The 144179-nt window shown below is 41.2% G+C and overlaps 1 protein-coding gene across 4 annotated transcripts; it reads right to left on the bottom strand.

Annotated features, from left to right (window-relative positions):
• Positions 1–39750: 39750 nt before the first annotated feature.
• Positions 39751–143631, bottom strand: TBL1XR1 (TBL1X receptor 1). 4 transcript variants are annotated; one of them, XM_038146530.1, is made up of 17 exons: positions 143216–143631; positions 96301–96365; positions 73253–73320; positions 58402–58504; positions 56056–56201; positions 54390–54609; positions 52255–52387; positions 51147–51288; positions 50807–50870; positions 50608–50705; positions 48812–48872; positions 47534–47655; positions 46981–47055; positions 44460–44587; positions 44113–44278; positions 43159–43260; positions 39751–41421 (listed from the first exon to the last, which is right to left on the bottom strand). In XM_038146530.1, exons 4-17 carry the CDS (start codon positions 58457–58459, stop codon positions 41395–41397), a joined length of 1542 nt encoding a protein of 513 aa, XP_038002458.1. In that variant the 5' UTR covers positions 58460–58504; positions 73253–73320; positions 96301–96365; positions 143216–143631; the 3' UTR covers positions 39751–41394. The 4 variants fall into 4 exon arrangements, with proteins under 4 accessions (XP_038002458.1, XP_038002459.1, XP_038002461.1 ...); XM_038146531.1 differs by lacking the exon at positions 143216–143631 and adding an exon at positions 142193–142703; XM_038146533.1 differs by lacking the exon at positions 73253–73320.
• Between the last annotated feature and the right edge of the window lie 548 nt (positions 143632–144179).

Below are 144179 nucleotides of genomic sequence, written 5' to 3'. Positions count from 1 at the left end.
GGAAACTGTTAGGGGAAGGTGAGTTCATCCATAATTATAAGAGCTTTAGAAAACATATTGAAAGCCCTGGAGAAATGCAATGAATAAGTGAAGCTTTGTTCAATGCAGCACTTGGATGGTTATTGAAAGGCAGTTTTCAAGGCCACACATAGTCTATGTGAGGAGTGGAAAAAATACTGTGCAAATCCCCCTAGGATGATATGAGAGCAAGTGAAGAAGGCAGGAAGTCATAATTTATCAGCGACCAGAGAGAGCACAGGCAAGAAGTTGACCTGAAGGGTCATGTGTGTCCTTAATGCTGAGTTTCTCATCTGGGTGGGGGACTTTTTATAAAATATTCTTTAAAATGTTTGGGTGGTTTGGTTTTTGGGGGTTTTTTTGTTTGTTTGTTTGTTTGTTTTGTTGTTGTTGTTGGGGTTTTTTTTGCTTTTAGCATTAAAAGGCTATTTCAGTCAAGCTGACTGAAACAGAGCAACTTGAGAGAAAAAATACAACATTATGTGTGTCAGGGAAATACAGTGAGGATGATTTATCACTAATTACTGTGGAGATGATGTGTCTGAAATTGAGGTCTCTCCATCAGGGAAAAAATTCTTGTGTCATTAGAAGCAACAAACAGATGACCAAATTCATCAGCAGCCAGTTGGAGGCACTTCCAACAGCACAAAGAAGTTTTAAACTTTGATGTCAACAGTTCAACTTATGATGTTTGGTCAGAAAAGTTTTAGACCAATGTCAGGGATTCTTTAACTGAGAATTAATGGATATCTGCAACTGATTCTTGGTTACATTAGCAGGCCAGGAAGGTGACAGTGACAGTGAAATACTGGATGTGCCCCACTCCTTCCTGCCTTTCACCCAAGTGAACACTCAGCACATCACAGTGAGATATGGCTTCCTCTGCAGGTCAGACTGCTTGCAGCCCAAGTACATTTTCAATTTCTGTGCTGAATAACAATTACAGCAGTGACTTTCAGCCACACCTATGGCAAGCACATACCCTAAAGCAGTACTTGGTGCTCTTCTTGTTTTTAACATTTCATTTCTCCCAGCAAAAAAATTTACTGAAGATGTGCACCAGCATGTTTGTAATACCCAAACATTTATTAAGATCTTAGGGGGATCTCTCCTGATCTCCCACCTAATGTTATTGATGCACCAGATATTGCCTTTTCTTTTAGCGGACCATCTGGAAAAGAATGACAAATGCCACCACACATCTGCTATTCAACCAAACACAAAATACAGCAGGAATATGGCTGCATTTCCACTGTGCCAGGGTGGTGCTGCCCTGTCCCAGAAATGGCTGCACTTTTTTCACTTCACATCTGTGCCTCTCTGAAGCCAGTGGAGCCCAACCTGAACACAAGTGTGCCACTGCATGCACTAGAGCACTATAGAGCACTAAGTGGGGGAAAAGCAACCATGCTCTTACCATGTCCCATGAGATCAAAATCTTCTCGCAGCCTTCAGAAATGGAGTTGCAGGTGGGGCAGCGAGGATAAAAAAATGAGGACATTGGGAAGACAAAATTGGGTCTGAAGAAAGCAAAAACCATAGATGAAGTACAGATAAAACCCAAGATCAGTTGCTTTGCAGCCCAGGTACATTTAATCCTATCACAAGATAACACTAAATGCAGAATTGCATTGTACCTCATTTGTAGGCCTACTCTTCCTAATGCAAAAGCACTTCAAAAGCAGCTCACACACCATGAAAGGCTGAAACTTGATGGCTTCTCGCCAAGAAAAAGGTAGCTAAATGTCAGATGATTTATTATTCTGGAGGAGTAGCTTTTGCCTGCCACACTCATCACCTTAAATAATGTTCAGCATTGTTAATTCCAGTGAGTGTTTTCTCAGCACATGGGACCATTACATAATATCTGAGTAGGGATGGCAGCAGTGGGACTCGATTATTTCAGGAGCTGCACTGACTTACATCACTGCTTTGTGCTCAAAACAGAGGTTTGACTGATGCTCCTCCTGACTGGACACAGGAGATTTCCTCCCTACCAGTTCATCTGGCCAATGCAAGCTGGTGGGCCCAGCTGAAGGTTAAAGGTTGAACCCAACTTCTCCCTTGCTCCTCCACCACCATGGACTCTGTGCCCTGTGCAGGACACCCCAAGTCTCCCCCTGCCCAGTGGGAGAAGCAGCATGAAGCAGGATGATTCCTACACCCACACTGTGCAGGGCAGCTCTCACACTCTCTCGCACAGGATGCATTTTTAAACAGCTTCTTCTGCCAAAACTCTATTTAAACCTTTTTTTTTTTTCTTTTCCCAGTGAAGTAGATTAGCACAGATAAACACAAGCTATCCTTCAAAGCTGTCTATTAGGTTATATTCTCTCTTTTGGTGAGGAACAAACACATGAGCAGTCCATGTCTTAAGGTGCTTGGTTTTGTCTTCTGACTACTCCCTCCAGTGAAGCACAGATTCTGCTGGGTTTTCCAGCTCCACTTCTGCTGAGAAGTCAAGCTGCTTAACCAGGAACTGCAGAAACTTTCAGCTATTGAACATCACTCTATCGACAAAATCTCTTTGGCAAAGACAACACTGCAGTTTGTGTGTGTTGTCCTTTCTTCTAAATCAATTCCTGTCCCTGTTCTGGGGTCCAAGAATCCATTTTTTCTCATTATTGAGGCAGGGCAATAGATGCTTCCAGACCCCTCTCATGCAATAGATTTTAGGCTATCATCCAATCCATCCATTCATTCTTCCAATGATCAAAGATGCCTGATGTTCAAACCACAGGATATTAATTTCTCCCCTCTGATACCATTGTATTCTGGTTCAAAACTGGGTCTTGTTCCTAAGTTGCTGATTCTATCAATTAGGTTTTTTCTGGTAAACATTTTTTCACTCTAAAATTTGTGCTGAGCTTTGGTCAAAGTTCCAGAGTGTTGGGATTTTATTTCATCTGGAAAAAAAAATTAACCATTTTGGAGGATTTTTTTTTTTATGTCATGGAATAATTTGCACCAGTAAGTTGAAGAAGTGCAAGACTAGAAACAGACCAAAGTATGTGAAGAGCCTGGTCAAGGCACTTGGCCTGTAAATATGAAGTCCCATTTTTCCTTCTCCAGAAAGCACACAAAATGATCTGCAGCACTTTACTTCAGCTGAATGTCCCTTGCATCCCCTGCTCTGACAACTATTTTAAGAGGAGCCTTGATGTGACAGTATCAGATTTTCTGTGTCACACCTCCCATATCCACATTTCAATTACCGTGTTCCATGGGACAGCAGCAGCAAACAAATTTAAGTAGCTTTTTCCACAGAGCTCTGTGGGCCCACACAGGCACAAAGAGGGATGACATTTAATTCATTCCCACTATCGTGTGTGATGAGAAACAAAGCTCAAGGGGACTCAAATGGGAATTGAACGCTTTAATTGTGATCTGTACCTCCCCAAAAATCTGAAAGCTCTTAATATAAAAACAGCTCTGACAGAGCAGAGCCATATTGCTATTATATTCAGTGTTAAAATCTGACGGCTACTGGCACAGTATGGTATACTATTTAAATTCACTATGCTCAGAAATCTCTTCCTTTCTCATCCGTCTCACTTTTTCACTGAACTGCACTCCTTTCCATTGCCAAAATGCTTTTGGAATACATTCTTCTAAACAACAGGATGGGGAGACATCCAAACAGTATCTAATACCAAGGGTCTTCCTGCAATAATTGCACTTTTATTAACTTGTTCTCATTTGCAAGGTATATCAATTTCTGATCCATCCTGAAGTCCTCACAATTAATTAAGTCTGACTTTTTAAATGACATCTTTTATCACAGAAAACTTTGTACATGGTATACTTGGTGTTCCCTTCACAATAAAAAGGAACACGATTGAAAAGCTGACAATTATTTTCCATTGCAACACTCCTGGGTCACAGCCAAAAAGTTTGCATACAGAAACAAGCCTCCAGCGCCCACCTCCCCTTCTCTGAGCTAGCTTTAATTTTCCTTCTTGCACCATGGTCACAGACTCTCAGACGTAAACTAACATGGTTGTTTAGTAGGAAAAGACAGTGATGAATCTTGGTCTACAACACTCTCCAGTATATTCCCAGTATGGGACCAGTTTCTGCCCATCCCTGTCCAATTTGCACAAGTTCTTACAAGAAGAAGTTCTTAGAACAAAGTTTAAGTTCTTAGAACAAAGAACTAAGCTAAGAAAGATAAACTCACTGGAAAGTCTTCTTATAAAAGAGAAATAAAAAATATGAGCAAGTCACAGGAAATAAAAAATGGCAATTGTAACAACTTGGAGCCATCAGCTCTGAGATGAGCAACCACTCTCCAATAAGCAAAGCAAACATGATGTCTGATTACATTAACAAAAAGAATAAAATTTAAACCACATGTAATTGGATTTTTAAAAATTGCATAGATTTCTAATAAACTGTGTCAATCAGGTCAACAACGTTCCTGTGACTAATAAAAATAATACAAAAAGGAACAAGAGGTAAAGCACTCTGTCATAATTCCACGGAGGTAAAAGAAAGGAAGTACTTAACCAATTTAATAATGCAGTTGTAAAATATCTGTGTTTGGGTCTGCAGAGGGATTACCAGGCTCGCAGTGACAGGAAAGCAAGATACCAGAACACTTGAAACAGGGAAGGAGCAACATCTTCCTTCCACAGCAGTGCTTTTGGGATCTGTGGGGTGCCACATTCTAAACTAAATTATTATTTGTGACACTCAGCAGGAAACATTTCACATATAAACAATTTTGCTGAGTTAAATCTGCCAAAAATGTGGTGCACTGATTGTTTTTTTAGCTAAAGCTAAAATGATGCCCTGGAAACCCAATACAAATTTAATATGTTTATATAAAGAAAAAAGAAAGCAGTTATTCTGAGACTGTTGAACCATGCTACTTTTACATGATGCACATGTTTTAAGCCCATGTTTCACACTTGGCCTATTTGCTTCTCAGAGGAGGCAAACAGCAGAAAATTCACAAGAAACTATGAACTGCAAGGACCTGGGGATGTGGGTTTTAATAAGTTACAGCAAACAGACCCTCTCACTTGGGACCAAAGCAGCCATGCAAGCACAAAACAGAGCGACTCCATTCCCACTCTGCCAAGTGTCATCACACCTGCAGCTCAATGGCATGGAAAATATTTGGTCATGGACAAGACAAGACAAGACTAGACTTGCAAGCCTTTCCTTCCCTTAAAGTCACCGAGCTTGTTGTCATTTATTAGAAAGCAAAACATGAAAAGAAGGATGTAGGTGCATGGTAGTGTTAAAAACAAGGTCATTTGGGGAATAACATTTCTGAGACGTTCAGGGTAGATGCCATTAGTTCATGCAAGTCAAGACTTCAGTCAGAACAACAGGCAGACATACAGAAGATTAAACCCCCCATAATGATGCACACTCTTTTCTTCCTTCCATTTTGCTGTTCATAAGGATCATTTCATATTGCTTACTCAGAAAACAGTTGAGAAATTATATGTAATAAATATTTCCTTAAATTGAGCTGGCAGAATCTATTTCTTCTTTTAAAATATATTGTTCCCAGTCTACTTATTACCCTGTGCTGGGACTTGCCTCTTAAAGAGAAATATGGCTTGAGGGACCACTCCTCATTTAAACAAATGCTATTAAGCTGGAGTGTGAAGATAGCACAGAAAGTACCAAAAGGCTTCCCTGGCTGCACTAAATCAAAGCTAATGGCTTGAGATAAAGTAAGTGGAGTTGTTCTTCTGTTCTTTGTCAGTATTAATATTTTAAGTTACAGCTCCTCACTAGACTGTCTCTGCTTCCACATCCTCTTATTTCAGGCCTGGAATTCTAGAAGGCTCCTCTTATGCACAGCTCATGCTTTTTTTCCTGGTGTTTTGCTGTTGCTGCCTCCAGACTATCTCGACTGCCTGACATTTACTGAGCTTGGAGTAGTGCTCACATGACATTCAATTTTTCATCTGAATGCTTGTTAATCACAAACAAGCACCAGGCCAATTGCAAGCACGATTTACCTGGAATATGTGGTCTGGTAAACTAATTAGGGCAACATGGAGTGCTAATGCCCTGCTTCACAGAGGGTAATTACATCAGGAATTAAGAGCTTTCAGAAGCTTTTGCTCTTGAACTACAAATTGTTTCCTGCCCTTTAAATATACTTTTCTGCCTTGCAACAAGCAGCTTTTCCATCCCTGAAGCCCAAATCTCTCTCTTGAATGCACCCCAGAGTTAAGTCTTCTCATGACTCTTTCCCACTCCCTTTAATTGAAAAAAGCTCTTCAAAGTATCTTTCCTGGAAGCAATAGATGGTCTTTTTGGCTGTTTCTGAATAAAAGATTTCTCAGAGACCACAGAAACTCTCCCCCATATATTATAGTGCTCCAATCATTTCCAATAATGCAATTATATCTGGGTGCATTTTTTTCAAAAAGCGGTAAAACCATTAGAGAGTGTGGTTATATAGGCATCAAAATTCTCATAAATTCAATTTCAGTTTAGGGAACAGATTCTGCCAAAGTGAGAGCAAGGAGACATTTTTAGAAAGTCCAAGCACTAACTTTTCTCATTTTTTTGGGCACTAAAGTCACCCAGTCTGACAGCCAGCAGGAAGCAGTTGCCCATGACTCTTGGCTGGAAGGAAGGAGAAGAATGGAGAAGATAGACCATGGATAATAATCAGAAAATATCTATGGTGTGGCAGAAAAAATAGCAGCTTCACATAAGTAAGGGTGGGATGAGGACAACCAAGGAAAGTGTAAGAAAGGCTTGAAAAGAGAAGTATGTGGAGAGAGGGTGCTTTCTTTTTTTCCCTTAGATAAATTATTTTAAGTAGTTTATGTTATAGAGAATTGATAAAGAATGAGAAATATATGTTTATTCACTAAAAAGTGTGTGGACAAAATCAGAGAGATCAAGGCACACAGCTGTAAAAGATGTGAAGAATAAGGAATCACTCTAAAGTAACATCAGGAAGAGAATGAAGTCCTAAAAAAAAGAAAATGTCAACAATAAGCACAGGAGAAGGAGATACAGAGGAGAGCCCTGCAAGATCAGTGGCCTTTCTGAATGAACCTTTATTTAAAACATTACTTTGCAAGTAAATGGTTGGTAATGAAATGAGCAAACTTTCAGACAGACAGAGCCTGACAAACACTATCGAGGCTGCCAAAAGAGCTGGTGGAAGCTATCAAAGCACTATTAGCATTCATCTTTGTGATCCTAGAGAGGAGGGATAAGCTACTGAAAGACTGAAAAAAGATTGGCATAGTGCAGTTCTTTAAAGAGAGAAAAAAGGAGTAGCTGGGAGATTTATAAATCAATCGGATTAACTCCAGTTCCTGCAGAAACAAATCAAACCATTTGTCAGAATCAGGAAGATAACAAGGAGATGAGATGCAGCCAGCAGTAGATTTGTTAAGAGGAAAGCATGACAAAGAAGCGTGGTTTATTTCTACAGCAGGTAACAAACCTTCTGGAGGTAAAAACAGTAGCTGTCATCGATCTCAAAGCAAGACCTTCAGTGCTGTTTCACTCACCAGTCTCAGAAAAAAAACGTGGAAAATCTCCTCCTAAACTTTTTCTCTGTTATTGGTAAAGCAGAGAGTGACAGGGTGGCAGCATCCAAAGACTGTTCCCCCATGGAACAATCACAATACATAAGGATCTACTCATGGATGCTGCCGGGCCTGCCGCAAATCTCACAGTGTCATCAAAATTTTCATTAATTATCAAGATGATGGTATGGGGAGTATGCTATCAAATTTCCTGTTGAAGGGAAGTCTGGAAGCATCGTGGTCATAATGAATGGCACATTCAGAATTCAAAATGCTTTTAAGAAATAGGGAAAAATAGCTCTGGTATTCAGCCATGACATGCACTATTATCCTTAGGATAATACACTGCTGAAATGCGGAAATCCTTTAAACAAATAAAATTAAATTAATGTGAGGGTAGTGGACTACCAGGGGAAGGTGGGCTGTGCAATAATACCCTGTTGGGAGGGTTTAATGGGAGGATAGTTTCAAGCATCACCTTCCCCTGCTCTGTGTTAGCCTTATCTGAAAGACTGCAAAAATCCTAAAGAAACACAAGAAACACCAAGTCCCTGAAGTAGAATTTTGGTTTGTTGTTTTGTAGGGTGTTTGGTTTGTTTTGTGGGTTTTTTTTTTTTTGTAATATAAGTAGACCATTAAGCCAGTACTGGTTTGGCATCAAACCATTCTCTCTCACTCTGTTCAAGTACCAATTGCACCTCCCCATTTCTTACACCAGTTAAGTCCCAGTTAGGGCTTTTTATCTGTCTCTTGCAAGGACTGAAAAATATCTAGACACATTTTCATAGCTGCAGTTCCACCACACCTGTCTCAAATCCTGGTTTTCGTGTGAGTGAGGGCTCCAGCTCCAGCACACATTCGAGCTCTGCTCTGCCAGCTGAGGTCCCTTCCCCAAGCTGCCATCCCCACCCATTGCTCACAGCCACAGGAAATTTAAAACTTCAATGCCTATCTATTGAGACAGGAATACACAACAATCTATCTGAGTGAAGCAGCCCTGTGTGTATGTCCTAGCTTGACACTGCCTGGCATTAAGGACTTTATTTTTCCCAGACTCCTGTCTCTGTGAAGCTGTGCCACCAGGCTCATCTGTGCATCACAAACCCTTGCTGCTTCAGAGGTTCCTTCTTGATTTACTGTCAGAAGCTCAAGGATATGGAGCACAAAGCTTCAGCTGCTGCCACAGCAAAACTCCAAATATCAGGGAGCAAACAAAATGACCAATTGCAGCAAGATAACTGGATATTTATGATTTACCAGGCAAAGTAGTGTATTCTAACCAAGTACAAGCACTCCTATTTTCCTTTGTGATCTAATCCATACATTCTTGTACATGAACACCACATCAGAAAATAAAAGGTATTTGAAAACAATGACTGCATGTAGCTCCAGATTAAGAAATTTCTTTTTTTTTTCTTTTTTTTCCCATATGACTCGCCAGCCTGGGAATTCAGCTGTGAGAAAGAGCATTTAAGATGCTGGAAGTGTTCAAGAGAAATGATTTCTCAAGACAATAAAGTTAATACTCAGTTGTGATCCTTTCTGTGGCCAGCTGGAAGACAGCTCAAAAGGCAGAAAATGCCACACTTCAGAAGGTGGTGAACTGGAAATGAATCCACATTTAGCTTATTCACATTTGTGGGAAGGCCTTCACACATATTTAAAAGTGTTCAAAAGAGAAATCCTGTGGGAAGAAACATAGGACTGCAAGCAACACTGAAAGTTGTCCTAAAGCTTTAAAAAAAAAAAAAAATCATTGGCTCAAAACAGTATCCTTCTTCCTAACAGGTTTAAGGGAAATGTCATTATTTTATTAAAGTGATCCATCTAGTCCTTCAAGACTGGCTCTGTGGCAGTGCTCTGGATTCAAGAGGATGTTACGAGGTGCAGGCTCCAATATAAACCTGAAAGAAAATAGCCACTGAAAATATTCCTTCAGCAGTCTCTGAGAGACGTGGTCAGACATTATCATAGAGGGGATATTATCAGCTCTAATACCACGGTCCCAATTGTGTTGGAGGGGCTCATATCTGTGCAAACAAGACATAGCCAAGAAGAAATTTTAAAAATACATCAGAGAAGTTGCAAAAATGCATCAAATACAATGCCTGACATGCTTTTGGCAGCTTCTCACCTGTTATAGTAAAGAAGTCGGTAAAACCAGATATTTTTGGAGTAAAATAAACCCACTAATATCTTCTCTGGGCAGAAGAGAAATGGCATAGCATCAGCTGAATCTGGGCCACTTGTGAGACAGTGATGCTCACACAGAGATGGGCTCCTCCCCAGACCCCTTCCAAAGCACAGAAAAGTGCCTGCCGTGACACAACTGAGATAAAAATTGGCTACACCTCCCATGGCAATGCTTGCTACACTCTGCACCATACCAGTGGGGCAAAATCCATTTAAAATTCAGTCTTCAACTCTTTCAATTCAATAAAACTGACTATTACCACTACAACAAAATTCCTGTTTTGGTACAGAAATTCAAGCATATGAGTCAAATTGATATACCCCTAAATTTAGGTCTGGTATTAATATTCTCTGAGAATCTGGCCTGGAAATGGGCATATGATCAGCCTCTGAAGAGAGCACCATATGTGGAGTCAAATATTTTTAAATCTCCTTTTCATAACCTTAAACTCTGCACTGAAATCAGAATTAAGGGAGACAGAAGTTGTGCAGCAGTACCTATACCTAAGAACCAGCAGGTCAAACAAGCATCTTCATTGGCCCAGGAAGGATTAAACAGACAGGTCTTCCCTCCAGTTTGGCTCCTTACAAAAAACCCGACTACGCCAGGGCTAAACAAAGCACAGGGGCTGCTGGAACAGCCCTTCCCTTGTGCAGCACTAGAAAGCAGGACAAGGGAAGCTCAATGAATTTAATGACACCTTTCTATGCAAAATGCTGAGCTTGTGTATGTGTGGACCCTTCCTGCTTTAGACACCTCCTTCTCCTCCACAGCACCTTTCCCAGAGGCCTCTCAGTGGCCTTTCCAAGTCTTAATATCAGCACAGCAGTTATCCTGTTATACCTGAAGGACAATGCTGTACAACAGGTACTTTGCCTTGAAGGAAATGAAACGTTGGTCTTATATGTGCAAAAAGGACAGGGCTTTCTTGCTAAGATGAGCAATAATCCTAGCATTATTAGTGAACAACTATTTTAGAGGTTCCAGCAGCCTCATTTGTTCCCAAACAACACAGTTGAGTTAAATGTCCAGTGCTAGACTTTTATCTAAAAGCAGGATTTTTATCTCTCCCTTCCAGCCTTTTGTCAATACCGAAAGCAAGAAGCTCCATGATGCTCCTTCCCACCAGGGAGTTTACAAAAGCCAAACACCAGCACCCCCCTGGGGCACCACAACCAAGAATTAGTTACTCTCATTACTAAACTGGCCTCATTTAGAACAGAGTGCTCCCTGTTCTCCTCTCTATTTCATGTTTCCAATTCTCCTTTTGTCACAGAAGTCTGTGCGGTTTAGGGCCAGTCACTTGTGAGGAAGAGCACATGTAGGACATCTGTAAAATAACAAGAGTAATGCCCTTTTATATGGGATATTTATATTCTTAAGACAAGTAGATTTTATTTAAAAAAATTATAAGCTGATCTAGAGAACCAGTAGAGATCCCAGCTTGACAGAATAGTCTTATTTCTAACAGCCTCTCTAATAGGGTGAATTACTGTGACATGTTAAAGAGCAAAACCAGCTTGTAGTTATCTCTGTGTAAATGTTTTATTATATATGATATTTGTTACATAGCAAATCAGCACCTTTCTTATTCTGATATGCAACTAGTTTCTGACAGTAAAATCACATCAGTGCACCTTCCTGCCCTGTGCTCTGCTGTTTCTCCTTGCTCCTGGAACAGGGATGTCTATAAGCAGTCACTTCCTTGTGGCCTGCAAGGTAAGAGCTATTTTAAATGCTGAAGACTTCAGCTCACTTACAAACAAAGGCTTCTGCGCCACCACGAGCGAGTTTGCCAGACTGCTCAAATCCCCTATTCCCTTCTCATGAGACTCCTGTGTCTTTTATCATCTCAGAAGTGCCAATCTAATGCACCTAAAACTGGCAGGCACTTGCACTCCTGCCTGCCGGCATCCCCCTCCCACGGGAGCCAGGGGAAATGTCTGGTGGAAGGCAGGATTTGTGAGAACATCCATGGTGAATGGCAGAGTGCTGAGAGTGACATTTGGCCCTTGGACCTTCCTGCTGCAGACTGACACTTCAGCTTGATTTATTTTGTCATTCTTCCATTTCCCTCCTGGTCACGAAACCTCGTTTGGTTTCACCAGCAAATGAGTGTTTGGCCTTTGATTTTACTGGGGACCAGGAATTCAATCCATGCCCTGACTGCTCAGCTCTGTCACCAAGTATTCAGAGAATATTAACCTTTCTCAACACCCCCACAAGCAAATCTTGCCCAGGATCTTGGCAGCAGAAAAGTAATGACTTGATTAATAGGAAGCATGGGGTGGTTATGGAAGGAGCATTTCTTGTAAGGAAAATCAGCTCTTTCTTGTCAGTAAATGAAAGCTAATATTCTTTCCCTATTAAAGCAGGCTCTTGCTTTAAAACTTTTATACCTTCCATATATCATGTTTTTGGAAGAAAGTTTTGCTATTTAAATAGCTGCCAGAGTGTTACAGGCTTATATGATTGCAATTTACAGTACTCCATAAATCAGCAGACCTCAGATGCATTGGGTAGACGAGGGCTTAAATTGACATCCTGCCTTTTTATTAACATTAAAAGGCTGGATCTCATGACATATTTACACAGAAATATCCCTGCTGCCTTGGCCAAATTGTTCCTAAAGTACTTTACATGAGGGGACATAATGACGACAACCTGAAGCTTTGTACATTAAATTATATAAGTATTACAGCTAGTCCAGACGGGTTAGCTCAAGTCCAGGAGAGATCTCTGTGGTTCCTGCTGCTCCCACATAAAAATGGTGGAAATTTGTCCTTTAAATAAGAATCATATGCAGGAATCCCATGGACAATCCATCTTCACTTTCCTGCAGAAGGCTGGGGCATCCCACTGACAGGATCAACTTCCAAACCAGCACAGCTTGGCAGGGCACTGCTGCAATCACCAGACGCAGGCACGTCAAGAGCAATGGTACATCTGAGTCACGCCTTCCTCTCAGCTCCTTCAGCTACAGCAAATACATCTCATCTCTGCTGGCATCCTGGGTGGGGTCTGCACTTGCCTCCAGCAGATACTCAGCACCCCCAGCCTCCCTGAGGCACCATTCAGCTCCTGCACAGCCACTCCTGATGCTATTCTTTTACAGACAAACTGGAAGATGATTGTAATATTGCATAGAATGAATGTGAGTGAGGTCTTCTCAGGATTTTGCCTCACAGGCACTTTTTTGGGGGTCAGCTGTCTTTGCATAACCAGAAACTCAGCCTTTACAGACTGGGATTACCTCAGGAGCAGAACAGTTTTAGTCACTCAGCAGGCAATTCTCCTGCAAATCTATCTGATACATTTCAAGTAGAAATCAAAGTTAAACATTTACATACTATCACCTAACTAGACTGGTCATCTTCTAATTACTACAGATCTCCCAGCAAAGCCAGAGCCAGCCATTTCAGAGCTTCTTTCCATTCAGAGGGCAAGAATACACTTCTTCATTAAGATAAAGGAGTAAATAAGCCAGGAAAAAAATCATCACATCATTGGAAACAACCCAGGAGATAGAAGACTGCCTTAAATGATGTAACTAATACTGGCTGGCTGTGACAGGATACCAAAGAAATGACTTGGTTTTTAAAAAGAACCAAGCAAAAGAAACTACCCTCTGGACTTGGTTGCTGGTTCTAATCAAGTTAGCATTCCTGCACACTCCTTATCACTGACACACATGCTCCAAAAAGCAGAAAGAATAAAAGCAATCAACTTTAATAATGAACTCCAACTTGCTCATGGTAAACTTAATTCACTTTTTCAGTCATACTTCCCCACTTAGGAAGGTATTGCTTTTAAAAAAATAAAATCCTCCCCCTTCCCTCATGTCAACAAAAGACATGGAAAATATTATGGCTATCATTGTTGTCTGTGGATGAGCCAACCTTCCTGAAGAGTTTCCCTTCCCTGCAGCAACAGAGTGGGATGGTCACAGCCAAGAAGGGAGCAAAGAGCAAGCCTTGCTGTTGGTTTTAGCAGTGTAAAACTCTATCAGCAGCTGGGTCAGTCATTAACACCAGCACAATTATTGCTCCAACCAACTTGCCTCATGGTTGGGGTGCAGGTTCATTTTTCTAAACACTGTGGAGGAAACAACCCCTGCTCGCAGTCCGTTCCCTGGCTGTCATGTGCAGAAGTTGTTCAGGATCACAGGATGCCTCAAAACATGCCTGAATTATGGATGAGGGAATTCAGGTGTAGAGATGCTGAAAAAGACATTAAGTACCAAAATGTACAGCGAGGAGACTCCTAAACATGAATGGGTTTAGCTTCCCTGCTCTCCAGTCAGGCAGGTATGTCTGCATTCCTCCACTGCAAGGGAAATTACGCTGTAGACAAAACAGTACAATGCTTCAAAGGTCTGCCCTGCCTAGTCTCAAGCCCCTGATTTAGGCTATTAAATAGTGGCTATTTGGCAAATCGACTCCCCTTTGTAAACATCCAAATCCCTCTGTGGACCACAACACTCCCAACCAAAGCTACCTCTGCTACTTATGACAATTGTATCCCCCATTTCCCCAAATGCAGTCACATCCCAAAAAACACACCAGAAATGAATGGGAACCATGTCTGGTCCTCCTCCAGCCACCTGCCTGCTGCAGGGCTCTGCTCCTGCAGGGAATCCTGCCCAAACATCCCACCTGCCAGAGCAATGCACGTTGTATGTCCCTCCTGCTCACTGCCATGGGGCAGCAGACTGTGCAGAACAAGGGCTCACATCACGTTTCACCCATTTGCTACTCAATAAATATAATAAAATGTGTCACATGATAAGTAATCTCTAGGTAGGCATTAAACATTATAAATTCTGACACTTAAGTATGGTCCCAGACATAACGACATCATCACATTCTTGCTCACCTCCCCAGAAGAAACTTTTCCCAAAATTAAACTTGGTAGAGGCACAAAAGGACCTTTTTTCCCTGTGAGTTCAGTCAGCGAGTGTAAGAAAATATAATAAATTTTGTAAAAAATTTATACCATAAGAAACTGTATAATCAATGCAAACTCAGTGGATATTTTGGAAAATTCAATAGCACACAGGCAGCAAATAGAAAAAGAAAAAAAGCAGGAATAACAGTTCAGTTTGTCTTGATCCTGATATGGAAACCTAGCAAGGCGGTCAGTGCACATGCATTTTGTATTTAGCACTAATTAGCAAGTTTAATCCAATATCTATCTTGATCTTCCCAACTGCTGTGAAGCACCTTCATTGATTGTGTAACAGTTTACAAAGCTCTGCCAATTTTCAATGATTAAAATCTTGGCAGCAGTTGCCCACCTACATGGTGCAGCCTTTAAAATAATTTTAAAAACCCTACTCGATAAATAATGACAGCATTTAATAACAATTTGAGGATGAATAGTGCTTTTCTGGGTAGGACCTAGCTCCTGATCTTTGAAATGCAGGGTCATGTTTGCTTAATGTTTTAAACTTTTCTCTGGCTCAGGAAGATGAGAGCCTAACCTTTCCTTCCCTTTCCTTTTTAATGAAAGCTGAGATTTGCCTAAAATATTGTGACTATAGCAACCAGACTAGTTTTGATTATGGGGTTATTTTTAGCTGGCAGACCAGGTGACACAACTGCAACAGAGCCACTTGGATGCCACCTGCCCAGTTTATTATTGTTGTGGCACAGCCAAAAAGAACCCTGTTAGTGCCTCAGCTCTGAGGTGATCTGTGGTACCATGGTTGGAGTCAGGTCCCTCTTCTGCTGCCCCCACACCCTGTGCAGGGTGAGTTTGTGCCCCATGGGGACACAGCAGCAGCAGTGCAAAATGCATCTCAGTGTTAGTGTAACATTCTGCCCAGCTTTTTGAGGATGCTGCCCCACAGTCCTAGAGAAGGTCAGGTTATCTGTGTGATCATCGCCATGGAAATATTCACACCAGGGAAGTGCACTCAAGAGCAAACTCTGAAAAGCATTTTCCTGACCTGTTTTCCTCTTCCTGCCCACACTCAATTTATGCCTTTCTGACAATCATAAAATACAGGCTTTTCCAGTGCAAACTTTGTGAAATTAAGTGGTTTACCTAGCCACAGCCAAAGGTTAAATACACATATTTTCCTGCTGACTTCACTGCATTTAACCTTTGAAGTTTCGTTGTGAAAATCCCTAGCCCATCCATGTAAAACAAATGGAAAAACTCAGAGAGCAGCACTATTTGGGATTACTCAGGGATGTTTGAGTAGGTATTACCTTACCTCTCTCAAAGCACTGCAAAAAATGATTTCTCTTCCTCTAAAAAACCAAAACATCCCTTTCACCTGCACAGGGGCAGGGCAGAGGGGCACTGTTACTCCACACACTCCCTGTTTTGAAGATAACATTGACCCATTTGTCTACCAGCCTGTGTAACACGTCACAGCCACAACCATTTTCCTACATCTGGAAATTGCTCTGGAGCAGAGATGGCTCTCAGCAGATCCAGGACAGGACTTGGAGGTACAAGCACAGCAGGATCTGTCCTACAGGGATCTGTGAGAGCAGAGCTGCTCCAGGGATCTGGTGAGAACCCTGGGGACACAGGCCTGTCCTAGCTGCCTGGGGGAGGGATGAAAAGGCAGAGGGAGGGAAGTTTTGGGATATGTGTTCTAGAGGGGAAAAAAATTGCTATTTAATCAGGTCAACTAAACAGGCAAGAGCTTAATCTAGACTAAGGTTTTCATTCATATTCCCTCTCAAACTCATGTTTGAGAGGGAACAGAGCTCCACAGCTATCTCCAGGTTCTCCTGAAAACCCTGCACTGCCTTATCCCTTCCCAAGGGTCTTCTCTCACATCACTTCTCCAACATGTTTGTGCTGGTAAGGACAAGGTGTCATGTGCCACAGGAGATAAGAAACAGGCTGGGGCAGAACTCTGCAGAAAAGATTTTTTGAGGATTCTGCCTTGCAGGAGGGGGTGTTGGAGCAGGAGGAATTATTTCCCAAGAGTGTGTGATACATTTAATTACATTTTCCATAGTCCAGTGAGGGCTTCAATTCAGAACAACAAAAGCATTTTTGCCCAGTTTGGGTTCATCCAACTCCTTAATTTTTAGCATTCTCCATCAGCAGCATCAGAAGCCAATAAAATCACACCTACCTGAATTCTAGAGAGGTCAGCAGCATCAGGAGCTGGAGGCAATGTCCCCACCTGGGTCTGTGGGAGTCCTGGTCCCACTCTGACACTTGTTGCAGAACTCGAGCAGTTTATTGAGCTGAGACTGGCCAAGGGCATGAGTGTCACTACCTCCTGCTCAGGAAACATCCTTGCTACAGAAAACATAGGCAGCAAACAATCAATTAGAGGAACAAATGAAGAGTTCAGAGCCAGGACTACAAACGCATCAGCATTTTTTTCTCTTTTGTCACCAGTGTCACCTTGTGCTTCCTGAGGGTCTGGTCCTGCTTTCGAAGCAAAAGCCTTGGTGAGAGCTGCATGGACATGGCAAGGACAGACCCTGTGAGGAAAATCACTCAACTCTGCCAGAGCACAGCTCAGGCAGCTGAAAATGCTTTTGACATGGGGAGAGATGCAGGAGCACACCTATAGGTATATAGAACATAGGTCAGCATCTGCACTCACTGTGTTTATGAAGAATTTCATTGAATAAAAGATCTGGCAAAACACTCCTTGAATGATTCCAGCCACACACCCCCCATCACCTGCCTTTTCTCCCCCCAGAGTGTTTTATTTCACCAAACTGGTGACAAGTGTTAAGTGCCACAGGCTGTCAACCACCCACAGGGAGCAGTGGTTTCCTCACCATTGCCCCCGTGCCTTCCCAAGAACAGCAATTCCTGCCGGTTCCCAAAGCCCCCAGATCTCACACAGGGACATTCCCCATGCTTTAGTGGGAGCACAGCACAGGTACAGGGGCCTGTGATAGCAAAATGTCATTTGTTCAGATCTTTGCCTTCAGGGTGAACACCGAGATGCTGCCAACAGCCAGAAAAATTTGTGATCTAATTTAGAGGCAGCAAGGCATGCCTTTTCTCCAGGCCCTTTGGAAAACAGAGCTGGGTTTCCACTTTTACATGATCTAGCTACTTTTTTTTTTACATTTTTTTTTCTTGTTGAAGTACTAACAGCGTTCATCTCCACAGAGCAGCACGCTGAGACAGAAATGAAGGCATGCTGTTGGCTGGGCATGCAGCATCATGCTCCCACTGGATGGCAGGTCAGGCCCTGGGACACTGAGTTTGGTGCTGGCAGTGATCAATCACAGCCACTAGAAAGGAGTGAGAGTAGGGGTTTACAGTCAATTTTTGCCACAGGTGCACCATTAAATGTTTAGATGGCTGTTCTACAGTTTTCTGTGCACTTTCTCCCTAGTCCTTCGTGGCAGTACAAAAAATGTGGTTACAATGAGTGACAGGAGATTTCAGCTGCAATTTTAATACACAACATCCCGTTTTCCCTGTTTAACCCTGCCTCCTGTGGAGTGTTAGAGATGGGCTTAGAAATATCTCACAGACAGACTAGGGATCTTTTTTCCTCTCCTCTTCCAGAAAATTTCTGGGTAAAATCTTCTTCTTCCAGCCAAGCTAAAACTACTGCAAGAAAGTCTTTCATTGTGAAGCGGCACTTGGAAAGGTTTCCTAAAAGTCACAGGCTGGGATTGAGAATTTGAGCTCCTGAGATTTACACTTGGCTCTTGCACTGAACTGTTGTGTGTTCTATGGTTTTGTTCTCCTTTCCCCCTGCTGCACTTGGACAAGTGACAGCCACAGGGCTGGAGGTGCCAGCTCATCCAGATAGCCCAGGCTCTGCCCAGCTGCAGCTGGAGCACGAGCTGTCCCACACATCCCTGGCACCACAGGCTTGTCAGGGAATCACCCTGGCCCCTGGTAGTTTGGATGAGCAGGTTCTTTCCTGGGAAGGGCATTCAGGGGTGACACCACCCCATCTCTTGCCTGTCTCCCCCTGATACCTCATTCTGGCTCTGCAGATGATCTGCACAGAATGGGTGACATCAGAAAGGGCTGGATTTGGGGCAAAGAGACAAAAAGACATCCCACACCTTGGCAGAGCCATCCCTTCTCCTAAAGGGGAAAGCTTCCTCTTTCCACCTTGTCTTCCCAGGAGCACCAGGTGATTCGTGTCATCTTTGCTGACTAAGGCCATGCTGTTTTTTGGCCACCTCCTGGCTGTGCCCATCACCAAAAAATGTGTGTTTTACCAAACTCTGCCATCCCTGCTGGCTCCCCTAGGATCCCCCCAGTGCAGGGGAGGAGACATGAAAATCCAGAGCCAAAAGTGAGCCCTGAAGATGAAACCTGTACCACCAGCCCAGCTCCGGGTTTCCAACACATGCACACGGAGCACTGAGCAGGATGCATTGCTGCTGAGGTCAGGACAACCCTTCAGAGGCAAAGCCGCTGTCTGGCAAGGGCTCAGCTCCTGTTGAGGAACCTGTATCCCTCTCCCTGAGGCAGATCCAGCTTATCCGAGCAACTGCTTCCACCTCCTGTCTTTGGGGCTCTCAAGCAGACATTCACTGAATATTTGGAAAGAAAACCCCAACACCAGCCTCCCTAGTGAATACTTATTCTCGAATAAGAATTTGTGAATAAGTATTTGCCAATAATCCATCCAATGAAAGGGTTCCCAGGCTCTTTTTGGAGCTGTTGCCCGCCAAGCAGCAGCAGCGCTGTGGGGAGGCCGAGGCGACCCCCGCTCGGAGGCGGGCAACAGCAACGAGTGAGGGATGAGTGCGAGCTGCGTGCTCGGCAGCGGCTGCCTGCACCTTCAGACAGCCTCAGCGGCGACGAGGGCCATCAATCCATCAATCCATCCACCCGTCTGTCCATCCATCAATCCGTCCGTCCGTCCGTCCCTGAGGCACCCGGCGCGCTCTCCGGGCCGGGAGCGGCGCGCGGGCTCCACCTGGCGGCGCAGGACGGCCACTGCAGAGCGGGCATTCCCGGGATTCGGCATTCCCGGGATTCGGCACTCCCGGCACACGGCATTCCCAGGATTCGGCATTCCCGCCCCCGGGAAGAGCCAGGACACGCTCGGGCTTTCCCCCGCCTGGAATAAAGGAGCCCGTAATGGAGTGTGCATGGCCGCAGCCCGCGCACAAGGCCGCTGAGCATTGGCAGCTTTCCGACAGCCACCTATTCACCGCCCTCTATAACTGTATTATTTACAATACTACAGGCTAAGTTATCGAACTCTTTGATGCTCCTTGTTGCCTTTCACACCTGTGCAGGCTGGGGACAGCGCGGTGACACTCAATGTACTGTCACACACACAAGGATGGTGACCGTCAGCAAGCAGGTTTGGCTCCTGAGACAGACACCTGGGAGAGCCAGTGCCACCTGCGCTGCATTTATTAGACACTTTCCCCGGTGGCTGAGCTGCTCAGCTGATGCTGGGCTGTGCGTCCAGGCTGCAGTGCTGCGCTGGGACCAGCGTCACACCGTGAGCCTGTGGCTGCTGGGCTCTGGCACGGGGGTGAATTCGGTGCTGGGCATCAGCAGCTCCTCTGGAGACCCCTGGAGAGCCAGCTGAGTGACAGGAACTGATCCCCATTCCTAGCTCCCAATGGACTTTGTCTCACCTACAGAGTGCCAGAATAAGAGCAGGCAGAAATAGGCATTACTGGCGTTTGTGTTCAATTCCTGCTCTGCAGGAACTCAGCTCTTCCAGCAATTAAAGACAGTCAGCAGTATCCTCAACACTGCAGACACGTGAGCAGTAACCACTGATATCACCCCCCCACTGGAGCTGCTGACTGCTGCCATCCCCTCCACTTTTCCACTCAATAAAACCTGACCAAAACCAAAACCAAAGCCAAACAGAAGAACAAACCATTCTACATTGCTTGAACATTCACAACACGCCATCTGAGACACACCTGGCTGCATCAGTGCTTAAATCGCTTCAGTAAAGATGGTGTGAAAGGTATTGGTTCAAGCTACTCCGCGATGATGGTGAGTAATTGGAATTGTCCAATTCCACAGGCTGAGGGTCAGATCATCAACTGAAGGACTCGGCAATGCAGCCCTGTTGGCTTTCAAGGTGAGAAGAGCTGAAATGCAAACTGGAAGCTCGTATTTAATTCTCAGCCATTCCCCAAGGCTCCTATGGCTGATCTGAGGCCCTCCCCAGCACCACAACCTGGACAAACACGAGTTGCTCCACAGCAGTGCAGTATTTGTGATTCTGGATGAGTGGACCTCTAGCTCAGTTTCCATCAGTGGAATGACAGGTGACTGCTGCAGGGGCTTGTCTGAAACTCTGGTATGTGAGTTAAGCTGGCCACAAACCTTTCCCTTCCAGCTCTCTCCCATCTGAGGGAGCAGACATGTCACCACAGTGCCCTGCTGCCAGCCTGGGAGAGCACAAGGATGATACAGGATTTGCCCAGAGGCTGCCTGCTCCCTGTGTTGGCACGAGCTGGAGCTGTTGGGAAGCCATCAGCCTGCTTTTGCAGATGCCTTGTACAAACATTTACATTTCTCTGCAGACACCATTTGGTTTTATCTGTCTGCTTAAGCTTTTCTGCTGTAGCCAGCTGGGAGGGAAGAGAGTGATCCCAGACCACACCAGGAGGTGCCACGAGTGCTCCAAGCTCACAGCCCCAAGGAGGATCCCAAGCAGGGGGTCTGGGGTATTCAGCATCACCAGGGACTAAAAGGGTGCAAAGACAGCAGGACTCAACACTAAGGTCAAGCTGTACTCTTGAACTGTGTCTTACCTCAGAATTGCTTTTTGGGGAGCACTATCCCTCTCTCAGTGCATCCTGAAGATGATCTGAAAACCAGTGATGTTCCCTTTCATGGGTGGGTGAGAAGGTGACAAAAGGACTCCACGTTTCCCATCAGCAAACTCCACACCAGCAGCCACACCCCGGAATTCCCAAATCCTAAACCTGTCTTTATTTTCTGTCTGCTTTCTACCAGGAGAGGCAACTTAAAAGTTTAAATCTCACCAAAGTTGAGTGATATAAAATAAAAGCTTTCCAGAAAGCTGAATTTATGAATTTCAGGGAAAATACTGACATCTCAAAATATGTTCTTATTCACTATTCAGAGAAAAACAAGCTTTCCTGGGAGACAAAGTCACAGAAATGTTCTGTTTCCATGATATTGAGCCATTTCATTTTGATAATGTCAAAACATCCTAAAATATTGTCTTATGCAAAATAGTAAACAGATTAGGCCTTTCAATAGGGCAAAATAAAATTAATTTACACAAGCAAGTAAAAATCATTTGTTTTGACATCCTCCTTTAAAAATTGTCAAATTACCAGAAACCTGAGATTTCAACACTAACAATACAAGGTAACTCTTCCAGACTGTTTTATACCAGCTCTTCACACAACAGCCAGACTGCCTTCAGCCCCAGCAATATCCATTTTTTGTTGTTACCTGGCCCACACCCCACTCTCCTGGAGGTCTGGGGTAAAGACTGAGCACAGTTATGCTGTGTGTACAACACCCATGTTAAACCCCTGGGGCTGCCTTTGCTTTATTTTCTGCAGGTCCTGTGACTTTCCCTGGGCCTGAGCAGGTAAAACTGAAGAAACCAGCACCCAGGTGAGAGCTCAAAGGGAAATTGTGGCCATCAAAAGCAAGAACATGGAAAAGAGTCATTGTCACTGCTGTGGAATCACCAAGAGCACACATGGCTTGAGGCTGGGCTCTTCAGTCTTGACTTCTGAAGCTGTACCAAACCAATCAGTCTGTGCTAATTTGTAATTAGGAGTGGGTGATTTCTTGTATTGACATCTCTTTTAAACCAAGCTGAAACACTCGTCCTGTTAGAGTCTGTCAGTCAGCATTTCCATTTCTCTCTATGGTTACTGCTACCTAAGAAGCTTCAGACTATGCTGTTCCAGGCTTCACCTTTCATTCACGTGTAATTTTCAAGTATTTCAGCTCCTATGAAAGGGCTGAAACTCTGTTTTTTGATGCTGCAAGACATGGCCCAAAATATTCCCCCTGTGTCCTTTCCTCCTGAGAACACCAAAAACCTCTCCCCATCTACCCCACTTTGTGCCCCACGTTTAAGAAATGCACAAAGCTTCAAATCCTGGTTACAGCTCCCACAGGTGGCGAGGCCAACCAGCTGCAATGCAATGCAGGCTCAAAAAAATGAGGGAAAATTTTAATTGTCACAAACCCAGTCTGCAGGCAGCCTGGCTCCCTGCACACATCACATGAGTGCCCCTGCAGACCATTTTGACAAGGGAAAGATCCTCTCTCTGACATTTTGTTTTCCATCTCCCTGCCAGGGTGGCAGCCCTTGCATGCACCACCTCCCCTGTCTGACCCACTGCTGGGGCATTAAATGGTTTCTCCATCTATCTTCGAAAGGGATGGCAAAAGAGAGATCCATAAAACATTCACTTAATACATTTATGCCAGGTAACCCCTCCCATCAGCCAGCCTGGCCTCCCTAGGGAAGGACCACAAAGGTCCAGATACATTTTTCCCAGTCTGCCCTTTCAGAGTGGCTTTTTCCAACTTCAGCACTGTGTTTTACTTTTCAGGCTCTTTCTTCCTGACCCCATCAAGCAATGCCCTGAAACACAAAAATAGATCAGTTTAGAGATGACAGTTTTAATTCAAACCATAATCTCTGTTTTTATAAATGTATCCTCTCTAAGTTTCTTGGTTGTTTGCATACTAAACAGCTTGTCTTGTTTTCACTTTGCCACCTCTTTGTATTGTATTATTTTTACAGCTGACAAGCACCGTTAGGCTGTGAGAATGCTGCAGTGTCAAAAGCAGATTGAATTTGCTGATTGCTGGAGTTCTTTGTGCTGCTCACACAAAATTCCTTCTTTCCCCTATAATACATCTGTTGTTTGTATATTCGATAAAGTTAATATCTGTGAAATCAGTCATTTCCCCCAGCTCTAAATTATACTGCAACAGACAGGAGATTGACTTCATTGTATTGACAAGAGAGAATTCTCAACACTTATTATTTGTGGGGACTTGGAGAGATTACAAAAGCACACAGAATGGCTTTATCTGGGGAGTGTATTTCTGTAAAAGCTGATAAGGTGATGTATGCACATTAATGTGGAATAGTCTTAAACAAACTTCTACCTTTCTAATGTTTTTGGTATGAAGAACTAAAGAAACAGCATAAATCAACACATCATCCCCTTCCTCTCATCATGCCAGTATCCTCTTTAACACCGATCTCATGTGCAATATTTATGTCTACATAAATAATTCAGGAACCAATTAATCCAATTCTTTTATAATTACCTCTTATAATGGCATACAGTCCAAATCCCAGCAGCTTAATTGCTACTTAGTGGAGATATTTATGACACCAACACTAGTAAAGAATATAGGCCCTCTCATTTATGTCAATTAGGGACAGGGCTTAAGCTACTAAACTCCTGATTTGGATTTCAAACACCTCTGAAATCCTGCAATTTGAAGGCACACAGGTTTTCACTCAGAGCAAGAGGCTCCAGCTCCCCTATTTCACATGTACGAGGGTTCAGGAGTCAGCCCTCACTGACTGCAGGGTGGCAGCCCCAAAGTGCTGCCCTTTCCCCTGTGCCCCAGCTCTCCCAGCAGGGCTGTGCTGGGTTTTGTGCCTTTTACCACCAGGTCTGACCACACTTGCCCAGGCTGGCTTCACACCCCGTGGGTCTCTGAGCACAGATCCCCCTGGGCTCAGTCTGTGAGCCTGAATGTTGAGGGCATCTCAGATGGGAATACTGGGATGCACTATGGATCCTGCCCTAAGAAACCACTCTCTGCACCAAACTGGACATTTAACTGAAGGATACCACTCAACCAAGGGAGAGCAGAAATGTGGAGATCTGGGAATGTCAGAAGTGAAAATTTCCTGAGTCATGATTTAGAAATTAAGCTCTTCCCACTTCAACTTACCAGGCCTGGGAGCCTGAGTAATTTTCCCATTATCCCTTCAGAGGAACATGTGAAAGAGAAACCTTGAAAAAGGAATCAGTGTTTAGTGGCCTACAGAATCTGGTATTTTACTCAAGTGAGGAGGATATTTCCTGAGCACAGCGTGACACACACTGCCTGCTATTAAAGCATCTTGTGAGGTTGTCTCACACATCCTTTAAAATAATCCTCCTTAGAAACACGAGAGCATTCCTTGGAATTCCTGTCAGGGATGTTTTAAGCAACCTTTTACAGGATCAGCCAAAAAAGGCACTGATATTCGGGTAGACAGAGGCAATGTGGTATTTTTGAGAAAGGCTTTATCTGCATTTGGCTGCATCAACCTGATTTGCCTCAGCCCCAGAAACCCTAAAGTTAAGGCAGCACAACAGCCACAGGATTTAGGCACTTTGGATTCAAGGGACTGCATTTAGCTCAACCTGAATGAATTTTTGATTGATTTAAGGGAAAATAAACAGTTCTTAAATGAAAAATGAACACCCCCGGATTGGCTGGCACAGGTTTAAGTACACTCACAGAAAATCACTCCTTCTCCCAGTGCAATTTTCCTTTTGTTACTAAGTTCTAAAATGTTAATGGCTTTCAACTTGCAAAAACACAAATGCTCTGAAACTTTGTCCTGTTACTTGTAAAGTGCATTGCTTCGAGAAGTACTTGGTAATTAGAGGGAATGTGAGTTTAAAAGCTTAAGGATACAGCTTCTAACTGAGTCACTTAGTTTTTATGATTGCTTTTACCTTTACAAGCAGCTGAAGGCATCCTCTGAAGTCTTAAACTTGTCCTAATCAAATGTTTCAGTCAGTGTATTTTCATGAGACCCGGCAAATTTATTCCATTATGCTGCTATTAATGGGGGATATTTATGCATTGGGATGCAAAGAAGCGACTCCTACAACTAACATTTCACTAAGAAAGTTTTGTAATTGCACCAAGAGATTGGGAATTGGAATTCCTGGGTTTCTGCTGAGCTGTGGGACAGACATAATGTGGTATTCCTTTATCCGCACAGTAATGTTTGTAAGGAATTATTGTGAACATATTTGATAAAAGGGTGACTTTCTTTGGCATTTAATCCCTTCACCTGCATGATCACTCCAGGGCATGTTGCTGCTGCTAAGGTTCTTAGAGATCCTCAGAGCAGTTTTATTGCTGTTTATGGGTGGTTAATGAGTTAATCCCTTTCTCTCTGACCTGGGTCACAAAGCTGAAAAGCTGAATTTGAAGCAGCAACACTGGATAAGAGGTAGAACAGAGAAGCTTATGAGGAAATCAAAGAGAAATTGACTTGTTACTAAAGGTGTTTTCAAATAAGTCCTTTTCATTTGGGGAGAGGATTAATTTATTTTTTTTCTGGACTATCCAACTTTTCAGAAAGAAAATGAAACCACTACTGCTCCAAGATTCAAAGACTGAAAGCTTCTCAATTTCTAATACAATTTTAGAGATTTGTTTGTTCAATAAAAATGAAGAACATCTGACCTTCATGCTGCCAGATCCTTCACTCCCAGCACAGGATGAGCAGGCAGGGCAGTGGGATCCCCTGGAGAACAGCAGGCAGCAGAGGGGTCAGAGGGACACAGCTCCAGCTGCTGCAGAGATCCCAAGGGAAGCTTAGAGGGAGCATCCAGGTTCCTGTCCCACACCTGCAGAGAGCCAGGCAGGAAACTCCAGCCAGGGATTGTTCTAATCTCAGCCTCTGGTTCTTCCTCTATTTCTAATAAACTCACCCCCAAGGACAAGGATATGAACAATTCCCTGGAGAGTCCAGTGTCTTTTAGCCTTGCTTGTTTCTCTTGTGAGAACTTCATCACCAGTGGTGCCACACTGGGATGGTGCTGGACCACTACAGACTTGGGGGGCCACTGCTGATCTCCAGGGTCTTCCCTTGCCCTGGCGACCAAATACTCAGCAAAATTCAAGATATGGGAGCAAAACCGAGACCTGTCAAAGCCTCTCATGAAAAAAGGGAAGAATCCCATGCCAGGACAGCCTCTATCCTAGGATAGCTCTCTAGTGGTGCCCTCTCTGGTCTGCCATGTGCCAGGTGGGCAGCCCAACCTTTGGCTTTTGCTTGTGCCAGTGTAGCCTGGAGGTCAAGGATCTGTTGGGTTGAAATTTCCCATGGGAACAGCCCTATCTGGCTGAAAGCTTCAACAAAAGACTTTGCAGAGAAATATATTTTATTCAAAGGAGTGTCTTGAGTTTCATAACTGCCCTGACTTTGGTGGAAGAAGTCTCCTCTGAGCTGATGGTGATGGTGATTTATCTGCTCTATTAAGTCCAGTGACAAAGCCCCGGTGCCTTCAATGGGACCAGAAATTAGACTGTCTGTGAAAAGGCAGGAATGGAGGTTTCACCTCAGTTGCTCTGATTTAAATGCAGAAAAGCTCTTGTGGCTCCTTTTGTGTTATCTCAGCTCTGAAGGAACAGAATGGGGAACAGAGCTGTGCCATAATTGCCTAGGCTGAAAGCAGCAAGTAGTTCAAGCAAAAATATTTTATCATGGAATTCCCAAGTGTATTTGGGAAACTACTGATTAATTTCTCAAAAGTGGCTTCCATTTCTATTCCTTTGATTCTAACAAAACCAATAAATAATAATAATAATAATAATAATTTTAAAATGACCCACCACCCGCCACCTCCCCCTCAACCCCCAAAAACCAAAACAACCAAACAAAATCCTTTGCCACTTCTCACATTAAGACTATACTTACCTGGACATGTGTATCTTTTTTTCCCTCAGATTTCTCTCAAGCTACAATTCAACCAACAATAAATACTTATGTTTTATCCCCTGTATTTAGCAAATAAAATTCTATGGTAATTTCACAATCAACAATGCCTCGTGTTAGGAATTCCATTATTAAATCTGTTTGAATATGATTAAATATGGCTCATGCTTTCCAAAATGGGTTGCATGATGGATTTAAATGAACTCATTAGTGGCTAATGCAGCAAAGCACTTTCTAAATGCTAATGTTTGGCTGCCTTTGGCTCGTTAATTAATTTGAAGATTGTGTAATTATGGGAGCTTTCGATTAGCATACATCTCTTCTCTTTATTCCCAAACGACAGTTGTTTGTGTGTAACTATTGGAAATTCAATTATATTTATAACAAATATAGGACATCAAACTGCCCAAACAAGCACACTCTGCAGGGGACAGCATCTTTTCCTTTAAAGTCTCCTTTATTACTGTTATTTTCAAAAAGAACATGGGCTCAGCAGCTTTCTCTCAGCACAGAGAGGGGAGAGCAAAGCACACGGCACTGCAAGATAATTACACAGCCCTGAAGAGCTGTGCAGGATGTGTGAGGGCCGAGTATGGCTTGGGAAGAAGCAGGAGCAGAGCCTGGCTTGTTTCCTCTCTCTCTTCCCTCCCCCTCTTGCCTTTTTTCAAATTTATTTGTATTGTACTTTGCTTTTAAAGGCCAACAACCCCGAAATGAGGCCCAAAGAGCCCAGCCAGAGGAGAGGAGCTGGTCTGTGTGTGCCAGGACGGGCACAGCCCTGGGCTCCTGGTGGATGAGCAGAGCCACAGATTCCAAGGATTCTGCACCAGCTGGAAAAAGCAACACCTGTTAAACTCTGCTGGTATTTTGGGCCGTGAATGCACTGGCAGCTCCACTTTAAATAACACCAAAAATGGACATAAAACAGAAATAGCCTCTTAGGCAGATATTAGGCACAAGGATGGGGCTACAAATGAAACAGAAACAGAACTGAGCCAAGTGTTGCAGTCAAGGCTCGTGTCTATAACAGAGACACGGGTTAAAAGAGCTGTGGACTCATGAGTCCTACAGGGATAACCCATGTCCAGGACTCCTGGAGCTGTAAGGCCCCTGGGTGGCAGAAGAAAAAAAAGAGCTGAACCTCCTGGAGACATTTTGAATGACTAAAAAATGAAATCAACTCCTTCAAGCATTTCTCCCATGCTTTTCAAAGGCACATCTGATTTCTCCAGCAAGTCCCATGGTTGTCTTCCCAGCACACACTGAATTCACACCAGTCCTTATCATAACAAGAAACTTGTTTGCCATCATTAGATTTTGTTCCACTAAGCACAGGGTTCTCTGCTGTAGTTATCCAGAGCCACCCACAGCTGGATGGAGGGGTATCACAAGCATAAAAGCCAGGAAAACAAACCTTGGGATTCATTAGTATGCACTGCACTGCCTGAAAGGAGTCTTTCTCTGCCAGCAGCTGCAAGAGCAGCAAGGCATTAACATATGGAATAATTAAGCCAAATAAGTAACTACTGCATTTTCTAGTGAAACAGAGCAACTTCATTTTCTCAGTCAACTCCAAAACATCCAATGTGCATCACTTAGATAAATCACCTGAGCACTGTGGTTTTTAAACTGCTATTAACCATGGATGCTCATCCTGTGCACTTCCATATGGATATATTTTATTAAAAAAACAAGCAACTAGGCATAATTTAATAGGTAACACCAAAACCTCAACACCCTCACCACATCTTCCTTCAAGGGAAAAAGGCAAGGAATGACTGTGAAGCAAGACCTGTTGGCTGGGCTGGAGCACTGCTGCTTCCAAAACTAGAGCCCCTGAGCCATTCAGCTGCCAGGGAGCCATGGGATGGGTGTTAGTGATGACCTGCACTGAAATGTCACCTCCTAGGGCACCTGGGAAAGTGAATCACTGACTCAGCAGCTGAGGGAAACCAGCAGAAGATGCAGGAACAGAAACAGACCAGGGAAGAATGGGGCTGGTGAGGGGTGCAGGGACAGGCAACCAACAGGAAAATCAACAGAGCTTTTGCCAGTCTCTGGAGGGGAAGGCAGGGAGTGAGGAGGAAGGAACCAGGCTCACAGGCAGCTCCTGCCACCTGCAAAGTCTCTTGGGCTGATAAAAATTAATGAAACAAAACCTAAAACACGCACTTCAACCACGGCATTGGCACTAGGAAAAGGTGTAGCACGGTTTAACGGGACAGCACCAAAAACGACAGAAAAGCAGTGGATTTTCATGCAGACCTGCAACCCCTGTCTGAAGTTACACCAAATGTAATCAACGTTTAAAGCCAAAGTCACAGAGACAGGGGTTGGGATTTTTTTGTACTGAATTTCCCAGAGATTTGGCCGCTGAATTTCAGTCAGCCACCCTAGAAATATCTGTAATTCCAAGAGGGAAAAAGCCTTCCACCCTCCTGGGGTATGACATTTATGGGTGAGGAAGGCAAAACACAGCATTGCTCATATCCCCCTCCCTGCCACTGTTAGGAGACTGCTCTGCTGTCAATGACATTGAATCCTGCACTGATGCTGATGGCCACAGACTGTGCCTCAGGGAGCCAGCACAGGGAAGAGCCAGCACTCCTGCAGGACAAACTGATGCAAGGAAACAACAGGAAGGCCTGGAACTGCACAGCAGCCAGCTCCAACGTCCAACTGTGCCTGTGGAAGTTTCCCTGCTGTTCTGCAAAGCTGACAGCCTGGTGCTCTCCCTGAAATCCAAACCTCTCCCTGCATCCCCCACACACCCACACAGACACCTGCACCTGCTGTAATTCCCTTTGGAAGAGCACTCCATCCACCCTTCATCTGGAAGGATCGTGGTCCCAGTGCATCAGCTCTTTTATCTGCCTGTTAATCTCCTTTTTTCCACCCTTGAGGCGTGCTCCATCTTCCCTTCTGCAGACAGGGAGGGCCTGTACACCATCATTTACTCAGCGGACGATGGATCTGGCAGTCTAATCTTAACTTCTTAACAGCTGTGTTTATTTACTTAAGTAGTAAATTGTTTCCTCTAAAGCACAAAGGGGCTGGTTTGAACAGACACACATCTCTGCAGTTGGGGGAGGTTTGGTACTTGCACATGCTTTCTCTTGAAACTACACATTTTTCCATCACTGAAGGATCTGAATTGCAGGCAATCTTGGGATCCGAGCTTTGTTTTAATGACTCCTCTGGCTGCTGCTTTGTATCGAGGGGAAGGCAGGCTGGAAGTGAGCAAATTGGCTTGCAGGAAATGGGAAATAATAACACTACTTAAGCTCTGAATCTGCCTGACTACACTTGCTCCTATTCCAGGACACTTCTGCGTTACCCATTTGCAGTTCAGGGCAGATCACAGGAGCAATTGCAGCAGCACATTGCCCTTTGCCTGTCTCCACACTTACCCGGGCACAGCTCTGTACAAGCAGCATCACTCGAGGTCAGTCAGAAGAGCTGCCAGGATACTTTAATGAGTCACCCACCCACAGCCTGACACTTCAAATCCAGCCCTATTAGTCCCGATCAAGCTGGTTTTTTCAGCCCTCAGTACATGGTGGGTCCTGCTGGGACAGCAGCAGCTCCTGAGCTCTGCTGGGTGCTGCTGCTCACAACAGGCTGTGACTGCTTAGGAACCTGAACAAAGCACTTACAGCTCCTACCCTAACACTGGGAGAAGGAAACAAACCCAAAATCTCACAGCTTACTGTGAACCAAGCACTGCTGCAGCCATCCCAGCTGGAACTGCAATGTTGGAAAAGAGAGGAAAGGCAGAAATCTAATGGGAAAATAGCACATCCTTCCTGCTAAGCAGCAGTGGTAATTTCTTAATGTTAATGTACCGTGATATGTGATCCCATGCTAATAAAAATCTCATCTTCTGGCATCCACTTCTCCTGGGGGATATGGAAGCAGCTGGAAATACAGCACACACCTACCCTCTTTATCACCACTGGAACTGCTGGATCCTCAAAATTTCTCAAACAGGGCTGTAAAAGGAGAAGCATTTTCTCCACTTCCCATGGCAGCAGCAGTCTCAGTTGAGCAATGGCCTCTCCTTAGCCTGCAGGTGTCTGGGGTTTCACAGTCCTAAAGCATGGAGTGCATTTAAAGCTTTCTATTCACAATAGGTTTGGATGTTGTGGAGTCCTTATGACTGTGGTCTATTTAAAAGAAGTCCTTCTGAAGAGAGTGGTCAGAAACCAGGAATATGTGGGTCTCCATGAGACAGAAGCAGCCCTGTCTGAAATACATGTTTATCATACTAAAAAGCATCTACTGCCTGAAAGCAGGTTTAATATAGAGCAGTTAAATTTTTTCTCTCTTCTTTATAACTATGACCAATGTCTTAATGTATCACTGGAGCATTTCCTGAATTCACTTTTTTGTTTTGTTTCAGTGCAGGCCCAGCTTCCCAGAGGCCCTTCTCCACTCTCACTGTTTCTGGAACATTTCTGTCCCGGTGTTTGGGAGCAGAGTCGCAGGTGGAAGCCACGGGCAGATACAGCCTCAGCCTGGTCCTCTGTCCTATTTTGGGGAAATTTTGAGTTGAATTCCTAGCTTTGCCACAGACCTGCTGGGCAGCCTTGGACAACAGCCCGTCACTAGCTGAAAATCACAAAGGGGGAACAACACAAAGGTTGCAGAAGGAAAAAAAAAAGTTATGTAAAACTTCCAAAAACCAGGAGGGGGAGGGGTCATTGCTGGGACATCAGCAAAGCAAAAGTTATAAATTGCTATAAATTACCAAGCTACTTCTCAGAGTTATTATAGCAGAACTGCAAAATCAGAAACCTTATTTTGTTTTCAGTTTCTCCCTGCCTTGTTTCAGAGACTGTATTTCTTATAAACAAGACTCATATTTCAGTGTTCATTAGATTGTCTGTCAAGGAGAGCAGCTGGTGTTGATGAATTGATTAGGACACTCTGAGGATGGTTCAGCTTAAAGAAGAAAAGACACAACAGATTTCAAAGACGTAGAAGGCTGCTGTGAACAATAAAGAGCTTTCTTCTCCCCCCTCCCACATTCAGGGTGGACAAAATGCTATTTTGTTTTTAATTGCACAGAAGATTCAGGTTAGAGAGGAAAGTGTTTTACCATTAAGGTTACTGCAGTATTTCAACAGGAAAGCCTTGGAGAGCAGCCTGGCAGGACCAGGCACGTGCAGCTCCCTGACTGCCAAGGGCCCTTCCACATCTACAACCTCAGACATTTCTCCCCACCTTCCTCACCACTTGGTGACTCCTGTTGTTTTCAAACAGAAACTCCAACAGCATTCACCCTTTATTCTGCTCATTTACAAGTCCTCACAGAGAAAGTGGAATAAAATGGCTGAAGAGCTGGACAGAACTCCTGGAATTCCTACATCCATGTAGAAAGTGATCCAGCTGCAAATGCAACGTCACAATGTGCTGATTTCAAACTAACAGAGCACTATGGGTACAGAGTTCTCATTATTTCTTATTGTCCAATTCAGAGGCACAATTTACCTGCAACTAGAAAAGCATTTGATGGAAACACTGAGTCGATCTAGCCACCCAGCCAAGCAAACAGTAATAAGCCAGGAGATAAATGAATAAATGGGTCAACAAGTATTTTACTCTCGAATGCTCAGGGTAAGAAATCATATACCTAAAACCCCAAATTGGAGATCAATCACTGTCCAGACAACAGCACCAAACTACATCTCTATACAGCTAACATTTCCAAGAATTATTGAGAATTTCCTGCTTGAACAACACACAGGGCAAAATTAAATTTGTTCCCTATGAAAACTATATCGAATGATTTTTCCCATAGAATTAGCTGCAGGAACTGGATAGAAATAAATAGAATTAAATAATAGAATATTTAATTCAGCACACACAGCAAGTTTTACCAATCTGAGCATGAGATGGTAAACAACAGAATTGCAACTACACAAACTCCTACTCCTGTGTCTTGGGAATTGGCTCCTGGCTTCAAATTACTCACTGCTAGAAAGCACTTTGTTCCCATCCACCTAATCAGCACCTGACTTTTCTGCAGTGTTCAAGCAAACTGAAGACAGATGGGCTGTAGCAATAGAAAGGGAAAGAACTGCAGAACTTTCAAGTAACTATTTAAGAAGTAAACTAAGTGCAATTCTTCACTATTGTCCTGTGAGGGGAATTAGCTACTTTAAAAACTAATCACTTACGAGAATTAAGGAATATATGTTAAAATCACTGTGGCTCCCAAGTAATATGAATACATGGTTATTGTGTCATAAAAAAAAAGTCTTTTTCCATGTTTACAAAGCAGAGAGCCCCAGTGCAGCCCAAGTGTAACAGCCAGCAGACACTGTGCTCCAAGTGGCTTCTGGAACTGCAAATAATGCAGCAGCACAATTCTCTGAGCAAGAAAGAGGCTGTGGGGGCCCAGTGCAGCTTTGGAGAGCCCCCAGCCATGTCCTCATGACACAACCCCCACCTGTGCCCCTCTGCCTGGCACTTATTAAACCTTCAGATATTCCTGTCAGCAGAAAACATCTGAAGCAAGGACAAAGGTACAAATTCAACTAAAGGGAGCCTGCAGATGTCATGGTTTCCACCAAGGCAGAGACAACACACAAGGAGCAAAAGGTGCCTCAGGTTTGTGGTATGAGCACTTCAGCACAGGAAACTTGATCTTTAATGGATGGATTTTTGATATGTCAGAATAAAAAGTCCTTCATCCACCAGCATCTCTTTTCAGAAGTGCTCCCCTAGGTCTGCTTGCACTGAATTGGGAATTTCCCAATGGCATCACTGTGAGCTGGGCCCTTTGGTTCTCTAATTGGGAAGGCAGAACACTCAGTCTGAGCTGCCACCAGTCCAGTGAAGTCTTGAAAATGTTCAAGAACATGTAACTCAGAAAGCTCAAAATACAGCATTCTCAAGGTTAAAATCAGGGCACTCGGCATCTAGAACAAGTCAGAAAAACTCTGTGGAAAAAAAGAAAAGAGTCTGCTGAAAGCACTCAACCTCTGTCAAGATGTCTTTTGACATTTTTTTGAAGCCAAAATCTTGACTTAGTAACTGAAGAATTAATCTGGAAGCAGAGCATTTTCATATGACATCTGTTAAGAAAACCTGTCTTTATTAATCCTTCAACCAAGCCTTTATGGCACCAATTTTCAGTAAGTCAGATAACCATGAAAGCCCCTGCACTGCAGAACTCCTGGGTCAGCTTTCCTTAAGGACAAAATACTAACTGGGGCATCATCATTCTCTACAGAATCATCAATAAATTCCTCCCAAATTGTTATTCCATTGCAGCTGCCCTGTGCTGACATCAGCAAACCAAAGATATTGCTTTGGCTTCCATTAAATCATTTCCCTGTGAGGTAGAGAACATGGATTTTATGAAAACTGAGACCACAAGCTCCTACAGAGTTGTAAGAATCAGGCTGTAACTAAAGACTAAAGGGAAGATTTGGGAAGCAGTAAAATAAGGCACCTACCTGGAATGCTGTCTCCTCTTCACAGGAGGGATCTGGCCATCACTACCACGTGAGAGCAACATGTACAGAACACAGCACTGCTCTGTGGTTCCTGCATTTGCACTAATGAAATATCAGCTCACAGTCTGCCTCAGAACCATGAAACTGCTCCAACATTGCTGCCCTAAAATCCAGGTGATGCAGAAATCCTGCAATGCGCTCAGACTCCAGGTGAAGGGAAGGCAAAACTGGTCTAACACTTGTAAAACAGAGTCCCTCCTCTGTTTTCAATTCATTACAGGCACTTTTCAACAGCAAGTTTCAAAATATCAATCAATAATCAATTTTGATAGCATTACTGAGAAAGCTACTACTTTTGGATATAGGGCAAATCAGCAATCTACAAGAAAAAGCAACAATTTCACCATAAATTGGTGACAAATTGAAAGGAAACTGTCCAGATTCCCTCACCTGGATTATGACACGACCCACAATTCCAATGGAATGAAATCATTCTATGTATGATGGATGTATGCTATTTCACAGGTGAATCTGCATGGTTTCACACATTTATCTGAAATACAGTAACACAAACAACGCTGCTCTGCACCACCAGATCTCCCCGATGTGAGATTCCATCACCAGGGAGGAGCTGCTCCCACGCCTCCAGAATCTTCCACGCAGCTGCAAGCACCACTGGACTCTGCTTCTGTTCTACAGGTGTGGGGGTGAGGGGAAGATGGAGCATGTAAAACACAAAATAAATCAGTTCCCCTAAACGGAACAGCAGGACAGGGTGGCAGGGGACAGTGTCACCACCACAGGATCTACTGTGCGCTCGCAAAGATCCTGCGGCCACACACTGAATTAGCTTCTGCTGCTGTTTGCACCTTGTCTTATGTGAAAATGTGCCAAACCAAATATTAAAAATAGTGTTTCAGTCTGTCACTTCCCCAGCCTAATGATCTGCAAATCTTCCATCCCAAGCGTCTAAAATTATTGGTACATAACATTCAGCCAAGGTAATATCAAAATATATTTTATTCTGGACCTCTTTCAGATCTGATTCAAATTACAGTTGTCAAAGCAATACAATGCAAAGGGAAACTGCAACAGAAAATGTGCCTAGAAGGGATATAAGGGCCTTGGGGACAAATCATTGTGATGTAGAACCAAAATACATCATAAAGTGTAATTAACATGGTCCAGGACAGTATAGAACATCTATATCAGTCTTCTTTAGACAATAATCATGAAAACTGAACAATAAAAGTCCTTTAAACAAGTACAAAAAACTGTCATGGGCTGGTTTACACTTTTACAACAGTTGTAGTTTAACTGGATAACTGAAGAAATGATGCAGACATTTTAATCCAGTGCTATAGGTAGGCTCACAGAATTAGACCCAAAGGATTTGTAACTCCAAATGAAACCATTACAACTACAATGTCAATGTCAGGAGAGAGAGAAAATTACTTCTGTATTCTAGAATTACTGTTCTGCACACTGCAGTCTGTTGAGGACAAGATTGCAAAGTACACTGGACTAGCAACAACATGCAGACTGTTTTCTTGTATTTACCCACAAATGTCAAAAAACATTATGAAGTAAAAATGAATGATTATTTAAAAATAAAAAAAAAAGAACAAAACAAAAACATGCCTCAAGTTATTGTCAAGCTTCAAACTTAAAGGCAGAGAAAGCGAATTATGTACTCAAAACTACTGATCTGAAGCACTATTAACACTAAATCTGCAATCCACTCAAAATGGCAGATTTTCCTGGTTCATCTGCCTCCCACCAGACTGACAGTGAAGACAGTCACACTTTCACAGCTCCTGGTATTTCAGAGCTTTCTCTAGAGGGAGAAGTGAGGACTGCTCCATGGCTCTCTCCCTATGGAAAATGTCAGGGATCTTGATGGAGATTTACTGCTGTCTCCCGAAGCTGCATTTGCTGCTAACATGCCACAATGTTGCTTCTGCTTTCTTCAGGCGTCTGGAGAGGGTGGAAGTGATCCCACCGGGGAATGGCTCTACAGGGCTTTGGGAAGGGAGGAGCTATCCTGCTCATCAGCCAAAAAGGGACTGGGCTAAATCCAGCAGGCCCTGCTCTGGCAAAACCCCACGGACACTGGGGACTCTCGGCTCGAGGGGGATGAGGCTGATTCTATCCACGCTGGGGTTCAGCACAGCCCCGGCAGCACTCACCCTGGCAAGGGTGAAATGACAGAGAGTGGGATTCCTGGTGGAGTAAAGACTGGAAAAATCGGGTCCCAAGGCTCCCCTCTTTGCTGAACAGACAACCTTGTATTTACAGGCTGAACCCCCCAGTTTGCAGTGGCAACGAAGCTCCTTTAATGAATTAAAGGTGTCAGCTGCTGAGGTCACTGTGCTGGCAACCCGGCACGGCCGCCCTGTGCCACCCACTGCTCTCCCTAAACACAAAGGGCATTCCCCATCAGACGCCCCAGCATGAGGTAAGCAGTGTAAGGAAAAAGGAGTGCTTTCAAAAATGAAAATCAATTAAAATTGGTAGAAATCTTTGGCCTTTCTCTCAAGATGCATTAAAGTGTCACGAAATCAAGAAACATGCTTCGAAATGCCATGTCGTTCTGACTCTGGTAACTACTACCTCCCCTCCACCCAACCCAGAAAAAGAGGCACTTTTAGTGTTTCATATAAGATTTCCAATCATCTAGTAGACATGCTAAATAACCCTGCACAATGGTAGTCCCAGAATAAACTCAGTTTATCAACATTACAAAGAGTCTAAAAAAGCTTTTATGAAGACCTAGATATTCTCTTAACTACACTAAAAAGTCCACTGGTTGGGAATCTTTACATCAATTTAAAAATGCAGAAAAAGGTGAAGTAAAAATAGAAAAAGACGAACTCTACAGAAACCTGGATCTGGTCATGCAAAAATGACAAACAGGATTCTGAGATGGATGCACAGAAAGACAGCGAACTCAAGAGCAGTTCATTTCTTACCCCATCATTAATTCTGAGCCCAGCTTTTCCCCTTCCTTTTATCCTCTGTTTGGATATTTGCTTGTTAATGTGTTGAACTGATAAAAATAGGAATGACTCCATCCGTGAGACTGAGCATGCACGTACACGCTACACGAAGTCAGGGCCTTGCCGCCACTTGGCTTCCCCTTTGAAAGGGGCAATCTGGACAGTCTACCCCACCCTGGAACACGAGGCCTTTGTGCTATAAAGAACAGCAATTAACGTCACGGTTCTGTGGTGTTTTCGTCTGGTTTTTGGTTGACAGGGTGGCAGAACGCGGCGGCTCCGGGCGGGCGGGAGCAGGAGCAGCACTGTGGCATGCGAGGCAGGACAGCTGGACAGCTACGGCCGGAGCTCGGCCTGGGGACGCTGGCCTGGCCCCGTGGCAGTGGGACATCTCGGCCTGGGGACGCTGGCCTGGCCCTGTGGCAGCGGGACACCTCGGCCTGGGGACACTGGCCCGGCCCCGTGGCAGCGGGACACCTCGGCCTGGGGACGCTGGCCCGGCCCCGTGGCAGTGGGACACCTCGGCTCGGGGACGCTGGCCTGGCCCTGTGGCAGTGGGACACCTTGGCCTGGGGACGCTGGCCTGGCCCTGTGGCAGCGGGACACCTCGGCCTGGGGACGCTGGCCCGGCCCCGTGGCAGTGGGACACCTCGGCTCGGGGACGCTGGCCTGGCCCTGTGGCAGTGGGACACCTCGGCCTGGGGACGCGGGCCTGGCCCCGTGGCAGCGGGCACTGCTGGCCCTCGCCGGGGCAGGGGCTCTGCCAGCGCAGCGCTCGACGCTCCTGACAGCCCTGGCCTGCACACGCTGGAGCTCTGGTGTTCTCTATTTCTGAGTGTGTGATGCTATGCTGAAGCAACCAGAATTGCAACCGAAACAGCTGATGATTGAGAAAGAGGAAAATGGCAATACCCTAAAACATGGCTGTGTGATTTTGCAGCTATGTCGCAGAATTCCACCACAATTCGGTTTAGATTGGCTGAAAGAATCATCCAATAACTTTTATGAAAATGAATAAACTGTCCATATTAAAATACAAAAGTACTATCAAGAATCACTTCTGACTTTCAGATTTAAATTCAGTGCAATTGACAAATGCATTGCTAAACGAAAAATGCAGCTTAAACATACTCAAAACATTTGTGTCTATTCCTGGGAGCACAGTTTAAAATTATTGCACAGAATTTTTTTTTATTTTTATTTTTTTTCATTAAATGACAGAGGTCAGCCACAGTCATGGACCTCCAGCAATAAAAGCAATATTTCAAGTGCCAGACACTCAATATATTAGGTTTCCTACATATTGTAATTCACAGGGTAATTGCTCTAAACATTTGCAATATGTTCCAAAACCCTAAAAATAGCTGGCACAGAACCACCACAGATAACTGTCTTTATGGATATGACTTGGTGTTGGTTTTAAATGCTGTGTATGATAGCAGTATAATCCTGGGGTGTATATAAACCATGTATTATTGTTGACTTGTCTTAATCACTGGCAAATTGCTACCCTACCTTAGCCAAACTCAGACTTGCTTCAAGTCATGCTTATTTCATGGAAATAGCAGAAATCGATGCCTAAAGAACAATGGTTAAAATGTCAAAGCTGCATTATCTCAATTAAATGAATTTATACTTGGAGGGGGGGAGGAAAGAACCCCAAACGAATAAAAAAATAGGTTAGAGACTAACAATCATAAGTCACAAAATTAATTGTGATTGAAATAGTGTTATAAAACCGATAACTTTGCAAAGCTCTGTAATATAAACCATTCCTTAAGTAAAATGTCTGTGACATAAATTTGACAACCTCTCTTTTTATAAATTTACACTCTTGGAATCTTATGCAAGACATGATGCAACCTTTTCGACTACACATACGCATAAACACAACCTCATGCTATCATTTACAAATAAAATCACTATTAGTATACTTTTAATCACATGAGCAGAAAAAGGTTTGCCATATACATCTGTCATTGTAAGAAAAATACTTGATATTGTAAACAGAGTAAAAGACACTATATAGTAGTGATTATTAAAAAAATAGCAGCTTACATCTACCCTATATTTGGAAAAAAATGTAGTCACAAGATACAATAAACTGCAGGACTGGAGCAGCAGGGGAATTAGTGCAAGTATTCATCTTTTAAATAAGCTGAATCACTGCTATTAAAATAAACTTGAAGCAAGTCCTCTGTTTAAGATCTTTTTTTTAAAATCTAAGGTAGTAAACATTTTGCCTCTTAATGGCAGTGTTATCAAATATATGCCAAAGATTTAATTTTAATAAAGAAAAATTACATGAAATACTTTTAATACTGGAGTTTGGTTACAATTATACATCTAAGCTCCTACAAATAATGATGGGCAACTCTCAAAGAAGCTGTGGCATGAACCCTTGTCCAGAAAGATCTTAACCTCTTAAATCAAATCCCCCAGCTATACTTTGCTCCTTTTCACAATAGTGCACAATTTAACCATATTTTAGCTATGGTCTTAAAGCAACAGAAGATGCATTTTTCCTCTATTTTTTCTCCTTTTTTTTTTGCATCCCTGTTTGTTTTCTTTTTCCTGTGTTTTTGTGCCCTTCTGTTCTTACGTTTGGCAGAATTATGTCCCAAATAAGAAACTACTGCATTTCAGCCATGTCACCAGAAAATCAAACATAGCATTATACCCATTTCCATCCTGCTTTGTAGATGAGAAGGACGTGGAATATCACGCTGCAAAGGATTTTTTTTTTTTCTTCTCTCTCCCTAATCCCTTTTCCACCCTCCCTCTGTTCACAAAATTGTGCTCTGGGAGCCACAAAATGTACCAAACATTATCAGGTTCAAACTACCTCTTCAAAGAATGCATCAAAACATGTTTCAAAGAAACGCCTTTTTTTTTTTTTTCTTTCAAGGTGAAAAAATATAAACAAGAAACTAAATCACTCCCTTACTTCATGCATCCGTAAACTTAACCAAAACAAAACAGAAAACCCAATGTTTAAAAGCAAAGAAAAAAAAACTACTGCTGCAGATTTCTGTAAGTCCATTTTCTCTGTACACACAAACTGCTCAACTACTGAGAAGGAAAACAAAAATACCCCACAAATCCACGTGAGAATGGATTTCATGGGGGAAGGGGTAATGAAGGCTGCCATTAGTATCTTCTGATTTTGGTATGTATATGGGTCTGCTCTTGTATATGGTATATTTCTCTCTCTCTCGCTCTCTTCTGTTTTTCATATCCAAAAACCTTTAAATGTTATTTTGGGGCACAGCAGATTCCAGCACTTGGTGAACAGGATTCACAAGCTGTGACAAAACTCTGTCATCCTCTTCAGGGTGTAAATTTTTTTTTTTTTCTTTCTCCTCTTTTTTTTTTTCTCCTTTTTTTTTTTTTTTTCTTTTTATATACAGTATATGTATATATTTCTTTTACATTTGGCTGTAGTGGACTGGCCATGGTTCGATTGGGACTATAGCAGTACATGGGTCAGGGACAGTCATTTTGGCTATGTACACATTCATAGTCGGTCCATGGCTTCCAACTAAGAGCGCTATTTCCGGAGGTCTAGTACACAAACCTGCAAAGAGAGAGACACACATGCAGCAGCTGCACAGCACCACGGGCTTCCCCAGCTCTGGGTGAAGTATCAGAGCAAAACCTGCCACGTGGATTGTGTCAGCTTAACCTTGTATCTGTTAATAATGATTAAATAATATCAAAATGAACAGGTGAGCCCTTTATGAACTCCCAGCCAGCTCCAGTGCTAAGGGCACTGCTGTCTCTAAAATTACTATCAGAGCAGCAACAACATCTTATGTAAGCTGTTTGCCTGTTATTTAATACTGTGAGGCTGAGAACTAACTCGAATCTAGTTCGTAAAAATATAAAATTAAATTAAAGTACGCGGACAAGTACTAAAATAGATCAGAAAAACAGTTAACATTATACAAATTCCAGTTTTAGTCTTCCCAAAATCTCCACTAAGTAGTGCTTCTGGGTCTGTTTGATACAGAAATCTATTAGTAAAATATAACTAGCAAAATATAACTAACTATGTTCTCAAAAGATAAGACCAGCTGCAAGTACATTTAAAACAGAGTGGAGGAGAAGGGCTTTTGCTAGCAACAGTGGAGAACAAATTAAGCCCAACATTTTTCAAAATATCAGAAACTAAGTGAAAACAAATCTATTCCAAGTACAATCAGCTTCTTGGGCCAAATTAATTGGAGGACTGGAAAGGTTACACAGCATGTATAAAACAAGGGTCATCTGGGGGGAGTGATAATCAACTTCTGCTCAGGATATGCCTTGAGCTTTTGCTTTATGATATTGCCCATATTTACAGGACTAAAATGATATAAAAACCAGTCAAAATTAATTCTCTAAAATTTAGGCTTCTTAAAATCCAGAACTTCCTATTTTGTGATTTGAACTCTAACAAAACAACCTTACTTACCAGCAAGGAGCATTCAGGAGGGAATTGCTTTGGCACCTGTGTTAAGATGCCACCTGAGACTCTGCACTACTGAGCTGCCAGGACGGCTTTTTGCTGATGTTTGTTAAAGGAAGCTACATCACTTCAAAACAATTCCCTTATCAGCCTTATTTTACTTTAATTTCGCTTTTCCTTAGGGTCTCCTCTTCTTTCTTTGTAAACTATGGTGAGACAGAGGCAAGCAGAAGCCCCAGAACTGTGCTCCTTATGGAGACCCTGCACATTCCCACCCCTCTGCAGGGCAGTGTCAGAGCAGCCAGGAGGTGATGCTCCAACACCCTGCAGTGAAATGACAGTGGGAGCATTCATGATTAGTTAAACATGATTTTATCCCCTGCATTTCCTAAGCAAAGTAAGCAGGCTGATATTTATATATAGCTGCTGACATTTTTAGGAACTTTTTAATTACAAGCATCTAGAAATCTGCACTTTGTTTTGCTGCTGAATGCAATGCAGAAGGTATTTTATTCCTGTCATACATTATAAAAATATCACCTACACTGAGCATTTTCCCTCGAAAAGGGCAGAGAAAGAAAACCAAATTTGTTTCCAAACCAGCCACACTGAACACACTGACACAGCAGGCCCCAGAAGGAACAGAAAATATAAATTGGAGATCTCTCCACCTTCTGAGGTTTTTGGACTGGAATAAAGATATTCTCCTTAAAATACCACAGGAGGGTTACAGTTGAAAACCTACAGGTGAGCTGGCTGTATTCAACCTTCAGCTAGAGAAGGAAATTTTGTCTCCATTGCTGGCTAAAGGATTTCCAGAAGATGTTTGTTATTGGAACACCAACCAAATCAAGCAACACTTACTGAACCATCTGAAGCACTTGCTCCAACTTTGTCTCCTGCTGCATTCCAGCAAACCTCAAAAATCCCTCCTGTTCCCCGATAACTGTGAACTAGGGCACCTGTCTAAAAAAGGGACAAGGCAAGTAATTAATACAACAAAATCAAAAGAGAACAAGCACAATTTGTACATGTAAAATTTCCCCACTGCTTTGAAAAGCAAAAATTCTCAGAGGAAAGTGGTCCAGAAGAGATTTGAGGAGAGTCTCAGCACTTTGTTAAAGAATGTAGCACAACCATTGCATCTTGAGCTCCTGTGTTTGATGGGCAAAACCGGGGATGGTCACAACTACTTCCAATTACCAAAATGAGCCTTTCAGAAATTAATACCCAATGCCCAGCAGGCAGAGATTGCATCATGCCTGATAAGAAGGTCTTTAGACTTTCAAACATAACAAGCCCCTTTGTTCTGCCAGAAACACAAAACAAGTAATAGTGTCCTTTTTGAGAAAGGTGCATAGAAATACTTTGCCATCATTATCTTCTCTCACTTTGCATTCTCTTGTTTGTCAGTGAAATTCAATGAAACAGCCAAGCAGATTACTATGTCCACACCCAGATGTCATTTTTCACAAAAGCCCCTGTTTTATCAGGAATTTAAAGTCCAGAGTTCAAAAAGAGTATTTTTGGATGAAATATGTTCTTGGAGAAACTTTGTTCAAGGTGGGGTTTTGTTGGTGTCAGAGTTTTTGGTTTGGGTCTTTTTGTCTTTAAGACAAGTATTACCTCACCATAGGCAACCATTCAAAGAGAGAAATTAAATGTACAACCATTAAAAGAAATAATCTCAGAACTAAGAGAAAACCAGCGTGTTAGGAAAGACAAAGTTCTTTGTGGCTGAAGTATGATGGATAAACAAAGTTTGGAAGGATGGAAAAGACAAAACCACAAACTTCTCAACACAGACAAGAGCAATACCTGTGTATTCCAGATGTGTACACATTTATCAAAGGAGCCACTGGCCAGGTACCTGCCATCAGGACTGAAAGCTACACTATACACAGGTTCTTGATGTTTTGTCAGAGTATGAATACAAATTCCTCTGTCTACATCCCATAACCTAACAGTAGAATCAAAGGATGCACTGTCAAGGAAAAAAAACCAACAGATTAATTACATCTCAATTCACCATAATTTTGTTGCTAATAAAAATAGAATATGATAAAGTGTCTTACATGCTTCAAAACATTCTGTGAACTTACATTTATAGAAAGTGAGGTAAAAATAATGTTCAACAAGCATTTAAAACCAAGATTAAATAGTACCTTGCTAACATAAGATTGGCATTTGGATTATTTGTTCCTGGTCCTGTAGGACTCCATTTGATAGTATAAATTTCTTTGTTGTGTGCTTGTAAATCATGGACACAACTGTCTTGTTTCATACTCCAGATCTATGATAAAAAGGGAGGAAAACACAAATAATTTAGCACAATATTGTACTAAAATACATTTTACATGTTTCTTCTGTATCATTTGCAGGCTGACTGTTATCTTTTAGGCCACTCAAAATATTTCCTATGATTGCTAGGTTTCTAGAGTAATTATGCCAAGTTTTATTCCAGGACCTTTCATTCTTTGAGTTCCAAGTCCCCAGTGAGGTTAATGAATAATAAAGGTGCTGCCTGCAGAAACCAAGCTGCCTGAGAGAACTGCAAACCCCTTGAAAAGTGCAGGGATGAGAGCAGATGCTGAAATGAGAAGAGCAGTATGTAAATGTTCATGTCTGAGTTGATAAAATACCACGGTCTTATTTTTAAATGAACTTCTTGCTACACAGACTGAGTGAAATAAAGGGATAGTAGAGAAATTTTCTGCTTTCATACAAATCCAGAGACACAAATACCACTATGGCATTTTCCTGACGTATTAGTATTTGCATTGCCAGATTTCAGTGCTCAGAACTTCACAGAGGTCATTAGAGGACTCTAACTGCTGTACCATCATACTCAACAAACAAAATAACTTTATTCCATTAAGAGTTCACATGGCTTCTGCAGAAGGGATTTGGGAAGGCTTTTATTTGGCAGAAATTTTATATGGTAGATAACCACCTGAATGCTATTTTTAATAATATCTGTCTCAGTAAATGCTTTTAGTTCAGTTTTTGTTGGAAAAGGCTACCAGGAGCATGTTTAAGCCCAACCACATTTAAGCTGCAATTGAGGTGAATGTGTAAACAAATGGTGCTTTTCAGAACTGCTGCTTTGCTGAAGAGGAAATTGATTTTCAACATGCAGATAGAACTGAAATTGTATTTCCAGTTTAATTGATGGGATCAAAATCTAGCTTCTCTCCCCAAAACTAGCATAGATGAAAGAGTCTGCATCAGCTGCCCTAGAGAACATTATGTTGTAGATAGAAACTGACCAAGTAAATAAATCACTAGGCAGCTTCCATGTGCTTCCAAACCTGGTATTTATTCCTTCTGCCTTTGAAAAGTAAGTGATCCACAAGTGATTAGTGATGTGTAGACTTATCCTCCAGAACTTGGCTTTTGAGCTAATCCTGAAGAAAACAGTAACATTTTTTCCAGCCTGGGCTCCACTTGAAACAGCCACCAAGAAGTTAATTGCCTGAATCCCACAAATGCTGACACATTCCCAGGTGTCACCTCTACTCCTGGAGAGGCAGCAGCAACAGCAGCTCAAGCTCCAGACTGGAATTCATCACCCTGGAGCTTCAGCTGTTTAAGGATTTAACACCTGGCTTAACCTGGCTATTTTGACTCCATCCACTGCCAATGGAGAACAACTGATGCTCTCAGGGGTTTCCTCATCACACTAAGACACTTAGCTTAGGAAGGGATAACTTGCTCTTCAGCAGTGCTAGACAGTGCTGACTGGAGATGTCTAGACATCCAGCTTTAGACTGGAGGCTTAATGCTTAAGTGTTTGTATTTAGATAAGGTGATTTCCCTTGCCAGAGCCTGACTGTGTGCCAGCAGGAGGGATATGTGGCTACTCATTCAGCCATTCCCTGATTAAATAACAGTGAGCTGGATGGAATTAACTGTCCCAAGGGCTACTAGCAGGACAGCGCTGTCAATACAAAAATGTATCCTGAAACTCTAGCAAGCACAGTGCTAAAGGTCCCAGTGAATGGAAAGCATCTGTACCATGGAAGCAGCACAGGCCTGTCAGGCATGAACAACCTCATTTTTGCTGGTGGCAGGTTTGTAAGGATCTCTGGAGTGCCCTGAAGTCACCTGTGTAAGCTGCAGTGTCCTCTGCACTCACAAGTTTGCCCCTGTTCTACAAGAAAGCACAAAGCTGTGAATCACTTGGAGGACAAGTGTAGGTGCAATTGAAAACTGCAGAATACCTCCTGATGAACTGGAAAAATCCAGGAGTGCACACAGCCTCTGAAGAAACAACATGCCAAAGATTTTAACTAGAAAGAAGGGGAAAGCAGAAGAAAACCAGGAAAGGAGCAAGGCACCTGTTCTTGAATGTGCTACCTGACATGAATTCCAACTTTTTTCTTTTAACCAAAAGCAACCATCAAGCGTGACAGCTTAATGATTAATGACCTGATTCTGTGAACAGCTAAAAGCACCTAATAAATCATGCTCCAAGTCGCAGGCTGGCAGCATGTAACAAGTCCTCTGGACCAAAGCTTGGCTCTGATTAACAAGGATTTCTAGGATTGCCTAACCTTGTTATATTAAAAAAGAATGAATATAGGACAACACAGCAAGTACAGTGATACTGCCAGAATGTCCAGGCTAATGGAGTGCATTCCACAGTACTACAAAGACAAGGGCCAGCCCCAGAATTCCCTTTACCTTTAGAGTCATGTCATCAGAGCAGGATGCCAGCAGATTACCAGTTGGATCCCATTTGATTGCATTTACTTCATTCTAAAAGTGAACAAAGAGATTAAGTTGGAGTCTTCCCTTCCATTACAAAATGATAGCTTACAAAAGATAAAGCTGGACAGCAGTTACGAGTATTTGCATAACTGTCAGGATTTTAACACTTAATTTTTATTCATAGTTTTGCCTTCAGTAACAACTAACAGCTTTTTGCTATCCATTTATCCTATTTCCCATGCATTCTTGTACACCACCTGGCAAAGTTTTCAAGTTACCATGCTTCTTCTCCTAAAGCTCGCTCTTGCACACTGACACTGGTGAAACAAGGTGCACATGGGGGCGAGAATTGCTCTGATCACAGAGATTGTGATTGCCATAAGACCTTAACCACAACATAGTACCTATGTGTGCATCTACTGCCTGTAGCCAATCACACAAGTGCTGGGTACTGGTAAGTTTACTGAGCCCCCAATCTCTCACTAATAAAAATATCACAGAGCAACCCCCTTTTTGCAGTACTTACTGTGTGACCCTGGAAGGTTTTGATGGGCCTATCTTGTCCTAGTTTACAAACGTGAATACACATGTCTGTACTGCACGAGGCAAATGTGTTGTTACTCTGCCAATCAACATCTAATGCTGGTGCTAAAAGAAAAAGAAAAATATTTGAATCTATGGTGCGCACTCTGCAGGAATTTCATGTACAAATTTAGCATGCACCACCCTGGAACAAAAGCCAACAGACAGCAATCACTAATTTTACAGCAGTCCTGAAGATAAACACTATGAACAGTAAGAAATGCAGCTAAAACAAGTCTTACACAAAATGGAACAAATTTAATATAAGTCATCATAATATGGAACATATGTGAAATCAAAGTTATACAGAAGACAATGCAGCAGGACATCAAGCTGCAGTTAAGTCATCTATAAACAAATCTCAGGAGTCAGCACAAGGAACAGGTTCCCACAACTTCATACATCATCATGCATGAGCTCATCTCCACCAGCAGCTCCTGCTCGTGCTCAGGGATGGGTGAGGATTTATTTCCTTTCTTAATTCCAGCATTGTAAGGTGTGGTAACTTGAAGCTTAATCATGGGCAACATGTTCCATTTGATCAAGCCAGCTATTTAAGGCAGATAGCACAGAGAGAACTGCTGGGAGTAAATGCTGAGCTGATGTTTCTGGCTGCTGTCATGGCACTGGAAATGTGGAGCGAGCGGAATAAGGAGTGGGAACGAGACACGTTTCTTAAAGGCCCTTCAATGACACGTCTGCCACCCTCTCCACTCTGCTTTCCAGCTGATTCTGGCAGGATTGCTCAGCATGCAGCCCACACAGCAATTTGTCTGACCTCCTGCACTGCCACCCCAGCTGGCCAGAGAACAGCTTTCAGCTGCTTTGGGGCCAAACAATCCGGGGACAGGGGAACGATGGGATACGGGGTGGGATCTCTGCAGCAGGAGGATGACAAATGCAGTCCTTAGGTGATAAACATTAATCCCTGGTGGCCCACCCACATGATTTGTCTGCCACCATTCTACAGAAAGTCAGGAATACTTGGAGTATTTATCTCCTATGACTTTGTTGGAACTGCAATAAAACTGTGAGTTATAAAATCAGAACAAATTAATCTTTGTTTAGATTCTCAATATTCCAATATGGGACTATAAGTAACCAAAGACTACCTGTAAGATTTTTAAATTATGCAATTATGCACCACAAACATCCGATTTGTAATTTTTTTAAAATTTTGTCTTTTCAGATGACAAATCTGAATGATGACATCAAGACTTACCAGAATGAAAAGGAAACTGCTGCTTGGCTTCGCCAGTGTGGGCATCCCAAATAATTGTGGTCTGTGTTAAACAGATAAATACACAATAAACAAGCTTGTACAAATTGCTAATTTCCCCACAACTACCACCACTCACAAGTATGAGAATACCTACCCTGCTCACCATCACCCAAACCTGCTCTTGATTATACATTTCTAGAGTTTGATCCAGTACTAAAAGAAATAGTAGTAGATGTACAGAAAACAGTAGAAAATTTAAAATTACATTAGAAAGGTCTTTACCTATAACATTTTGGGGTCTAGAGGGAAAAAGGAATTTGTGGGCTTTTAAACAGTTTTATCCCCTTAGTCCTATTTATATTCTCCTAATCCATTCCACACACCTATTTTAATCTCAAATACTTGTATATTCAAATTGTAGTATCAGCTACTCACTCGTTCCTAAGGAGATGTTATTAACAGTTAGTCACATACTGAAAAATTTAAAGGTTGTAATTTTGTTCTATGTTTTTCTCTGCCAATACTTTCATAACCTTCTGGTTAAAGAAATCTTACGTGACAAAATCAGTATCTTATCATCAATATGTTATATACCAATATCCCTGCCCTACCTCAATGATCAATGACAATTCTGACTGCAAATTCAATGGAAGCATGAACTGACCACACAAAATAATTATGGAAAAGCCTAAGGTTGGGTCATTCTCTCTGCTAAAGCAGAATATTTTTCAAAGCATAATCGCAGTTTGTCTAAGACCTTTTATTGACTGAGTGAGGTTTCTATTTCTTCCTTAATTATTTCCCTGCAAATGAAAGCTGTACCTCCACAAATATTTAAATATTGGCATAACCATCACAGATGCCAAAAGAATAAACACATCCTTTCCATGCTTTGAGACATGAAATTTTCCTTCTTTTGTGCCAGCACAAGCATTTATAAAGCTGGCCAATAATGCAAACCAAGTAAATGCATGTAGGAAAAAAACCAAACAAACAAAAACAAATAAAGGAGAAAATGTCCTACTTTACAGTGACACTGCGAGTTAAGTGGTTGTACTGAGGTTGCAGTTTGCCACTCTAAGAGACAACCTGTGTTGACTTCTGCACCTTGAATCAGTTACAGAGGAAAAAATCAACTCTCCTTACTCTTGCTATAGTCTATCTGGTTCTCTGAATTCACTTTAAGCACATTTCCCTTCACTCTGTGCCCTTCCTACCATTCATACATAAAACCTCTCACACTAACAGCAGCTCTGAACTGAAAGACCTTGTAAACCTGAATTTGTTTAGAGGTGTGAAATAAAACACAGTCAAACAACGAGCTCCGTGGCATTACACAACTGGCACCTCCCCAGTCACATATATCAACTTCCCTTATGTTCCAGCTCTAACCTTTATAATCATTCTCAGGTTTGACTGATATCCAACTCAGCCTCGACCTACCCCTCCAGTACAATTTTTTTTTCTTAAGGCTTTGCTTGAAGTGCTTCGTTGAATTTAGATGGTTTGGTTTTACAAAGGTTTAAGGTTTCTGGTTTCAATACGCTTTCCAACTCAGACTAACCTAAACGGGAAGAGACCCACAGACACTGAAATCTAGGAAATTAAAATATCTCAATAAACTACTATAAAACCCAAGGAAACATAGCTAAGCATAGCAAGATCTTTTGTAAGCACATATTTACATCCCATGCCTTTAGTTTCATTTACTTACTTCGCATAGTTTTGCTATTTTGCTTACAGTTAGATTATAACGGTGAAGGAAAGAATTTTAATTTTACCAAAGATTATCTCACCTTGTCCACTCCTGCACTTAAAATGAAGTTTCCTTTCTTGTTCCATTTTAACGCAAATATAGGACCTTTATGTTGCCCTAAGGTGCTGGCAAGATTACCTGAAAATTCATATTGATATGAATACATTAAAAAATAAAAAACTATGCCGTGAGCCACAATATAGGAAAATATATCGTAAATTAAAAAGTATTTTGCTTACCATCTTTAGTCCATATCCTTGCAAAGCCATCATAAGACCCAGTTGCTAGAAGTGTACCTTCACTCTGCCAGCAAAAAGGTTATTTATTTATTTATTTATTTATTACTGTGTAACTCAAAGCTAAAGAGCACAAAGCAAATGTGAGGTAGAATAGATCTGCATAGGATTTATGACATTTTATGGGTTGCAAGTTATTAGAAAGAAGCTCCTGAAGTATAATACAAGCTACAATGCTGCTCAAAACAGAACTACTCCAGGTGCTGCTACAGAGGCCACCGCTGCTGTCAGTTAAAGTGTGACCGTGAGGTGCTGCAGGCGGGGTTTTCCTGGGGGCACTTACGTTCCAGTCCAGCGAGGTGACGTCCTTGTTGCTGGGCACGTCCTGGCCCCCCTCGCGGATGCAGTGCCGCAGCACCAGCTGCGTGGAGCCGCTCGTGCTGTTCTCGCTCAGGTTCCATATCCGCGCCGTTGAATCGCCCGACCTGCGCGACACCCCCAGGGGACAGAGACCCTGCTGGTCACACACGGGCCACCCCGCTTATTCACGTGTACAATGACACGTACCAGCACGAGGACAGGCTGTAATGTCACAGAACGTGCAATATACCATGCGCCAGTAACACACAATATGATAACAACAGGTGACATTACAATATATGGTATGGAAAATAATAGATATTATACTTACATATAGTCTAATAAAAAGCACTATATATAGTCTTTATAAATATTATAATTTTATATATTTATATATAGAATATTTATATATATTTATAAATTTCTATATATAAACATATACATACATTTACATTTTTTATATATTACACATTCATTTAATATATTACATTTATATACACATACATTTTATATATATTACATATACATATAATATATATTACATATACATACATCCACAGTATGTAATATAGAATATATACTAATTATATATATGATATGTGCTACACAATATATATGCTATGTGATGCATATTATAAAATATATTGATTATATAGAATAAAAATTATGCTTCCATATTTATATATTAGAACTGTATGTTATGGTATAATAATTTATAATACATTACTTAATTATATATTAATTAATAAATAGTAATAAATTCAGTTTTAAACCACTATTTTCTAAAGAACAAACACTGTGGCATTTGACGTTTGGGGAAGGTGTTCCCTGAGCCTTCTGCCCTTTCCATGCATCATCATCATCATCATCATCAACAACAACAACAACAACAGCAGCAACAGCAACAGCAACAACAACAACAATAATAATAATAATAATAATAATCTCCATTTAAAAGCATAATTTTCCACACTGTGCCATTTGATGCTCGGGGTAGGTGCTCCCTGAGCCTGCTGCTCCCATGCAGCAGCAGGGCACCCCAGCACAGACACTCACACACACTCTCACACTCACGTGGGCAGTGCACATACCCTGAGGCCAAAAGGTCACTAACGGGATTCCAGGCACAGATGAACACTTCAGACTCGTGGCCACGCAGCACCACTGCCTTGTTGGGAGGGATTTCCACATCTCCATCTACTTCCATCATATCTGTGTGATTATCTGCATTATGGGAAACAACAGTACAGAGAGGGGGATTTTAGTATTTTGGGACCTTGTGACTCCTGTATGGTTCAGATTCCTCTGCCATGAGTGCAAGAAGTCACAATTTATGTGATTCAAAAATTTGACAGAGCTGTCATGCTCTTTTATTTTTTTCAGTTCCAATTAATGAAGCACTATAAACAGATGGGGAGTTTCGAAAATGTGAGAAAGCTCTTCGCCCCTGTAAACCTTCCCATCCAAATGGATTTAAATTTGGAGCTTCAGAATCAGGGCCAAAAGTTAATTCTTTTGCTATGCTAAAAAATAAATGCTGTTACAAGTACCCTGTTTTTCAGGCCCAATACTGCATAGTGCAATATGTCACTAGTCTAGCTTGTGCTGTAGGAATACATTTATAACACATTCATTTTCAAAAATCTCTCTTTTCACCAATTGCAGTCAAGCAGGTTTTAAATCTACATTTCCAACACTCCATTTACAAAATGTCTTTAATGAATATAATCACATTTGTTGATAGAGTTAACATAACCAAGCTTCTCAAACTTCATCAGCAATTACCTTGGAATTATGGCAGCATAACTTTCTGCATGGAAGTGAGATTGAAACCATATTGTTCTGTGGAAAATACTGGGGGTAATTCAACTGACAAAACAGTTTTCTTGGCATCTATCATCAATCATTTTCTATTATTAAAAATAAATTCACGATGAGTGCAAATGCAGAATGTAAGAAATGCTGCACAGTTCACCTGCTCCATATTTATTCACTGCAGTTAAAGAAATCATTTCACAGCTATTGCTTAATTTAGCATTAAGGGCTTCTGTCACTGTTTGTGCATGTGAGAAAACAAAAAAGGCTATTAAAACATGAGTATTTTTTCAGAAAGAGCACCACATAAAGCGTTGCTTCAGTCAGAGGATCGATGCCAGTCTGAAGTGCTGTACAGCCAGCAGGGGTTGCTGGTAGATCACATTTAACAGGGCTGAGATTCGAGGTCTACCCTTCCTCTATCCAGTTCAGTTACCAAGTAAATACTCCTTGGAGATTTTTAAATGAAAGCATCAAAGTAGAGACCTCATTTGTTTCAGCCAAAGAATGTATTTCTAGCTTTTAATCATATATGCTAACAAAAAAAATCTAGTAAAATCAGGCTGTAAAATTTGTACATGGCTCAATATTAATATTCTCTCCAAAAATGGCATTTTCCAGGTGTTTTTACAGAAAGAATTGTAACTCCCGTACTTAAACATGCAATTCAGACTTCCAGAAGAGTATTTTCAAAATCACAGTTTAATGCCTGACCCACACTTTTCCATACTAAGCCTCATTGTAAGATAGCTCCTTTGACCAGTGATGACAAACAGAACTCATTTATTTCACCAAGCACAACTAAAACAGAATTCATTAATAAAGCAAACCTGAGAGCAGTTGCATCGAGCAATTTTGAATAGCAAATAGTGAAAACTGGTATTGATAAAAGAGACAAGGGACACAGGGCTTGTCCCAGCAACCCTGACCTCAGGATCACTAGAAAAGCCAGGTACAGCTCCTGGATCCATGGGTTTTACAGGACTTTTTGGAGGAGTTTGCAGAGCTTCACCAGCAATACTCAGTTTTAACCAGCCATGGACTGCTTAAAGACTCCTCTCCTCAGTCCTTGTACAGGGATGACTCAATTTTTTTTTCCATCTGATGCAAGGCTCCTGTGAAAAATCTCCAGGTGATGGAAAAGTAGCAGTACTGGGAGTGAGACCGGTCAAAGGAATATTGTGAATTAATGAACTCAGAACTTTGACTCCTGCAACCCCAGATATCAAAACTGGGGACAGCCAAAGGTGAGACACGACCTGTTCAAGTGTGAACCGTAATGAAGGAATTCTCTGCAAGCTGAAGGGTTACTCCAAACTCCACATTTTTACCTCATTGTCTACAAGCTCATACAATGATAAACAACTAGGAAATGCTAACTCAGCTTCAAGCAATTTCTGTCTCAACTTACTTGCTATAGTGTGTGCTCCATTCTCCTCTCCATTTGCAGTATTTTCTCCATTTTTCGCTGATCCCTGTTGGTTGGTGGCAGCTGCAGCTGCAGCAGCTGCTGCCTGCTGTTGTGCAAGTTTGTCTCTGTAGGCCTGTTGTCTTGTCTGTACCACATCAGGCATCACTGCATCTATCAGTGAGAGAGACTCTATCGGCCTACCATCAAACAAGGTACCATCCTAAATTACAGCACAGGGAGAAAAGAAAAAAAAAAAGATAACACCAAGTAGAAATTAACATTACAGGCAAAGATTTCAAGCAAAACTAAAGAAATGTTTTGATTTAATATAATAAAATGGTTTACATATGCTGCTGGAAGTGATATCTCATCATTGTTGTGGACTGGAATTTTAGTCTAAAGTTAAATGGCCACCATAAATATGCAAAAAAATCCCAGGCTTCTGGGAGAGCCTGTGGAATCAGAAGTTACTTGTTTTGAGTTTGCTGAATTGTCTGCTAAAGCAAAAAATTCTGTAAGCTATCTATGAATATGATTTCAAACATGAGTGGCTGCAGCAAAATCTAATGGTTTGTTTGAAGAGAGAGCTGCAAACATTGCAACTCGGGTCACTGACTTGCGAAGTTATAGTCTTATTAGACTAATACTTTCCATAAACATATTATCTGGGGAGTTGACTAGTTTTCTTCCTTTTTTTAAACTGTGCTGGCATGCTTTCAAACAACAAGGAAGAATTTTATCCTGAAATGGACAAGACCCAGTTAAAAATACCCTTTTACATATGCTAGGGCTTTGTAAGGATCTATTTTTAGGGACTAGAAGGATTCCTTGCAATAAATATAGGGTCTTCTTCTTCTATTCCTATCACTTGCTTCATTTTTCTGAGGCTTCCTAAGGGAAAGGATTTGTTTCACTAGGACTGTGAAAACCACACAAACAGCAGACATAAGGGAGACTGGAAAGCGAGCAGAATTAATGGGGAAAAAAAAAGTTTCCTTTAGTAATCTGACTGACACACAGAAAGGCTTCTCACCTTCCAGGCACAAATGAGAATGGAAATTGAGGGAGAGTGTCTGCAGCATCAGGCAGGAAGATACATAGCTTTCTGTACTGCTGGAATAACCATTTAAACATCAAATTTAACAGATCCTGCTCAAGATGAATTAGCCAGCAGAGGCAAAAAGCAAGCTGGCATACACCTTCAGCCTTTCTGCCACAAATTCAAACCCTCTCCTTGGAAATCCTGCCTTTGGGCTCACATTACTTCACTGTGATGACACAAGAGCCCAAATAAGAGCTGCACAGTGCTCTCCCACTTCCCTAGTGCCAGTCTAAGAAACCAAAAAATGAAAAGATTGCTGCTCTCCATTATTATCCTATTGCACTGGATGCACTACAACATTAGAAGAGGGTAAAAACAGACAATGGACCTTTAAGCAATGAGCCAGAACACCATGCCTGGTGTTGTGTGGCTGCACTGGGCAGAACCCACACCCAGTTATGTCACTCCACTCTGGTTCCACCACTAGAGCCATGGTGAACACCAGCAGTAAGGAATCTGAAGTAAAAGTAAGTAAATAGGATACAAGAAAGTTAAGAAAAAATACTAACATTCAAACTTACTGCAAGCAGGGACACAATGCTCCTGCAGGCAAAGCCTCCTTACCTCATTAATACTGACTTCTGCCTCTACATACTGCAGACCTTTCTGGATGATGGAAATCAAAGCAGCTGGTGGCACCAGAGCACCATTTATGTTAGACTGGCTGATATGGCTCTCTATACCAAAGGTAAATGCTGAATGGGAAAACCCTAAAGACAAGGCAAAGACATCAGAATTGATTTACAGATAGACAATGCTGCTTACTGTAGCACAGTAGGACCTTCTGTTTAACACCTGAGCAAATGATACAAAGTATAGTGCTATAGCATGCTTCTGAACTACCAAAAACTTATCAAAACACCTCAGTTCCCTCATAGTTTAAGTGTACAAAAAGAGAAAAGTGAAGTTCATATATAAACACAACAATTATTAATTACAGTATCAACGACAAAACATTTGTGCACAAGTCAGCATAAAATACACAATTCACCATAGCATTTAAATGTATCCATACATTCACAAACTACATGTAAGTATTGTATGATATGTAGTATTTAATAAAATAGATATATATCCAATACAGAAGACTCACTAGCTATTTTCATTCACTGATTTGAGACCCATGAAAATTAAATGGATCTGCATGTGAACAGAATTCAGCTCATGGTCCAGTGCTGCCATAACTGCATACACTCTGGCATTTAGAGCTACATCAGCACTGTGCACTGATTGAGAAGTGGCAAACATGTTATGGTGCAGCAATGGTAAATGCTTGCTATTTAACTGATCACCTTGAAAAAGTGAATTTAAGCTAGAGAAAAATAGCTGTTTCAGCAAGTTAACTATTGTCATGGCATTTTTTCTTTAACCACTCTATTTTTTTTTTCTTTTTCCCTGTCAGGTAAGCAAGGAGCTGCCTGCAAACTTTCAAATGAAGATGAAGCAATTTTGTAAGTTTGGCTTCTATGACAAAAGCAATCTGCAACTGGAGTAAGAGCTTGTAGTAGTTTTCAGTAAATTCAGGCAGAAAAATGAGGTTTTGCTTCCTTTGACAAGTAGGAACTGTAAAAGTCTGCCATCCACCATTGCTTCTGGTGCTTCTCTCCCCAATTTGGGAAGTCCATGAGCAGTGGATATATGTTGCATCAGTCAAATGCATTTCCAACAAGCCTGAAGCCACCCATCAGCAATCACTAAACAAAAACTACGATCAATAACGACTGAAACAGCAAGGTAAAATATGAAATAGATGTGTATATTTTCTTTTATATATATATATGTATACACATTAAAGCTGATCTCTTAAACTCCAGTCTTAAGATAAAAGTGTATTTTTGCTTTAATATGCAGACTTCTTTTATGTACTGCTGAGATCATATTCCCTCCTGCCAGCTGACAATCATCACTTGTTCATTTACTGGGGCATGCCCTGACTTCCAGTCAGATCTTCCCATTCTAAACGTAGGCTGTGTTAAGCAATCAATATCACAGTTGTGAGTAAAAGATGATGTTGTCTCTTACAGAGCTTCACGAATAACCACCACCACAAAACTCCCTGTAGCCATATGGCTGCATCTAGAAACCCAAACATGCAACACAAACCCAAACTGCTGATCTGACTGGGCTGGGGAAGCTTTAAAAATAAGAGAGCACTGCTGCATTCTTGTGTTGTGCAGATACAGTCAGTGTGGAGGGATATGATAGGAAAAGGGTTTCTTTTCAAGTCTGACAATATTCAAGTGTATTTTGCTCTTTCTCCTAAGAAGCAGGAGATTCTGGCTACTCAGAAGGACAAGATCCTCCAAAAAAAAAAAAAAAAAAAAAAGGTCCTGGAGGGATGGAGGCTTTTGGGAACCCCAAGGGTTATTCCTGTAAAAAATCTGTTCATCTCTATTTAGAGTCAAGTGATACAAGTCATAGTCACAGTTGTCACTTCTTCCTTTGAAGCACAGCCACATCTGCCCACCCACAGTCACGTTCAGGCAAGCAATTCGACTACACAAGACCAGCAGGCAGGAGCATCACCACTCCAAAACAACAGGAAAAAAAACCAGCATTTTGCTGATCTTTCTATTTTCTTCTTCAAGCAGCCCTGAAGAAAATGGTGCAAAGTGCCATCATCACCCTGTGGAGAAGTGATCTCCAGGAAAATGCATTTTAGCAATCGAGTGAGTCCTTGGCTGCTTGACTGCCATCTGAAGACTCCAAATGACTAAATCTGATTAAGTTACAGAAGGTAACTTGGCAGGAATTCACTCTCTTGTTGAGAAGAAACACTAAGAAACGGTTCAGACAGAATCCATGCCTACTGGCAAAATAATTAAATGAGCCTGTGTTTGCTAAAGCCAGTTGCAGATGAAGATCAAATAAATTATGCATTGTTTAATAACCAGAATTGTAAAAACTCACCTGACTCTTGCAAGTATCTATATACCAGGAAGTTAACCTCATCACTGCTTATACTCATCTTTATTCCCAGTTAAACCATGAGGTCACAACAAAGGACACAACCCTGCAAATAATAATAAAAAAAAAAAGTAGGTCAATTAAATATTTTAGTACCTAATAGGTATTTCCTAACAAATGCTATATTTATAAAGTAAGTAGCTCCCTGGCAGCATGGACAATGGCTTTATTTTATAATGCAAATAAGTCTACTGGAGTCATTAAAAAGTCATTTGTCTCACCACAAAATAAAGGTCAGTAAATTAAATATTAATGGGCTGGATTCTCATACGATGCAAGTTGGTATGGACTGGGAACTCTGCTGTTTAATACCAGTACTAAAAAAGGCCTCCTATCACAGCTTTTAAAAAATAATCAAGTTTCATCCATACTACATTACTGCTTTCTTATAACATGGGTCTCGCTCTGCCTGGTTAACAAAGACCAAAAACTTGGTTTCACACTGGCATCCAGGCAGGTTTTAACTGTTACATTCTCATCTACTCCAGTTTCCAGGTATTCCTGCTCTAGTGAAAAGGTGCAGAACAGGATGAGGTACAGAACAGTATGAGCTACATCACGGTGTCTGTTCAAACAAGCCCAACTAATCTTATTAAAGATTAGAAAATATCTCAGCCATACCTTTTGGCTTTGCAAAAGGAATTCTTGACATTAGAAACAAACTTTAAACAGTCCATTTTTAGTAATATTTCCCTAGGGTTTCAATCAGTGCTTCAAAAAATTGATGGGATATATATGTATTTACACACGCACACAATTTTTTTCTTGATTTTATTAATGGCAAATATTTAGCAAAACAAATAACGTATCAGACTATATATACTTTTGATTATAAACTTGGAAAATATGAGGCAACAAGAATCTTTAAGACATGAAGAGACAGAATACAGTATTTTTTTTAACTCAAAAGTATAATTTTTGAGAACATTCTCATGATGTCTGAATGTTTGAAAACTCTGACCTTTCCAAGTAAACAAGCGAAAACATCAGCTTTCAGAACATGTTATGAAATAATGTCCACCTCCTGTTCCAATTATCTGTCCAGCACTTTCCACCAGCAAACCTGCCCAGTTTTTTACCCAGCTGACCACCACCATTGCTTCTCCTACAGAACTGGAGTCTGAGAAGGCAAAGTGACCTTCCTACTGCTATTTGACAAAGTTTTACCTGGAATCTGATATTAAAAAGTACTAGAGAATGACTTTTCCTGCAACAGGGCTCCTGCCACATGGCTGCACAGACAGGCCACTTGCCACTGCTGCTCCAGTGGGGAAGTGATGAATTCAAGACCCAATTAAATCCCCCAAGAAGAGCTAAAGGATGAACTTGGGTATGAAAATGATTTTTTTTGCCTCAAACCACATGTGGACATCCCCAAACCTGTCCCAGGCACGTGGTCACCCAGCTCACAGCCATGCTGTGGGGGAGATGGCTTTAGTTTCTTAAGGAAAAAAAATAAAATTGCAGTTCTACTTAAATCCTTTTCATTTCTAAAGGAAAAAGCTGCCCCAAGACAGACTTCTAGTAAGTGCAACACGACTGGTACAGGAATGTACACTGATACCAGCCCTAGCCCACCTCTCCACAGCCCCAGCCACACCTGGGGTACAAGACATCCCTGCCAAACTCCACTAAATACTTTGAAGACTTGTTTACTGAGCAGATGTAAAATGAATGGCATTTTTAGCCATTTCATGCATTAGCAACCAATTCCACCACATGCAGGATCAAACACACACTGATTTTATTTAGCTAAGTTTTGTTGCCATACAAATTATCTTTCTTAAAGACTGTTTTTTACAGAAAAATGCTGTAGGAAGAGGAACAATATTTTCCTTCAGAGGAGAAGGTAATTAACTTTAAAGAGACTCATAAAGAAGGTTTTTTTACATTATGTACACACACACACAAATGGCAGTGTTTGTTTCATGGGTCTGTCACTGAGTTTCAAAATCTTGCTGCATCACCAAAAACGATAGATCAAACCACAGAAATCTGATGAAAGTGCTATTTGTCACACAGAGAGGTCCTGAATTATTTATATAAAGAGGGCTCCCCCCTGAAAGCAGAACCGTGCAGGTGCCACATCAATTCACCTGTTATGTAGCTGGGTAGCTGAAGGAAAAAAAAAACAAAACAAAAACAACAACAACGTTTTGCTTGTCTGTCAAAAGTGTTCTGCACCCCACCCGAATCAAAGGAGTCTCATTTTATCAAGGCTGGTTCCAAGTGTTTTGCACAAGCAGCTCTGGTCCTGCCTGGCCATCGGGAGGTGGCACTGCAGCACCAGCTGTGGCACCCTGGCCACCAGAAAAACACAGAAACTGCCCCAATAAACACTGTTTGCCTGATGGGGAGGTTGAAATTGGAAAGGATACAAAAGGTTCCGGTGTTTTACCAAAATACTGCTTTGTGCATGTTTTCAGTGCTCATTTATGCTTTCTGGAAGGGCTTTTCTGCGTTTCCCCCATCCCAGGCCTCATGGCTCGGGCAGAGCCTGGGGACAGCATCCCACAGCCAAGGGACACAAGAAATGTCACAAGAAGAAGCAGCAGCAAGCCACCTTCCTTCCAACGCAAAGCAAAATGTCACGTTATAGAGAAAATACAGGAGAAGAGGATACAATAATTATTTCCCTTTGACACATTCTGAATCAACAGCAGGCTTACACTGCCAACTCTCACATTGTTTGTGACAATGCACCCATGCATGTACAAATGTACCCCACCCTCAAAAAACTAATTCACCAATGCTGGCCAATTCCCCCCAGATTCACTATTTCCACAAGCAATCAACTACTCATTTTGGACACTTTAATAGATATTAATATTGCTCTTCATTTTATATGCAGAAATTAAATCACTGAAGAGACACATAAAAATGAGACAAAACGAAGAAGTTAACATGTAATTCCTAGCAGCCTTAAATTTGTAGCCTAATTTGCATAGGGACCATTAAAATAGCTTAAAATATTTGCATCTTTATGTCCCAAACCCATTCTAAAAATGTGATGAGGCTCTTTTTTTTCCTTGCCCTTACAAACATTCCAGGTCTTCCTCAACACATTCTGTGGAATTACATGGTGAAGTATGATGCACCCACGCTGCTGTTTTAGATCCAATAATGCTTTTAAAGGAAATCTCTCCCACTTGCCTCTACTTTTGTTTTGCACCCTGGAGCAGGCACAGCACATGTGAAGTGGATTCCTCACTGGTTAAACCAAGATTAAATAAATAAATAAAATACTCCATGACAGGCAAAAAAAGGATGGGCATGAGAGCTTATGAATGATGCTCAAATTGCTCATGGGACCACACCAGGATCAATATTCCCTGCTCAAAAGAAAGTCCATTTCAGCAGACCTCTTCCCATGTTTTATTTCCCTTCCCAGAGGATGGGCTGTAGTTTGTAACACCACTGCTCAGTTAGAATGAGCACAACATCCAGATATCCCAGGTAATTTTTAAGACCACTATAGAAAGTCCCTGAAGTCCCAAAATTTATCAGACATAACACATATCAGCCATAAAAGTCAATTGTCTATAGAGATACTAGCTTTGAGATTTACTCAATAACAGGTCAGGAGCAGACAAGACACACACCTGTGCTTTAGACAAACTGACCCACTCATTCCATGCCAGGAATCACACAAAAATTCATTTGGAAGCTACTTTTTTCAAAGAAAAGGAGGTTTCTTATCCCCAAGACAACACCAGCTCTGGCTTTGCTCCCAACCTGGCAGAAGTGTGTCTGTGTTTCTGTGCCTGCCCCAAGACAAACAAGGACAAATCTCACCCCAGCACCTCTGTCCCCTGAGGACCATTCACACATTTCATACCTGAGGCAAAATTTACAACTAAAATCCATTAAAAAGGAGATTGAATTCCACTCTCACCAACACCAGGTCTAATCAGTGCCCAACAGTGCAAACCTGGCTGTGCTTCTGACAAATCATTATTGCACTCCACATGTTTGTGCTAGCTTTGTACTCCTTGTCCAGGTTCATTCCAAATGCTGGAGAACAGATGCCATTTGATATGGCTCCTGGCCTAATAGGTTTTTTGGTTGTTTAGGGGTTTTTTTTCAGACAAACCTGAACTGGCAGAGAAAGTTTATACATCAGATTATTACTGAGTCTCTCTTAATCACCATCTGATAATGCATACTGAAGTTACACTACAATTAGAGTTATTGTATCATCAAATAACAGCCTAAGAAAGTGATATTTCTGCAGTAGTAGCTGGGATCCAACACATTCTCAATAGGTAGGATAACAAGAAAACCTGACAGGCTGCTGTGAATAATAATTCCCCAAAAACATACCAATCATTAGTTTGATACCAAAAATGATATGTTAAAGGGAGGAGCTAGTGCTCTGGGTAGTTCTGAAGAATGCTTTATGTTCAGACATAGACTGCTACATTTATCCATGGAAAACAGAAACAATAAAACCCCTCCAACAGAAATACTGCCATTAGAGCTTTTGTTTTTTCCTCCTTTGCAAGAAATCCAGACAAGTATTTTGCTAGCATATGTGCACATAGACATTTTATCAATTGTTGCTTAAGAGTATTTCTTGGTTTTAATGGCCATGATGATTAAAATAAAAAGAGCAAAGGGTGCTGTTTCAATCCAGCCACTCCGACCAAACTCCCGGATATGTGAAGTTTCAGCAGGATTTCATTCAGATACTAAAGCTACCACAGGTTACAAAACAGGAGATTTAAACCACAAAACACTGTTCCTTGTGGCTGCTGTTCTACTAAAGCTTTCTCCGAGACATGGTGGGACCATCCCCAATGGCTGAGGAAATTCCTAAGTTTACATCCAAAGAAGAGTTCTGCATAGCCCATTAGAAATGCTTTGTAAAGGAAAACTCATAAAATTAATTAGTGGTTCCTTTACATCAAGCATGCAATCTACAACTCGTGTTGTACATCCTTTTGCGTAAGAATTTATTAGATACCAATTTCAACCAAAATGAACGTTTTGTCACACTGCAAAAAGAAAAAAAAGCTTGACTTTTCTTCAAGTGTACCAATTACTCGCTCTATACACTCCTATTTGCTCTTTCACATCTTCACTTGAGTGATGCCAGTCAATATTGTATTGGGCACAGTGCAATTGAACCCTCAGTAAAGTTTTCCTACTATCTGATGATCTGCAGTTAGGAATTCTAACATTCTGAATGAAAAGAAAAACATTTTTTCAAGTTAAATGCCCAAGTGTTTTCTGTAATATCTCAAAATAGTGCTCTCATTTTCTGCATTTTTACCTGTGCCTCCAAATTCTATTAGCTAAATGCCCTTTTGTTTAAGATTTAATAATATGTCAGATGTGCACTTGCACAAAAATTATCTGTAATTCTATCTTATGAACCTTCTTACTGATTTCTCATATCATCAGGCTTTGCTAATTTTCTTTCTAGTAATTTAAACCAAGAGATGCTTTTCATGTTCATTGTTTAACTCTATTGCTTTGCTTTTAACGTCAGGAATATAGCTTAATTTCCAAACAGTAAAAAAAAAAAACCACTTTTCCTTTCCTCATCTGAATTGGCTTCCTTAGCTCAAGCGATAAATATTTGTATTCTGTACTTCAGCTTTAGTGACCTAATTTATGGCAACAGTCTCTGCCTTTCCATGCCAATTTGAGAGTATGAAGAATACAAGATGACAAAGCCAGTCTGAAATCTTCTGAAGAAAAAGAATTACAACCCTGAAAGGGAAGAGAAGGAAAAAAATAAAAAACAAACAAAACCCACAACAAAACACAAAATCACCCAGAACCATGGCTAAAAGTAAGTTACTGTCAACTTATGCAAAAAATCCAGCCCAGTCCTGAGTACAGTTACAAAATATGCTGCAGATGAAGCCCATTTGTTGATTTTGCCTAGAGCAAAGTAGTATTTAATTACTGAACTCCAAATCTCCTCCCCAAAGTCCCATGCTGGGTGACCCAGGAGGCTGGAATTCCGGATGTGACAGCACAGACACAAGCGACAGCACATCCAGTACTGTGTTTCCACAGCTATGGCTACAGAGCTGCAAACTTCTGTGCTTTCTGGAGTTGAAAACACATCTTCCTGGACAGCTATAGGACATCTTGCAGTGATTCTTGGCAGCCACATTTTGTAAATCCCCAGGCTGACCAAAGACACAGGGATATTTCTGGTATTGACACTTTATTCAACACTTTATGTTCTTAAAACCTTTTTTTCTTCTCATTATTACAATGCAACACCAGAAGAAATTATGTTTGGGGAAGATTCTCCTTATTTCCTGTATCAGAATAATAAAGACATATTGTTTATTAGTATTTTAAAGACTTTTCAACTCTCTGGGTAACGATGAAAGTAGACACAGATGGACTAAAGGATCTCCAGAGGTCCCTTCCAATGCCAATCATTCTGTGATTCTGTGACATCTCTTTAAAGGCACAACTCTCCTGCATGACAATTACAACCTTGCTGAAATGGAGCTAGCCCTGATACATCCTTTTGTAGATGTAAATATGTTCCTTTACAACGTAAAAGCCAAACTCAGCTGCTCAGAACATGCAATAAAACCTCCAGCAGTAAGTCCTGCCTCATTTTTGATGATTTCGTGAAAGCCATCCCTCCGTGACTCCCCACAAGATCCCAAGCCCATACATCTTGTTTGGTGAAGGATTTTTAATCACAGAGCTCAGGTTCCCTGATGGAGACAAACTGGGATTAAGTGAAAACTGTCCAGACATAGTCGTTCAAAGATTAAACCACCATCCTCTTTCAATATTTGAATAATAATCAGAACACACCAGGAAATACAGCTAAACATTATGAAATGCTCCTGGATCAATTGTCTAATCCAGACCAAAGGCATTTTTAGAAAGGAAGAACCTGTGGCTTGATGGGATGACCTTCAGGGTTACACTGTCCTACCCACACACAAGTTGGACAGATGATCATGGCAACGAAACTGGAAATGTGGCATCTGTAAAACTGATTAGAAAGTGATTGGCCCCGATTGATGACCAGAATTAGCAGAATCACCTGAGGGAGCACTGGTGTAGGTTTGGCCAGTATGGATTACTTCAAGATGACCTGCAAGGTCCAAATTCCAGGCTCTGTCTGCTAAATATATCTCTGTAATGGAGAGGGAAGCACCACACAAATGCTTGGCATCCCTCCAGGGAGAGACATCTGTCCATCTGTCCCTCAAAAAGGGAAAATCACCTTATTAGAGGGGCATCTCAGGAACAGTGGTAACATCAAACAAGCTCTGCAGGTTCCATTCTTAGGCCATTAGAAGGATGTCCCTCTAGACAGAGTTACAGTCCTTCAGGAATACCTAATTCCAATAAAGACAGACTTCTGCAATCAAACTTTTAGACCCTGTCTCAAGAAGGCTTTGTGAAATTGTTCAATGGCTTTACTAAGTGCTAAAATAGCTGCCTGCTAATGCCGCCTGGATCTAGACACAGAACAGCTGCTGGAATCAAGTCCAAGAAAGGTGAAAACTGGAAAAAGCCTTTTCTGCAACGTTGTTTAAAATCCTCTATATGCCTTTTTGGCATGCACCTGGTTTTAAGTATGCAACTATACGGCTGCTGATCTCCTGTGCCGCATTAAAGCCTTTGCAGGAAATTAATTATGGATGAATGTGGGAGCACACCCATTAAACCTCGCTTGGATCAAACTGTGAAAAAAATTTTGAGAAAATAACAGATTGAGAGGAACCCTTGAGTCAGTCAAAATAAGCCCCATCAAGGGCTTCTGCTGAGACTAAAGAGGGGAGGGGCAAGGTCCAAAAGTGATTTTCTATTTGTGAACACCACCACTGAAAATAAACACAACTCCTGTGGTTCAATCTTTTTGATCAAGAACCTGTAGAAATTAACAGCTAAACGGGACTAAAAATCTCCATACTGTGCTAAGTTTCTGCTCTCACTTGATTTATTCTCATTTTCACTGCTAGAAAACCCACTAAATAACGTGGCCTGTAAGTCTGATCAGGAACATTCCATTTTTTCCAATATGTTCTTCCTGATGTTCCCACAATAGATCATTCAGGGCTCTAAGGGACTGTGTCAATTGAATTGAATGATGTGGTCGCCTGCTGGTACATAAATGCAAAAGCAAAGCTGAGGGGGTTTATTTTCAAAACAGGAGACATTGATCCTGTGACAATGTTCCATTACCCTGACTTTATTTCTATTAGAGACAGTGATTACATCTACATCAATTGCTTGAGCTGATGGATACTGGTGCACTAACAGTGACACAGTTTTTCACTAGGCTGCTGCTGGATGCTGATGGCTTACAAAACAAGACTCATTCTCCAACTAATGCACTTACTTCTTCATGGAAAACTGCTGCAGTTTGGGCAGACTTCTGTAATTAGTCAGTTCTCAGCTGTCTGTGGTTTTTTGGGGGAGTTTTGTGTGTTCTGTAAATCTTATTGTGGAATGGTGATTAGTGATTGTATAGCCTGGCATGGATTCTATTTGTTATGATTAAAATATTTACATTGCTACCTGCTGGTAATAAAACAGCAGATGTAGCTCCCAGAAGCAGCTGTGGGAAGGTATTTCTGCACTCCTACAACAGCAGCCCTATCTTGACTGGGGTTTTTCCATATGGCTGCATGGGCTCCTCTTCCCTTTTCATGCAGTGTCACCCTTTTGCAGCTTCTGCCCACTGCCCTCGCTATCTTTTCAAGCTGCTGATCCATCTTCCAGCTTTCATCTCTTGATATGACATCAGATCTCAAGCCTGTGGCCACACATTTGCCCCGGTTTTCACCTCCTCACCATGCACTGCCTACACATACTCTGCACTCCTAAGCCCATCTTTCCAGAGCATTCATCTGTGCCTCCTTCAGTCACTCCTTTTTCTATGTCCTTGTTTCATTACTTTTCCATTACGACACAAGTTGCTAGCGTTTTGCACAAATAAATTCTGCTGGTTGAAAAAAAAAAAAAAGTAATTCATCATCAACAACAGTGTTTTCTAGTCCAAGTAAACCCTTTTCATTTTATTTGTCCTTGTTTGTTTAGCCTGGTGCCCTGAGTCATGTCCTGAACAGCCTGCAGGAGAAAGGCCATTGTCTGACGCACTTCGGTGTATTTACCAGCATGGGTTCCCTCGCTCTTGAGAAGGAAGTTTTTTTAATGTTGCCATAACAACAAGAATTCGAGGGAGTAACCAAGCACAGCTCTGAGTTCCCAGCACCTGAACAGGTGCAGAAACTGGGACCAGAGCAGGTCTGCAGAGCCAACCAGCTCCTCCTCCCCTTTGCCCCAAGCTGCTGCCTCCAGCTCATCACAACGTGTTAGCTGGGCACCTCCTTGCTCAAGCCATCTAGAATTTCTAGAATTTCTAGAATTTCTGCACAACCAGCAGCAAAATAAAGACTCCAAATTGTGCTCTGAGGTGTGAATGGGGACTTGCAAGGCTGAGTCTGCAGGGATCCAAGCAGCCCCTGCCCAGCAGCATTGAGAGCAGTGAATTCTGCTGGAGTCCAAGTTTGGAAACACTCATTGGTGGCCACTTCTGCCTGATGGTGCTGGAATAGAGTGAATTCTGCTGGAGTCCAAGTTTGGAAACACTCATTGGTGGCCACTTCTGCCTGATGGTGCTGGAATAGGCTTTTTTTTTTCCAAAACATTGTATTTTTGGATTTTATTAAGGTTGATATCATTACTTGGGTAATTACATTAAATTTCTGCAGGTCTTTGGGAACTGATTCCTCTTCCCTAGTGAACAACCAAATTAAAACTGAAAGCCACAGATCAGTCTGGGCACAGACTGATGAACACAACCTTTCCCAACAAAGGATCCACTCCTTTACCCTGCCCCTCAGGTCTGAGCCTGAACACTCTCATCTCAGCTTTTTAAGCACCCACAAAGTTATTTGCAAGTACAGGTATTATTTTCAGTGTAAAAAGTTGACAGAACTACTCCATAAATAATACTGACCACATAAATGGAGCAGGAGAAGCATTTCCTGGAGTGGAAGGATGCTCTGTGTGTGTGTGAGCATTTTTCCTGACCCCTACATTATTTTAGAAAACATCAGGGATTATCAGGCACAGTACAGCTTCAGCAGTGTTGAGGATATAAACATATGAAAAAGACAGAGGCAGTAACGAGGTGCTCAGTGCACAGAACAGGTCTTAAAGAGGCTTTGATCCATTCTAAAGACAAATAAACCCAGCTTATTTCCCCATAGTTAAGCCTTTTATGCCTTTCCCATGAGAAAAGAAGTTTTGGAATTATGTACTCTGGCAGAATCTAATTTGGGAATAAATAATTTTTCTGAAATTCCTTTGTGATGCATAAAAGCTGCCAATTCTTTTCCTGAGGCAGATGTCTTGTTGAACAGTAACTGCTCTGAGTCCCGGGTTTCTGAAAAATTAAGGATGAAACACAAAACCCCTGTGAGGGAACACCATAATGGGGTGAAAAAGGAAAAAAAATCCAACCTAACAACCCCACAGGACATCAAGAAGATCCTTTAGTTGCAATTTATTGAAATTTCAAGTCAAGAAAATATGAACTGTTAACAAGGAACATTATTTTTTGTATTCAAAGAGGCAAAGCTCTTATTTGTTAAACTTAAATCAAATGTTACAGAAGGAATACTCATGATCTCAGCCCTGCTACAGACACTGGGCATGGCCGCTGAGGAACACGAGTGACTGCAGCTGCAGACAGCCCTGATTCATTGTCCTAGGCAGTGACACAGCATCGTCACTCTGCTCATCCTATTCTCCATCTGCAACTGAAAATATCAGCAATGTGAGACCGATGTAAAAATTCCCATGTCTTTTTTCCCTGCTCTGTATGTCAATCTGCAATAGTGGTGTGATTTATCATGAAGTAACAGAGGAATAAAGCAACAGCAACATCTCAGAGCTGCCAAGGCAGGAGGGAGGGAGGAGGGTGTTCCTGAGACAGCCTGGAAAAGGTGGCCAGAGGTGGGGTAGGGGCCACAGGGGTCAGTCATTAAGGCAGAGTGCTGCTTTACTGTTACAAAAGTAAAGACTGGGCATTATTCCTGGGCCACCATTCTGTCCTCATGGTCCCTTCAGGGCGCAGGAGGCAGTGAGGTGACAACCAAGGGACCAGAGGGGCGGTGCAGTGACCCTCGGTCCAGTCCCACAGTGGGACTGGAGACTCAATTCACAACACGAGACCCTGGTGGGCACACAGGCAGCTCTGACAAACACAACTCAGCCCCAGGAACTCTGCAACAAGGGACAGATTGTTTTCCAAGCCTGTAAGTATCTCTTCCCTTAATTTATACAATTTTCATTTTCTGCTACAGGAACCACCCTCAGTGCAGACATTCCATCTCTGCATCTCTATGTCCCATTCTGTACCATACCTTAAATCTGACTGTGGAGGTTTTCATGAGCAAAATCTGTACTGTCTAGGTATTAGTGCTGTGTATTTTGGCAGAGACATCTTCATCTATATTAGCTATACCCAAAGTTCAGTAAGAAGTTGCATTGATTTTTCCCTTCAAGCATATATATATTTGATGAAAAACTCACTCGTGCCTCCAAAAGTTGCCTAGACATTAAGCTGATCCCCCTTCTGCCTTCAGCAACTGCTTTTTTTTTCCCCCTCAAAATGAAGATGTATCAAGGGTCTTTTGACAGAATATTAAGAACAGCATGTGATATGCCTATAATGCATGGAAGAGGCACATGACACTGTCAGTGCCATCAGCCTCCTTGACCAGATTTTCCATACCCTGCAATATACCTTTTTTTTTTTTTTTTTTTTACTGGGAACTGTTCCAATATCTGAATCATCAGGACAAGTCTTTTCTTTCACAGAAAGCCCTGAAAAACAAAAACAAGCTTCTTTCCTTGCCTGTAGAAATTTGAATATTTTGCCTAACTCAAATTATCCCACACTAAGGACAACTTTGAATAAATGCCAAGTTCTGATACTTCATCAGTGCTTAAGTCTAAAGGCATATTTATACTGCTGTAAAGGAAAAATTCCCAGAGATTGGATGATTGTGCCTGCCATAACACAGCCCCAGACGGCTCCTACACATTGCAAAGTCACCTGCATCTCTAGAAGTAATTGCATTGTTGATCTTAGAAGATTAAAGCAGCATACCAAATGTTCCTCTTGCTAATTTGGCACTCTACAGAAGGTCTAACTGGTAAAAGGAGCCTGAACACACCTGTACAAGAATATATAATGACATTCAAAAATACATTTAAAAGTAGTTTAAAAGAACACTATTTTGCTTTTCTGTATAGCACATGGGATATAAAAAAAGCTATACTAAAGCAGCCTGTGGTATATAAAGTTTTTGTTTTGTGAAGGAATCATCCTCCCAAGCTGTATGCAAAAACTTGCCTGACTGCCTAACCCATACATAAAAACCTTAAAATTTAAAGCTGTTGGCTTTGTACTGTAGAAGCAGGAGAGTCTACTGAATAAACTCTTATCAAATGGGCTGAGAGTCACAAGGGATCCAATTAAGATAAAAAGTTCAAACCCAGGACATTTCCTCTTCTTTCTGACTGTTCAGGCCAACATCAGACATCTGTTCTCACTAATTTTTTAATTAATCCCCTTTGAAGCAAACTATTCAAAACCCGACAATACCTCATCTGTCTGATAAGGACCCCCCTCCAGCAGAAGGTGCTATTTTGAATTAAAATGCTCCTCCACTGATGCAGTTGGAAACACAACCACAGCTTTGTGTAGAAAAACCAGTTTTGCTGAGTCAAGCTAAAACATTAGCAGAGCTGGAAATACACCCTGCCTTGTAACTGCAGGCCACTATTACACAGGCAGCTGCACTGAAATGGTCTGCAGCTTGTCCCACAAGTGACCTCTGCTCTGCTTTCTGCAGAATTAACCAATCACAGTAACTACTTCTGCTAGTTCAGTGTCAAACAAATTAGTTAGGATGGCTTTTCACAAAAAGAAACTCACCATCTTTGGTTACCTTTACCTCGCCTCCAACGGATTCTATGCACATTAAATTCTGCTCATCCATTTCCAGTAATGGGAGCATTATTTGAAAATAAAGAGATGATAGAGATGAAGAAGTCCATGACCTCTCCAGATGACATTATACTTTAATAAGTACTGCACAAATTGCTCACAACATTTTGAAAAATTTTCAGTATTTCTCAGACTCCAAAGAGCTCCCATCATCTTTCTTTTCTTACAATATTTATAAAGCTATGATGTTTTTACTTTGCAGAATTGCCATTTAAAATTCTTGAGTGATGCTACTCAAACCTTCCCAAAGCCATTTCTCTCCTGTAAATCTGAAAGCCCATTTTCTGCCATTCCAAGACTTAGAAACTCTAAAGTAAGCCTACATGCATGAGTGGTGCATGCTCGAGGCATTATGGACTTACAGGACTGGAAATCACAGAGTGTGAGTAGTGTCATGCCCGATTATTTTAAATAAACTAACCTAGTGGCATGGCAGAAGGAAAAATGGCTTCAGTTTTTACTCACTCACAACTACCAACACCTTTTGCTGCCTTCATTTACCAGTCCTGAGATTTCTCAAGCAAGGACACCTCTCTCTCTCTCCTCAATATCTCAAACACCTTATTTGTTTCTTAGCTTGACCAGAAAAACCCATTGAGAAGTTCTTGTGGACCCCACCTTGTTTTTAGAAGGTACACACAGACACAGATCAATCCAGAAGAATATTTAAACATATTCCAGCCCCACTGCCTTCAACTGCTTAAGTGATGTGTTGGAGCAGAGCCAGTACAACACTACCCTGCAAGGCCACAAAGAACATCAGCAATATCCTTCTCTACCTCTACTTGCAAGTTAAGGCTTGTTAAAATAAATTCCCTCTGTCTTTGAGTGCTCTCTAATGACCTAGGACAGCACACACAGAGAATTTGCCAAAAATTTTAAGGGATTGCAAATTAAAAAAATTAAAAAAAAAAAAAGGAGGGGGATGCAGGGGAAAGAAAAGACATCTGCTACACCCACCAGACATTTGTTAAATTATGGTATATATTAAAAATTCTACAGATACAAATGTGGTCTCAGTCATCTCCTGCTGAAAGAACAAATGCTCAATTGTGCTCTTGCACAATACTTGAGCATGGCTGCTGATGGCCTGGTGCACAAGGAATTTTCCCTTTCTAAGAATAAGTATAGGTAATCTCATCTCCCTTGTAACTCCAGCCATGGAGAAGAGATAAGAAAATATATCTAAGGAAAGTGTCCAAAAAAAAGAAGAAATGATACAGGGATTGCAGGTACATACATTTAAAGAAAATAGCTGCAAAATCATGACTGTTCATCACATTTAAGAAGACACTAATAACAGCATACAACCTGGATATTTACCCTCTGAAGCACACACTTGTATTTTCCTTTAGGAAGACAAGACTTTAGCACTTAAAAAAACATACTATAATCAAAATACAGTAATTTTACACCCTTTTTTAAGAACTGATACACACTGAGGCAATAGTGACTCCACGCTTCAAGGAGACAATACAGTTTTTACAACGTGTTTTGACAAAAGGTCTATTTGTTATTATTTCCATACTGTGAATTGATGTGTTATATCATAACTCTCAACAAAATGAATATGGATTTACACATGAGACACTAACAGCTCCAAAAGGAGCTGTTAAAGACCATTGAATAAAAGAACACTTAATGTAAGGATTCAGTGAACTGCAGAAACTGATACCTAACAAATACTGTAAATGCATGTAATACTAAATTGTACCAAACTACAGTCCACTTTTATGACAAATAAATAGATAAATCATTGAGTGTCCTTACCAGAACTACTCTCTGAAACCCCACAAAATTGTGATGTGGCAGCAGTACAGCCCTTGGTATTACACCACCTGTAACACAAACCATATTATGATAGTTTCTATCAATATTTATTTTAAAGGATGAAAAAAGGATAAAAGCTATTTTTCTACCAGTCTTTTTACTGAAAGAATTAAAATAACATTCAGTTTCCTACTGATAACAATATATGCTTAGTTAAGAAAATAAACAAACAAAAATTAGAGACCTTGATTATTTACATGGAATTTATTTAAAGAACAAATTACAGTCACAGTTTCAACTCTATCCTATTCTCACTCTTATAGTTGAAAGCACATTAGCTTCAAAGGAATTTCTGTTCTTTTTGTCTTTCCACATTGACAAAGGGGAACTTTAGGAGACTCCAGAAAAAGTTTACAAAGGGGTAAGTATTGATGCAATAGATACTGCAGTAACCAATACAAATAAAATGATTCAATAGGAAGATAAAAATCAGAAAACACAAGGCCATGATCAAACCATCCAGTGTTTTCAAAAGTGACCATTCAGGAGCTAAATTTCACACCAACAAATTATAAAGAGCCAGTTATATGAACAATCCTTAAAATACCCTCATGAAGTTAATTTCTACAGGTGACTTCAAAATTTAAACATCGTGCACCTGTGATTAGAATAATTACTAATCCTGTATTTGTGTAACATGCTGATTCCTACCACCAATATTCATTACAGATTAAATCATTAGAAAGTGATCTTATATAAACTAAGGGATTAAGGAGAAGATTTGAAGGCAGAAGCACAGGAAAACTGTCTGGGCACCACAAGAAAAGAATCCACACATCAAAAAAATGCTGTTTGAAGCAGGATTCACTCAATAGTGAAACAACTAACTCCACCCTCTGGAAGAGAATCTGGGAAGGAACAAACAAGTTTCTAAGTACTAAACTCCAGCTACAAAGGCTCACAAAATACATTACAAATAACACTAAAACTTCCAAAGCACCTCCTTAATACTAGGATTAAAACCAAGGAAGGCAACACATGCCTTAGACAGGACTTAGCATTTCAGACTTTCCATCATCCTAAAAGCAACCAGTGACCTCTAAGAAACCCTCTGCTATTTAGTCTGTTGCTAAGCTCAATAAGACTTGAATTTTTTTTTTCCTCTTTTGATTGGGGAGCCACAGGGTATTTTGGTCAGCAATCATTTTTCATGTGTCAGTTCCCAAGAGAATAAAGTAAACTTCTCCTCTTTCCCTCCTGAAAAGCCTCCAACAGCCAAATGGACAATAATCTCCAAAAGCATGATACCACCACGCTGGACTGGAAAAGTGTCCTGGTCCTCCTTTAACATTGACAGTAATTCACAAGAACTAAGTGAAAAGGTCCCGACCCTCCAATAATGTAATTTTAATTCCCTGCTAGGCTATTATGCTAGGCTTTGATCATTTCTACAAACCTAACTGTATATGCCAACTGCATTGCTAAAATTTGATTTGGAAGAAACAATCAGAAGCAAAGTTTAAAAAGCTTATAAAAATTTAACTCCAAGTGCAAAAGGTCATTAAAAGGGGATGTTGATCCTGCTGGTTGAACAAACAAGACAGAGCAGTAAGTTTCAACTTTTATGCTTTGAACCTTGTGCACTTTATGTTTACATTAAGGATTTTTCATTCATTTGGAACAAACTCTGCTGAAGTAAATAACTGGAATTACCCCCAAAATTATGCCAAACAAGAGAAAGAACCCAGAGGCCCTACAAGAGAGCAGAGAACCACCACACCCTCAACAGGAGCTGCTTTAAGAGGAATTCCTTTCCTCCTCACAGTTCCCCACAGAGCACACACAGAAAACACAAAACACTCTCAACACAGAAATTCACCACTGCATGAACCTCCCTCCAACAGCAGAAACCTGTTCAGTTCCCTCAGCCATGGCATGGAGAGGGCTGAGGGAACAGCAACAATTCAATGCATGGCCTAACTTAACAGGGCTTTTAGGAATGACTAAGCAACAGAAGAAATTTTTCAGATGGATCTTGATTTTCAGCTACTTCTGCAGGCACTTGCAGCTCATAACACGACCATCACAGAATCCGCTAAATTGTATTTATGTGTTTCAAATTAATAAATAAGAAAAATTTTAGCATGTGCTGCAGAGACACATTACTTAAAGACTATTTTTATATATATATAAATATATATTAATATATATATATATAATGTTAGTGATGTGAATAGAATTTGTGGCAAAAAAACCTTCCTCCACATCCAGTGAAGGATGTAGGATAAAAACTTCACATTTAATTATATTTCTACCAAGTGATATGATGAAATGAAGCCCATCTCAGGATGCTCACCTATAATCACAAGGCATAATTTCCATTACTATACCTACTCTTCAGCTGTGAATGGCTTCAGAGTTACTAAGTATTTTATTTTTCTTTCTAACAAGAGGACTATCTACATGTATTTCCGAAACCTGAAAAGAATCAAACTGTAAACCTATAGTCTCATTACAGAAAAAAAAAGTTGAACGAGAGAAGGAGTAAAGAAATTTTCCAGCCCCAGGGAGAGGACTAGAACAGAAAACACTGCAAAAATGTGCAGGGCTTGAGAACCCAACATGATGCTAACAGGCAAGCTTAACAACTGTGTCTGTTACTAAAATGCTCACACTCCATAAGAATTTGTGCATCATGAGCATGAAATCTTCCCCTCTGCAGCTTAAAATATCTGTGCATTTAAAAACCATCTGCAAAAATAGACATAACTTCCCCACTGCAAAATTAATTAGAGAGCAGGAATTTCATCTCACTACCACCAATACATGTGATGATGCCACATGTAAACACATTGCACTTGCTTTGGCACCGGAGAGCAACAGAGATGGTAAATTTAATAAGAGTCTGTGAAAATGTCACTTTCTTGAAGAAGATGATTAATATCAGTGAAGGTGGAGGATGGGCACCCGAGGCCATGCTGGATTAACCTGCCACTAGAGCGTGCTCCTTGATCAGCCAGAGCCCATTTACCCATTCCACTGGTGGGGTTTTTTCCACAACATTTTTTGATTTTTCTTCTCTTGCATTTCTATTAAACAAAATTCCTACTGCTGTTAGACTGGGACCTAATTTTTAAATTAGAAAAATAAAAAAATAAAATAAAAAAAAGTAAAAATAATGAAAAGGTTTTTTTCAACAAACAAACAAGTAACTTTTTTTTTTAATGACTGACTAGGGTTTTGCTTGTTTTGATTTTAAACCATATGTAGTTAGGGAAAACAAGACAAAAAGTAAACTATGTGGTCATAAAAAATACTGATGCACATTTTATAAACTGAATGTGGCCCATCAGGGAGAGAGGAATTACCCACTTTTAGGAAGTATTGTTTACTGCTGCCTTCCCACTAGACCACCTGTTAATAATATTTGATGATGTTTTCCTTCTGTGCAATGAGTATGACTATAAATGAGATATTTGAGCTGCTTGCTACAACTTATTCTCTCTACTGCCTCTATTTCAAAGACCATCCAACCAACAAATGACACCAGCCTCAAGGCAATGTCCCAAGTGAATGTGCATCTTTGCTGCTCTTCCTTATCCACTGCAATTTCCATAATTCATCCTCTTAACGATTTACGAAGTGCAGAGGATATTTTCAGAGCACATCGATGGTGCTCAAAAAGTCTTACAGCTGACTGACTGCCAAAGGCACATGAAGGAAGCAAGAAGTGTCTACAACTATTTTGGAAACAAGATGCTGCAATTCTCAGTCTTTGACAGATATTCCAATTCTTTGGCCTGACCATAAAGCATGCTATTTGGTTTAAAGCATTTAAGTTTTATAAGGATATGCTTATTGAAAAAATCAAACACATGAATCATTTTTAAAAAACTGGAAGGCAGAAGTATTTAATTTTTGAGGACTGCCTCCAATAGTACTGTTTTATGACTGGTGTTGCAAATACTACCGCCAGTATTTTGCATACTCATTAAAAATGATGTCTGGAGCTTCCAGCTCTTTAAAAAAAAAAAACAAAAAAAACCAAAAACAAAACCATCCTTGAAAATGTAAGCCACTCAAAAGCACTGTAAAGCTAGTCATCATTCTCATTCCTGAAAATCCTCCATTTCACCATTTTCGAATTTGGTAAATAAATACATTTTTCTTTTTTTTTCCCCCCTTTCTCCCTTGTCCCTTTACACAATCTCTAGCAGCTTTATTTAACGCCATCAACCAATATCACTGTCAGCACTCTGAGAGCAGAAGGCTGCTCTGTACTTCGTGCCTGCCTCTGAATTCATGACCAGAGATTCACCCTCACCACGCAGAGAGAACGAGCAGCCTTCATCTTCCCATTTACCCCCATTAAGTCAGTGCCATCATGTTCTCCCAGGAGAAAAGTGCAAGAGCTGAAACACTGCAAGCGACAGCAGCCAAGGACACCCAGAAATAAGGTCTGCCCTTGCTGCTCCTGGACTGTGAAAAGGAAAGCTCCAAACTGCAGGGCAGTGACCGTGTACTGCTGGAGTCTCCCTTCCTTTTGATCAGATATCAAGTAGCTGGGATGGAGCACATACCTCAAACTGGGCTTTAATTTGCTTGGAAATGCATGTAAAAATAATGGGACTTGGTCCTAAACTGGACCAAAAGCAGGTTCTATCATAATTATGTCACGGCTAATTAAAGTCTATATCACTAAAATAGAGACATGCCAGCATAGATACAAATGTCACTTGGCAGCCATAGCTCTTCTCAAACCTGCAGCTGGAACATAACTCAGGACAAAAGAGTGTAAAAAAGCTACTGACTGAACAGCCTGATTGCTAGAATGTAGTCGATTTTGCATTGTTTTATAGTGCTGTAGTAACGTCTCACTCCAGGGAACGACAGGTTCTTGGATTTTGGAAATCCAGTTCAATTGGTATGCGGAGTTATCACATCAATGGCTCCTGCACTCTGCCAGGAGACTTGAGCTCAGGTTTGTAGTGAAAATAAGCAGGCAGCGTTAATCTAGACACCATTTATACATAAATTACAATTAACCCCCCCCAAATCTTAGCTTTAAAAGTGTCAGCCCAAAAGATTGTGACTGCATCTGTCAGCACTAACAGTAAAAAGAAGGTGCCTGACAAAGTCTTAAATGTAGCTCTTGTAACCTGTCTCTCATCTACTCACAGAGAAAATCATCTTGGGACAGATGGACTCACAAAATCCAGTAAACAACTCAACCCAGACCTAGGCATGCCCACGGTCCTGCTCTGTGGAAAAGATTTTGACAGGGAAATAGGAGTCAATTTTTCTTCAATTTCACAAGCGTTGCAGCTGTGTACTGCTTTATAATTTAGTTTATTAAAGGCAACAACTGTCAAAACTATACAAACTAATTTGTCGTGCAGCAATTTTACATTATTGGAATCTTGTTATAATCTGACTAACGCACACGATCGCCTTCTAACCATGCCTATAATTGGGTTCTTGGCTCCACAGGCCTAAAGACAGTAATCCAAAACATCTTCCAATTACGCTGAAAAATATGCATGTTTGTGGGAAGCTACATTACTTAATTTTCAGACTCAATGGGCCTTTAATAATATGAGAGGGGGGAAGAAAAATGCTTGCAAAGGAACAATTATTTGTGGTGCTGCTCAGAAAATTCTGTGTTCGTGTAGGAAAACACCACCTCAAAACCCATAAAAACCAAAGCAGCAGTAGCAAGATACTTACGAAGCATAAGAGAGACTAAAACAAAAACAGTACAAAAATCCATTCAGATAGAAGACTGTATTCCAAGTCTATACATCCAAACCAAACAAGGATCCCAGCCATTAAAAGAGTCCATACTTCAAAACTCATGTGGATGAGAGTCACTCATGAACTTCACCTGTTTATTCCCAACACATGAACTGTCTACTGCTGCTGCTCACAACCAGATGTGAAGTTCCTTGAATTTATTGGTAGATCAGAAGCAGCTCAAGACACAAGAACCTTGCACAGGAAGAATTGCTTCACATTCTCAGTTTATGACAGACACTTCCAGTGCACTACCAGGACTGACAGATAATTTTTAAGATGCCTGAAGTTTTGTGACCTGCTATATGATTTGACAAACACGGTTTACAATTTTTAATACAAAAGGCTAGCAAGTAAATATTACAAGGGCAAGCAGGATTGCCCAGCTGAAGATATGCTTTTTACAGAGGAGAAAACACTGAAGTTGCCACAGAATCATTTGAGTTGGGAAAGAACTCTGAGATCATCAAATCCAACCTACAACAGAACACCATGTCAACACATGAAATACAAGAGAATTTTTGCAATTTTTTAAAGTATTAAGAGGGTTTTTTTATTGCTAGAGAACAACAAAAGGTCTATAGATCTTGTCAGATTAAGACTGCACCTTTCTCATGTAATAATGAGAACCCATCAAATCAACCAGACTGCATTAAATACTGCCTGCAATAAGCATACACATAGAGAAAAGATTCCCTGAGTCACAGGGAACTGAAAATAAAAACATGAACTGTCACACAAAAAGGAGTCAGAAAAATACACAGGGACAAAAACTTCAAAACAACCCCCTGACAGTCACTTCCGACATGCTTCAAACTGACTCTGGAATTAGAGAAATCAGAGAACTCAAACCTGATGTGTCCTGCAGAGTTTAAACTGTGCCTCATTTGGCCCCACACGCAACCCTCAGCACCAGGAGTGCATTACTGGTGTCAGCTCTGTCCTTTGAGCTGGACAAACACTGCCAGCTGCATTTTATCAATGGACAACAACCTCAAGCACTTCTTTAAATGGCCTGGATCCCAAGTGATGCCTGGAACACCAAACTCCCCACCTAAGATCCCCACATCCGTGACTCAGGATTTTCAGGACTGATTCTCTGCCCAGAGCTGCCCTCTGCACAGAAAAGTACATTAAGAGCCAGGAAAAAGAAACCACCCCCACCCCCAAAAAAACCAACCAAACAAAAATAAACAAAACCAAAACACAAACAAACAAACAAACAAAGGCACTTTGAGATTGCAATCTCTGGATAGCAGTAAGCAAATGGAAGGAGGATGCTTGCTCCAAGGGATCTGTCTGTCCACAACTGTTTGATTCACAGCAATGACACTGTGAACTATGCTGGAACACAGAGACACAGCTCTGGGGACACCAAATACAAAAGAGCTCAGCACATCTAGAAAGGCACACAAGCTAAAAGCCCCACACAATGTTTCCTCCATCATCAAGGCCATGCCCTGCAACAAGCAAACAGCTGCAACCCCCATCCACCCTCTGCAGGTATTAAAAGCCAGAACCCTGTTATCTGCTTGTCACACATCTGCTGCTAATATGGGCTTTTCCTCACACCTGCAACAAATGCTGAGAAGACCTGAATGCAGCAGCTGCAGCGTGTGATTGAAGGGAGTGTGGGTGCTTCCACCAACAGGTGAGTTCCACAGGTAACTGCAGCAGGGTTTTAATCCAACAACAGGAAACACTTTCTAGGACACAGCTCAGAACTCCTAGGACAGTAGCTAAATGAGTAATGCAAACTCTAGAGATAGAGGGAAACAATTTTTGTTGCCTGTGAGTTGAGCACTCACAACAAAGTTATTCGCACAAGAGGGATGAGGTGCAAAGACAACACACACAAATTCCACAGCTAACAGTCAAGGCCCAGGTATCACAGCATTGCTCTATGGAGTTTGGTGGAATACATTTAAAAATGTTTGGCTATGTGACAAAACAGATCCAAAAATATCAGGCACACACGAAGTACAATGAATCTCTCACAATCTTCCTGCCTTATTATCAATTCAATTAAGAATTCATTAAAAGGACAAGTACCACATATGCTTATTAATTTACAGATGAATGTGAGTGTGAGAGAGAAGGCAGGAGACAGGGGGAATAGGTAGAAGAGACAAAACCCTATGTTGAAGTTTGTCCCATCAGAGCAAACAAAAACATCACCTCTCTTTGATATAGGAACACACATGCTGTGAGAAGCATTGAGCACTTCAATGCATGTTTTATTCTGATCCCAAAGGATCAAGCTGCCTGTGAGATGCTCCTTCTTATTTTATTCCTCTTCATTTTGTCTATGAGCTACACACTTTCAGTGGAAGCCTAAAAACTGCTCTGTATTCTACTTTAAACAGAGGATACATACAGGAGTGATGCTGATTTAAGACTCCCAAATGCAGGTGAGATGTAGAGAATGCATCCCTGGCTTTCCTCTTAGGCCTTGCTTCAAGAGGGAGACTTCCCTCAGTGGCTGAAGTGTTATTACTTTGAAACTGTCATCCTCAAAAAGTGGGGTTTGAAGAACATACCAACTTTGCTATCAACCTTTTGATTGCAAAGGCTTAATGTTACCGAAGCAAAAGTTTCAGAATTAAACATATACGCAAAGGATACACAGCATAGATGAATAATAGATGCCTATAAATAAGCAAAAAAATAGACTTAAAATATCCACATAACTATTAATTAGTTATTAATATTAGATCACTGGTCTATTTCCTTTCAAATTAGCCACCCACTAGCAAAATGTCAATTGCAAAACAAGAGACTATATTTATAGTACAACCTACTTTGAGTTTTGAGTGACATGTCAGCCACTGCTCAATTACAATACCCCTTTTGTGTGCCTTCCCAAATTAATACCTCACTTTCATTACAGGCAACTAGATGTACAAAAGCCATGTTGGGTTTTAATAGCCTTTATTACATCACATAAGCTGGTGCAAACATTTTTTCACCTAGAAGTGTAAGCAAAAGAAAATAAAAAGGAGATAAGTAATACACTGGAGTGAAACTGGATGGGACACTGGACACACTGATGCTAGGAGGAGTGAGTGTCCAGGAGATGGTAATAAATTTCTGGATCTGATTTTGTTATTTCCCAGAGAAAGACCAGCTTTGATTGCTGGTACCACCAGCAGTGCACCGTGAGATGCAATACAACATACTGCTCCATCTTTAGGCTGGATTTAAATGGAGGAGTCATCAACAAAGTGGAAAAACCCCAAACTCTTCTGGCAAAACTTCACTGAATTGGGGACTTTGGAAGAGGTGAGTTACATTTTTAAAGAATAACACCTATTTCACTGAGTTTTCTTCTAGTTTAGGATTTTTGATTTGCCCTGAAAACAGTTCTCCTCCCTTTATCTCTCCAGATGCCTGACACTATCTGCAGAAGAATGGAAAAAAGAGCATCAGTGGATGGAGGATGCTCAGTGAAGATGGAAAGCTGGCAGGAGAAACCCTGCCAACACACAGAGAATTGCCTCAAGCCTTCTGCTGAGAGAGAAGCAGGACTCATTGTTTCAGGTATGCCCGCCACAGAGAGAAAACAGAAATGGAGACAATTACATAGAAACAGCTCTTGAAACAAACTTAAGACTAAGGAACACCATCCCATCAGCAAGAGGGGACCTGTATTCATGTTTCAGTGGATAATAATCCATTTTTACAGTTGTACAGCAGAATAATTTGGAATACTCAGAAATGTTAGAAAGACAGACTTGAAGAGAAACACAGAAATCATTGCTGCTCTGCTTTTCTCTTGGTATAAAATCACATTGCTTTCCATCAGCTTGCAGGAGCACACTCCTAATAATACCATTTACAGAAATTCCTTCTACAGCTAGCTCTTTGAATCTTAAAAAAAAATAAATAATTGTCCTCCCAGCCTTAAGATTTACACGAAACCAGGAGGCCTCTGCCAGCTGTTTAATTTCTCATGTATTTATGCATACCAAAGTACTTGTACAAAGAAATCAATTGGAGCTGTAACTAATATTGCACGTTGCCAATTCACCTTTAAATCCAAGGGGAGTGAAGAGAATCCTGAGTTATTAAGATCATCATTTGCTGTCTGGGAACAGGATTGTCTGTGGTTTTCCATTTCCTAATTTTTTTTTTATCCTAAAATTTACTCTACCACTATAACTATTAAAAAACTAGAAGAAAAAAAAATCAAGAAAAGGAAACAAAATGTGCAAGAAATAAATACGAAGCTAGCTGGGATCCAAAGCCACTTTAATCATGTGGGCTATTTTTATATCCATTGTACACTTTATGTTTTCTAGTAACTGCCACACTTGTAAGCAAAAAAGCTACAAGGTACTTGAAAAGAAGGTAAGAAAGAAGACATGAATGTGGTTTCATCCATCCCCGATAGCTTTTTCTTTATATACTAAAAATATTTAAACCTTAAGGAGATCATTAAAAAATGTTCAGGATTAGAGTGGGCTTGACCAACTAAGCAAAAGTCTCTATTATCAGCAAATTTCACTCCAGCAACCGCTGTATGAATCCACAAGCCTTACAGTCAGGAATCAAAACTGGAGCCCAACAATCAATAGCAGTTTTGCCTCTGCAGCTGTAACACCACAACCACCCTCACAACACCTCTGCTTTATACAAAACCAGCACCAAGTCAAGACCTGGTTCCTATATTCTGATTTTTCTCCTATTCCAAATGATTTTACTTGCAACACTCATATAAAAACTTGTAAACACCATCAGCAGTAGGAAAACATTATTTTCTTTTTTTTTTTTTTTTGTTACATTTACCCTAGGCAAAACTGGCTTTACAGAGGGAAGGACATATGACATCACTTTTTTTATGATGAGTTCATTTAATCTTTAATAGAAATAGGGATAGAATTTAGAGGTTTGAGCATGTTATGGAGCTGAAGACAAGTGGTCTAGTAAGTCCTGCCTCATACAGATCACTCAAAAAATCCACACCAGAATTTTCTTCAAATCACAGGGGAGAAGAAAAAAAAATCAAGCAAACAATGGACACTTTAGCCCTTTTGCTGACAGATGAACACCCTTCTGTAAACAGTACATTTTCAGACTGCTATTATGTAGCCCACAGGTTCCATGGCACTGCTGAAGGAATGAATTTCCACCAGACAAACCACAGACTCCACAGTCAGCCTAAGGTGAATCTCCTGGTAAGAGGATTCTCCCTCCAAGATGCCACAGAAGCTGCCTTTCCGCTGAATTTAACCTAATTAATTGAAATTATTGTCACTGACTATCGTGTTATATAACCACAGGAACAATAAATCCTTTGCCATCGTGCTCTTCACCTGAATTGCAGCTGAGAAAAGAGCAAAATTCAATGACCCCGTGCACCACAGCACGAAAAGCAGCCAGGGTTATTCCTGAGCACAACCTCTGGATAACACGTGGGTACAGGGTATGGAAGGCAGGCAGAGGCACAAGGATGAGCCAGCACTGTCAACTGATCATGGACTTGAACTTCAGCTCCTTATTCTGCTAGAAAAGCTACTCAAAATATAATGAAAATGTTATTTTCTGCCTCAGGTCATGCAAACTGGTCTGTCTGTTCAGCGTAGCAACACTGGGATGAGAAGAGGCTCACTGTAGATATGCCACAAGACAGAGTATTGAAAAACAAAAATAGCTCATTTTGTCATGAAGAAAACTGAGAGCACTTCTAAGCAGTTAAAGGTTTGTAGGGCTTTCTAGGCTTGTTGTACTTTAGGCTTATACATAGATACTATCATTTTAGACATGCTTTGAAAAGTTAATAGCAGATCTGTTTTTGTTCCCTTTTATATTGAGAAGCAAACTGTTTAAGCATTAACTACCCTTGACAATGCAATTAAAACCTGACCCATTTTCTAGACACAAACGATCTGCATTTTTCACAGCACAGCCATATGTAACCAAATTCATCTCTATTTACTCTGTCCCTCAATTCCACTTGTAATTCTGAAATATGAGAAAAAAACCAAAATAAAACAAAAAGGTACCAGAAATCAGTGCCTGGGAGGAAAACAAGCAGGTACTGTACAGAGGAAGGGTGGCCACCCCCTCAGCTGTGATTCCATGACTTGTAGAGAATGAAAAGTCAAACAAGTCTATGTGCAAAGTTTTTATCACTGTTCTGCACTCTAAAACAGACAGCAAGCAAATTACAAGGCTGCAAATCCAGGATTATATAAAACCAAAAAACCTCTGGCAGTCATCATCTTTACTACTGAGTATAAATCACTAAATGCACTGATAGAACCCTTGTAAAATCTCTGATGTGGTTTTATACACGCTTGGATAAAATAGAGCGGTACAAAAATATCTACAAAACACACAGGCAATTAAAAAGCAACACACGATGCAAGGGACTTTACTCATTTCACTTAAGATGTTGCTGTTCTACTTCAGGTACGTTTCTCTTTGCTCAAGGAACGTTCACAACAACTAAAACCAGACACAATGAACATCATTATTGCCACCATTTATTTGAATAACTGCATCATCCAAAAGATCTCTTTTTAAGATGGGGCCCCCATTGTGCTAAGGTTGCATAAACAGGTAGGACTTTGTTCCAGTGCTGAAGAGATGATAATCTCACCAGACAAGGTCAATAAACAACACCAAAGGTCAACAACAAAGTCTCCTGTCCAGGACTTTTGTTGTTTTGTTTTAATATATATTCCCTTAGACCATCTGCTACTCTCTCTTATGGACCAAGGTCCTCCAGAGAGTCAGTGCCACTGCTGTTGCCAGGTCTGTCCTCCTAGCACACCCATTAAAAAAAAAAAAAAAAAGATTCCTCTTCTGTGGGAGACAGAATATAATGAAGAGTTTTCAGAGAAAATGAAATTTCTGAGATGTAACACAGCTTTTCTAGAAATTCCTGAAAGTGACAGTCACTACTGTCTTAAGATAAATACAATGTTGAATATTGTCATCTTTATCCAAATTCAGTAACTTCTCTGGCCAGCAGAATGAAGTATTTTTAGCACTGAATGAGGATTAAATGCTAGCCCTTGGTTTATTTTAGAAAAAGAGCTGGATGAAGAGCTATGTAAGAAGTCTAACTGTGTCTGGAAAAAACACCAACAATATAGAGCTAGCAGTGAGAGAATGGGATTCTCTTATTTTCTAACCAAATTTCTAACCAGCCTCCTACAGGCAGGTCCTTGCTCAGCCCCAGCGAGCCCAGCAGAAATACAGGCACTGAGCTGCACCAGAGCTGAGCCAGCAGGGAAGCGTTTTTGCAGGAACAGGCTGAGAGAGGGAGGGTAAAAGCATCACAGGGAAAGGCACTTTTTTCTGCTCTTGGCTCTGGCTGTTGGGCTGAGTTAGGGAATGCCTTATTAAACAGCATTCTGAAGCTCTAGAAATTTGCAGCCATTACCCTAGTGTGAGACAAAACGTTACACAGGCACTTCTGCCTGGCTATGATTCTTTCTTCACTCAGCAAATATTTAGTAGGTTTAAGGTTCCCAAAACAAATTATTTTTTTCCTAAGTGTTACTGAAACAATCCATACAGCTCGCTTAGATTTGACTCAAAGTGATAAATAGATACATTTCCTACAGCGAAGACCACGCTTTACAGATCCTACAATCCTCCTGTACTAAGATAAAATGAGAGAAGGAAAAAGAAGCAAAACCCCTACTTGAAAATGCTGCATTTTGGAGGATTTTATGGCATTCACACATTACAACAGAAACAATTGTCCCCCTCCCCCTTTTCAGCATATTCCTTTTCATTTAACCCTTCATTCCTCTTCATTTAACAAGATGTTTGTCATGAAATCCTCCTAGGAATTCATAGCAAGTTAGGGAACACTCTGCTTTTTGACAAATCCTCTATACTTGAGGAATGCAAGTGTTTCCTTCACCCAATTCTTCAACTAAACTTCCTAATTATAGCTCTCTTACAGGATTTCAACATACTCTGGCAGAGGCACTGTGTACCACACTGAATTTAAAGCTGAGGTAGCCACAAACTGCTCTTCAATCCCCCTAAAACCACACACATGGTAAGGCTGCACTGGCATTTCTCAACCCTGACACAGTGTGCAGTGAGCTGCTCGTGGAATTGAGCCACATCATCATCTTCCCAACTGTCCTAAGTGCTACTCAGCTCCCATAAACTGTCCAAGGGAGGGCTGCGAATTCACCCACTTCCCAAACAGGCCCTTTCAGCTGACCTCCAGGCAATTTTTCAGATCACCTCTTGGCAATTTTCATGGGTGTAGCCAGAGAGATGTGTGAGGCAAAGCTGGATGTATTTTAAAGAAGTAATTTCTCTGTAATGAATTAATTTTCCCGTGGAAGATTCCTTTGGATATAGCACTGCAAATACACAAATGCCATGCTGCCAGGGCAAGAGAATAAGGAAGGGTGTTACTCTGTGACCCAGACCTCCTCCTGAGATGCCCCAGCTCCTTTCTCTACTCAGAGCACTCCAAACCTAAAAACCACTGTGGATTCTTCACCAGATGAGTTACGAGTCACAAAAATATGTGGAACAATTGACTTCACTTAAGCTGCAATGCTTTTTTCTTCAAAAGCAAGCACAGAGGTTCCTAACTTATGAGTCCTGCATAGCTGACATCTCTTTAAGTTGATGTCACCCACCACAGCTGTAACTTGGCACTTCTAGTAACACTCAGCTCAAGATTTGCCTTTCCTGATGTTTCTCCATTCCTGCACTTGCAAAACTTCCCGCATCTATTTTGGGGTAACAACAGAACCTCAGGAACCCTAAAATGACTATTTTCCCCCCAGAGGTTTGCTATGTATAGATGCCACGAGTTCTTTTTGGAATGATTTAGAATTTGCGCACATCACACTCCTTTTTCAAAGCATAAATTTAAAGATTTACGTAATGGATTAAACTGTCTTCCAAATCAGACAAAAAATGAGTCCAGGACTTGCTTATGTGCTTCTGAATTTGCTGAACTATAATGTTTCTGATCATTACACAGTCATCTCTCAGACTACAGTTTTTGCCCCACGTCCCAACCCCCCTGAACTCCAGACACTCGGACATCAGGACTAAGATATTTCACATGTAACACTCCTTCCTCTTCCAAATATGCCACAATCCACATCCTGCTGTGGACAGACTGAAAAGCAGTCTGATGAAAATGGGAAGCTTTAAGAGACAGTCCAAGTGCAAGTCAACCTTGACAGGGTAAACCCTGCAACTGCTTTGACACTGTCATTTTGAAAGGAAAAAAAAAAAAAAAATCAGTACTTGATGTAGTTTGCATTATGATGAAAAGGAAATTCAACTGAAATACATGGACCACCATGGAGACATGTGTGAATAAAAAAACCACAAGCCGCCAAAAAAAAAAAAAAAACCAAAACAAAATGGTAATAGTTGTTCCTGGGGGCAATGAGGAGGCCAATCTGCTGAGAAATTTCTGTCAGCTTCAGCAAAAAGGATGTTAAAACAAAACTGGATGGACCAGTGGAAGCAACTTTGCTCCACAACAGTCTATTCACCACAGCTCCCAGTCTGAGTCAAGAACTGGGACATGCAAGAGTCTGCTCACCAGCTGGGGAGGACTTTAAAACAGGAACCTCAAACTGCAGCAGCATAGGAAAAATCTTCAATAATAACCAAAATTGAACAGTTCAGCAAAAAAGGATTTTGTTTTTAGAAAAAGTTAAATCTAAAAGAAGCTAGGAATTAGACCAGTGGAAAGGTATACCAACAATCTAGTCTAAGCTGCATTTGCAGTCACAAATTCAAACACATACCAGTTACTTGCCTATCACAAATAGTACGAAATGTGTACAAGAAAAGGCAGCAATGATCCTGCCTAAAGAGCAGCACATCACCTTGGGGTATCAATGGTAGGAAATATTAAGTTGTATTTTATCTTCTATTTAGAACAAAACCCCAGCATCCCTAATGTGGTTTCCATTTGCTATTTACGTAATTAAGTCACCTCCTCACAGTTCAGATACCCTTACTTACTACTCAGGTTACTTCCAGTTTCCCAGATGGTCAGTCTCCAGAAAACACTATCTGAGCCTCAGCCACTTCTTGGTTAAATCTCTTCTGATGGCTTATTAGTAGAATAATTTATCAGCTGTTAAAAGAATATTTGTTACAAATGTGTTTTCTATGTAAATAAGGTTCCATGAACTAGGATGGAATTCCAGCCTTTTCAAATTCATTTTAATGTGAAATGCTGACATCAAGTTGTAACTTTGTTTGATTATTTTTTCTGTTTATGTTATTAGCAACCAGTTTTTCTGGCACTCTTTCCTGTTCCAGTTCAATCACTCGGTTGAATTACTTGAACTTCTGCTGAACTGCACCAAAAAAAGGAAAATTAACTAATGCCTCATTTGATCTTGTGACCATAAAACTTGTGTTTTCATTCCCTCTTTAACCTTTGACCATCTATTTTCCCCTTAATTTGTGTGTTATGTACCTGATAGTTTTAAAATTGTTTCTTTTATTCATGGCAAAAGACTGCTCTGATGGTTGATCTGCCCTCTGTTCATTTTAACCACCAGTGACTTTATTCTGGATTCTCATCAGTAAGCACACACTCAAAATCACTTCTTCACAGCCCATCATGTATATGTAATTTGGCTTCCTGTATGCCCTTTACCAGAAGTGCATGGCTGTTCTCATAAAAAGTGTCAACTAAGCTAGAAGAGAAAACAAGTTACAAGAGAGTGAAATGGCTGGTTTTATAAAAGCTCGTTTGCCAGTTTCACAGAATCAGCTGAGTTGGAAGAGACCAACAAGGGTCATCGAGTCCAACTCCTCGCCCTGCACAGAACCATCCCCAAGTCACACCACGTGCCCAGTTTATTACTTTATTCAAATCCTCTCCTTTTCACATTGTTATGATGGACTTGAATTTAACTTAAGCCACTGGACTTAGCTTTTTTTTTCAAACAGTTGCTAAACACCTGAACACAGGATAAAACATTTTTAAAACACATGTAGACTGCAATAAAATATGGTCCATCTACAGCCCAAAAAAATTAAATGAAAGGGGAAGATTTCATGAATATCATTAACGAGGTCAAAGATTCCAGTTATGGCTCACATTTGATATCAATACCCTCCATTTGTGTGAATATTAAATTAATGGATGCCAATCCTGCGTACATATGCTCAGTATGGGATTCAAATCCCTTGTCTTGAATAGTTTCTTATATTTGGTCACTACATTACAATAACAACGCTACATGTGACCTTTATTTACAAATATGGGCGCACTAACCCACTGACTACAATTTTTGCTTCTAATCACTGGGTGAACTAAAGACTTGGAAAGCAAATACAGACTTCTAGCCATGCCACCCGTGCTGATGGCCACACAGAGTCCTGGTTTTTGAAGGCCAGCAGGTCTGTTTGTTTCTCCTCAGTAAATAAAAGTCATCATCAGCAGTGTCATTGCAAGCAGCCTGCAGACTTCCTATTGTTCTGCAGCAATATTCATTATCTCCCAGCATCAGCACTGCTGAAACTAAGGGCAGCTTTTACTTTTGTTAACTTGAACTAACATCAACTTTCTGTTGACAAGAAGGAAACCAGGATCAAGGCCTGATGATGCAAGTGACACATTGACATGGTCTCCTGTGAAATCAGCCTTGCTTTTCTGCAGATGGCAGCACTCATGTGCTGGGATACAAAAGATCCTGTCCTTGGGTTTGCTCTACAACATCCTACTACACATACACACAAAAGCCAGTTTAATTTATTAACTATGCAACAAACTTTGCCAATGTTGAGAAGATTTTATCTGTATTTCTAATTCTTTCATGTAATAGAGCAGGAAGAGGGTCATTTCAGGTTCTACAACTTCACCACGGGCATATGGCAGTGAACCCAGAGCACAAACACAAAATCTCCCTCTCCTCTAAAGCAGATGGCATGCTGATCAAGTAAGATATAATCTAATGCTAACTGCACTACTATTATCTATTGAACCAACACCAGTATAAAGCAGTGAAGACAGAAAAAACCTCAAGCAAGGGAGGTAAAGCAGAGGAAGACAACAACCAAAAAAAAACAGAGTAAGCCAGCTGTAAGAGAAGACAACCCATTGCAGCAGAAACAGCCTCTTTTCAGGTATATTTCATATTTAAAACCTAGAAATGGCAGTAGATAAGGAATAGTAATTGCCCTCACCCTGTTTTAGAAGATGTTCTTCTAGCTTGAGATACTGGCCCAGTTCCCTTTGCTCTTGCACTGCACTGGGCACCTGCCAGGGGCTAAATATCCCAGCTGCTTAGATAATTACATATTTATGATTTTGCCGAGAATTCTTAGTCAAAGCTTATTTTTGAACTGTAAAATGCTTAGAGAAACAGCAGAGAAAGTTCTCTGACAAATGGTACTTCAAAACACAGCCAACACTTCAATTTTTTTAAAGGACATTCATTGCCGTTTCAGTTGATTCATTCAGTGGTGAACTTTATTGGCAGAAAAAGGAGAAAAGGGGTGTTCTCCCTCTAAGTCAGAAAGGGATCTTGCTAGTGTGTTTAATTTGCTCTCTGTAAAGAAACAGAAAATTCATAAACCCTTCCAAAAGTGATTCAGAATAGTGTATGTACAATTTTTACTGCTTACCACAGTTCGCACCCTACCACAGGGTAGAACTTTTCTTTTGTATCACAATATTAGTAGTATTTCCTCTTCCACACGTAAACCACTAGATTAGCTAATCCATGCTGATCCAATAAACAGAACTGATGTATGAACATTTTGAAATATAATTGTTTAGCTACAACCAATTATCACACAGAATACATTGCACTTCACCTTCCTTCATTAATAATAGCATCCACTGATTTCAGAAGGAGCAAAACAGTCCAAAATTTCATGTTAATTATTTGAGACTATTTCAGAACCTGCTAGAAATATTATTTTTTTTCTTTTGAAGGCTTCACTCCATAAACTGTACAACCAACAGCCTCAACAATAAATTTCATGAGCACTTTTAGGCCCTACTGTTCAATGTGCTTTCAAGCTTGGTTAGCTTTATGCATGCAAGTACTCCTTACTTATATTGCAAAGAACTACTCCTACACTAAAAGTTACATGTAGGCACATGCATTTGTATTTCATAGAATAAGGGCCTTAGTCTTGCAAGGTTATCTATTTTGAATCAATTATTCTAGATTCTTGAGGGCAACATCTTCAGTCCTGTCAAGTTTCATACACTCTGGAAAGCAGCGGTCCCTGCTCTCAGGGGTCCCTGCTCTCAGTATGACAACCAACCTTCAGCTCCACCACCTTACAAAGAGCTGCTCATCTGCAGAAACTCATTTTATATACCTCTAGCTGAGAGATGCCATTCAGCTCCTCTTGAAACAAAGCCAGTTTTGCAATTCCAGTGCAGAAACCTTGGAGCTAGACGCACGGACCTCCAGCTGTCCTTGGCAGGTGCCAGCAGAGATAAGGCTTCCACACCAAACCAAACTCTCCAGCTCATCTTCCCTCCCTTGGTTGTCTTCCTTTGCATGGGAGCATTTCAACATACTGGCCTGGCAGATCAGTATTTGGATGGGTTTAGCTGCTGGGGAAGTATGGGTTAATATCCATCCATTTATTCATTTACCTGTCTTCTAAGGAGTGTGAAGGTCAAAGGACTACCTGAAGGCACCACAAAGGCATTCAAATTAAAAACAACTTGCTGCAGTCTTGGGGAAATTTTTGCAGAACTCTTCCAGTCCCTTCACTTTGGAGTGACTTACTCATTCTCCCCAGCTCCTCCAAGCCCTCCTGCTGTTTCTGAGCTAAATCCCCTGTAGGTAATTACACTGAAATGTTGCACCCATGGATTTGCTGGCCCCAGAGACTCAGTGCATGCAGAGCTGTTCTATCCCATCTCTTATGAGCAGGAACAGTTGACATAACACACAATAGGTGTGTTACACCCTTGAAACACAGTATAATGTGTTCACCTAGAAGTAGGCAGCACTGAAAAGAATGGATTTAAATCACCGACTTGGGATTCCCCCCAAGACTGTGAGGACATGCCTTAGCTGTTGATGACTCTGCTTGCCTGGGACTCGGTGATTTTGTGTTCACTGCCTATCCTCAGACCTTACCTGTGCCAGCTAGTAATAAACAATAACAACCTCTATTCTCTTCTGCATTAGACCTTTTTAACTGATCATGGTGTTGATCTTTGTCAAGCCATCCATGTAAAGGCTCAGAACATGGACACTGTTTTCCAGGATGCCTGCACGAAGGCCGCCACATGGCCCAGCTTGAGTCCTCCAGAGCCCTTTCTGGTTACCTCTGCAAAATTAAACCCATCCCAGCAAGCTGTCATAGGAGAGTCACAAACTGGTAGCTCCCACCTTTCTGTAAGCTCCTGGGTTTTGCACAGTCCATTCTGTATTTCTAGATTTAGATGTACATCTATATGTGTGTATAAATACATGCACAGATAAGCACACTCCTATATTCCCACACCATTTATGTGAACACACAAACCTGCTTCAATGACTTGCAAAGGCAGAAAGGCAAACTGGTTTGCTTCCAAAACTCACAAAAAAGCAAGACACAATGGAAAATCTTTCTTGGGTAAGCTACAAGTTCCATCACATAATAAGAAAATGTATTTGCTAAAGCTCTTGTTGAAATCCTGATGTCATCTTTTGCTTAGACCAAAGATCCAAGACTTCAGATTTTTATTTCCGACACATTCATTAATTCTTGTGACCACAGATTAAGTACCCAGTTATCAGCCTCTAAATGAACCTTCAAAAATCCTAGAAAAGTAGCATTAGACACTTACTTTCCTGCAATTACCAGGCCTTTTTCATTAGGCCTTTGTATCTTTCCTTTGACATTGTAAGGAACATTAAATTTGGCTGGAAAAATGGGAAGGAGAACTTACACCCACTGAAAACAGCCATGCTATATCACAACATCAATATTTAATTTTCTAAAGAATTGCCAACAACTAAAATAATTTTTAAAGAGTAACTAGTATTTTACCCTATTTGGTTTATCAGTTAATATATACATAACATATGTATGCATGTCATAACATAATATGATGCAAAAAATAAGCTTATTTTAATTACCTTGAAAATTGAAAATCTAAGAAAACAATAGGATGGAGTATGTGTACATTGTTATTTTGGGTTTTTTTACTACTAAGAAAGGGAACTGACAATCGGGATTAAAACATGACCAAAAATACTACAAACGTTTCTCAAGGGAATCAGAAATTTATTTCTTATTCAAATGTATGTGTTGGACATGGGCAACCATGGTTAAAGCAAGGCCTGTTTGGGACATGCACAAAACCTGCTTTCTTCAGCAACCTCTGGCCCACACTTTGTTTACACACAGCAAAGAGAAAATAATAAAAACCTCTAAAAGTCTTTTTTACTGTACAGGTTTAGTTACAATTACTTTGGGGATGGTAAAAATGTGTCTAGCTTGTCTCTTAAATCTACATTCCAACTATCTCAAAGTTAATCAGAGGTGAGTAATAGCTTAGAAATCTCTTGAATAATAAAGTATAACAACTTCTAGCACAAAAACAGCCCTCAAAGACAAGAGTGGGGAGTACTTCACTCCACTGCAAGTAACAGTTGAGTATGTTTTATGATCACTGTAACAACTACCATGCCCTTGAGACTGTGCAGTTCTGAATTTCTAATATAATTTGTAGGGGGAAAATTAGGACAAAATGCAGTAACATTTCAAGTACAGTCTCACAGTATTTTAAAATTTTATGAAGTATAAGGACTAGGTTAATATGAAATGAGTCATGTTTTTAAGAGAGGCAGTAATACAGATCAGTATCTTAAATCATAACTAAAATAACACTCAACCACTACAAAATAAAAAGAAAACAGAGTAGCTTTTTGCTGGAAAAAGGTCAACAACAACAATGAAGATTTAACAATACTAGAAAAGGCTGAGAGCACTGCTCATTTCAGGACCAAAAAATTAAAACAGCAGTCTGAGTGACCAGGTAAACACTATTCTTTCTCACTCAACAAATCCATTCCCACCACCTGAAGTTCATTCCAAATTAATATAAACTCTACTCATATAAACTCTGAGCCTAAAAACCAGACTATTAAACAACATACATCCTTGGTGCAGATCTTCTGATTTCAGAAGTATATTTGCTTTGTAATATATGTATATTCGTGACAAATATATTACATTTCACTCCGTGATATCTTTGGGAGTTAACAGAATTGCTCACTACCTCTAAGTGAAGGAGTTTACATCCAAGCAACTCTCTTTGAGCATTATTTTCCTCACAGGGAAAAGACAATGGAATTGCAAAGGTATAAATAAGTGAGGCTATAAATGATTTGCATATTCTTTAGATCCATTTCCACATGCAAACCAAGGGAAACCAGCTCAGCTCTCAGATCCAAAATTGAGTTTTCAAAGCAAGTGGTTCAAAAACATTACTCCTTTAACTTACGTACTGAGCACAAGAAGAGAGAGATGCTTAAATACAGAACTCACACTGGCACTTTATGCATTTAATTCTTAAGGCTAATGCTGAAGGTACCACTCTTGCACACCTCAATTGAGACAACATAAGATACTAAAACTGCTAAAAAAGAGGTTGTTTGATCAAAGCTGAAGCAGCAAGTTCCAGTCCTTCCCTTCAGGCCTCAGCTCTGCTTTCCATCTTCACAGCTATCAGGAAGCACCAGCAAACCATAAGGACAGCCTGAAAACATGAATTTGCAGCGGTCTGTAACACTAACATTCAGAGATGGAATGAGATGATTGCCCCTTTCTACCGAAGCTAAGACTTTAACTTCACTGGTCCTACACTGCCAAATGGGCTGAAGTAAAATACACCCGGCAATGCAGAGCTGGTTTTGGTTTTTTTCCTGGGAAAAGCTGTTAGTATTGAAACAAACTGCAGAGAGCACCCAAGTGGGGGCAACAGAATATTCAGCTTGGCTACAGCTCACCCCAAAAAGGCTCTTGGCCAAAGAGGAAGCAACACCAGTTACCAACAGGATGAGCTGTGTTACTGTCAAGTCACATTTCTCACTTCAAAATTAACAGGCTGCCCTACTTTCCACAGGATAAAACCAGGTGCAATTGTAATATTTCTGTCAAACAGCATAATGGTCTAGATGTTCCTTAAAAAATGAAAATAATCCACTTGAATACTAAAAAGTAGTTATTCTAAAAATACTATTTGCAGAGTAAGCCTGCTAATGGCACTTGTGCAGAGAGAAACCACACCACCTTTAGTCAGTTAGAAAGGTACTTACCATTGGCAGTGCATTGATATGCAGAAGTTTTCCTTTCGGGTGCCTCTTGCCACAGAAGGGTGATGCTGACAGGGAAATAAGGAGACAAAATAGGAAATGTTAGTATTTATTACCTTGAAACCACAGCTACTGACATCTAAACACTTTGAAAAGCCCCAAACAAAAAACAGCATTCCAGTGGTATGACTTCCAAAATGGTTAGATCCACTGTAAAGCAATAAAAGTAAAATCTGTTTTCCTAACACATCTTACACTAAATAACTCAATTTATGTACACAGGTGTGCCCATGAGCCCAAAGAGTTAACAACTCCAGCAGTGACCTGAGTAATTAAAAAAAAAACAGCTCACACTAATTGCTAGCAAGGCTTGGCAACATGTAAATAACAGAAATCTTTGTAGTACAAAATTCAAGAGGACTCTTGTCCACCTTTAAAACACAAACAAAAACATAATCCAAACAAATCCACACTCTCCTCCATTTTAATAATTTTCTTTACACGTCAGTAGTAATTTTATGCACCCTACAATAAAAACCTAAGTGCAAGCACACAGCTTTTGACATCCAAATATGAGGTAACTCCATCCACTACAACATTCATTTTTATTCAGCAGTGACAAACGATTTTTATCCACACTAATATTCCTGAGTGGTTGCCCTCCATACAAATACTTGCCAGACGACTTTTCTTTAGGACATAATCTAATCACCCACTCAAAGAGCAGGAAGGGTGACAGATGGACATGGGTGACTAATGAAGTATTACCAGACTATTTTTAGATTAAATTCTTTGCCAAGCATCTGCAACCTGTGGTCAAAAAACTTTTACTATGAGTAAAGAGTAACTATAGTTTGTGGGACTCATGATTAACACGAGGTTCTCACATGCAATTTTCAAGCTCAACCAGCAGGAAATCATTCATTATTGAGCCATTTTTGGACCCAGCCAAAAAAAAAAAAAAAAAAAAAAAAAAACCAAAACAAACAAACAAAAAAAAACACCACCAAAAAAAAAAAGAAAGAAAAATAAAAGCTGTAGCATTTGGGCTTATTTTATTCTTAGAAGATCCCACAAGGCAGGCAGTAACATCACCTTCTCAGTGCAAGCATGAGGCACTGCAGAGGATGCTGAGGAATGCAGGAATGCTGGCAATTGAAAGAATTTGCAAACATGCTCTTATTTCCTTGCTTAGTTGTACTTGTGTTGCAGAAAATATGTAAATAGGCTGAGTGAAACTCCACTCCTCAAGAGGTACAGTATCCTATGAAAGGCTACTCAGAAAGCTTTTTTTTCCACAGCCAGAGTTGCTGACCAGCTGAGAAGAGAAAGCTTTAACATCCGCTCTGCAGACCCCATAAAAAATATTATTTGCTTATAACAAGAGTTTTCCTTAAAAGCAGAACAAAACAGCAACCAACCAAGATTCTTTTGAGAACAATCTATCTAAATCATGATAAAAGCTGTGCGCAGAGAAAGGCAGAGGAGGGCCCTGCTTCTGAGTGTGACACTTGGTTTGGGTTATTCCATTTGGGAAGGAGCACTGCAAACATAAATAAAGGGATGATTGCACAGACATAACCACTTTCTTCAAGGAAAAAAAGGCTTTCTTCAGTACACACTGCCCAAACTGTCTCCTTCCAACACCTCTTTGCCCTTGTGCAATCTCGAGTGCAGTACTTATCATCGAAGCCAGAGAGGGAAACCTTTCTGCCTGATCCGTGGAAGAGGCTTCTTGTCCTTTGCTTTACATCTAAACAGGGCAGTGACACGGAAAGAAGCTGGAAGCAAAGACTCAAGAGAGCAGAGAATTAGAAAAGAAAGGGTTCACTGACTTCACTTCATTCCTCCTTCAATGTTAATTGGTTGTAGGCTCCAGTTTTAAATAAGGGCGCTTGAAGCGACGTGTAAACATTCAGAAAACTCTGCAATGTCCTTCTTCACAATCAATTGCTGAGTACAAACGCCTCAGCAGCTTTTTTCCTTTCCAAATTTATCTTATTGGATTTTGGCATGTACCTTGAAACAATGCAGGTGACAGTTATAATTTATTGATTTCAGACTATCTCTCACCTTTATATTCCAACACATTACAGTGATTTAAACAGGTGCCCAGATGCAGTAACAGCTATTCTACATGACACTTAAAGGGCATCTGGTGGATCATTTTTAAGTTGATAAGGCACACCTGGGGAATGCACAGCAGCTTGTGAGTTTGGATCCTTCATCTTGGAGGGGCTGGGAACAGCTCACCACTGCCTGAAGATGTGTTCAATATCAATTGAAAACTGCTCCACTCAACTTGAAAAGAAAGATTATTTTGAGGAGCCCAACGTGTGCTCAGAGTCAGTGCTTACCAGCCTTGCCCACACCAGTTCTTTCTGCACAAAATGACACAACTGATGCCTGTGTCCCTTGGATATTTGGGGCCAATCACTCAGTACAACACCCAACACCATCTCCCTGTGAAGAGCATCCTACCCTGCTGCGGTGTACAGAGACCAGCCACGCCCCAGGTCTTAAACCCAGCCTGCATGAGTCAGGCAGTTCCCACCTGCAGGGCTAAAACCAACAGGCCAAACCACCTTCATCAAAGCAGCAAATACCCATCCAGGCTGCCTGCACAGATTGTGCTGCTGCTATCAACCAAGCAATAATCGTGTGGTGCAAAGGAAACCACAGATAAAAACAACCCTGGCACCAGCACAGTGACAGATCTGGTTATAAACACACAGACCAGACGTACACTGATGTCAGTCCTTACCTGCTTCCAAACACAATCAGTTCAAAGCAAGGATTTCTCTAAATGCTACTTGCAGAAATGTTTAACCATTTCCTTCCAGAAATGCTGCTATTGGTGCTACTTTCTCCTTCCCAGACATTACACTGGGTATGTGTTATGGTTAAACCAGTGGTTTTTGCATGAGCTTTGAATTACTCCTGTTCCCCATGTGAACTTGTGCTTCTTTCTAATCCTCTTAGGATCACGCTGTTTAAACTACTTTCTGAGATTTTGGTGCCGTTTGAGTTCTAACAACAAATTTAGCCATTAGATGATGTGCTTTGCGAATGACAGAAGCCTTCTAAGGACACAGTATCTTTTCTTCTAAATTATCCTTGAGTATCCTGCTTTTATCTGAATTCAGTATCTGGAAAAAGTGTCCCAATCAAAACAGAATTATAAATAACTAAATCCTGGATATTCCCCTTAGTAACTAGGCTGCAAAAAGCATGAGACAATAACTTTAAAAGCCTAAATTGAAAAACTAATCACTCCATTGAATCCTTCCTTTCATTTGGTTAATAGGCACACACAAAGCTAATGGTGATTCTACCACTGCTGTGCTTGGAACATAAACAGAGAAAACCAAAGTTATTTCTTTTAATCACAGTTGCACAGTGATGTATGGCAATTTTTTTTAAGCGATTCAGCATGTCTACAACAACATCTGCTTTTCAGATCTGACAGAGAGGCTAAACTGAGACAAATACCAACTCCGAAAATTCAGGAGAAACAAATACATACAAGTGTGTGTGGTGAGGGGGGGAAATCAGCACCACACACAAGACATCGTTAAAAAGTGTCATTACTTGAAAGTGGTAGGTAGCAATAGGGTTCCTAGTGACAAAATAACACGTACAGACTGCTCCTGTTCTTCACTCTGGGAGCATGGTGTGGGCGAGGATGCTTTACAGGAAGCCTCATCAGGGGAAGCACTGAAAGCATGTAAGACCTGCCCAGAGACATATCCACACAAATTCCTAAACTCTACCTGAAACAGCTCTTCGCTGTCAATTGAGAAATTTTTATTTCCTGATCTGTGTTCTTTTACCTTTATTCCATCAGAAATATAGAAAAACCTGATGTAAGCTGACCTTCCAGATGATTCAAAGAAGAAATGCTTAACTCGTACATTTATATCACATTAAAGGCGCACAACTTTCCACACTTCAGGAATACTCTTACATAGAACAAGCACCTGTATGTCCATGGACGTATGTGAATCAACTGCTAAAGCAAAGGGTATCTGAGGGGGTAAAGAATAAGAACTGGGCAAGCTGACAGCACTATTCTGGAGAAAAGTTCACCCAGATACAGAAACCACTCACTGCAAACCCACAGAAACAGGATTCACTGTGCAATGAGAAACACAGGACAAGTCAGACCAGAGCAAAAGAATATTGCAGAAATTTAAACACCAATTTCTCTAACAGTCAAAAACTGAGACAATCACAGAAAATAGCTCATAGCCCACTGAAAGGGAAGGAAGCTGAATTGCTGGAGAGGAAACCAACTCAGCCAACTCCATAAAAACCCATACTGCACCTCAGTAATCTTCTCAATACCAATCAGCTGGTAGGAAGGCAAGCAGCACTGCAGCACCATTTCACTTGCAAGGCATTTAAATGAAATTCATTAGCAAGTAATCCAGTTCACATAAACTGGAAGTTAGAAGGTCCTAGAGAATGAAGTTAAACCTAGTCTAGACTGGGAAAGAGCATAAAGACTTATTACCCAAAGCACTCTTATGCCAAAGGACCTTAAAGCACTCATAAAACCCCACCTGCTACCTGCAGGATGGGGGCCCACCTGTGAAAATTTAAGGTAGTTTCCAATTTGTGGAGTTTTTCTTCCAAAACAGTAGACATGATGATTACTGACATATTCATCAAAACAGTAGCATACTGACAAAAAATTTTTCTGTGTTTTTAGTCTAGAACTGAGTTTAAAATTTAAATTCATCACTGGAATATTGATCACCTAAAACAACTTTTCAAACTGGATGCTCTCAGCAGACATACTTCAAATAGGAAAGAGAAAATTATTAAAAAAAAAAAATCTGATGTGTAACATTTAGGGGCCGCTCTGTTATTACAGATTTCAAATACATACATAAAAAACTGAACCAAGATACCAAAAAAAACCCCAAAACCCATGAAACAAAACAAAACTTTTTTAAAAAATCAGAATATTTTTATATTTTTTTCCCATTCCCTTTCCTCACAATAAGAACAAATATATTTCTCATATACCAATTCAGCCTTCTCCAGCTCACTAAATCAACTCAGCTGCACTGGTGGGTGAGAGCCCTTCCCACCCAGAACTCAGACCCAGCTAACTCAGATGAGCCTTCACAGCTGAAGGAAGGCCACAGCTGCTTTGGTCAACATGGAAATGTGCTTGCAGGGAACTGAGAGTTGCAAGGTTAGAAGGACTTTTAAACTGGTCTCCAATAAAGGATATGGAACAAAGCTCAAACTGCTTTCCTGGAAAAATCACCTTCTTCTGCTAACAGTGCCTGACTCATTTGTGTTTTTAGACAGATACTGTGTTTCAGAACAATATATTCTTCTGCTTTGGGATTCACAGTAGCCATGCAGAAGAGCTTATCTAGATTATGGCAAGCTTAATTTACTGAATTAATTAAAATTGTATCTCATATATGCCATGATTCAGGGAGGTGGGACACAGATTTTACACAGACATCACATTTGGAACTGGGCTCAAAATGTTTACATAAGGAAATCTCCCAAAATAACAAAAGGACTTGACAATATTGTTATTATTTTCAACCTCAGATAGTGTAACCACCATGGAGTGGTTGGTACCCTCAAGTGTGTTGGTACCTCCCTCAGTGTTGGTACCACCATCGCCTGTAGTTCTTTGGGGCACCCAGAAGTCAAACAAGGCTTTATTTCAGAATAACAGCTCAGATGTACATTTTTGCCAAGCCAAGCAAGGAGCTGCTGAGGACATTCAGACAATGCAGTGGGGCTTGGTTTTTGCTGCAAGAGGTGTTTGCAGACAGCCTGACATCAGCAGGCTCGAGCTGTCCCGCTGTGGCCACTGACCCTGAACGCTGAGCACACCCAGTGGTGCTGAAGTGACTCTCCCTCTCTGAGGACACCGTAGGAAGGCTGGTTGCCTTCTGTCTGCCCACTGCAGGAACAATTCCCAGGATACCTGCCCTTGCAGCAAAGGCTCAGGGTTAAAAACAAAGGTATTCCAAAATGTTCTTAAAAATCTATCTTGCTCGTGATATTGGGTGATAGTAATGGCATAGAGGCTGAAGGGTTAGGATCCAAGAATTCCCTAAAAATAGCCCTCAAAATTATAGGTTACTTTTAAAACTTGAAAGCACTTAAAAATCCACAGGTATGAAAACATTTTTCTGAAAACTTTAAGTCATACCAGAGGCCAAAAGCATAGTTTGTGGTAGCCCTTGGGCTTATACACTCCAGGTGTTCCTGGACACAGCTCCACTAAAATAAGGTGTTTATAATAATGTGTTCCAGATTCTTCCTAAAATTATTATTACTGTTATTATTTTGTGCAAAGCCAGAGAAAAACATAGGTCTCTCACACTGCCAAAAAAAAGGCAACACTGAATACCCTGAAATCATCAATTAAACAAATCAAGGAATAGTTTCTTTATTTTTATTTTATTTTTCAAAAATACTGGGCAACAAAAGCTGCTGCACTTCTGTCTACAGTGCCCTCTCATTTCCCCAAGAACTTTCAAAACTAAGTGACACCTGAAGCACAATGTACTCAGGCAGTTGTATCACCTTTCCAAACTACTGCTGTGTCTGAGTCATATTTTCACACAAATAACCTAGAGATGAAATTCCTCCTGTACAGGTAAACCCTGTGACTAAGAAGCAGACAAATTGTCCAAGACCAAGCAACACAAGTTTTTTTTTTTCCTTTTTCCAAATCTTCACACCATGCCACAGTAGACAATACCATCTTTCCAAAACCTTTGGCCTCTGCTCTTTGAATGTCTCCATCACTTCTCCAACAGAGCAATTTTGCAACCTCAAGTGAGGGCTCTGATTCACAAAGAGTTAAAACCTACCTGGAGAGGGCTGTCCTTGTTCATGCACTGCTTATCCAGCCATCCCTGCTAAAAGGACAACTTATTCTTACACAGCAGCTACTGAGCTGTGACAAATTGCAGAGCAGGGAATAGGAGAAAAGCCTGTGCTTCTCATTAGCACAGCAAGCTTTCCTGCCCCTGAGAAGGGAAGCCTTCCCTGCAGCAGGGGCTGAAGTCACAGAAGGCAGAGGGACAGCACACTCATTCCCAAAGGAGCTGTCTCTTGTCCCTAAGAGCTCAGAGGTGTGGCTCACCTGAGGGCTTTGGTTTAGTTAAGCTCAAGTCCCATCCTAGCCAAGATCTCACTGCTGTTGCGTAGGGAGACCTCAGTCTACCCTCATCTACCCTCTCCCAGCTGGGTGTTCTCAACACTTCCTTTCCTCTAAAAACAAAATAAAGTTTTCTTCCACTCAGCTCTTGAAGCATCCCACTGCAGAGTCAGAGGAAGACAGAACTGGCTCAAGAAAGGAAGAGGGAACACATCCCTGAAAGGGAAGAAATGCAGGAGCAGTACTGCCCTACAGCTCCATCACCAAAATACATGTTTCCAAAGGATGCCTGGTGCCTTGGACAGAGAAAGGGAGCCCAGCTCCAAAAGCTCTCAGCAAACCTGGAATGAGGTACTAGGTACAAGCTGTACCAGAAACAGCTCAGACACTCACTGTGTAAAACAGGTACCTGTTATTCTGTTGTCTTTTCAACCATTTAGATACCAGAGCTGTTTGTCTGTCACACTGACTGAATAGCAAAATAGCTGCATCAATATTAGACTTGTACATGGAGTAAGAGACACCAAAACCTGTTCCAGAGAATAAGGAGCTTACAGTACAGAGAAATACAGCAAAATATTTACTTTAGCACTATGGTCAAGGAGAACAGCATCTATTAAATAAATGGACTAAAGTCATTAATCAACAGCAGCATATTAAACTAATATAATCATGCTGCTTGTTCTTTGTTGGTTTTGTTTTTTTTCTTAACAACAGGACGTAAGCATGACCAAGGAAAACATGTATTTGATTCATCAAAGACAACATATTCAAAAGAACTGAGACTTCAGGAAACAAAACCACAGCAGAGAGGTTTTACAAAGATCATCAAGTAGGCCATGATTAATTGGTAACAACCTAACAGTGCCCTTATTCAAGCCTGTCCTAAGCAGTAAAGAGGGTTTAGCTGCATGTATACACTTGAACTAATAAACTATGTACCTCCAGGATAGACCTAGGTGATATATCATTAAATTAAAAAAAAAAAAGCTCCTAAAAATACTGTTTTGTTAGCATTTCAATTATGTTGGGTTTCCTGCTTGTAGGAAAAAGTTTTTTCCTATTGAAAATGAGTGTAAAAAAACCCTAAGCAAACTTATTTTGTTGCCAAAATGAATGAAGTCAATATTTTCGTTTCACTGGAAGTACTTTCTGTTGGATTTCCTACGGTCATTGCAGCTGTACAGCTCAATTTATATCCCTTTGAACTTACGTGTTACACATACAGAGCAACACACAGCAGGTGTTTATCCTACAAACAAGTGAAAGTGGGATTAGATAACCTATTACACCACTTTACAAACAATTTAAAAAGCAGAAAAAAGAAGGCTGATGTTAGTTAAGGGATCAGTCTCAAGTACAGCTATGTAACATCACCGACAGGAGAAAAACCCAGCAATTGCACAGGAGCAAATGTTAAGGGCAAAAGAAGACTTAGGTCTGTCTGGTTAAGATTAGGTAGCTGCAAATACATTTTAAATAACCAGGAAAAACCTCCCCATAAACAAAATCAGGCAGCTGAAGACAAGTTAAGAGAAACTCTCGGTGCCGGTGCCGTGGGGCTTCTGTTATTTTAAACAAGAGCAGTAAGGACTCTGGAAGGAGTAATTCTGCCTAAGGAGAAAGATTAGTGTCTAGTGTTTGATCTAACAGGGCTTTCCCCTTTCTTTACTTTTTGATTCTTATCTTGATTGTTTCACACCAGGAATCCGAAACTGGCTGAGCTGTGCATCCTGCAAATCTCGTTCAAACTGGAATAGGCTGGGGATAGGATTTCACCGTTTGGGAATTTCATTTACAGAACTCTGCCTCTGCAGTCACCTACAGAATTCTCATTCTCTGTAACTGCTGTCAGGGCTGCATGGAACCGGTGGGTTTGGGACTTTTCTTCCATTTTTTTAAGTCAACTCACATTTATCAATGTGATCTACTAGACTGGTCAGAGAAAGTAACAAACTCAATACCTTCTTGGTCTTGGGGAAATCAAACTTCCTTAATCTTTTGCCTTGTTAAAGATGGAAAATTTCCCCACATCTTAATATTAAAATATGCCAGGTAGGTACCTCCACTGAAAAGATTTGCTCCTGATGTGGTTTTTGCTGCCCTTATACAGATTCACTAAAGCATCCACAGACCAGCCCAGTTTTCATTTTAAAAGGAAAAAAAAAAAAAAGTGATGAGTGTTTCTGAACTCAAAAAAAAAAAAAAAAAGAAAAAAGAAAAAGCTATGCCTCTATTTTCCATTTGAACGTACAGATACTTAGTTCTTTTTACTGATGGACAGCAAACAGAAGGCCTGTAAATTTTGCTGCTTTCTTTTGTGATCATGCTAACATACATTGGTTAACCAAGGAAGCAAGTGACAAATGCTCAGGGGAGGAGTATCAAACACACTTGTCAAAAATACTCCACCTAGCAGAACTATTTCCCCTCAGTGTCAAACACCAAATATTGGGGTCTGGTTCATCTCCAAACAGAACACTGTAGATATTATTTCAGTCACACCTAGTCAAGGGCTTTTCTTCCCTGTTTTTCTGAGGATACTTTTATGCCATACTTTTCCAAGTCAGTGGCAGAATGTTGAAATAGAACAATATGAGGTATTTAGCACTAATAAATACACAGACCCTTTACAGCACAGAGTAATAAATGCACAGGACTTGGCAGCCCAATAATGATGCACCAAGAAGTAATAAAAACCCAGGTTTACAAGCTGCTGCACTTCAGAAGAGACTGTTTACCGTATCAGATAAAAACAAGGTTCAATACATATATTTTTTGTTGTATGACACAGTACAGCTGCAATCATTTATCAGACTTTTTCTTGTGTCTTATCTTTCTTATCACTGCCTAAGGAACAGCAAAACCTTGGAATTATAAAAGCATCTCCAACACTAGCACTTCTGACCCATTTAATATATTCCCTTCTTTTTTTACACCAACTTTACCCAGAAATAAATCCACTTGCCATATTCTCCCAGGAATACTACTACTGGACTGATTTTGACACCTTTTCAGAGAAGTCTCATTGACCCTCCTGGACTTGTAACAAGCTGGGTGTGCTCACCACCTACACACTGGCACTCCCTCTCCCACAAAAACAAAATGGATGCAGTTTTGCTAGCAACATCCGCAGATTAAACAAGCTCAGTTTAAGAGCAATTAGCAATATTTGTTCTTTGGTCAGGTTAAGATAATTTCTTTGGGGCATTTTTAGCTAATCTGTTAATTCAGTGATTCAGTTTTATCTTTCTGTTCCTAATAACATCCCATAAAGCAGTAAAAATCAAACTACACTCATTTACTTTAGCCTGCATACGAAGAGTTAATTTTTATAACTTCATTGTGTAACGACTTTACTGTAAAATTCTTAACTGACTTGAACAATTGCCAGTCCTCAAAACAACACTTGCCAAACATTCTTACCATATTTTGAAGAGAGCGGCTGCATGGACCAGCCAGAGACCATCCATGGGCTCACAGGGCAAAGCTGAGTGTGGATGAAGGGAGGCAGCCACAGGGAAGTGCAAATAATTCATGCCAGAGAAGCAGCACCAGTGGGAAGTGTCAGTAACACATGTATGGAAGTGATCTACAAAGCCTCCCATCGCTGCATAGAATTCCTCTGTCCCAGCACAAGCTGCAGAGCCATAAAGGGTAAGATAAGGAAATAACCCTGGATTCCAGCAACGTGGTGCAATGGAACGCTGCAGCAGCTTCTCCTTTCTGGTACTTCATACTGCAGGGGCAATCTGATTTCACATGTAACTCTCCATGTACAAACATGTCACATCTTTCATGTGACACATTTCAGGAAGAGAGGTGTACTTGCAAAAGCCTTAAAGCCAACATCTGAGTTTCTCTTGACTACCAAACCAGAAAGACACCCCTGCTCACCCTTAGTCACCAGCAGACTTGACCTGGTGAGGTCATTTCGGCAGTCCTAGCTCAGGCACTCCACCCAAACCCTCCTGAGGCTTTTCTTTTTCTCCTTTAAATTAACCAAATCTCTTGCAAAGAAAAACTGGGCACTGCCCAAGATGAGTAGCTGAGTTGCTCATGGCCAGAGAGACCCAAAAAGCCAGAACTGAGGTAGGGTGAACTTAAGAGTTCTGGTAAAGAAGAGAGACATTTCCATGACATTATGATTAAGTATGCTTAGAATTAAGGAAGATTAAAATACAAACCCCTACAGATACCACACAGTAAATTTTAAACCCTGCTGCTTACTATTTTAACCACCTAGAACCAAACACAACCAAATGGTGGTGCCTGAAGAGAACTGGAGGGCAGTGTCTCCACTGGCTCCCCGGAGCAGGGCTGTGTCTCCTGCCCTATGCTGCTGCCTCACAGCATGAGGGAAGCAGAAGAGAGACTACTACAGTAGCATTTCTCTTTATTCCTTTCAAAGACAGGCAGTTCTTTTCATATTTGCAAATAATTTATATTTTTTTTTAAAGGCGAGAAAAAAATCCTTTTGCAATTCTTTAACTGAAATTCTTCCGTGTTTTGACAACAGAACCCACTGCAGATATAGGTACTATAGAAATACCATGTCAAAACTGAGTTTAGATTTTAATTTCAAATTCAGTTCAAAATTTTGGCAACCTGCACCAAAACCTGATTGAAGCCACTAGAAAAAATATCAGATAAATGAAATAATCAAGCAATATTTACAGTTTGAAGAAAACTAAGCAATCAGTGCAACTGCTGGAAATCACAGGCAGAGTGTTCATGAACCAAAAGTCTTAAATGGCCAGTTTTTACCGTGGCATAGAAATTATTTTTCATACCACAACTATTTTGCATTTAAGTGGCTTCAGTGTTTTGCATGTGCTCCAGACACACAAGGATAAGAAATTTATCTGCTAGTTATCAGACTACAAACCCCCACTAATTCCAAAATACTGGACAAGAAAATCAGTTCATTTCACTGCTGTTAAAAAAGCACTTTAATTTGAAATGCAGAAGTTTCCCTCTTTATCCAGTACGCTGCAACAGTAAGCCAAGTGAAGATTTTGTGCATTAGATACACGCCTTCCTCTAAATGCAGTTTGACACAATAAATTAGAAACACGCTATTCATCAACATGCAACTTCCTAAAAAGTCATAAAACTCAAATAATTTGTACAAATGAAGGTTGTGTGCTTTAACAAAAGCAGAGTAAAGCAGTAAATCAGCTTGATTAGCAAAATAAATACCAGTTCTACTACAACAATTCAATCTTAGTAGCAAATCAAACATTTTAATGGATTGCAGCACAGTTATTTTCTCGACAAAGTTTGATTTCTCTAAATCCAAAGCAAAATTACAATCAATTACTTCAAACAAGGCCTTCTACCTGTTGCTTAAATTGTTTTCCCTTCGATCCACCCTGGGCTTAGCAGACATTTCTTCTGGTATTAAATAGTCAAAGGTGTAAATTAAAAGACTAAAAGACCTCCTTAAGACAACATCTATAATCAGCCTTGATGTTTACTACTTTCAAAAGAAAAAAGATTTTGAATAGGGCAGGACCGGGCAGTCCCTCTGTCTCTGGATGGAAGTAATTGAAAACAGATCCAAGGAAAACCCTAGCAGGACCTAACCCACATCCTGAGGTGCTTGGTGCTCCTTCAGAGGTAGAACAGTGAGCATCAAACAAACCAACAAAGGAAATTTAATCATTCAGTCCTGGGTGGGATGGTTTTTTGTTTGTTTTTTTAAGCTTAGCTTTACCACTGAATTCAAAACCAGCAAATATATTGAAATAAACCACAAAGTTGTATCCAGACTGCAGTAATCTTCAGGTAATTATTCTTTCTTTCTTTCTCAGTGTAAGAGGGCAGTTGCCACAGGAAGTCACCTATATTAATTGTGCCTGCAATTATTTTTGTATTCAGTATGCATTCAAAACTAAGCTTTTTTACACTTCGCTTCTGTAATTCACTCCAGCAGTGCTACACTTGCTCTTGCTTCTGCAGGGAAGCATTCCCCACAAGTTCACCGTGGGTATCATAAAATCTCAGCTCATTGATAATTAACTTGTACATCTCAACCAGAAGTTTCTTTACCGTGCCTCCTCTGTATCCCTTCTGGAACATCAGCGAGAAACACCAAAGACTGGACCAAGAGGGCTGATTTTAACTACAAGCCATGTCAGAAGAAAAATAAAGTTGTTCCCATTTGTACAGTAGCAAATATGGAATCAATAACATAAAATACATATATTATAAAAGAATAAATCTCAGAAACACCGTCTGAATTTAGATTTCACTGTCTTACACACTTCAAAAACATGAAAGACCCTGAAAGATCAATACAACCCATAAGAATCTAAGGTGCAGAAATCCATAACTCGATTTTTTTTAAATATGGTAAATTGTACAGTAGCAAACACTGAGATAAATCAAAGAGATCTCCATACAAGAAACAAAACAGGTTATAAATTCAGAATTTATAAACTTCCCATATCCTCAAATAGGGAATGTGGTGCAAAGAATTTATTACAGAACTTGTTTTCTAGTGGGCATTCAGGTATTTCTCATTTCAAGTAAAAACTTCTATTAAAGTAACATGATCTCTAAGGATTTATCTCTGGGCTTTCTCCTCCACAATACTGTTAATTTTTAATGAGCTTTCTGAAAATTCCCTTTGCACTGAATCTCACTGGCTGGGGATGCCAAAGGACCCTTTGATCAGCAGACACAACCCTTTTGCTAGTTTTGGAGGGATTTTACTCATGGAAGCTACAAAAAATTCTTTTGATCATAGCACCAAAACTCTGATTTCAGATCACTGCTGGTTTGGAGCCATGGGGGGTTGGTGTTCTGCCGAGTCATTCCTCCCGTGGAGCAGCTGAGCTCAGGCTGGAGTCCCTGAGCAGAGAGGGCACTGAAGGGTCTGGGAGCCTGGACTGGCATCTAATTGTCACCCTGGCTCCATCAGCATCCTGCCTGATTCACTTTGATTCAGTTCAGTGCCTGAGAAATTCCCAAACAAGGCAGAACGAATCTGCCAAGCCCTGCTGTACATCCACACCACAAGGACACTTGCTGGACTGTTTCTAAGAATGGGACACCATTTGGGAGAGCTAAGACAACAACTCATTAAAGCACCAGGAGAAAATCCTTTTCTCCCAGGACACTGCTGTGCCATGGAATAGAAAACGCTATTAAACAAAAATGATCAACTGCAAACAAACACAAATAATTTGCTGAACAAAAAATATCTTGCAGCTAAGAGACAATATAAATTACCATATGCAGACAGCTAGGATGCCAAAGGAGCAGGGGCCTCGCTGCCCAAAAAAATAAATCAGCAAATGCGGAAAGATGGTTAGTGACTATGTTTTGATTTTAGCAATAGAAATCTAAAATAATCCAAAATTGAGGATGTAATTGCCAAAAGGAAGAAACAAACAACACAGAAAAAGAATAATCAAGACTGGAGAAAAACAGATTATCAAAGGCACCTGCTATCACAAGAATAGAAATGAGATCTTCAGAAGCCCTGAAGGACTCCTTGCAGAAAAGAAACAAGAAAAAAAGCATAAAAACCCCAAGAAAGTGATCATTACTGATTTGATCATTTTAGCATACAAACAGAGATGTACTAGGGACAGCAGAGACTGCCAAAGGGAACAAAACCCAAAAAGGTGGGGGGTGCATATTCCTGTATTCCTCTTGCCTATGCCATGCCAGACACATTCCCCTTTTTTCCACCGCATCCAAACCCCTGCAACCTGTTGGCTCTGCATTGCTCCCACGCTGCCAGACCACAGAGCTCCAGGAGAACACGGGCACGGGGGAAAGAACACCTCAGAGAGACTAAAACATCATCTCCTCAAGGATTTCCCCGCCTGCTCTGGCCATGGCCTCGGCCCCGAGTCAGCATCATTGCTGTTATTGCTGTTATTTGTTATTTCTTCCCTCTGAGCAGCAAACACTCCCCATCCAGACAAAGCAGGAGGCTCTCTGTGCTTTTCTGCTCTGATCAGAGATGTTCCTCCATCCCTCAACCCTTGGCCCACACACACTACAGAGCACTTCGGGGCCTCTCTCAGAGATTGCACTCCCAGAATACGGGCTGATGAACACACCGAATGCACAACGCATTTGACTCCCACATATTAATTATGTACCTCTAAATCCTAATGATTTTTCTAATATTTTTCTTACAGAAATTACAATTCCCACAAAAGGAAGATCCCATTTGATATCTGAGTGTTCTTCTGTAGGTATCAGAGACACAGTGTAAATATTGTTTTTCAACAAACAGAAATTCTATACATTTCTGCTTATTTGAAAGATGATTGAAAGTGAGAAGTTCTAAGGATAGAACTTTTATTTTGTTCATTCACTCCCTGCATCTACCAGCTCCTTGAGTTCCTGCAGGAGCTCCTTAAGCCTTTGGAGAAACCAGAAGATCCTGCTGGGAAGGGATAGGGAGAGTGCACATTATTTAATAACCAGAAACTATGTATGAGAGACCTTTCTGTTTTTATTTTTAGCACAACTTATCTGCTGGTAGAAAGACCGTATTTTAACACTGAGAGAAATGTAATGGGAAATTTATTTTAAGAATACAGTTCTAGCAGGTCATAAAGATTGTATCATTATCCTCCTTGGACAGTAATTGGCTATAAGAATACATGTTCTTCTTTTAGTTTTTGTTCATTTGATGAGTTGAAAGAGAAATGCTATTCATCCAACATGTTGTTTATTTAATATTCAGCTTTCCTGAAGTCTTCTTATGCAAAGCACAAATGCTGACGATCAATTATTTCAGTAATCATAATTCAAGCTCAAATTTTACACTCTGTAAACACATTATCATGACCACCACATTATGCATTTGAAAAATTCCAGTTGCAGCAACCCATACAAATGAGCACACTGCATTAGGTTTACAGTAAAATTCTGTTCTGGCTAGACATACAAGGGTTTTTTTCATAACAGTAAAATGAATGAAGCACACATAAATGCTGAGTATTTTTCTATGCAGTGTACAAATGCACACATTCATACACAAACAGTCGTGGCACTTGTTTCAAATACTGAATAAAAGTGAAAAATATTTATACTTGTAACTAACAAGAAGTTATTTCAAATACTGGATTTTATGTTTTTAAAATTAAATTATTGGGTACAATAGAGAAGTCAGAGGAGAGCTGCTGTCATTTTTGCAGGAAGATTTCCTATAAACTTCATCAGGTTGACAAGAACTAAGTTTTCCCAAAGCAACCGGTAGCTCTTTGGAAGCAATCTAGAACGCCCTCACACTCAGTGGGTGGCCTAATACATCCTGAAATGTAAGTCTATAATTAAATAAAAATTTGCAAAATTCAGTTTAGACTTCTTATGGGAACGCTTAATGCACATATAATTGGGGTGTAACACACGCTGCATTACATTTCACTGATAAACCATAACTTTTCAAATCAACGTTTCAAGGAGATGCTTAGAAAATAGTTTGACGTTTAATGCTGCAAATAATAGTAAAAGGCTAAGCAGGGAAAACGTGGGGCTGTTGCTGAAGGAGGTGGATGATTTAGGGGCACCAGATGGGACATAAGGCTGAGGGTCCTGTCAGGGATTATTTGATCTTGACCCATGGAACCAGATGAGCTCAGTCCAAGGGTGCAGAGAACCAAGGTCACAGCAAGGCCACCACTGTCGTGTCAGAAAGCTCATGGAGACAGAGGGGTCCTCAATGGCTACAGAAAGGCAGGTTTTCTGCCACCCTTAAATAAAAAGAGAGAGCAGCAGAGGGCTTTACCCCAATTTATACCCCACAATATGGACCTATCCTATGTGGGATGTGAGGTGAATGACCACCAGATGGGTGGAAACACAGCTGGGCTCCAAACACAGCAATTAATGCGTCCTTCAGAAACTGAGAGGAGGCCACAAAGTTGTTTAAAAGACTGGAGTCCTCTGCTATGTCTGCCATAGACCTCTGCTATGAAGCCATGTTGAGAGAGCTGGAGAAGAAAAAGCTTCAGAGAGATCTTAGAGCACCTTCCAGTACCTAAAGGGGACCTCCAAAAAAAAAGTATAGAGGGACTTTGTACAAGGCCACATAGTGACAGGAAAAGCAGGAATGGCTTTAAATGGAGGGCAGGTTTAGATTGGATTCGAGGAAGAAATTATTTACTGTGAGGCGACACCGGAACAGGTTTCCCAGAGAAGATATGGATGCCCCATGCCTGGAATTGTTCCAGGCAGAGCTCGAGTTGGAACGAGATGGTCTTTAATGTCCCTTCCAACACAAACCATTCTGTGGTGACCAGGAGGCCAGCAACACCTGGGATACTGCACCCATCTCTCCTGGGACCTGACCTATCCAGTGACTCCACCAGTGACTTAGAGGAAGCCCAGGAATGCATTCTCATCAAGCTTGGAGGTAACACCAGTCTGGGGGCAACAGCAGCTATGCCTGAAAGCAGGGCTGGCATCCAGAGGGACCAGGAACCCTCTGGAATTCTGCAATGACCAATGCATGCTCCAGGGAGGGAAGAGCCCTTCCATCAATCCAGGCTGGGACCCACAGCTGAGAAGAACCTGTGGGTCTTGGCCAAGCACCAGCCAGTGGTGTTGTGTGCTCTTGGACATCTTGGGTCCTACAATGGTTTATTCTGTCTATTCACTGCCAATGGGATATTTGACTTTGAAACCTTAATAACATGGTTTCAGCAGTTCTTTTATAAAATAAACCCTGGTAGAACAAACAACTGCAGCACATCCAAGTCCAGCAGGTACCGCTGGCTGTGGACTTTTTGTTCCCAAAATGTGCACTTTGTCTTCAGAGAGAGCCAGTGCACAGCCTTCAGCAAAACAACTTAAAATTGTGATTTCTGCGTCTATAATTAAGCCACAATTGGCACTTTAAGGGGCACATTCTACAGTTCATGCTGCTAAAATAAATACCGTGTGCATGAAAAACTGCCACATGATGAGTGCAATGAGCATCTATGCTTATTTGCCAAAGGAGCTCCTTGAGTTTGTATTTAATTCCAAATCGCTATCAAGCATCTTAAAAGTCAAGCAATTGCAAAATCCCATAAATATATGTGACTATTTGAGTTTGCATTAATACAGTACTTAACATGCAAAACCAAATTAATTTATTTCCACATGCAAAAACCAGAATAGGTTGGAGAGGCAATGCACACTCACACAGGCTTGGAACTGAGCAAACTGTTACAAATTTACTGGAAAAATTGTATACTGGGCATATGTAATAAGCAATTTGTTAGGACATAATTGCTATTTCTAACCTGAACCAAGGCAACTCTATCCAAGAAGCATGTTCATATAAACACTGTATTTTATATATATATGTATATAGGCACAAACACTCTTAAATATTTTATATAGAAGCACATTTTTGAAACATGAAAAGCAAAGTGTGGTGGGGACATAAAGAACCCAGCTTCATTTCCCTAAACACCAGGGGAGCTAAACACATGCACCCACACTGTAACCAATGCTACCCCAAGTTATTTTCTGCCAGGGAAAAGAACAGCAGCTGCACAGAGAGAAAGTTGGAGATTTAACTGAGAACATCTTGGGGGGGATAAAAAAAAGAGGCAAGAAACTTAAACATTACTGTCTTCCAAAGCTTGAACAGCAGCCCTACCTTCATCCCATCCCACCTTGCCAATATTCAAATATGTAACATTCACCACACATGGGATATATTTTAACTGTATGGTGACATATTCTAATGGTGTGAGCACAAAGCTTCTAATCAAACCTTTATGTAGGTAAAAATCAGGGTTGTTAAAAGGAATTCTCTTAAAAATTAAGGTTTAAACCACATCCTGAGGTAAAATTTAATTTGGTAGGGTGATGCTTGCAGTGCTCCTAGAATTTTGAAATACCTGCAAAATTCTTCCCTTTAGCTAAGTATCTGCTTAGTACAGAACTTCTTCCCACAATGAAATTCAATCTCCTAACATAAAAATATGAGAAAAATATCATAAACATTTACAAATCAGGGTTAAAAAAAAAGACTTTATGACATCTATCTGAGCAATACTTGGCAGACTCCAGAAATATTCTATGAAAAAAATACTTGTGTTTATTTTGGACATCACCTTCTATTTTCAGTTGATGCCTTTAGTCTTTGCATTAGATTAACCACAGTCTCGTGTAATGATCACTTTGGAAGGAAAAAAAAGATTAATTAAAGCATATAGTTGGCATATTAGCTGAAAGGGTGACATACACCACCATTCCATTTCCACTGCTCTTCAAAGAATCCTCTTAAAGCAAGCTTGTTTTACTTCTTGAAGCCTCAGTGTACATTCCAGGGCTCTCTATGCTTTAAGCAAATGGCAATAAAAACCAAAGGTATTCTGATTTTGAAAGTGTTTCCAAAGCCTTAGAGACTGTGACTCTACATCTTCAAAATGTTCAAGTACATATACAAGATGCACAATGCCACTTATTAAAAATCCACATTTTTACTGGTGTACATGCCTCTGTCTTTACATAGACTATAGATTTAACTAGGTTATATCTAAGTTCAGCAATTCTTTCTGCTTAGCACCAGTAAAACATGGCATATTCCATCCATCCACCCAACTGAAGTTTTTTCTTATCTCACACTTGAGCTTCTGCTGCCCCTGACAAAGGCAGTCTCACCCCACTCAAACCACTTAAAATCCTTCTGAAAAGGTGACTGGCTTTTGTCTTGCCATGTCTCTTTGTAGCCCTGCACCAGCTTCACCTCCTACTGCCTCAAACATAACACACTTACCAGGCTTCTCTTTTATTAGCCAAGAAGGGCCTTTGCACTTTGCTTATCACTGATTTGGTACCAGAGAGCAACTCCAGCTCCCTCCAAATGGCTAATGATGCACTTGATGTATTTTCTGATGAGCATCAGCATGCTTTCTCACACAGTGCTCATTATGAAAGCTGTTCCTAAATTCACAAGTCTCCTTTCAATCCCTTTTCAAGTCTCCCTTTCCATGTCAGCTCAAAAACTGAGTGTTCAATAGCTCCAGGTCAATTTTTCTTCCATGAATATATAATAGATTTCTGAATTCACATCAACTTTTAGCATTACCATGTCCTGAGGCAAAAAAAGTCTGCAGGATTATTCTAGAAAAAAAAAATACCTGTGTTTATTTTGGATATCACTTTTTAGTTTCATTTGATGCCTTTAGTCTTTGCATTAGAGCAACAGCAATCACTCCCTAATTACCTTCACCACAGTGCTCCCCAATTTACAAATCTCTCCCATCCCCTCCCTCAGCTGTTAATGGGTTCCTGCCACTCAGACTGGAGACTACTCGACTGCCTAATGGAACCTCCACTGCTGATTCTGACTGTGAGCATGACCCAACTTGTAACCCCAAGCAGACACCTTGCTAAGTTTCTAGAAAAGACTTGAAAAGAAATCGCTTTGGTTTTTTTCTCATCAGCAGGACAGGCTTCTGGAATTGCTCTGCCTCGACAACATTAGATGCTGAGTCCAGTGTACAAGGAAAGGTGTCAGCACTACTAATTTCTGCTGCCAGGAAAAGAGAGGTGCTCCATGTCACCCCGATGATGGCAGCAGGAGGGGACAGACAGCGAGGAACACTGAGGACTGTCAAATCCTCCCCCACGCTGCGTTATTCCATCTCCACGCCTCGTCTCACTGCCGTGAAAAATGAATTGGATTTTCTCTCAAGGGCTGAACTTCACCGAGGATGACGAGGTGGCTGTGACGAACCAGAAACCTGCAGGGAAGCTGCAGACCTGGCTCTTGTGCACTTTGGCAGCAGTTCTAACACAACTACTGTTAGAGCCTAATCTGCCTCTGGTCCGATTCCTTATTCTGCAACAGCAGGAAAAAAGTCATCAGCTCCTGCTTTGGGTAGCAAAAGGGAATGGCTGTGTAAGGAGGTTCGATGCACATGCCTCCATTAATTTACTAGATGAGCAACTTCCACATGACACAGCACAGCAGTAGTGTCCTAATAAATTCATATTTTTAAGTCAGGAAATGCATTTTTGCTACAGATTTGAAGCTGACTGAGACATAAATTAATGAGATTCTCTACCAGTGGTTTTATTTCCTTTGAGCATGAACCTATAAGAACTTTGGTAAACACACTGAAAGGTTCTATGGTTTCACTGCTTTATGGTTTAATAATTTTATATCCTTTTCTGAGATGTCTCGCATCTGTTTACAGAACTGCTGCCTACTGAGTCACAGATATTTCCTCCAGAGCTCCAGCCACACTAGACCACTGTTATTTTTCAGTCTCCAAAAGAAGCAAGATAATCATTAACTACAGCAGCAGGGAAAATAAAATCCATGCTGCCTCACTAAGTTAACACTGCACATCCAATAAAAATAATCATTTTAAAAATTATAAAATCATTCAAACAATTTTATCTTTGATGTTTCCCATAGTTTCTCTCACTACACTTAGCCATTTTTTCATGTTTCTCTTAACAAGGCTTGCATGAGCTGACCTAGTTTATTTGCACTCCTCCCAAACTGTGAAGTAGAATGTGTTAACATAAACCAAATGGTCCCAGTCACTTTGAAACAAGCTTCTCCTCTGCCAGCTACTCACCCTCTGCCACCTCTGTCTACTGCCTTGACACTTTCCAGCCATTCTTCCTCCCAGCCTTTGCTGCCACCTCCTTTGTTCTCAAATCTCACCACCCCAAATCCCTGATAACTCCCTGCTTTTTATCCTGAGGGGTGACACCTTCTTCCCTGGTAGCCCCACGCAGTTGGGTTCCCCCTTAGAACCGACTGCTGCTCACCTCCAGGGTCCCAACACCACATGGGAATGCAGCTGCTGTGCTGCCAAGAGCTGCTCACCAAGCACAGGGGCCCTGGCTCTGCCTGCTCTTCCCCTGGCCACGGTTTGCTTCCCAGCCGTGCCATCGGCCAGCGAGCCCAGCCTGGCAGCCGCCATGGGACAATGCCACTGCTCCCCATCACATCCTGCAGAGAACACCCCAGCCCACGGGAGAAAGCCCAGCGTGGATTTAGTGCCAAAACCTGGAGGAGAGGTCAGTGTATCACCTGTTTATCCCACAGCTAAACCCGAGAGGGAGAACTTCATCCACCGCTCCTGCGGAAGTGTCGCTGCCATCCCTGGCATATGGTATTACTCAGGTTACTATTTTCATCTTCACTAAGGCTGTAGCTATGGTAAGGTAACAGCCCAAAAATTTCATAATGTGACATGAAGGGGGGGAAAAAAGGATTAAAAAAAAAAAAAAAACAAGTCGCAGCAGTGAGGAAAAGGCCTTTAAAACATTTGTCCTGTTGTGGCTTTCTTCTGCTATTTAGAAAAAAAATAATGCTAAACAACCTTGCAAAATAAGCTGCCTGAAGCAAGCTATTTTTGAGTTTCCTCTAGTTTAATGACTCCTCATTTCCTCACTCCAGAGGCATACCTGTAAGAGCCACAGGCCAGAGAGGAGCAAATAAGCACCTGTGGTAGTTAGGAGAAGAAAATGCAGCAAACACTTGACCATTAAGTGCAAGCCTGAAGGACAGATTGTGAATTGCCAACAGGGGAACCAATGAGGAAATCATATGCAGATGTGAGAGTCTGCCACTCACATAAAATAATTTTCATTTCTTTAAAATTACCTTAACTGCATACTCCTGTGTTAGGAGTTCACATCCAGAAATCATAATGGAGTTTGTTTCTTTACTAAGCAAACTCCCTCGTACTTATCCCCAAGTTTCATGGAAGTTGTTTCAGCTGTTGTGTTTCTAGAGGAGAGTGGATAAATCCACAGGAGCTTGGAACCACAGACTACCAGCATGCTTAGAACACAAAGGAACTGTACCCACTGCACATGGTTGTGACTGTAAAATACACCTCTCCCAGCACACTTGTGAACAACACATCAAATCCACAGCAGCAGATTGGTCCACCACAGTGGAACTGCCAGGTTAAACTTCAACATGCTTTTTTCCCTTTAGTGTCTGAAGGCTGAGCAGCTACAGAAGGATACTGGAGAAATACATCTTAATCCAGTACTGACTACCAGAGACAATTTCCCCTCACACTCTGCACTGTGATAATTTGAAATTCTTACCATGGCAAATACTGTTGCTTGTATTACAAGGTTTCGGGTTTTTGTTACAGATGTGAACCTTTACCCGTTCTCTCTGCAAACACACCAAGGACTTTGGCTAAACCAGGTCAAGGGCTGAACACGAAACACCCCATCAAACCACCACGCCAGGCAAAAGGATGAGCTGGTACAAAATTATGTTGCTAGATTGGATTTGCACAAAAAAGCCCTAAAGGAGCGGCTGTGATCTGGCACACACCCGGTTTGATCAAACACTGCTGCTCCTGCAGAGGCAGGGTATCGGTTGTGCCCTTGCTGATTTCCTGGTAATAAGCACAGTTACAAAAAGCACACTCACCCATTAGCACAAAGATGGAGCTCTGGCCTAAGGCCAGTCTTGCTTGGGTTTTTATGTCATTTAGGTAACTAAAGTATCTGAACCTCCCCATCAGACTGAAAACAGGACAGAAAACGCAAAGAGGATTCTCATTTTCCATTTGGCCACCTACAAAGCAATTGCTGCTGGAAGCATGAACTGTCATGTAGAGATCTGGGGATCTCAGATACCTGTGCTCTGAAACTGTACAGTTGACTATAGATGTTGCTCAAGACAATGAAAAATACCAGAATCTCCCACTGCCAGACAGAGCTTATCATTTCCAGGAACGCACTGCTCAATGAAATGCAACAGAAAGTCATCACAGATCAAAAACACATCCAACCACAAATCCAACACCTGCCCAGAGTCCAACCACACTCTGCCGTACAAGATGAACCAGATGTCACAAGCAAGGAGAACTAATTCAGTCCCCTCCACACAAACACATGACTTTGCTAGACTGAACAGCTCAAAGATTCAGAGTCTCTCCACCTGCTACTCTTTTCTTAATTCATTGGGTAAACTGACACATCCCCTCCCCCTAAGCCATAACTAAAAATTATAATTAACAAGATGATGACATAGGAGGTCTTAATCAGTACTAATTCTTGTATTCTTGCTTGCTGAGAAAAGAAGGTAAATTTCATTCTGAATTCTTCTCAAATAACTGCAGCCATTCAGCACAGCCTCCTGAGATTTTTGCTTTCACTAGTGTTATAAAAAAGCAAGTTTCATAAGTGAAATAATAAAAAAAGAAACAATCTAATGAACAGGAAGTCAAACCTCCATGGCAGCTATATAGGATAGCACCAAATTACACTGCAGGCACCAAACCTGCACCAATATCCATGTATGTTTCCCACTTTTTAAGGGAAGATTACCAAAAATCTCTTGCCTTTGCAGAAAAGTATAACTGATCACAGGTTCTCTGAAGGATCACAGGTGTGACGTGTCTGAAACTAGACAGATAAATGACAAATGGGCTATGATGACTACATGTATCAAATAAAAAGCACCAGAAATGCTCTCCGACAAATACACACACATATTTTCATCTTAAATACACTCAAATGTGGTACTGCAACTGTCAATACTACATTTAACTGGGTGGAGGCTGCTGCTGAATAATGTAATGCATTAGCTCCAAAACTAGATTACATTTTTTGCCTTAAAATGTAACCATTTTGTCCAGCTCAACAAGGATGAGGACAATGAGAAAGCATCCAAAACATAAATAAAAACTGCCACCCCAACTTACTGTTCCCAGAACATACTCCAAAAATAAACTTGTCTACAAAAGCAATCCTGTCTGAGATTATCTAAAATGCTGACAAATGGGCAACCAATCATACATGCTGCCTCTGATGAAGATCATGCTTTAAAAAAAATCCACTAGCCCATGCCCAAAGGTGGAATTGCATACCCACACTACCCAGTGTCATCTAGAAATTAATGCAGTGAATTAATTTAGGCAAGTATTCCCGTAGCTCTCAACAGTTTTCAATGAAACCATTAAATGTTCTGCTCAGCTGAGTTCACCACGAGCAAACACAGTGCTGAGATTTTCACTTTCCCTTCCCACTTTGAAACCTGTTACTTAAGTAACCAACCTTGACCATTCATTCCAAGTAAAAAAAAACCCTCTGAAACTGGCTAAAAACCCCTGAAACTGACACACCCAGTGCAATCCAAAAGGACAAAAAGTAACTTCCTTCAATTGTGGTGTAAAGATAAGGTACCAGTTAGAAAACACTCATATTTAAGTTATTTTAATGATAGCAAAATGTTTCATATACCCTCCAGCAATAACCCCCAAAAGATCAATCTTCACACCCTTTACTTCAGTAGCTCCTTGCTCCAGGGCTGATCCCAAAGCCAGTTCAATTCTTCCCATGCTTCCCACATGAAGTCTTCCCTTCAATGATACCTTTCCCTCCCCACGCTTAAAACACACTCCGGTGTACTTCTGTCAATCCTTGCCTGACCTGCTGGTGAAACTTCAGAAACCCTCTCTTATCAGATCTGTCCACAAGCCACCCAAACCATGACAAGCTTTTCTCCCAGTAAAGGCTGGGATCAAAGCCAATGGCATTGTCAGCATGAATCGGGACACGGAGGAAGTCAGTGCAAGATGGGACGTCTCAAACCGAGGCACAGCTCGCCATCACGAGCAATAAATGAAAACAGAAGTCCTTTCTCCTCTGGGAGCCATTTATTTTCATAAGACATGAAGCCTGAGTTTAAATTGTTCTGAGTCACAGTCAGATCCACACTTCAATGCATGCAAGATGATTAATATCGCTCGAGAACAAGGCATTATTTTGAGCTTCAGAAAACACAGCAATGTGAGGAAACTAGACTGCGAGACACCCAAGAAAGGGACAGATCTGGTTAATGCTTCATTTCTTCCCTACGACCAGGGTCCTAAGGAGCTTTCCTTACTCCTGTGTGTATCAAAATCCCAGTAAGCGTTTGCTCTTCTGACCCCAGCAGGGTTGAGATTTAAGCCCTCTGAGGCCTTAAATCCAAGCAGCAATAAGAACAGCTCTGTCTAGGTGTTCCTAAAATCCTCACCATGGTATCCATAGAAAGATAATCCTGGTCATGTTTCTAACACAAAAGGTTGCTCTGGTTGACCCAAGCTGCTGCTGAATTTCACGTGGAAAAACTGCCTCTGAAAAACACCATTATGAGGACTTCACTTAGGAAGACTGATGGGAGTCCAGGAATTTTAATTGCACCACACATTATATTTCCACACTATTTAAATAATTATTTGCATATAATTTATTTCAATTATTTTCATGCCTTTCGTAGAAGTCAGAGTGTTTTATTAAAAGGTAAAATAAATACTATTTCACAAAAAGCAATTTTACAGGAACCTCACAGTGAATTAATTTCAAGCCAATATAATGAACCACAAAATAAAAATTGCCCCATAAATAATGAAGTCCTTCAATCTTCCCATGCCACCCCATTCCAGCAATCATACTGGTTCACTAAATAATACTGGAATTACTACAGTAATTTCCACCATTCAAATTAAACAGAATGCAACCATTTCATTTATACACACAAATGTCCACAGAACATGAAAGAAGACATCCAGCCTGCAGTCAGAAAGTCACCAAGTTTTCAGGTCTCTTTGGACAATATTCAGAATCTTACAATTTTTCCACCTCAAAACACACCTTGTACAAATGTATTAAAAAAAAAACCAAAACGTTCGAGCTAGAATGATTCAGAGTTAAAAAAAACAGGTCTTGCCTTGCTCTTCCTGAGCTGTTCACAGTTGATTTTTGTTATAAAATTTCTAACAATAATGTTAGAGAAAATAATCATACTAACACTAGGGTCAGAATGTACAAATTGCTGGGTGCTCCACACCACAAAGAATCCAGTTTGGCATCAGACTTGGATAAAGTTGAATGGGTTTGTGGAACTGGTTGCTAAACTGGAAATGGGTGAAGAATGAGTTTTTATTGAGGAAAGCCAACACTGGAGAGAGGGGACAGGTAGCATTACTACCATCAAAACCAACTTCACTCAGGCAATAAGGAGGGGTTTGAGTGGAAAACAGCACAGCATTATTTTACAGGCTTTTTTGTTAAACAAACAAAAAAAATCCTGAATGCATATTCATGAGATGAGAGACAGGAGGTGGCCAACTGAATAACTCACAAATTTCAGTACATAAATACAGCAGAAAAACATCCAGCAGTCTACCTTAGAGTATTAAAAAACCCCAAAACCAAACAACAAAATAAAACTTAAGAATTCTATTAAACCAGTCTGAAATATACCTGATGCAATTTCTAAGTTTCTCCTTATTTCAACCAACTTTGTTGTGATGAAGAGAAATACTGGCATACATTTGTGGAACTACATTTTGTGGTACTTGCACCCTCTATTTTATTCTTGCTCTAATAGGTAAAACCAGTGATCCTGCAAGAATACACACTTGTCACACAGCAGACACAATTACCTCATTTAGGCCACAGGTGACCAATTTTGAGAGATTCTTGTCTATATGTCCTGTGACAGATTCAAAATTCAGATAGATTCAAAACATTCTTCAGTATACTGGGATTTTGTTTGCTCGTGTTTAACAGGCAATAAATTACTCATTTACTTTTGGATTTAAATCTAAACTATGATTCTGCTCCTTAGCACCTTAGACCTACAGTGCACAGAAAGAGAGTTGTTTTTCTTTTTCATTTTTTTAGAATTTTATTGAGACACATTCACTGTTTTTAAATAAAGAAATAACCCATTGAACAAAAGAAGGCCATCAAGAAAACCCCAAGTCCCACTTTATCGTAAGTATTAGTGATCTTTCAAGGCAAAATCCTGAAGGTGAGGAGGAGACAAAAACCTTCTAAAATTTGGGAATCCCCCTACAACTGTCCCAACAACAGAGGGGGCTCCCCACTGTTGGGATGACACTTGCTCTGTAGATGCAGCTCTCACTTCCACCAGCCCAAAACACACTCACCACCTAAATAAAAGTGTAATTAATGGCCTGATGCAAGGCTTTTCCTAGTTATGTCTAGTCTCTCCTGCTTTTCAACAAGCACAAGGAGATACAAATCCTAAAACACTGAACATGGTTATACAGTTACCTCCTTGGGAAAATACATTTGAAAAAGTCTCCCACCATTCCACTGCCCCTGCTCATTTCATTTGCCTTGCTCTAAGCCCTCACTCCACTACTCCTCTTCCTAGCTCTGAGATGTATTAACTTGAAAAAATGTGATTTCAGTGTTTCTACTACAGCAACGCTCAGCAGATGTCTCACATCTCTATTTATACAACTCTAGAACTGGTAATAAACATGACTTTCCTATTGCCACACTACATTTTTTAATGAGACATCATTCCTCGTCTCTGTTTACCAAGAATTACGCTGGCCACAACGAAGTCCTTCTCCCACATTATTACAGCACATAACAAGGGTTTGGAAGGCTGAGTGGAAACTTGTTACTATACATGAAAGAATTCTTAATGGTTAAGGATTGGCATTCTCCTCCCTGTGCCTGTGGAGAGCAGGGCTCCTCAGAGGTGTGCAGGAAGGTGTCTGAGGGGAGGGAGATGCCTGGGAAGGCATCAGGCATAAACACTCAGCCTTTCAGAGCTTATTTCCACCCAGATCCCAACCACAGTGACTTTCACAGGGCTGTGCCAAAGACATTTGTCCAAACCAAGAGCGTGGTTCCTAGATGACGTCAGATGTCTGGGCAGTCAGCCAGCTTCCTATGGAAATGATTTCAATATTGCTGGACTTCAATCTAATTGCATTTATCATATGATTATTTATGTAAGGAGCCAGCAGCTTGTATAGGTAACCTGTATTCTTGAATCTAATAAAATAAAGTATGTTTTGAAACTACAAAGAAGGAGATAGATTGAGCTAACCAGAAATCATATTAAAGTTTCATGCCTTCCTTTCAAGCCACTTATTCCAGAAAGGAACAGATGTTAGCCAAGACAAATACCATCCTTGCTCAACTGGGACTTGGAAAGCCTGATGCAAAGTACAGTATTTTTCTCACCTGCAAATTTGCAATTGTTCCATACCTATAATTATACACTGAATGTAAAATCTTACCCCCTAATACTCATGCTTCATAGCAGGTTCTCACTGCCCCAAGGCTTTGCACAAAATTTTTTCATATATTCCCTTTGTGATCTTTCTCTTAAAATTTTTCTGTAACACACAAAAATCTTCATCCAACCCGGCAAAAAGCCAAACAAATTTGGAGACAGTTATGCCACATTCTGCCACATTACCACTTCTCCTCCCACATAATGTAAAATCAGTAATTCCATGCACACTTTCCTCTCTATCCCTTTCCCCTTTTTTCACTGAAGTTCTACCTGCACACAGTAAGGCACACTTAAACCCAAGAAGACCGATGGGTCCCTGTCCCACAGGCAGTGCCACGTCAGGTGGCCATGTCCTGTAAAACACTCGTGACCCTAAATCAGTTGATTGTTAACAGACAGAACAAGGAAGCTGGTGAAGTTCCCACCACATTAAAGCAGGGCACTGAATTCAGGCATTCATGGAATCTGTGTTCCAAAGGGAAGAGCAAGAAACAGAATTAATGCTACTTCTCCCCTTCCTCTACACTCTTATGGCCCTGGTCTCCTCTTCCAGTCCTCTAAAAGGAAATATGCCTTTACAACACCCCAGTTCAGATATCAAATTCTGGCAGGGTGTTTCCAAGGTCTTTGCTGTCCTTTCTGATCATCCTTCTCTGCTAAATAATATCTCAGAAGTTCAGTGACAAACAACAACAGAAGAACAGCAGAAAAGGCTCCATCCTTCAGCAGTGATTTCAAGATTCAGTGTGTGTCTGAAGGACTGTAATAAAAATGAGCAGTTCACTGCAAATCTCAAAACCTTTCTATGGAAATCTCCAATTTTTTTTCCATAAATCAATTTTGGATTGTTCTCTAAAAATATAAATAGGAAACATAATATTAAGAAAAACTCAAAACCTACACACACAAAACAAATTTTCCTCTGTGGCATTTTTTTGGAGAGGATGTATTTGCAGCAGTGTTAATCACTCATCACTAGGAAGTGTACAGTGCAGGAACCGTGTATGAAGTGTTTGAAAGCATTCTGAAATTTTGGAGAAAAATGTTTATTAAAAATGTTTTGTCATAATTTGTTAGGTATGTCACAAATGTTAGGTAGCACTGATGTATTTTATTTCCACGCCTGTTCTGCTATTTTTACACTTTTGCCTGCACACCAATTAACGGGTTTTTGTCATTTATCGCTTTTTAATACTGCAACACACCCTCTCCACGGTAAGTGGTTCACCAGCCTGAACAGTCTATTAGAAATGCAAAAACTAAGGCTGCCTATGTCAGATTTATGTCTCACACAATAGCCCTACCAACAATAAAAAAACCTCAAACCAACAAAACAAATCCAGAACAAAACCAAGCCAAAAATATCCCCTGCCGACACAAAGATCGTATCTTTGCCAAACTTTGAGCACATGTTCTCAAACAGGAAATAAAGCTTTTCAAGAAAAATTTTTAATAGGTAAAAAAAAAAAAAACAAAAAAACAAAAAAAAACTGACCAGTTTTTCTTGTTGCTGTTATCACAAAAGTTGACCTATTCCAGGTAATTTGGCAAGAAAAGGCAGCCTACTCAATACAAACCTTATCACGCAATGTTTTGGCCTACTTATAAAAAATTATTTGTGATCCAATTTCCTCAGCGGAGTTGTTTTTACAAAGCTTTTCCCCACTGCAGCCACATTTCCACTGGGAGCATAACCAGAAGTGATCACATAAACAACAGAGTTTCTGTGAGGACCATGACCCCACTCGCAGCTTCCTTTGTCCATCCTGAGCCACCACCTCTGTGATGGAGGCAGAGGGATGGACAACCCTATGCACAGAGGAAAAAAAAATAAAAAAAATTAAAAAAATAAGTATTTCCAAGTTTTGTCAAGGATTTTGTCAAGATTAGGCCTAAAACAAAGTCCCAGAGCAAAGCAAACCCCTAGAAAATTAGGCACCAAGAGCTACAATTCCAGATTGGTTTTTGCCTATGGAAAACAGAAGCTGTGACAAGCCTTATTTTGGAAAATTCTAACACAGAACACCACCTCTGATGGAGCCCATTTTCAGTTGTTGCAGTTATTTTGTTGTTACCAGTGTGTGTGCATGGAGCAGTTCACACATATATTTATTGTCTGACTCCTCTGGTAAATTAGTGTAAGTAATTTCTATGCAATAGAGCCGTCTTTTTTAGTAAGTTGTAATAAATAGGGCTGCATAACATTCCACAAGACAACAAAAGGATGGCAGATCCAAATACAGCTCTTTTAAAACAGTTCTTGGCTAAATAAGAAGTTAAGAAAAACCAATAATGGATATAGCTTAATCCTCAACCACCTCACAACAGGCACACAAAGGACACTTCACAGGTAAACACAGAACAGCAAGCATTTAAAAAAATTGTTCATTTTGGTTTATAATTGATTTTTTAAAGCCACATTCTGCTTTTGACTTCAGATATTTTGGGACCAGTTACACAGGGGGAGGGAAAAAAAAAGTCATTTTTAGCCATTTATAACTATACAGCCACACTCTTTTTAAGAGCAGGCCCAAGGCTGTGTGCACAGATCTAACTCTGCTTTCTCCACACATACATTATGCAATGCAATGTGATAAATATGTAACCATGGAGGCACACACTGTGTTGCAAACAGGACGCAGAGCTCCTGGGTGACCCAGGAGAAGGCAGGCTACACCACATTCTAGCTGTGATTCCCTCCCCCCACCATTTCTTTTTCATAATGGTCCAGCACTTGTTCTGCAGCCTTTTTATACCATCTCCCCTCTGAGGTATGTAAATAATTTAGTCAACAGCAATGCATTATGCAATTTATTTTCAGCCAACAGCACAGCCTTCGTTAGGTGCAATTCATGGGAAGAAGCAGTTAATTATGGTAATTCATCTGCAGACCTAGGTGAGCAATTTCACTGTTATTCTGCTATCCTACTTAATATGCATGTGCTGTATGAGAGCAGTTAAATGGCAACTTTCAAGGCTGACATCCCAAACCCTGGTTCCATAACAAGCTTTGAACCTGGGCTTAAGGCAGAGCTACAGTAAACAGGGCTTCTGGGAGGCAAAGGAGTCAATTTACACAAAACAACTTGCAAGCTCAGGGTTTAAGGTAGTCTAGTGAATAGACCTCTACCAGATCCTAGAAATAATTCTATGCTATTGTATTGCACTATTTGTGGAATGGTATGTGATCATATAATTAGAGATCATATAGTACATTCACACAAAGAATACTTTAGGGCTTGCCGGGGAGGGGGGAGGGGACCTCTTTTAAAAAAGAAAATTACATTATCTGGAAATTCAGAGCTAACCTCAACAACTCGGAAATGCTAGCAGAGAGCTTTTTCTTCACAAACTTTAGAAAAAAACATTTTAGGTCTGATTTCTGCCTGAGGAAGAAACAGCTCCAAACAAAACCAGCTGAGGCTTTGAGTCATTAAGGTGTTAAAGCCTAAATAAAATATTCAGGAAAATAGACTGAAATATGTGCAAATATTAAAAAATATCATATTTTCTAAACTGTAGCTCTATGATTGCAATGACAGGGAGGAAAAGACAGCATTTGGTTCAGAAGCAACACTGAAGAAGTGCTTAGAACAGGTGTAGGAAGAATGCCATGGGTTTGGAGGCTCAACCTGAGGAGAGAACAAAGGGCAGGTCCCAGGGAGGGTGGCAGGTTCCTGGAGAAGGGCTGTGCTCCAGCACAGCCTGCTTAACCCCTGTGTTAAGGGGAAGGCTCCACGCTCTTCCCCTGTCCACAGGCCATCCCGAGTGTCCTTGCTGTGTCCTGCCCTTCTGGTGACAGCCTCGCACGGGCACTCCACACCTGCCCTCGGCAGCCTTGGCAGGAGAGCCCTTGATCTTGGGGCTGCTCTCCACTGCTCCTCACCTCCGCCCTTGTGCAGCCCTCTGCAGACTCCACCATCCGGTTCAATGACCCAGCTTGTGTAACTTCCAAGAGCACACAGCTACCGAAGGGCAGGCTTCTGCCAAATCCCTGCCCTCCCCCGGGAAGCACATCAAATCCTGCAGAAACCGCTGGGGCTCCACACGCCCTGGAGAACCAGCACCCAGCTCGGACAGCTCTGCGTGCGCAGCACTGGTCTTCAGCCACAAACCAAGCCTGGAAACCTGAAAACCCCTCCTTGATTAAAAGATTAAAGTCACAAAAACCAAAAGAGAGTCACTGCTTTAATGACAGGAGGCACAGAATTTTATCATGAGCATCCTGAAGGTCTCAGTGGAGCACAGGTCCAAGAAGCACAGTCAGACAGTTTTAATTTAACCTTACATGCTTTGATACAGCCACAGGATGAAAGCGTTCGTGGTCTCTAGTTTGTTTATGACTGACTACATATGCTAGAATGTGCTCTGCCAAAACCCATGGCTAAAACAAAAACCAGCCTTCAAATGGCACAAAACTTCATAAACCAAATAAACAACACATTGCAAATATTTAAGGCTTCCAAGCAAAGGCTACTTCTCTAAAGTCCAACATTTAAACTGGCAACAACACATTTCAGATACTGAAACAAACGAATGGCAAAAAAATCCTGTAGTCCTCAGCATCTCAAATGGTTCATTTTTCTGTTATCCTGAAACACTCAGGGCACTCAAATTATGACTGAGCAAATATACATATCCCTTCCTATTTAAAACAAAAAAAAAAATTGGAAACATTAAATTTAAATCTTTCTGCTTAACCCAGGACTAGAAAACTGTCAGTGCTGAAAATTAGTTTCACAGAGCCTTAATGTGTCTGAAAATGGCTTATTTGATACACATGACAAGCAAATTCCGAAATAAAGGGAAACCCTTTCCCTCAACATGCACACTAATATTTTTCTTTCCTGAAGGTTGGATTACTTCCAGAGAACCTGAATTGACTTCAATGGAGCGATAATATATTTCTTAGGGAGAACATGCAAACTGCCTGAGATCACAAGAAAATGGTTCAACCAAGAAAGGGCTTCACTCAGCTCTTCTAAATATACCAAAGAATCACACTTAAGTGATATTTTTTTAAACAATTAGGGCTTGACTACACCAACAGCTATATCAGCTGATATATAGATATATATTACTCTAAAAAGGAATGAGACACTTTCTTCCTGGAGTCATTCCAAAAAAAATGTGAGCGTACTGTAAATTCCCACTTTTAACTTCAACCCGTGCTGCCAGTGTGTGTAAATACATCTCTGCAAAGTTCAAGGTATTTATTTAAGTGCTAGCAGGACTTTCTTTTCAAATTAACCACAGATACTTGTCAAGGTAGAGTATGGTGAAAATAAGAAAAATCACCATACCAAAGTTCAATTTATTATAGCAAAATCCCAATGTATACAACTTTAGGTACTACTCCCAAAGTGAAGAGACTCCCCAACACTCCCTAAAATTTCATTTTTTCAGCTGATGAAAAATGTCCAAACAACATATGAAAAAAAGATAATTTAACAGTGAATGTCTGTTCATCAGTGTCACAAGCACAGCTGTGACAGCCAGGACCAAGATGTGCTTCAGGAGACACCTATACCAACAAGGAAAACATTCACCAGAAATCAATGTCCTCAGACTGGGAATACACCACTGGCTCCCAGTAAAGGACATAAAAAAAAGATTTTTCATAAAAGCTTGTAAATTAGTTTATAGTTAAACTTATAAAGAAGAATCATTTAGGAAGCTATAAAGGAAGACTCACCCAAATGAAATTACATGCACATGACAAAGATTTATGTGTATTTTATGTATGGGTGAACCCAAGCAGTCAGTACAAGTGTATGTACAGACTGGCTGAGCTATCAGCTGACCCACTGCACTCTGAGGAGATTCTGCCTGATAGCACAGCTGAGATAAGGAGTTCATGGCCCACCCTTACCTAACCACGTTCACTCCAATGGCTCAGCCACAGCCTCCACAGTAGCAACACCAGTGTTTGTGGAGCCAGGCTGTAAACTGGTGCAGCAAAACTACCTGGACTTTAACCCCCTCTCCCCACCAAAACAGCTGCTGGGTTTAACACATCCTTCCAGAGATGATGTTTTTAGGACCCATAGATCTGTCTCAGCATGGCAGAGGACTCAATACACCACATTAGAGGATAGAAACTCTTTTGTGCCTCTGCTCCATCAAGAACAGGGTCAGCTCAAGGGTCCCTGCACCCCCTTTCCCATCCCCAGTGCTGGGATAAGTGGCTGCTTGTGTAGCTGTTCTCCAAAACCCATTCCTGAAGTGGCTCCACCAAGAAAGTTCCACCTTTCCTCACTCCCAAAACTGTGCCAGGGTCCATAAAAAGTGCAGACATCTGAAAACTTCATATAAGGTTGCATTTCCACATTACTAAGGACAGAAATATGCCTAAATTTATGAACCAAGTAGCCTAATTTCAACATGTCCTGGCATTAGTAGAAAATATTTCCAATGTGAAGGACCACATTCGGTCCAACAGAAAACTAAAAGACACAGACAAAACCTATAAATTAAAATGGAGTACTTGCTTAAACCTGAAAACTCCAAGTAAGCAGATACTGAAAAATTAAACAAAAGCCACTTTACACTGCTACCTACATAGCCTTTCACCAGACAATCTCGGGGCACTGAACTGGTCTGAAAAAGCTCCTGTTAAGTATTAAATCACTGGTGCATGGGTGAATTTGTTAATCCATTTGCGAAGGTCACACAGCGGCAGAAATAACAGATAATCCTGACACCAGCTTTCTGTCCTAATCATTATGTGGACAGAAAATCTTCAGTGATGTAAACAAAAAATAAAGTAAACACAGTTATCTGTCACATACTCTTATATTAGGTCAACTCAGAAAAGCAAAACTGTGGGTGTGGGGAGTGGAGGTGTCCCTCTGGGGATCCACCACAGAGCTAGACAGGCCTGTGGATGTAAATGTATGGAGAGAATTTATACCCAGAAAGTAATTCCATAATTCCCTCTATCAAGCAGTTCCTATGAAGGGACTGCGTAAACAAACTGCAGTCACGCTCAAGAAAAAAAAAAAGTCTGAAAACCTTGAGCAGTAACCCACAGAATATATTCCACTGCTGTATTACACCCACATTAGGATGCCAAAAGTTTGCCATTCATCCTGCATTGAAATTAAAGCAGTATTTTACAGACTGCCTGCAAGCCACCCAAACTGGGGAAGTTTTCTAATACCAGAGAGCAGATGGACACACAGCTGACACTGTCGACACGCAGTCAAGATTGCTACGAGAATTTCTACCAGCTTGAAAGTTTCTACCACCTTCCGTGCCATTGCATATGAAAGCAACTTGGTAATACCTATGTGGAGCTCTGACAACTCAAGATCATTTTGGTGAGCAGTCCTGTAGAGGTATAAAACACACTGCAAGCACTAGTTTCCAAAGAGGAAAAGGCAAGACTATATGCTGATTAAAAAAAAAAAAAACCACAAAAAAAACCAACCAAAAAAAACCCCTAAGCTAAACAAACAAAAAAAAACCCCAAACCACAACCACATTTATTCTACAAATCAAAAATACTGGACCAGACAATGAGCTACACAGGCATTGTTAAGATGTACTAAAAACAATAACATAATAAAAATCACTGTAGGCAGGGAAGACTAATCTTTCTGCTCTTCCTTAAGCAAAACTCACAGCAATTTCAATGGAATTCTCCCCCAGATACGGCTGGATGACTACATCCACAGCCTACACGTGCCAAGTCTGCTCCTGCAGCCAATCTCTACTGCATCCATCTTAGTTACACTACACATATCCTGATTACAGGGATTTATAAACGGCATGAGTAATTGAGAGGTGAGCCACAAAACTGTGACTTCAGTATAGATGAGGTCCACTATTATTGTCTCAAGTGTCACCAGCCTTGTGGTAAAAGACTTACACCTAGAAGGCTTTCAAGCAAAAATCTTTTACTGACTTTCTCAAAAGCACATTCTCCATTCTCTCAGTCCCCAGCACATCCACTGTGCAGCCAGAACACCAGCCTCTATCCATAGGGTTTGCTGGGAAATGAGGTAGGAGAGAGTTTATGACCCATTAAGTCACCTGTGTTTATTTTCTTAGGTTCTGGACAACAAGACATGAAACAAAAACGGTGTTTAGATATCAAGCAAGAAAGTGTTTTATCATGCAGTTTCTGGACGTGAACTCTTTAAAGACAAATGGCTCGGCTCCGAAGTCACAGTTCCACACAGGACAAAGGCGCCTGTGCGCACGTCCCAGCTCGCAGCCTCAAAGCCCTGTTTGTTCACCCAGAACAATGGGGCATGTGACTTGTCAACACTACCCACAATAAAAACAATAAGATAAGGCTGCCACTGATTTCACGATGACTGACTTTGTTTTCACTAATTTTAAGTCACAATGTCAATAAAAACTTCTTGCATAAAACCCCTTATTTTGAAAAGCCCAAAGCCAACCCCACCTTGCGCCGAGGTTTTCACTCCAACTTCCTCAGCTTTTTGTGTCTGCACTAAAAGCTCACACCAACTCCCTCCAAAGCCTCCCTCTGACTTCACCAAGAGTTGGATCAATGCTATATGCCCAGAGCCAAGATTATTTTTATCATATAAGTGCACTGCCAAAATTTGTCCTCTGCATTTCCTGCCCTATGTGCCCATCCCAGCCACCCATGTGCCCGCAGGCAGGCCCCTCGCTCACCTCCTGCTCGCTGCCAGGGGCACACACAGCAAAATGAAACTTCCCCAGCAGCCCAGCAGGTTTTGCTCCACCACTGACTCAGGCTACATCATCCAAACCCATTCAACCCCTCCAGTTCAAGAGGGCTACCTAGGACTGAGTCCTGCATATAAATTTAACATTTTGAGAAAGAGGAAGAAAGCAGAGAAGACTCAGAGAACAGAAGCAAAAACGCACCAATTTCATTTAAAGGACTGACAAGAGAACAGATGGGGAGAACGCAAAAGAAAGAGTTCAAAATAACAAAAAGGACGGAGAAAGCTCAGGGGGAAAAAAAAACAAACCCAGAAAAAACCAAAAACCAACAGGTGGGGAATGACTAGAAAAATCAAATAAAGCCTTAGGATGGGGTAAGAATAAAATGGTGCCAGTTCACTACACTTATTTGCCACTTTCCCACTAGAGCATGGACAAACAGGGCCAAGAACAGAAGGCAGAACCACCCTGACACTTGGAAGGGGTTAATTCAGAAAGAAAAAAAGCAACACAATCTTGCACCACTTGTCTTTTTATCACACGGGGGGAGGCTTGTGGGGTTATTTTAATTACACAGAACAGCAGTAAGCCCAGCAGCATCAGATTAACAAATACAACTAGGCAGCAACAGGCACACTAAAGTACATTGCAGTTCCAAACTTTCACCATTTACAGGAACATTAACACAAATGAAACCTTACTAACCTGATCTCTGAATGTGTTTTTAAAACCTGTGCATTTCTTTCATTTCACCTTGAAAAAACTCCGTTCCACAAGCAGGTAGTTACAGGGTTACAGGCCCAGGCCACAGCTGGGAAAGTGGGAGGCACATTAAGCACATAATGAAATTTCACATAGTCTAACACCATCAATGGAGCTTTCTGGAGCTCTGCAGCAGTGTCCAACACACACAAGCCTTGCTGCTGGCACAACAGCCAGATCTCAGCCTACGTAAGGGACGTTCTCCTAGCCGGAGTCTGACACTGCATTTCATATACCCTCCGAGCCTCACGTATGAAGTCATCCGTAGCGTCAAAGAGCAAGTCAAAACACATCCAGAGTGTTTTCCCTGGCTACCTCTGAAAGTTTCCATCCCTTTATCTTTCGTGTATTTTATGTTTTAATTCTTCCCACCATTTCTGTCGATACGCACAGGATCTCCAGAAGTCCCCAGCACACGCCAGCAGTGAGTATATCTAACGTGGGACCTCAGCTGTGTTCCAGGCACTGGGACAACAGCAGACTGATGGGAAAATTGAATTTGGTGCTTTCACAACCTGCCCACAGAACCTCACAAAGAGAGGGTTCATTTTTTAAGACAAAAGCAATGCCCATCTTACCAGAAAATAATACACCTAGGAGGGCTGTGGTGCCCAGGCACCTCAACGGGATGACCCAGCAGTAAAGAGGGCTTTTTGTTTTATTTTAATAGAAGAGACTCTTAAAACTTAATTGCTAATGCATGTAATGTGTATTATATCTACTGTAAGAAAGAATCTTACAAAGGGCCTTGATGAACTAGGATAAGTAAAAAGTAACCTTGCACATGTAGACAGCAGAAGAACCAGCTAACGAGGATTTTGCCAACAGCAAGATAACATTGATATTTCTAATGCAATCAAAGGCCATTCACAGTCTGCCCTGGAAGACATTCACAGAAATACAAAGCATTTTTCTTACAACTCAAACAACTGTGACAAATATTTACTGTAAAGGCAAAAGCTGTTGAAAAAAAAAAAGAAAAATAAGTTGGTTTCTATTAATCAGCTACATTTAGATATCTGTTCCTGCTATCAGATCAAGCTCATCAAAACTGCTTAGTAGGTTGTTTCATTGTATTTGTGTTAAAGCGCTGTCACAACTTAACATATTGAAGTTTCATATTGCTGAATTTTTTCATGCCCACAATGGTAGATACTTACAGTCTAAACAACACACCAGATTGCGAAATTTAGTTGTGCCTTCAAAATAAAGCGGAAAATCAGGTACCAGGCATCAAGAAAACATTCATGTATTTCAGCAAGTACAGACCCCACTTCTATAAACCCCAGCTTTGTTGCACTGGCAATGGGAAACAGCTAATCCATTGCTACACAAGATATGCTTCTAGCACAATTTATTTGATGTCAGCATTAATAGATGGTTTGACCACACCGTCCCTCATTTTCCTTCATCCACATTAGTGCTAACTTTGTTTTATAAGCACATTAAAAAGTATAAAATCTGATACTTTAGAGAATCCCAAACATCATTGTGGCAAAAAAAAAAAAAAATCCATATTTTTTACAAAGCACTGCCCAATTAAAATTTATCTCTAAGAGTCTGTATTTAGGAAAGCACGTTTGTTTTGATACACCGGCAGAAATTTCTGCACTAGAGAAGAATGTGAACATCCATACAAAAATTAGTGGTGATTCATTGTTTAGCAGTTGTCTTCCCTTTACAGCACACCGCAGACTGAAGGACACGTTGCCAAACTGAGAGCACCAATACTTCCTTTAACCTAATATAGGACAAATAAATACACTTCAACAGCTTCTAAATCCTGCACGTCCTACTTTTTTGACCCAGATCTCTTGTTATTTCCCCCATAGGTCTATGCAATATCAAAACTATTTTTTCCCCACAAATTTAGACAACCTAAAAGAGGAAAAGTTCTCATGCTTACTGTGAGCTAGAGAGACCAGGAAGCAGGGGGGAGGGTCAGACTCACTCATCTCTCTCAAGATCAATCAGTATTTTAAGGTAAGCTCCTCTCTCAACTGCTGAAATTAATGGCAAAAACGCTCACTTGTCCAATAGGACTGTAAGTTAGACCAATATCAATAATAAATGAAAAATAATGACATCTTTTTAATAGTATTTTTACAAAGCAAAATAGTATTTTCAGAAGTCATGCTGACACTCGAGCATGAATCAAGTCTGTCCAAAAACCACTAAAGAGCTATGGAACTTGTTATTCCACTCCTTGGCCAGCCTGGGCAACTTATTCCAGGAAATCAAACTGTCTCCTCTTTGCCTGGTACTTTTAGGGAACCATCAGGGGACTCAAATCTGCCTCACATGCGCTCACCATCCGTAATTCCCCGCTCAGTTTGCTGGCAATAGGTCACCCACGTGAAGAGCCTGTACTTTTAACATTGTTAATGTCAAATGGATGCAACTTTCAGGATGGGTTCTATTTAGGACTCTAGCCCTTGTCAATGTCTGTGGTTTTGGCACCGGGTACAGTACTTAGCACTACATTTTCACAAACAGTAAATATTTGACCCTTAACTCATAACCCTGGAAAAATGCTCCAGGAATAGGCAGCGCAGAGATCTTTTCTGTAGCTCTCTGGTTGCCACCAACAGGCACATAGCTGTGCACAGAGCAAAGTTTCCACTTTCACAGTCCCAATTCATAAAAACCTACCATCAGCCTGACGTCAGTGGGGTGAGAGGGAGCTCTGCGTGGAGAGGCGAATGAATCATTCCCCAAACCCACAACGGGTTAAAAGGAGCACCAGCATTACTAAAGGGACAGCTGCTCACCTGCCCTGCCAGGCTGGCAAAACTCCTGCCCCACTGAAGGGGAAGGGAAGGTCTGCTACCCTCACCCCACCAGCTCAAACTTCCAGCCACGTGCCTCCAGCGATCCAAAATGACACCCAGCGTGTCTGCAGATGGCACATGGGTGTAGAGAGTGTCTGTAACACACTGACACTGAACAGAGCCTCGGATCATAAAACAAAAAATCACACACAACTGCTTTCTCTGGATGATTCTGATTTTTTTACTGCTAGACATTACTAGTAAGCAAGATTGCTCCTCTGCAACATGGAGACTTCAGAATTACAACAATAAACACAAGTCAGAGCACACAACATAGCCTTTTACTAATACTGCTCCCAGCAACAGAAACTACACCCTCACGGGAGTTTGCAAAAGCCTGCAAACCACACACAAGAGTTGATTTTTAGAAATGCTAAGCACACACAGAGACTGCCAACTTCACATGCAACTGCGGGGACTCAGCATCTTTGAAAATAAGACTACTAATATCTTACTTTAGAGATGCAGACGCCAGCTTATACTCTTCTTAAGAGGAGTCAAGCTTGCACCAAGCCCTACTACAGCACAAATTCAGGGACCAGATCCCCACTGCCACCAATCTCCAGCTCCTGGAGGCAAGCAGGATACAGAGAGCACCAGGAAGGGCCATGGGCAGGCACTGAACCACACAGCCAGGCTGACACCCACTCTCCCTGCATTACTCATCCTCAAAAAACGGTGTGTTAGGCCAATAGCATACCTACGGATGTTGCTTCCGGCATTCCAGCTAACATATTCCAAAGGACCTCAGTATCTCCACTTAGCACCGAGTTTGGCCATGCACAATTATATCCAAATTAAATTGACACTCTTTGAAAGACATTGCATATATGGGCCAAGACAATTCCATGACGCTGCCCCTCATCACTTTGGAGCTTCTTTCAGTAAGTTCTTCAGAAAGCTACACCAATTCACCAGACTTTCTGATTACTATTTCTACAGGTAAGGAAATACACTCAAGAGTCTTCCCTGCAATCAGCCCATCCAAGAAGCAAGTGAGCAGGTGTGAGCTGCAACACCAGCAATTTCTTTCACTCCTTGGCTAGCCAAGAGAGCAAAATCCTACACACCCAACCAGTGTGTGCATTTTCCCCTATAATTACACAACCTCCAGCTTGGAATGACCACTTACTTCTTAACAAGGCAGAATTATTTTTAAGGCTCCTTATCAATACAAAAAGTTAAGTCTAAAGGATGTCACAGAAAGAATAAGTGGTAAGGTACTAAAGACAAAGGTTTCAGAGTGTAAGCTGAGTTACGGTTCTGTAGATCCTGCCGAACCAAAGACACACTTAACCTGAGCTCAAACAAGGCCACTAAGACTCCACGGCACTTTGTATAAACAAGCTCAGCCTTGTTTTCATTACGAGTGGGAAGGAAAGGGCCTTCTCATCTTGGATTAGATACCACAAGACGGAACCCTAAGAAGTTCACCAGTTTTGATACAAATTGGCAATTTCCAGACCAGACTTCCAAACCTTTTCACTCAAGCCATTAACTCTCCCAAAGTGAAAGCTAAGCTGACTCATTTTCACTGCTTCTTACCTCCAGTTAGCTAATTCAATATGCAAAATTAAAGGAAAGCCAATATATCCCCCCCTACAATTTCATATCAAAAGATATTCCTTATTCCTCATTTCATTGTCACACTTTATCTCAGAAGAAACCAATTATGAAATGAATAAAGCAGTCTCCATCCACTCTGGTCAGGATCACTTGAACCTTTTTCTAGTAAAGTCACTCATCATTAAGTGACTTTACAGAAATTAAGACCATCTAACTTCATACTTCAGAACTTAAACTGAGCACATTTGGGACAGGGGTAGCTAAATCAATAGCAGAAACATAGAAATGGTTTCTTCATCACCTGTTAATTTGAAGCTACTACATTAATGCAGCAATGCAACTCAAAAAGAGAGAGGAGCTGTCAATCATAGCTCCTAATGGGAAGCTCCTGACACTCCTTCACCTAACACAAACACTTAAATTTGTATTTAAAAATGAGCATGCAATGAGTATATTCTCAGAGCAGCTACTTTTTGCAGGAGCCAAACATGCATAATTACAGACTGTGCACACACACACACTTTCACTTCTCCCCCAACCTGCAGCTACTTGCATGAGCTGAGATGTTCAGGGCACTAAACACAGTCATTATTACACCCTGAACTCTGGGTGCAGGCGTGTGCAAACACACACCTAGTGAGGATGGTCAGCACACAGACCAGTATCACAGCACTCCACAGGAACAACGCGAATTAGATTGTCAGTGACTCACACTTGGGTACGACACATCTCACTATCGCAATATTGCAGTATTGACACAACACCGGCCTGCAGGACACCCTGTCCTTGCCCTCCTCTCCAAAGCACAGACCACACCACTTTACCACCACCACCTTATCCCAGCTGGGAGGGGAAGAGCTGGCGGGAGACTTGTGTCTGTCTCTCCTCCGCCTGCCAGCAGTGTCCTCGCCAGCAAGGTGTCAGAATTCACACGGGCACCACAATCCTCAGCAGCTGTGGGACCAGGGGGACAGAAGAGACAGGAAAAGCAAGCAAAAACTGGAGGGGGGACTGTCACTTGGGACTCCCAACGAGCAGAGGAATTAGTGATGAAAAGGTGTCACACCCGCCACTACCTCAGCCTTCCGAAACACTTTACAGTGCTGCTGTACCAAAAGAGCATCAGCGTAATGAAAGATTCACGTCCTGCTGCCCACCACTAATACAAAACACACCCAGCTTCTGGGAGCAACTTCAGAGACAGCTGCAGAGCTCATTCAGCTGAACGAGACCACTGATGTTCACAAAGCCGTGTGTTTTACAGGACTTCCTGGCTTCTGCACGATTACATCCTTGTAGGATGTGGGTCTTTACTGCCACTACAAAACTTATAACAGCAAACACGTTCTGACTCAAATGTGAAGTCCACATTCTACTAAATTCCAGACCAAAATAAAGTTAGGTAAAATAACTCAGTTTGCTTTACATTTTCAGATCTGTTCTTCCTAATGTAAAACTATTATCTGAAAACAACATTATCAGCAATTTTGGCCATTTCCCCTAATCCATCCAGAGCCTCTTTATGCTTAAGGCTGTAGCACTTTTTAGCATCAAACTCTTTCATGATGGGAAAATGACTATGAAGTATTGCTGTTGGGTACTCAGTGCTTATACTCCGCCTTACAACTTCAAAGCAGTGCACAAACATCAATAATTACCATATATAGAGTAAAACTGAAAGAAGTATTCATATTAAAAAGGAAACTCACAAGAAAAAAAAAACTTAACTACCTGTTTGAAGGGGGGGAAAAGCTTAAGCAACAGAATCTTCTGTAATTATTGTATTCTTTATGCTAAAACACGCATTATGGCTGTGCACGTTCAAACAAACAAAAACTATACACTCTTGCAAAGTCTTAAAAATAAATCATAAAGCCCAAAAGCCAAACCCCAACTCCTTTCATACATTTAAATTACATTTCCTTCTCCTTTCTTCAAAGAATGAGAGCTAAGTGTTCTCCAGGCGTTCCCAATAACAGTTTGGGAGGCAGGCCACCACGCTCCCAAGACAGAGTACCAGAAAGCACAGTTCTCATGGAGAAAAATCCAACTTCCCCCAAGAAAACTTAAGATAGCGACAGTGCACAGGCTCAGGTGACATTAGGTAAATAATACAAAATGTTGCCAGTCCATTAGACCTCAAACAAAAACAAAGGGAAAAAAAACTAGAGAAAACCACAGAAAGTTTGTTTCGATCAATTACAGGGCACCACCTGTGCCCTAAGCACCATCAGCAGCCCCTTTTTTTCAATGGAAAAGGGCAAAAACCCCTTCACAGCTCATCCACAAACACATACCCACTCACTTAAATTTAAGGACACACACAGGAGCTTGCAGTCCAGTCCTCATTTGGAATATATGCCAAAAAGCCCGTCAACACACATGTCCAAAGGAAGGCCCCAAACCCAACATGCGAGCCTCACATGGACAAGCCTTTGGGTTACTCAGAGCAAGAAGAGGGCACCAAACTGCCCCAAAGCCCAGGTACAACCAAACCCCAAATACCAACTTTGCACATGGTGTCCTTGCTGCTAAAGGGGCACAACTCACAACACCCAAAGGGCAGAGACCGTCAACAGCAAAGAACCTTTTTCAAGCACACAACGTGCTCAGACATTTATTTTAGCACAGAAGGACAGCAAAGCAAGTCAGACAAGCCCACAAAACTCTTTTTTTTTATGCAACAAAGACCTGTTTCTCCTGATCATGCCTCCCATGCCTTAACAATAAGGAAGGAATATGTTTTGTGATCCCCTCCCCCATAAATCAGTTAGGAATTTGATTTACACAGACAGGAAAACGAGGAAGTCGAGCACACTGGAGAGTAGTAAAAACTTCACCAGCAAACTTCACTTTCCTACACAGCGACCTACAAACCAAACTTTCCTCCAGACTCACGTGTCATCTGCAGCAACCAGCCCCTGCCATAAAGCACAGACAAAGTTTTGCTGTTCTGGGGATAAAGACAAGCGAGGGAGAGACTTTTATTCTGTCAAGCTGCCTTAAAAGGAAATTCGGTGATGAAAGATTAAATTCACCTGGAACAACACGATAAATTTTAACCCTTTCGAGGGTACAACAATAACAAGACACATATTTCAGGACTTAAATCCTCCACCAAGAAAACAGCACACACCGCATCAACCCGTGCGAGCCCCTCCAATTGATGCAACACACAATTCACACCAGGGTTTCGGACAGGGATAAGCCCCGGGAAGGAGAGACGCTGGGAAATGGGGAAAGAAAAGCTTATTTTATGCCCCGAACCGGGCTCGCTCCCTGCCACCGCGGGGCATTGCACGAACTTCGCCGGCGAACTGATCAATAACTTGGCTCTGGGGGGAACACCGGGAATGGCCCGGGGGTGGGGGTGGGGGTGACTCCCCTCCCCAGGAACGGGGAGTCGGGATGGGGGAGAACTCCGCCGAGTGGGGGAGGGGAACGGCCTCCCCTCCCCCATCCCGACCCGGCCCTGCCCCCCCCTTTCCCCTCCCCCCCCAAAGTAAATATGCGGGAAGGGGGGGAGGGGAAGCCGCTCTTCCACGCAAATCGGGCTAAAAATAGGCCTCTCGCCATGGCTCCGGTGTGCCATTCGCTGCCGAGGCCGGTGTCCCCCCCATCCCCCGCTCCATTAAACCTTTTCTTTTTTTTTTTAATTAAAAAAATGAAGGCGGGTGGGGGAGGGGAAGCCAGCAGCGCGGGGTGGGGGAGGGGAAGGGATAAATACGTCTATATATATATGTGTGTGTCTGTATATATATATATATGTATATATACAGATATTAATAAAAATGGGGGGGGTCACAGAGGCGTTCTGGTCCCATCCCCCTCCCGCCTCCACCGACACAGCCAGGGCGGCCGCCCCCACCCCCATCCCCGGCCCCTGCCCGCCGCCGGGGCTCGGAGCCCCCCGGTTCTTACCTTGCGAGCGGCTGCTCCCCCCTTTCCCAGGGAATGGAGGCACGAGGAATTCACCCTGGATTGTCTCTCCTCCTCCCGTGTGTTTTATACGGCCGCGTGTATATACGCGCACATCCCTGCCTGTGTGAGTGTGTGTGTGTACACGCGTATAGTTATCGATTATATATATATATATACACACACATTTATATATATATATGTATTTTTAAGGTGTCCACACCGAGAGGAGGAGGAGAAAAAAAACACCAGGAAAAAAAAAAACCAACAAAACCACCACACACACACAGGAGGAGGAAGGAAAAAAAATACCCAGCGCGTAGCGCTGTGATATTCAATTATATCCGAGCCAGGGGCCGGGGGAGGGGAGGGTGGGGAGGGCGGGTGGGGGGGGGAGGGGGGACTGGAGATTAAGTCCCGAGGAAGGAGGGGGGGGGGGGGAAAAAAAGTAATATGTGTGTGTGTGATTGAGATTGAGGAGGGATCGGGGCGGAATGTGGGAGCTGTTACTGGGGGAAGGAGCCAAGCGGCGCGGAGCAGCCGGCGGCCCGCAGACACTCCGGGTGCCCGGCCGCGCCGAAATGGGCGCCGGCGGAGGGAAGGGAAGGGAAGGGAAGGAAGGGAGGGAAGGAAGGAGGAAGGGAAGCAGCGGAGCCGGGAGGCGAGGCCAGGCGAGGAGGAGCGGCCCGGCCCGGCCACACAAGCCCAGCGCGGGGGTCGGGGAGGGGGACCCGCTCCCTGACGCCTTCCCCGGCAGTGCGGGAGGGGAGGCGGCCGCGGGCAAAGGGAGGGAAGCGGAGGGGAGGCCGCCCGGGCACGGCAGGCCCCAGGCCGCGGAGCTTTTCTAGGAAAGACATTAAACTGCGCTGCCAACAGAGCTTATGTAAATGCAGGATGTAACATGGTGGTTTTGCCTCTCTCCTCGCAGCCCGTCGCGGTTGGCGATGGCACCCGGCACCGGGATCCG

The sequence above is a fragment of the Motacilla alba genome, chromosome 9, assembly GCF_015832195.1.
Source record: "Motacilla alba alba isolate MOTALB_02 chromosome 9, Motacilla_alba_V1.0_pri, whole genome shotgun sequence".
NCBI lineage: Eukaryota > Metazoa > Chordata > Aves > Passeriformes > Motacillidae > Motacilla > Motacilla alba.
Note: the sequence above shows the minus strand (reverse complement) of the source record. Positions and strands in the feature narration are given on the sequence as shown.

Bases quoted from the DNA above. Each gene is read 5' to 3' on its own strand.
- TBL1XR1 (XM_038146530.1), bottom strand. From the start codon at position 58,459: ATGAGTATAAGCAGTGATGAGGTTAACTTCCTGGTATATAGATACTTG. The intron at 48,873-50,607 runs GTGAGATAATCT...TGTTTAACACAG, and splicing joins TAAGTGCAGGAGTGGACAAG to ACCACAATTATTTGGGATGC. The intron at 47,656-48,811 runs GTAAGTCTTGAT...TTTTTCTTTTAG, and splicing joins GCAGTTTCCTTTTCATTCTG to CACCAGCATTAGATGTTGAT.